General features: G+C 32.3%; 6 protein-coding genes, 1 long non-coding RNA gene and 2 other non-coding genes across 14 annotated transcripts; 6 read left to right on the forward strand and 3 right to left on the reverse strand.

Moving 5' to 3' along the window:
- Window positions 1-13307: 13307 nt before the first annotated feature.
- Window positions 13308-35511, reverse strand: LOC139501270 (lysosomal amino acid transporter 1 homolog). 2 transcript variants are annotated; one of them, XM_071290301.1, is made up of 10 exons: window positions 35341-35511; window positions 30403-30492; window positions 29423-29628; window positions 27437-27566; window positions 25244-25337; window positions 23597-23748; window positions 21962-22048; window positions 20273-20443; window positions 18671-19059; window positions 13308-15370 (listed from the first exon to the last, which is right to left on the reverse strand). In XM_071290301.1, the coding sequence occupies exons 3-9, from the start codon at window positions 29614-29616 to the stop codon at window positions 18877-18879; spliced, it is 1011 nt and encodes a 336-aa protein (XP_071146402.1). In that variant the 5' UTR covers window positions 29617-29628; window positions 30403-30492; window positions 35341-35511; the 3' UTR covers window positions 13308-15370; window positions 18671-18876. The 2 variants fall into 2 exon arrangements, with proteins under 2 accessions (XP_071146402.1, XP_071146403.1); XM_071290302.1 differs by having other exon boundaries at window positions 35394-35500.
- Window positions 35500-75054, forward strand: LOC139501265 (eukaryotic translation initiation factor 4 gamma 1-like). Of its 4 annotated transcripts, XM_071290292.1 has the most exons (31): window positions 35500-35556; window positions 35694-35843; window positions 37597-37625; window positions 38430-38524; window positions 39318-39461; window positions 39866-40045; window positions 42133-42474; window positions 43395-44148; window positions 44739-44839; window positions 45518-45761; window positions 48028-48161; window positions 49496-49615; window positions 50157-50369; window positions 50895-51032; window positions 51416-51475; window positions 51844-51987; window positions 56243-56322; window positions 56690-56846; window positions 64369-64473; window positions 65056-65218; window positions 66247-66374; window positions 67636-67763; window positions 68267-68428; window positions 68901-69093; window positions 69461-69633; window positions 70773-70977; window positions 71405-71500; window positions 71903-72043; window positions 72581-72662; window positions 73191-73337; window positions 73854-75054. In XM_071290292.1, the coding sequence occupies exons 2-31, from the start codon at window positions 35770-35772 to the stop codon at window positions 74030-74032; spliced, it is 4911 nt and encodes a 1636-aa protein (XP_071146393.1). In that variant the 5' UTR covers window positions 35500-35556; window positions 35694-35769; the 3' UTR covers window positions 74033-75054. The 4 variants fall into 4 exon arrangements, with proteins under 4 accessions (XP_071146393.1, XP_071146394.1, XP_071146396.1 ...); XM_071290293.1 differs by lacking the exons at window positions 35694-35843; window positions 37597-37625 and adding an exon at window positions 37384-37418 and having other exon boundaries at window positions 35531-35632; XM_071290295.1 differs by lacking the exon at window positions 37597-37625 and having other exon boundaries at window positions 35533-35556; window positions 35694-36488.
- LOC139502382 (small nucleolar RNA R38) lies at window positions 67345-67415 on the forward strand. Its single transcript, XR_011658821.1, has one exon. It is a non-coding gene; the product is annotated as a small nucleolar RNA R38 (small nucleolar RNA).
- On the forward strand, window positions 68452-68522 carry LOC139502383 (small nucleolar RNA R38). Its single transcript, XR_011658822.1, has one exon. It is a non-coding gene; the product is annotated as a small nucleolar RNA R38 (small nucleolar RNA).
- Window positions 75055-81020: 5966 nt separating the features above from the next.
- LOC139502163 (uncharacterized) lies at window positions 81021-84153 on the forward strand. The gene is made up of 3 exons (XR_011658744.1): window positions 81021-81529; window positions 82961-83037; window positions 83952-84153. It is a non-coding gene; the product is annotated as an uncharacterized lncRNA (long non-coding RNA).
- A 762-nt stretch (window positions 84154-84915) lies between these two features.
- Window positions 84916-92572, reverse strand: LOC139502162 (crt homolog 3-like). The gene is made up of 4 exons (XM_071291538.1): window positions 91941-92572; window positions 90465-90685; window positions 90060-90155; window positions 84916-87124 (listed from the first exon to the last, which is right to left on the reverse strand). The coding sequence occupies exons 1-4, from the start codon at window positions 92434-92436 to the stop codon at window positions 86720-86722; spliced, it is 1218 nt and encodes a 405-aa protein (XP_071147639.1). The 5' UTR covers window positions 92437-92572; the 3' UTR covers window positions 84916-86719.
- A 5588-nt stretch (window positions 92573-98160) lies between these two features.
- Window positions 98161-105090, forward strand: LOC139502164 (uncharacterized). Its single transcript, XM_071291539.1, has 3 exons — window positions 98161-98348; window positions 102718-102947; window positions 103903-105090. Exons 1-3 carry the CDS (start codon window positions 98203-98205, stop codon window positions 104709-104711), a joined length of 1185 nt encoding a protein of 394 aa, XP_071147640.1. The 5' UTR covers window positions 98161-98202; the 3' UTR covers window positions 104712-105090.
- A 13976-nt stretch (window positions 105091-119066) lies between these two features.
- LOC139501408 (enhancer of split m7 protein-like) lies at window positions 119067-123826 on the forward strand. 2 transcript variants are annotated; one of them, XR_011658554.1, is made up of 4 exons: window positions 119067-119177; window positions 119994-120086; window positions 121587-121668; window positions 123339-123826. XR_011658554.1 is itself a non-coding variant. In XM_071290462.1 (4 exons), exons 1-4 carry the CDS (start codon window positions 119222-119224, stop codon window positions 123704-123706), a joined length of 573 nt encoding a protein of 190 aa, XP_071146563.1. In that variant the 5' UTR covers window position 119221; the 3' UTR covers window positions 123707-123826. The 2 variants fall into 2 exon arrangements, 1 of the variants encoding a protein (XP_071146563.1); XM_071290462.1 differs by lacking the exon at window positions 119067-119177 and adding an exon at window positions 119221-119251.
- Window positions 123827-127260: 3434 nt separating this feature from the next.
- On the reverse strand, window positions 127261-130349 carry LOC139501500 (uncharacterized). The gene is made up of 2 exons (XM_071290603.1): window positions 130241-130349; window positions 127261-129955 (listed from the first exon to the last, which is right to left on the reverse strand). The coding sequence occupies exons 1-2, from the start codon at window positions 130293-130295 to the stop codon at window positions 129147-129149; spliced, it is 864 nt and encodes a 287-aa protein (XP_071146704.1). The 5' UTR covers window positions 130296-130349; the 3' UTR covers window positions 127261-129146.
- Window positions 130350-144179: the final 13830 nt, after the last annotated feature.

Below are 144179 nucleotides of genomic sequence, written 5' to 3' on the forward strand. Positions count from 1 at the left end.
GCAAAATAACAGTTCTTAGCTCTTTTGAATGCCAGTTAATCAATTTGAGGCATAAAGGACCAAGGAATGTCAAATAAAAAGTGCTAGACAGCCAAATTTGAAAATTGTTTAGGACAGAATATGGTATAAAGTAAAATAACAAAAATACCTAACTGTAAGGAAAATTCAAAACGGAAATTCCTTTATCAAATGGCATTAAAAAAAGGTCATACACATTTTACGAATCGAAAACAACTGTCAGGTAAATTTTTTATTTTGATAATTATACTATTCCGCTTATCAACGGTGCCGTGATGTTCATTTACAAGTATTTGATGTGCTAGCACTTATCGGTGTTTTCTTTGTTCGTTGATTTTCGTAAAACAGGCAACCTTTTCCAAGTGCAGATTTGAATTCAGTAAATCGGAATAGTATATCTATGTGATAACAGTTTATTTAAGAATAATTTTATATTTATTTTACTCAACTTTTTTTTTAGCTTTAAAAAATATTTTTATCATCTATTTTATGTATTTTATATATTTTTACAATTTGCCTGAAACTGAACAGGCAATTTGTTGAATTTCATTCAAAATTTCACACATTATACACAATGACTAGATTTTTAAGCGTTTTATTTATATGTCCAAATTTAGAAAATGCCTGTGACATATATATTTATATCAGTTAATCTTTTATTTAAATCTATAAGAATAACTAACATAAACCATTCATTAGTTTTATTTCTTAGATCTAAACACTAATCACTTAACTTTTCAGATCATTGCGGAAATAGACCCATTCCCGTTTGGTTTCGTCACGTAATCATGGTAATTGATCATTATTATAGTTTTATAAATATAACTGTTGTGACTTAATCTTTAATCCTGGTATCAATGATGAGTTTATTTAAAGTTGAATGTGCAATGTCAAAAATATTTGACTACAAAGGAGAAGGTCCAGTAAGGCCCCTTTTCGGCCCCAAAATATAGCAGTTTTACAAAATTGTTAAAATGTAAACGTTTAGTTATTTATTTGAACGTAGAATGCTTCTGCTACATAAATATGCGCTGTTTTTACAAATATAATGCACATATATCGAGTATTAGCATCATTAAGGCATGCTAAATTACTAAAATCTTCACAAATTTAGTGACATTTTTATTTGCATATTTAAGCTTGAATCGGAGCGTTTTTAATGAGTAAATCAGTTAAAATATTTCACATAAACTAAATGAATCAACTGAAATAGACACTTTAGTGTTTAAAAAGTGTCCAAAATATTTCGTCAGATGAACCTGAAATGTGAGGCCAAAATAGTCCCTTACCGGACCTACTCCTTAAACAGTAACTAATATAGAAATCGAATTGATGTACTTGAAGGGCAAATCTTTGTAGATATTTATATTGAACAAAAAAAGCATTTAAAATGAATACCCCCTCCTTTTGGGAAATAAAATCACTGCATACAAAGAACGTCTCTAAACTTATTTCCTAAAGATTATGAATGCTTTAGAATGCCGCATATAGGAATTGCTCGCAAAAGACCACTCGTATTCGAATAACTGATGGTGTCACGTCTCAAAACGAACGTAGTTTATATTATTCCTGATAATTTGTTATATGCTATAAATTTCTCCTATGAGTCAAATATGATTTGGAGTAAATGTCATTAAGAGAGCAACGAAACAACAATATAAAACCAGAAAAGACATATATTATTTTGCAAAGATAAAAGTCTCTTTATATATGTTACACTTTGAAATGTGCCCACAAAAAACAAAATAAACAACAACAAAAAAAACGTGTCCAATCCTCAAAACGTGTCCATATGACGTGATTGAAATTAAAAAAAACATGTCTAGTTGATGACAATAGCTAAATCGTCCCATTTTTATGAATGCCCATAATGTCCATATGATTAAAAACGGTCAAACGTGTCCACTTTAATTCCAAATGTTTCGCTTTGTATATTTTCCCATTATATTGACAACAATGGAGGATCAAATCAAACAGACATAATAGGTAAAAATGACAAATAATGGGGTACAGCAGCCTAAATTTTGTTATTATTTTAATTACTATTAAACTAACAACTAATCAAACAAAAAGAAAATGGAAAAAATACAGCTACTTTAAACTAAAAACAACATTGTTGCTTTCTATAAACATGATAGAATGTCTGTATATTAATTGTCTGTGGACAGGGAGAAATCTCTCTAATTTTCAACAATTCATTGATTTGTTTTCCTTTTCAGACACTCGACATCTTCAATTGTATTATAACATATTTTGTTTCTTGTGCGGAATTGTCTCATAAGCAGTCATATCAATATAGATTAGCCGTGTTTGGCACAATTTCTTGGTATTTTTAGTCATCGGTGCTGTTCAACTTTGTAATTTTGGCTTTCTTTACTATTTTGATCAGGGCGTCGCTGGTGGGTCTTATGTAGACGAAGCGCGTGTATGGTGTATTTGATTGTACGCCTGGTAACTTTGATAACAATTAGCATTTCGAAATGTCCTAGTGTAATGTTTATTTGTGTATTTTCCTGTTCGTATTGTTCTTGCATTTATTTGTACTGTAGTCCTGTCATGTAATGTTATCAATTTGACTGTCCCTTTGGTATCTTTCGTCCCTCTTTTAGTGTAATAATTAACGATGCCATAAAAGTATGAGGTCTGGCTTGCCGCAAAACCAGGTTCTACCCACCATTTTTTAAAATTAAAATGTCTTCTTTCAAGGGTGCTATAAACAGTTTCGTATAAAAAACTAGGGGTTATTCCCCAACTAAAAATAGACATTAAGGGAAGTCCCTTTTTATCAATATAATTGGTGAAAAAGTATCATGTTTTTTGTATTTGGTTGTAAAGATATGTTAATTTTAAAACTTCAATTAAAGCAGGTTGAATGATTAAAATAATTAAAAAAATTAGATTAAATATACATGTCTTGAGGGGAGACAACACTGTAAACAGTCTGTTTTTTTGGCAGTGAAAATTGAAAACTTATTTGCAGCCACTGTAGCTCTTTTCGGAGCAGGCGAACGTACCCTGAAGCATGAATTTTTTGAAAGACCAGGTAAAAAATCTATGAAATTCATACAATTTTGATTATGAAAAATGTGCAGGTATCATGTCTTCAGGGGTGTGCACATGACCTGATTTCAGGTTTTTTAAGCTTAAAGTAGGCAATGTTTTTCCCAGTTTCTCTGGATAAAACTTTTTTATACTATTAAAAGTACACTTTTGTTTATTCCATTATAAAGTAGAGAACATTCTGATTCCAGTGATATCTAGTTTTATACAAGTATCTTTATTAATCAGTCCACCACTAAGGGTCACTTATACATGGTCCCTCAAAATATGACGTCATAGAAAAAAACTGTTGATTGCACCCCAAGTCAGGAAAATGGCAGTTGTTATCGTATAGGTCGTTTCTGTGTGTGTTGCATTGTCGTCTTGGTTTTTGTTGCACTTCAATGTTTCTGTTGTTTCGTTGTTTTCCTCTTATAGTTAATGTGATTACCTCAGTTTTAGTTTGTAACCCGGATTTGTTTTCTCTCAATCGATTTGTGATTTTCGAACAGCGGTATACTACCGTTGCCTTTAAATACCACATTTTCTTATTTTTAAAACAGACATTAGCAGTCAAATAATGTTATCATAGACACTAGTCAATCTACGACACTAGGTTTTTTTTGTAAAAAATAAGATAATGTCATATAACATATAATATTAAAATTAAGAATATTACATAAAAAACACGACGAGTGCCACATATGGAGAAGGATATTGGGAACTACGATTGTGTTGTAAAATGCATTAGTTTTCCTGCAAGTAAAATTAGTAACTACATACTTAGGACTAAAACTTCTGGATAATTTTGAATCTCGATCTTTCTCTGAACTTAAATTAGTTCTATCAACACTTTTGATGTTTAACCTTGTATACCATCATTCCCATACGAAATTAATTAAATGGTCTAAAACAAATAATCCACAATGCCTTGCATCATAAAAACGATAGTACTAAATTTATGACTTTAAGATATCATACGGCATAGTTTGTAAATAGTGAACAAAAAGGTAAAACATGCTTCACAGAGAAACAAGTGATAAGAATGTGTTCTTGACAACATTTTTGTTGAATTTGGAGATAAACTTTTTCAACAAGTTGACGGTATTTCTATGGGAACAAACTGTGCGCCTCTTCTTATTTTCATACGAGTCGGGGTTCACTAGACACTTGTCAAAAACCAGAAGACCAAAGAAGACAGATAATTTGATTTCACATTCAGATAAATTGGTAATGTTCTTTCTATTGATAATCTTAACTCTCTAATAAGGTTCCATTAATATATGCTCCAGAACTAGAGTTTAAGAAACGATATACACAGCTTCCTCTGTTTCATTTTAAGACTAATACCTCAAATTTGACATACGCGGACATCCCCGTACCAGAATCTGACAAACGAGACAATTTTAATTTTGAAATTATTAATTTTCCCCACTTTAGTACAAATATACCAACTTCACCTGCTAATGGGATATACACTTGCAAACCAATTCGGTATTCAAGAGCTTGTAGCTGCTATTCACACTTTGCAAAACATCACCAGTGTCTCAGCTGAAAGTTGGTGAACCAGGTATATGTCAAAGAACGGCTCGTGTAAGTTCTAAAAAGTTCAAAAGACCTTGTTGGTAAATATACTCTAATGAAAAAAGTTAGATGGTGCCTATACATCCGTTTGAGATTTCACGATTATAGGTAAACATTTTTTTTTAAACTGGTACAAATCGTCATTTGCAGAAATAATTCTAATGAGGATTCGAAACGATTTCGGCTATGCAAACTCATTTGTAGATCTTTTCTTGCTGACAATTTTTGTGAAAAAATGTTCAATCTATTTATCATAATTTCCTTTGATAACTATTTTCAAGAAAATAGGCAAAAATGAAACTAGAGACTCTGAGGAGCCTGTGACGCCCACCTTAGTCTATGTGCATATTTAACAAAGGACACTCTCCCACGTTGTAAACGCGAATAGAATTCATGACAAAAATCTCTGTTAAGTTGATCTTGTATAACTGATCTTTTAGTCTGTTATGTTCTCTCTATCTTCTCTAGTTTTGCTAAAAACACATAAGAAGTAATACAAATCCTCATTTAAGGGCAATAACTTCTATGAAAAGTGACACTCTACTACCTATATCAGAAAAAATAGACTTTTTAATGGATGTTGCCTTGCTGATCATTTTTGTGATTCAAAGTGTGTATCTATCTACCAGTATAAAAATTAATTATATAAGGCAACACAAAATATAAACTGTTATCACAGATATAAGTCTCGTTTTTTGGAATTTCTATGATGCAAATGTTAAAATCAAAATAGCAACACTTTAACATGTAAGTTTTGCAAATATTCAAAGTCAATCAACCATGACTGAAGGTACATGGCTAAACAATCTCCATGGAAATGAGATGTGCCAATGCTAATAGAACTGCATACCAAATACCATTGACTTAATTATCATTAGTAGTTGCCTTTAAACAAACATAAACCCTAACTAATACAGGTAAACAATTTTAAATTTCAAGGTCAATCAAACCATGACTGAGGGGGCGGGTTCAAATAATCTACATGGAAATGAGATGTGCCAATGCTAATACAACTGCATACCAAATATCATTGACCTACCATTATTGGTTCTCCATAATCAGACCTAATCACAAACTAATACATGAAAACTAAGCAAAAGTTTCAAGTCAATAGACCATGACTGAGGGGCGGGGCCAAATAATCTCAATGGAAATGAGATAAGACAATGCTTATACAACTGCATACCCATTATCATTTAGTTACCACTAGTGGTTCTCCATAAACTGACCTAATCACAAACTAATACATGAAAACTAAGCAAAAGTTTCAAAGTCAATAGACCATAACTGAAGGGGCGGGTCCAAATAATCCCTATGGAAATGAGATAAGACAATGCTTATACAACTGCATACCCATTATCATTTAGTTACCACTAGTGGTTCCCCATAAACTGACCTAATCACAAACTAATACATGAAAACTAAGCAAAAGTTTCAAAGTCAATAGACCATAACTGAAGGGGTGGGTCCAAATAATCTCAACGGAAATGAGATAAGACAATGCTTATCCAACTGTATACCCATTATCATTTAGTTACCACTAGTGGTTCCCAATAACCTGACCTAATCACAAACTAGTACATGAAAACTAACCAAAAGTTTCAAAGTCAATAGACCATAACTGAAGGGGCGGGTCCAAATAATCTCCATGGTAATGAGATGTGCCAGTACTAGTACTGCTGTATACCAAATATCTTTGACTTACCACTATGGGGTTCACCATAAACTAGACCTAATACATTGTTGAAGCCGCGTCTTCGTCCCCGACGCCGGAAACAGGACACCTATGTCTCGCTTTTTAACTCTGTCAAGCCAGACAAAAATGGTAAAATTGTCACTACTAGGCAATAACTGCAATAAGGATTTGTAAGATTTTTACATAACCAGCAAGTGTTGCTCTTTTGTTACTGATCATTTTTGCTTATTTAAGTTTTTATCGAACTATTATAATTTTCAAGATATAAGGCAAAAACACAAGAGAATGATTATAATTGTCATTAAGGGCAATAACTCTCTGTTTTGTTGATCTTGTATATAACTGATCTTTTAGTCTGTTATGTTCTCTCTATCTTCTCTAGTTTTGCTAAAAACACATAAGAAGTAATACAAATCCTCATTTAAGGGCAATAACTTCTATGAAGAGTGACACTCTACTACCTATATCAGAAAAAATAGACTTTTTAATGGATGTTGCCTTGCTGATCATTTTTATGATTCAAAGTGTGTATCTATCTACCAGTATAAAAATTAATTATATAAGGCAACACAAAATATAAACTGTTATCACAGATATAAGTCTCGTTTTTTGGAATTTCTATGATGCAAATGTTAAAATCAAAATAGCAACACTTTAACATGTAAGTTTTGCAAATATTCAAAGTCAATCAACCATGACTGAAGGTGCATGACTAAACAATCTCCATGGAAATGAGATGTGCCAATGCTAATAGAACTGCATACCAAATACCATTGACTTAATTATCATTAGTAGTTGCCTTTAAACAAACATAAACCCTAACTAATACAGGTAAACAATTCGAAATTTCAAGGTCAATCAAACCATGACTGAGGGGGCGGGTTCAAATAATCTACATGGAAATGAGATGTGCCAATGCTAATACAACTGCATACCAAATATCATTGACCTACCATTATTGGTTCTCCATAAACAGACCTAATCACAAACTAATACATGAAAACTAAGCAAAAGTTTCAAGTCAATAGACCATGACTGAGGGGGCGGGGCCAAATAATCTCAATGGAAATGAGATAAGACAATGCTTATACAACTGCATACCCATTATCATTTAGTTACCACTAGTGGTTCCCCATAAACTGACCTAATCACAAACTAATACATGAAAACTAAGTAAAAGTTTCAAAGTCAATAGAGCATAACTGAAGGGGTGGGTCCAAATAATCTCCATGGTAATGAGATGTGCCAGTACTAGTACTGCTGTATACCAAATATCTTTGACTTACCACTAGTGGTTCACCATAAACTAGACCCAATACATTGTTGAAGCCGCATCGTGGCCTTTGACGCCGGAAACAGGACACCTATGTCTCGCTTTTTAACTCTGTCAAGCCAGACAAAAATGGTAAAATTGTCACTGCTGGGCAATAACTACAATAAGGATTTGTAAGATTTTTACATAACCAGCAAGTGTTGATCTTTTGTTGCTGATCATTTTTGCTTATTTTAAAAGTTTTTATCGAACTATTATAATTTTCAAGATAAAAGGCAAAAACACAAAAGAATGATTATAATTGTCATAAAAGGGCAATAACTCCAATAAAGAGGGATCTGACAATTACCTTCAAATAGTCTTGATAGAAGATCTTGTTTTGCTGATCATTTTCGTTTATCTAAGTTTCTATTAACTATTATTTATTTTAAGTATAAGGCAAAAATGCAAAAAGTCGTTAAAACTATCATCAAAGGGCAATAACTCTAATAAGGAGTCAATTCACGACCATGCTGGACTAATTTGTAGAACTTGTCATGCTTATCATTTTTGCAGTTTAAAGTTGCCAAGTGATGAGAAAAGCTCACTTCATAAGATGTTATCTGACAGTTTTGCTGTATAAATAGACAGTTGCTAGATCTCAACATTCTGAACATATCTTCCAGTCATATTTCTATGTCTGTACCAGTAGTCAAATGAAAGACAAAACTTGCATTTACCCTCAATGTTCTATTTTCCATCATGTCTGCCATGTTGGTTAGCAGACAGGGTCAACTGACACATTTAAAAAAAAAAGATACCTCAAGAATGATTGGCCTAGTAGTTTCAAAAGAAAAGATTTTAGTAAAAGTTAACAGTGCCAAGTGATGAGAAAAGCTCACTAAAAATTGATATGAAAAGTCATGTTAATTCAAAAGCCAGAGTTAAAGTCATACAGCAAAGGACACAAACAACTTAATCAATACATAACATGATTGGCAGTAAAAAACATGTTTATTAGGAGGAAGAAGTATATATATTATAAGGTAAAATACAAAATTTACATGTAAATAGATAAAGCAATATTATTATGTGTTTTCAGAACAGACCTAAAATCCGTGAAGTCTAATTAATAGTTTATACCGGTTCAACAGTCTGTCATATTTTTTACAATGTTACAATTTAACGTTGCGTCGTTTGTTTTCTCTTATTTTTGAGTGTAAATTGACATTGCTATAAGACGTGTCACGGTACTTGTCTATCCCAAATTCATGTATTTGGTTTTGATGTTATATTTGTTATTCTCGTGGGATTTTGTCTGATGCTTGGTCCGTTTCTGTGTGTGTTAGTTACATTGTAGTGTTGTGTCGTTGTTCTCCTCTTATATTTATGCGTTTCCGTCAGTTTTAGTTTGTTACCTCGATTTTGTTTTTGTCCATGAATTTATGAGTTTGAACAGCGGTATACTACTGTTGCCTTTTTATACGACCGCAAAATTTGAAAAAATTTTCGTCGTATATTGCTATCACGTTGGCGTCGTCGTCGTCGTCGTCGTCGTCCGGCGTCCGAATACTTTTAGTTTTCGCACTCTAACTTTAGTAAAAGTGAATGGAAATCTATGAAATTTTAACACAAGGTTTATGACCACAAAAGGAAGGTTGGTATTGATTTTGGGAGTTTTGGTCCCAGTATTTTAGGAATTAGGGGCCAAAAAGGGCCCAAATAAGCATTTTCTTGGTTTTCGCACTATAACTTTAGTTTAAGTTAATAGAAATCTATGAAATTTTGACACAAGGTTTATGACCACAAAAGGAAGGTTGGGATTGATTTTGGGGGTTTTGGTTCCAACAGTTTAGGAATTAAGGGCCAAAAAAGGGCCCAAATAAGCATTATTCTTGGTTTTCGCACAATAACTTTAGTATAAGTAAATAGAAATCAATGAAATTTTAGCACAAGGTTTATGACCACAAAAGGAAGGTTGGGATTGATTTTTGGAGTTGAGGTCACAACAGTTTATGAATTAGGGGCCAAAAAGGGGCCCAAATAAGCATTATTTTTGGTTTTTGCACCATAACTTTAGTATAAGTAAATAGAAATCTATGAAATTTAAACACAAGGTTTATGACCATAAAAGGAAGGTTGGGTTTGATTTTGGGAGTTTTGGTCCTAACAGTTTAGGAATAAGGGGCCCAAAGGGTCCAAAATTGAACTTTGTGTGATTTCATCAAAAATTGAATAATTGGGGTTCTTTGATATGCCGAATCTAACTATGTATGTAGATTCTTAATTTTTGGTCCCGTTTTCAAATTGGTCTACATTAAGGTCCAAAGGGTCCAAAATTAAACTTAGTTTGATTTTTAAAAAAATTGAATCCTTGGGGTTCTTTGATATGCTGAATTTAAAAATGTACTTAGATTTTTAATTATTGGTCTAGTTTTCAAGTTGGTCCAAATGGGGGTCCAAAATTAAACTTTGTTTGATTTCATCAAAAATTGAATAAATGGGTTCTTTGATATGCCAAATCTAACTGTGTATGTAGATTCTTAATTTTTGGTCCAGTTTTCAAATTGGTCTACATTAAGGTCCAAAGGGTCCAAAATTAAACTAAGTTTGATTTTAACAAAAATTAAATTCTTGGGCTTATTTGATATGCTTTATCTAAATATGTACTTTGATTTTTGATTATGGGCCCAGTTTTCAAGTTGATCCAAATCAGGATTCCATATCAAGTATTGTGCAATAGCAAGAAATTTTCAATTGCACAGTATTGCACAATAGCAAGAAATATCTAATTGCACAATATTGTGCAATAGCAATTAATTTTCAATTGGAGTTATCTTTCTTTGTATAGAATAGTAGTTGATAATATATGTTGGAAATTTGCCAGACATGACTATGATGTCATTTTCTATTTTTATTTGCCAATAACTTTATGTAAATAACTTCTTTGGAAATTTGCCAATATAAAATGTTGCTGATGAAGCTTTTTTTCCTTATCTTATCTAAAATGTTTTAGATAATGTATGTTGGAAATTTGCCAGACATGACTATGATGTCATTTTCTATTTTTATTTGCCAATATAAAATGTTGCTGATGAAGTTTTTTTTATTGTTTTATACAATAAACAATGTATATTCACTTTTACTACCAACCAATCTTTACCATTCAGTGATAACAAGCACTTTATTTTACATTTTAATATTTTATGATGTATTTAAAAGAGTAGTTATTGTTGCAAACTCCATTAGAAATTTGAATTGATATCAGTTTTGGAAAAAGGGAAACGGGGATGTGAAAAAAGGGGGGGGGGTTAAATTTTTCTCATTTCAGATTTCATAAATAAAAAGAAAATTTCTTCAAACATTTTTTTGAGAGGATTAATATTCAACAGCATAGTGAATTGCTCAAAGGCAAAAAAAAACTTTTAAGTTCATTAGACCACATTCATTATGTGTCAGAAACCTATGCTGTGTCAACTATTTAATTTTAGATTTAAATAAGAAGAAATCTTTAATTGATTTGTAAAATCTTGACATTTGTTTTGTGTAAAAAAAACCATGTAATGTCAAAAATTTGATCACAATCCAAATTCAGAGCTGTATCACGCTTGAATGTTTTGTCCATACTTGCCCCAACTGTTCAGGGTTCGACCTCTGCGGTCGTATAAAGCTGCGCCCTGCGGAGCACCTGGTTTTATAATGTTGCCATATTTCAAATTGTGTCTAATTTTCTTCTTTTTTTTTTTTAGATTATCTATATAGTAAACATAGTATATTCTCTACATATGAGAATCTTGAACATAACTGACTATAAATAACAAAATATGCACTGATGATAGTGTGCTGAAACAAGGGTTACAGAAAATAGCATTATTTGAGGGAGGGATGTAGTACAATTTTATACATGGCAACATAAGCTCATGTTTAACAAAACCTTTTCAAAGGTTATAATCAATATCAGAATGTTTTTGACAAAAAATATGGGAATGTTTTATTAACTATGGATAAAAAATGATAATAGGTTCATTTCATAAATTTAAAATCACAATAACTGTCTCACATACAATTTTCTTAAAATAATTTTATAATAATAATCTGTGTTATACAACATATGAGAAATGACTAGATTTATATCAGCAAATAACAATTCAATTGTAAGCACTTAGAGTAGAAGACTTGGTAAAAAGTTCTTACTTTTAACAGAAGGATAATGGTAGAGGGGGGATAGGACCTTTATCGGGACTCCGGGATCGGGTGTTTTTAAGCTCGGGATTTCGGGATTGACCCTTTCGGGATCCGGGAATTCTTTTTTGCGAATTTCGGGACCTCGGGATTTTGTGTTTTTAAGCCTGGGATTTCGGGATTTATTTTTTTCAAGCCCGAGATTTCGGGATCAGGACCCCTCCTATCCCCCCTCATGGTACATAATAAGAGACATAGAATCACAATGTTTAGTGAGATTTTTCCAAGCATATAAAAAACATGTATCTACAAAGTAAAAGTAACTAAGATAAAAGTAATGAGAATTCTTATAAGGGAAATAAAAAAATAATCTAAACCAAGTCAAGAATGATAAATGCAAATACATTACACACAAAGCATTCTTGCTGTTGTGGACTAATTCAATGTGAATAGCTGATGATTGGCAGTGATAACATAGAGGTGATTAACAGTCTTGATATACAACCCTGACATATATAATATACTTTAAACTTTTGCCTAAATCACCCTCCTCATTCCCTTTTGTCATTTTATATCAAGCTTTAAGATGTCAGCAGGCATTATCAGCAACATCACAATGCATGAGGAAAGATTGCTTTCATCAAATGTATAACTTTCAAAGGGAGAGGGGAAGACCAGTAAAAGAAGGATGAACAGATGATCAGGTTTTCTACATATAGATATAGACACATTGTGAAGCTCTTTTGTTCATCCTTTGAGCTCACTCTCCAAAAATATTCAGATTGTGGCTCTCAATTGATATTTAACAATAAATGTGTAGAAAACCTAGTAATTTAAACATCTATACAGAGAGCTCTTTCAGAGTGATTAACCAAAAACAACTAACATTCTCTGAATATTCACCTACAAAACTGATTATTGAAAAACTGATTGATTGTTGGTGTTAAAGGTCACTTTCAGCATGTTGGCTACCTGTATATCATGTCAGCCAGTTTTTATAGGAGGAGGAAAATGAATTCCTGAGAGAAATACAACCAACCTTCGATGGGAAAACTGAAAATCCTAGCCAATAAAGAATGGATTTAAATGCAACTTGTTTAGTTAGGGAATGACTGGAGTGGGCCCCTATTATGGCAATCATCCCCCCCTTTTTAGAAAAGGAGAAGGCCCTGTTGGGGCCGATTTAATCGTCAAATTTCAGGTTCATCTAACGAAAGATTTTGGACACTTTTAAACACTTTAGTGTCTGTTTCAATTGAATTGATTAGTTTTTGTGAAAGATTTTTTTCCAATCAATAGCTAAAAGATTACAATTTCACAATTTTGTAAAACTGCTATATTTTCGGGCCAAAAAGGGGTCTTACTGAACCTTCATCTTTCTGGATTCACTACTGATGTTTGTTGTTCTTGTAGAAAATATAAAGTTTTTCATACATTTACTGAGATTGCTTATGATGAGATGTGATAAAAGATCTTCTGTGTATAACAAATAAAAATAAACAAATAATACTACAACTTACAAACAAATAATAATGGTTATTTTGAGTACATATAAGCTTTATGTATATTGATAAAATTAAAACAAACATAAAATAAAAGAAATTGTATATATACGAAAAGCACCATTCAATTTCCATGCACATCTTATTCATTATCCTGGCATTGAAATGAAAAACATAATAAACTATACAATGTAGATTATACATGAATCATATTTTAAAACACTTTACAATTTCTGAAAGACATTTTGTCCCTTTATTTATTATGACAAGTAATAGATAATATATTTTAAATTATACTGGAAATATGAAAATATAACCAATAAAAATGCCCAAATTAAGGAGGTAAAATAAAAAATATCTGTAATCCTGGAAGATTGTAAATAGTTTAAGATAATATTTACATGTGTAAATTAACTCATACAAAAGTCAAATCCTATTGCTTGGTAATATATAATGATCTTTTTCTCTCTAGATTTAAAAAATAATTGTATGAAATTCATGAATTTAATTTGTAAATTCCAACACTATTTTTACTTATTTGTTTGGCTCTTCCAGAAAACTAAAGGCAATTTTCTAAAATGCTAAAACATATGAGTGAATATTTTTATATGAATATTTTATATTCACATACATTTAATGATGTTAATAAAACTTAGGAATCAATAGCATATGCAAGGGGGTAGAGGTGTATTGACCCCCCTTTTATCATAACACTCTTCACTTTTTAAGCTTAAAATCATCAATGATTAGCTGTAAAAATCTAACAAAGGGAAATAACTGAATGTGGGAAATAAAACTGTATTTTAAAATTTAAGAGTTTTGAAATCAGAATGGCCATTTCATGTGTTCATATAAATCCTGTAAAAGGGTACATTAAAAAATACAAAAATAAAATTGGTTGTTGCCCATTTGAAGGTTTCAAACTTAAAATAGAAAAAAAATAACATTTAGGGCACATTGCTATTCCTTTGATACAAACCTCTATATATTTTGATTTTTTTGTGCATGCCAAATTTTATTGAATGTGATCAAATTCCATAGACCCTTGAATACATAGTTTTAAAAAATTCTGCAAGGAAGTCTGCTTTCTGAAGAATATGAACAGTATATAGTAAAAAGTATGTGACATCTATATATTTTTTATATAAATATGTCGTAACTAACTGTTACCCTCTTTAAATAAAGAATTACAAGTACTAAAAAACACATAATATTAATAAAAAAAAAAACTAATGAAAAAAATTGTTTTAAAGGCTTTTTTAATAGGATTGTTAAAAGCTATGTGTTAAAAGACACAGAATAGTCTGAAGTATTAATGTTCATTTTGGAAATAGTTTTGTTTTCTACTGATTAGAACATGTATAATATTTTTTACAATCAATTTGGTTAAAATATACAGCAAAATAATGCTCATGTTTATATCATCATAGAATGAAATTGCTTTACTACAAAAATACAACCACATAATTTAACAGATTTAATAAACCTGTGACAAGTTATCTTCACTTGATACCAAATTAGTCAAAATTGAACCAGAAATGACCACACAATAAATTTTAATATTTTTTAGATTAATTTAAGAATGTATATGAAGGAATAACATAAAAAATGTGGTGCATACTGAATGTCTCACATAATGGGTTATTTAAAAGTGTGCACCACATTTTTGAGGTTATCTTGAATAGACAGAAAAAATATTACAATAATTTATCAAAATTCAATGTTTATTAATTCCAGTTCTAAGGAGACAATCATTTAAAAAAAGGGGTGATGTCACAGTCACATGATAAAATTATGTCTATTAGCTGATAGACAAAAAAATTTCAGCCAATCAGAAGAAGAATTACATCCAAAATTAAATTATAAGGACTAAAAATTAACCAATTCTTAAGGCTACACTGTTATTTGTTGGAACACTTGAAGTTGTGGTTCACATCAGTGTTCTCCCCAGGGCCTTTTAGCATCATGGTAATGTGATGCTATAATCTTAAATATGATGCTATATGAAGTGGTTTTCTTATAGATAATGTTATGGATGTACATATGATGCTATAATCTTAACAAGAGTGCACACGCTGAAATGTCTCGCCTTCTATACTAATCATTGATATTATGTTGATAGTCCTAAGTATAAAGCTTTATTACACCTGTCTCACAAACTTAACATTAACCAAGATAACTAAACAAAGACCAATGAACCATGAAAATGAGGTCAAGGTCAGATGAACCATGCCAGGCAGACATGTACAGCTAACAATGCTTCTATACAACATATATAGTTGACCTATTACTTATAGTTTAAGAAAAATAGACCAAAACACAAAAACTTAACACTGTGCAATGAACCATGAAAATGAGGTCACGGTCAAAAGAAACCTGCACTACTGACATAAAGATCATAAAAAATTTCCATACACCAAATATAGTTGACCTATGGCATATAGTATTAGCTAACCAGATGCTCCGCAGGGCGTAGCTTTATACGACCGCAGAGGTTGAACCCTGAACGGTTAGGGCAAGTATGGACACAACATTCAAGCTGGATTCAGCTCTAAATTTGGATTGTGATTAAATAGTTGACACAGCATAGGTTTCTGACACAGAATGAATGTGTTCTAATGAACTTAAAATTTTTGTTTCTCTTAGAGCAATTCACTATGCTGTTGAATATTAATCCTCTCAAAAAAATGTTTGAAGAAATTTTCTTTTTTATTTATGAAATTTCAAATGAGAAAAATTGAACCCAATTTTTTTAATCACATCCCCCTTTCCCTTATTCCAAAACTAATCTCAATTAAAATTTCTAATGGAGTTTGCAACAATAACTACTCATTTAAATACATCATAAAATATTAAGATGTAAAAAAACTGCTTGTTATCACTGAATGGTAAAGATTATTTTAATTTATCAGTTGGTAGTAAAAAGTGAATATACATTGTATATTGTATATAACAAAGATTTAAGTTGATTCTGGACAAAGAAAGATAACTCCAATTAAAAAAAAATCTTGCTATTGCACAATATTTTGCAATTAGATATTTCTTGCTTACTATTCTGGACAAAGAAAGATAACTCTAATTAAATTTCTTTTTGATATTTCACAATATTGTGCAATTAGATATTTCTTGCCATTGCGCAATACTGTGCAATTGAAAAGACTTGCTATTGCACAATACTTAATATAATAATTTTAGATCCTGATTTGGACCAACTTGAAAACTGGGCCCATAATAAAAAATCTAAGTACATTTTTGAATTCAGCATATCAAAAAACTTCAAGATTTCAATTTTTGTTAAAATCAGACTAAGTTTAATTTTGGACCCTTTGGACTTTAGTGTAGACCAATTTGAAAACAGGACCAAAAATGAAGAATCTACATACACAGTTAGATTTGGTATATCAAAGAACCCCATTTATTGAATTTTTGATGAAATCAAACAAAGTTTAATTTTGGACCCCGATTTGGACCAACTTGAAAACTGGGCCAATAATCAAGAATCTAAGTACATTTTTAGATTCAGCATATCAAAGAACCTAACTGATTCATTTTTTGTCAAAATCAAACTAAGTTTAATTTTGGACCCTTTGGACCTTAATGTAGACCAATTTGAAAACGGGACCAAAAGTTAAGAATCTACATACACAGTCATGACAGTTAGATTCAGCATATCAAAGAACCCCAATTATTCAATTTTGATGAAATCAAACAAAAGTTTAATTTTGGACCCTTTGGGCCCCTTATTATGTTGGGACCAAAACTCCCAAAATCAAACCCAACCTTTCTTTTATGGTCATAAACCTTGTGTTTAAATTTCATAGATTTCTATTTACTTATACTAACGTTATGGTGCGAAAACCAAGAAAAATGCTTGTTTGGGTCCCTTTTTGGCCCCTAATTCCTAAACTGTTGGGACCTAAACTCCCAAAATCAATACCAACCTTCCTTTTGTAGTCATTAACATTGTGTTTAAATTTCATTGATTTCTATTTACTTAAACTAATGTTATTGTGCGAAAACCAAGAATAATGCTTATTTGGGCCCTTTTTTGGCCCCTAATTCCTAAACTGTTGAGACCAAAACTCCCAAAATCAATCCCAACCGTTCTTTTGTGGTCATAAACCTTGTGTCAAAATTTCATAGATTTCTATTAACTTAAACTAAAGTTATAGTGCGAAAACCAAGAAAATGCTTATTTGGGCCCTTTTTGGCCCCTAATTCCCAAAATGTTGGGACCAAAATTCCCAAAATCAATACCAACCTTCCTTTTGTGGTCATAAACCTTGTGTTAAAATTTCATAGATTTCCATTCACTTTTACTAAAGTTAGAGTGCGAAAACTAAAAGTATTCGGACGCCGGACGACGACGACGACGACGACGCCGACGCCGACGCCAACGTGATAGCAATATACGACGAAATTTTTTTCAAAATTTGCGGTCGTATTAAAAGACCAAAACTCAAAAACTTAACTTTGACCACTGAACATGAAAATGAGGTCAAGGTGACATGACATCTGCCCGCTAGACATGTGCACCTTACAACCATTCCATACAACAAATATAGTAGACCTATTGCATATAGTATGAAAAAAACAGACCAAAACACAAAAATTTAACTATAACCACTGAACCATGAAAATGAGGTCCAGGTCACATGACATCTGCCCGCTAGACATGTACACCTTATAATCATTCCATACAACAAATATAGTAGACCTATTGCATATAGTATGAAAAAAACAGACCAAAACACAAAAATTTAACTATAACCACTGAACCATGAAAATGAGGTCAAGGTCAGATGACACCTGCCAGTTGGACATGTACACCTTACAGTCCTTCCATACACCGAATATACTAGCCCTATTGCTTATAGTATCTGAGATATGGACTTGACCACCAAAACTTAACCTTGTTCACTGATCCATGAAATGAGGTCGAGGTCAAGTGAAAACTGTCTGACAGACATGAGGACCTTGCAAGGTACGCACATATCAAATATAGTTATCCTATTACTTATAATAAGAGAGAATTCAACATTACAAAAAATTTGAACTTTTTTTTCAAGTGGTCACTGAACCATGAAAATGAGGTCAAGGACATTGGACATGTGACTGACGGAAACGAATATACAAAGTATGAAGCATCCAGGTCTTCCACCTTCTAAAATATAAAGCTTTTAAGAAGTTAGCTTACACCGCCGCCGCCGCCGTAGCCGCCGCCGGATCACTATCCCTATGTCGAGCTTTCTGCAACAAAAGTTGCAGGCTCGACAAAAATGATTCTATCTGAAGTGGTTTTCTTATAGATAATGTTATGGATGTACATGTGATGCTATAATCTTAAATATGATGCTATCTGAAGAGGTTTTCTTATAGATAATGTTATGGATGTACATGTGATGCTATAATCTTAAATATGATGCTATCTGAAGTGGTTTTCTTATAGATAATGTTATGGATGTACATGTCATGCTATAATCTTTAGAAACAAAGATGGAATTTAATTTCTCCTGTTTACCAGGATGATAAATGAAATATCTGGGGAGAACACTGCGACATATACCTACATAATCAATAACAAATAAGATGGACAATTGTAATCAATGTCTAACATTTGAGTACACAGCTGGAACTGGATCGGGATTATTGATAGACCCATAATTCTCATGTCCGCCATAATTGACCACACCATTAGCATCCACTTGTATATCTTCTTCTGTCATTTTCTCATTAGAAAGTCTTTCAAAATCTGTTGCACTATAAATACGAAACTGTATAACTAGCTGATTCAAAGTTAAGGATTATGTATAGTATAAAGTATATTCAATTATCATTATATTGAGTTGATTCAGGTTAAAGCGGGACAGATTGGAAATCAACTACATGTACTGTGCATTCAGAATTTTGTTGTGAAGCTTTTATTCTGAGAATAATAACTCGCATTCATATATCTGATATATACATCATATACATCAGTATGCAGATTTTCCTAAATTTGCAATAGTAAGTCTCGCATTTTTGTCCAAACTTTAACAATCCCAATAATAAAAGCACACAACCATTTCTGAATTTACAGTAAGTAAAACTTATACATGTAATTTGCATTTTGTTTTGGTGTTAGATTTTATAACATGAAAGATCCTACACAGTTATAAACACATATATTATATTCTAAATTTACATTTCATTCTGTTCAAATCAATCTACTATAATTATCTTTACCATAAATGTTGTACACTTTGTTAAACAAGAATGTGTCCATAGTACCTGGATGCCCCTCTTGCACTATCATTTTCCATGTTCAGTGGACCGTGAAATTGAGTCAAAACTTTAATTTGGAATTCAAATTAGAAAGATCATATCATTGGGAACATGTGTACTAAGTTTCAAGTTGATGTGACTTCAACTTCCTCAAAAACTACCTGCCAACTGTAAAAGCTGGTAGAGTGATCAGGATGGATACCCGAAAGTATAATGCAGTTGTCTTAAAACCTTGGGAAAATAAAAAAAAAATATATAATAATAATAACAACATCCTATATTACTGCAAGGAAATTCTTTATTATTGTCAACATGTTTGGCCACTCATGTTGGCGTCTTCAGGACAATTTAATGATAGGAAACAAATACTGAAGTACATAAAATGCGGTGCATATTGGGTTACAGAGGTTAATAAGAGGTTAAGTCACAATAATATGTTTGGAGTCGTTAAAATGAAAGTGAAAGTAAAAGTTAATAATGGATTGTCGTTATCTTTTCCAAAATGAACAACACCCACACCTCACAGGACAATGCATAACATTCCAAAAGGCTTCACATGGAAAGAGGTACAAATTCCAATTGCGTCGGTAATATTGTAAGATGTATGGAAGTATGATAACTCTGAAACTAGGCAGCATATTATATTTTTGAAGAAGTCTAAATGTCATATTAGTAATGATCATCATGACTTGAATGCAGTAAAACTGCCAAAAAAGTTGATTTAAATAAGGATACAGACACATCCAATGTGACAACACCAAGACTTCCAACCAACCATGGAAGATGCATGACAATCCAGTCTGGTTCTATAGATCTTACTAATATAGACAGTCCATAAGTCACATTACCAAGTATAGCCAACCAGAACATCATTAGAGCCAGGCCATCTGTAGACTTTCTTTTATACTGAAAAAGAAAATACACAAATCAAATTAAAATCATCAAGGACATGAATGCCCCCCCCCCCTTCTTTTTTTTTTACAAGATCCATAATTCAATGTAAATCATCTGATCAAGATTGGGCAAAAGTCCATGTTATGCAGGATAAAACCTTACAAAAGATACCAGGCTTATATTGTGTATGCCAGACAAGCATTTCGTTTATAAATGATCAGTAATACTTGAATCAAAAACTTTCAAAAGGTCAAATAAAGGGTGAAGTTGAAGAGCATTGAAGATTCAAAATTCCAAAAGATTTTTTCAAATACAGTTGAGATTATCTATTCCTGGGTTGTAAATCCATACCATTTTGAACAATTCAAAGGTTTGTAAAAAATTAATATTTAAGAAACCAAATCAAAATTGCATATACTGAAATGTCATGCCTGCAATATTTTTGCTGATTGCATCATTGAAAGTTTTTAAGATATAGGTTTTATTACAGGTATAATATCTACACTACTAAAGGAAGAGACTAATTTCATTGAGCCACAACTCCTCTGAAACCAATTTCATTGAGCCACAACTAGTCGGAAACATTTTTAATATGACGTGTAGTGTTTAGTATTTCTTAAATTTGTCTTAACAATATTTTTTCCTTAAAAATGCCAATTTTTTTACAAAATATTTAAATACAGAGACCATTATCAATCTGTGTTTTATACGCTTTCGTGCATCCTTAATAAATAAGTTCTAAGTCGACAGGTTCAAACAGAATGATTTTGAAAACAGAGAAACCTGTACATCTTATAATCAGCATGACTTGTATCAGATGACAATACTAAAAATCCAGGTTAAAAATAAAGCTTATACAAAGTAATATACTTTAATTCTGTCTCGAGCCTGTGATGTCACAGGTGTGTTCTAATATACTTAACATGATCATTAATCAATATAAATGAGGTCTAGGTCAGATAAACTCTGACAGACAGACATGTGCATATTACTATCATTCTGTATCCCAAGTATAGCAGACATAAAAATTATTGCTTATGGTATCTGAGAAATGGATCTAACTGCAAAAGCTTATTGCTGATCAATGAATCACTAAAATTAGACTAAGGTCAGATGAAGCCTACCAGTTTGACATGTAAACCTTACAATCATACATACACCAAATAGTATTCATTACATTTTCTGAAAAAGGTACATAACAACTTAAACTTAATGTTGACTAATATACCAGGAAATAGAGGTCAAGGTTATAGATTTCCACCTTACAAACATTCAATACACCAGATAATGTTCACCTATTGCTTAGTATCTACGAAATATGCTTAACCTCGAAAACTGTATGAGTGATAACTCATCCATAAAAAAAAAGGTCAAGGTCAACTGAACCCTGTCTGACATTCATGTAGACCTTGCAATGGTTCTATAAATGAAATATAGTTATTCTAGTACTAAAAGTATTTGAGAAATTTATATGTCAACACAACAATTCAGTTGTTTTATTCAGTCTCTGAACCATGAAAATAAACTTACATTTTTATATAACTGTGCTAGTCTAGATCCTATATAAAATAAACTTGATATTACACCTATTGCATATCCTACTTCGTCTTCTATACCCTGAAAATATAAAAATGCTGCATGACCTTTTCATATATCATGTGTAAATTACTAACACAGATTGGCAACCCAAAGAAAAAGGAAAAAATCAAATATAATTTATGATTTTTGGAAGTTGTGTGATTCTTAAATGATAATTTTATTTTTTCTGTTTAATTTTTTATGCATTCCCCTAAACTTTGATTTAAAAGATATTGAGCTGCAACCAAGCCTCTTTTTTTTATCAACACAAATGTATGGACAAGTATTTTGCTACTCAATAGCCTATTTGCCAATTCCCATAAATGAACCTGCATTTAGAGATCCCTTTCTTAGTTGTCTCCCTTTTGAAGGTGAAGGACATTAATTTGTGTTTACAATCAAGAGCTAGCAGAAAGAGTAAATTTACCTGTGCGTAATGTGAGTAACCTCTAAGTTTTTCAAATCTTTTAATTACATTGATTTGTTGTTAAGCTAAATACTTTTGACATCAGAAAATATTTTTTTATGAAAAATTTGTTAAACCCCTAATTTTGTCTGGTATAGAACCAGTCTACAATTGACAAAGGGTAGTAATTTGTTTGAAAAGTGTGTTATAACAGGATCAAATCAGTAATTGTCAAATGGACTATCAAAACTTTCAAATTGATTTAACATTCTATGGTTAAAAGATGAATGTATTGTCCTCCAAATATGACAAAAAAATTGTAGTTTTAAACACATTTTGCTGTGGGAATATCGACAAATAATACATTTACTCAATTTTATGCAAGAATCAAGTTCTTTAGTACCGTAGTTGCTTACAATGACAAAGAACTTAAAGGGGTCTTGATTTTCATATGACCTCTATTTGTTATTGCAAGTCAGATTACGTAGTAAAAATAAAATCTAATCTATCTATTTTCTAAAATAATACATTTAATTTACCAATAAATGAGAAATTAAATCATTGTTACTATACTTCTTGTTTCAAGTTCTGTATTTTCACAAATTGAAATCAGACTTGAAAGGAAAATCCAAAATCCCAAAATCTGTTTTAGTAAAAAATAGAGCTAGATAAGTTCCCTATTGTACTCTGGTCATTCATTAATGTATCCTATTTATAGTGATGAGAGACATCTTGGTTGGCAACCAGAAAGAAAATTACAATAGTCATAAGAATCATGTCACAGTTTGATTTCATGGTAATTTTTGTTATTGTTACCCTGGTCTTTCTTGTAACAGTATTTTTTTATTTATTTTTTAAACTTTTTTCATTTCCATCCAAATTTTTTTCCATTCTTTTTCATGTTTATATATGTATGGAATTAATGGAATATACATGCACAGTAAATTCAGATTTTTTTGCTGTTTTTTTTTTGTGTGCAAAAATTGCTTCAAGACACATGAGATAGGTGTAGCAAAATTAAAAACAGGCATTATAAATTTTAATAGCTGTTTTTGTATACATAATTTCTGAAAATCACAATACATTTCTGGAGATTGAACAATTATAAATACACACAAAAATTTCTTAAATTACAATATATATAATTTCCATAGAAGGATTCCTTATTTGTCATTTCTTACATGAAATATTTCTACATGAAGAAGATTTCTGCCTGCAGGATGATGTCTAACTGGTAATGGTCTAGATGAAGGCAAGTATCCCTGAAATAATCCATTCATTACCAGAAAACCAACTGTTAGACATAATATTAAAGTTGAGGGTTGGTGCTGTGCTAAAATACAAAAAAAAAATACATGGAGAATGAGTTTATAGGCCACAGATACCCCTTGCTTGTAAATATTTATGAGTCAGCTTTCACAGCTTTCACATTCAGATGTATGATTTAAGACAAATTTATGATTATAAGCATTGTGTATAAGTTTCATTAAATTTTGTTGAAGCAAACTAAAGTAAAAGAACAGAAAAGACAGAGTTAGCAATATTTCCATCTATAAAGGGGCATAACTTAAGAAAGGTAAAAGTGACACCACACAATTTTAAACTAGATCTGTGTTATGTGGTAATAAGCATTGTGTATAAGTTTGATAACACTTGTTTGAGGCTAACTAAATTCAGCAAATTTTATGTTTATAAAGGGGCATAACTCATGAATGGTAAATATTAAAGAACAGAAACGACAGATTTAGCAATATTTCTTTATAAAGGGGCATAACTTAATAACGGAAAAGTGATGCAATCCAATTTAGAACTTGATTTGTGTTTTGTGACTGATTATAATAATTGTGTACAAGTTTTATAATATTTGATTAAGGCATACTAAAGTTACAGAAAGAAAACCAATTTTGAGGACATACAAGATGGAGGGACGGGAGAGACGCATTGACAGACCAACAGACAAAGATAACCCTTAATGCCCTCTCAGCTATGTGTGTGGTATAAAAAAGATGTTAATAACTTCTAATCTGCATAAATTAGTTTTGGAAACATTCTACATGTATTGCACATTTTATAGAATCATAACACGTTTTACAACATGTATAGTCACTTGTAGAGCAGGAACAACTGACCATTCTAGAGCTCCGTAGATCACCTGACTTCAACCAGGTTTTGTTGGAGTTCATGGTGCTTAGTTCTTAGTTTTCTGTGTAAAGTATTTTGCTGATTGTATGTTTCTCTCTTTCTTTTGACAAGTGTGTTGTCAGTTTTTAATGAACTTTCAAAAAGAAAATGCAAAATTTTGTTATGTGTTACAAAGAGAGCACTAAGAAGGTATATGTGGGTGCAAGTTTTTGTGGATTTTGAGGTTAATTACACAAGTCAATTAATTTCAGCAGGGTGATGGGATAAAACAAGAAAAACAAATTGAAGGGGAAAACTGTTAATTCATCAAAGTGTCTTAATATGCCTGTGGGGAAAACCAGTCCGATGCATAGAAAAATGTCAAGTACTACGACTTTTTCAATCTCCACCTAGAAACAACCAATTCCAGTTTTTACCAGTAAAGTTAGCATTTTACTAAACCCTAACATCTGTCTTTCATCTCGCTTTTACAGGTTTTACAGGTATAATGACCAAGCTTTCTTAAATACATTTTCTCTATCAATTATTAGCATGTCCCTCTAAATAAATTGTAATAAATTTCATCATAGATTGAGTTGACGAAAAAATATATCTTAACTTTACACTCTGGTCGATACAAACATGAGTCTTTAATAGGCAAGTTGAGTGCTACACAAAAATCAGATAATAAATAAGAAAGAACAAACCTTTCCTTTTCTGCTTTCTTCTCCAGATCTGATACCATATATATTGTGAAAACAAAACTAAGTCAGAGAAAACAAAATAAACTGCCAAATATATCTGAAACAGTAAATTATCAATTTAGCCAAAAAATTCAAACATGCTTGGAAATACATGTATGTCTAAATTTGACAATAAATAGTTGGTGAAATTAAAATAAAATAAATGTGTGTATACAAGAATGTTGCAATACTTTAAATTATCTAGCACTGCTCTAATTTGCAACGCACCCCTATGGATCCCTGTGGATTCCCTAAGGATTTTAACAACCCTCTATTTATTTGTAGAGGTCAATTTTAAACTGCAAAACAAAATTGCTCATGGGAATTTTCCTTCCATGTTCTATATAAAAAAATAAATGGACACAGATGATGCCCCCGCTTGCATATACCAATATAAAGGACATAACTCAAGAACTGTGTATACATTTCATTACTTTGGCAAACTTAAGTTCAACAACAGAAACAAAATTCAGCAATTTTTCCATTTTTAAAGGAGCATAACTCCAGAACAGTAAAAGAAACACGACCAAAATTTAACTTGATCTGGGTCAATGTCTTTTATTGTTTTTCAAAGGGACGAAATGGTAACATTTTTTCCTGTAGCTCAGTCCATATCATAAACTTGGATATGTATGATAGCTTGTTTCGAAGCTGTGACATTTTCACATATGTGGTTAAATTTTCTGGGTACAGAGTGAGATTAATTTTTCCGTAATTTAGTAGACCCCAAACATCCTTTCGTGATGCTGATCCTCGTGGTAAAAAATCCCTTTATTAACACAATAAGTTCTTTGAAAAATTAATACTTTTAACACATTTAATAGCTCCACAGTTTTTACACATTTATTCTATGTTCCTCTACTTTCCTAATCACCACAAATGGTTAAGCTCAGTCATTTGTAAAAAATAGAAACATGTCCAATATCACTACACAGAGATTTTTTAGTTTACACACAACTTTTGAGTTCCTCATTTCAAGGCACATAAGGGATATTGAACCATCTGTGTTCTGTGGTAATTAGCATTGAGTACAAGTTTCGTAACATTTGGTTGAGGCAAACTAAAATTAGAGAACAGAAAACAATTTTGGGACGTACAGATTTACATACAGGAAGGACAAGGGTAAAACTTAATGCCCCCTTTGTTACAGCAGGGATATAAAAACAATAATTAAATAAAATTTTTAGTAGACATGATGAGACTTTTGTGGATAATTAAATAAACTCATCATAGATATCAGGATTAAATTTTATATTTACGCCCGACGCCCATTTTGTCTACAAAAGACTCATCAGTGATGCTCAAACCAAAAAAAATAATAAAAAGGCCAAATAAAGTAGGAAGCTGAAGAGCATTGAGGACCCAAATTCCTAAACGTTTTGCAAAATACAGCTAAGGTAAGCTATTCCTGAGGTAGAAAAGCTTTAGTATTTTAAAAATTCAAAAGTTTATGGGTGATAAAGGATCATTTTGTGCAATGTGTTAGCAATTTTTATTTTATGTGTTTTTCTAGCACTGCATGAGACTCTGTATTAACTCATTATTGTTTCTTGCAAATTGGTAAAAAAGCAACTGGCTAATAATCTAATTTTTTATGAATTGTTAAATGGCCATTATATTTCTACTTTCAAAAGTAAGAAGATATGGTATGATTGTCAAAGAGAAAACTTGCCACCATAAACCAAATAAAGTGTTGAACAGTAAAGTTAACAACTGAAAGTAAATGCCTTCAACAATGAGCAAAATGCATACCACATATAGAGAATTTCAAGATAAATATCTTGATTATTATGCAGTGTAATTTTCCTTATTGTTTATTTTGTTTGAAAACAGAGCTGCTTATTGTTTGTCAAAATAAAGCCATGGCACGGTTAAACATGAGAACTTTGTTACAAAACTTAGAATTTTTCAAAAAAACTAAGGATTTTCTTATCCCAGGAATAGGTGACCTTAGCTGTATTTGGCACAACTTTTTGGAATTTTTGGTTCTCAATGATCTCCAACTTTGTACTTGTTTGGCTTTATAACTATTTTGATCTGGGCGTCACTGATGAGTCTTATGCAGACGAAACGCACGTCTAGCGTATTAAATTATAATCCTGGTACCTTTGATAACTATTGAATAATGCAGTCTACATTTGGGTCCATTATACATACCTGTAATGGCATCTGACCGGTCAATATGCTTCCAATCAGATTGGTGGTGTCCCCTAATGTCCACTGGGTTATGAGGAATACTGAAATTCCAGCCACACCTTGGATATTTCTGCAATTGCTTACCATTTGACTGCAATTAAAATTATTATATTAAATGTTGGAATTCAAAACTAAGAAAAGAATCAAATGAGATATCAATAAGACAGCAACCCAAACCATAAAATTAACCTTAAAAATATCTAAAGGTCGATCAACAAACTGTCTTTACAAAAGACATATTGTCTTAACAGTATAAAATATTTCCTACTCTTAACAATCTACATTTTTAATTAAAATATTTTTTTCTAATTCTTGGCAATTTAATCCTCTCTAGACCATTTGATTAAAAATATCAAATCAATGTGTGATTGCAGATTATATTAGCAGTTGATTGAAATTGGCTAAGTTATAAAAAAAAAAAAGTCACAACCTTTATCAGCTGTCTGGATGAGTCTTAATTGACATCTTTAAATTTGCATGACGTAGAAATCTGGACTATGGAAGGAACTCAAAAGGAATTTTTGTTTATCAAAAATGAAAATTAATTTGATAATCTTCTTAAATATTTACATACGGATAATTGATAGTTAAATTACTGAATTTCTCAGACTCAAAATTTACTTTAAAATTTGATACTTTAACTATCAAGATTGGATAAATCCAATACATCTACTAAGTACTTGCACATGTACCAATGTAGATATCTCTGTACCTATTTTTTGTCAATGAAAAAAGTTGAAGAGAGACAAACAACACATTTTTGGGGTTAAACATGAGGTATTTAATTGTTTGAATTATCATTATAATGTGCTTACTGTAGCATAAGATTGAATAGCAATAAGATAAATAGCAAAAGGATAGAATAGCAATAGGATAGAATAGCAATAGCAATAGGATAAATAGCAAAAGGATAGAAAAGCAATAGTATAGAATAGAATAGCAATAGCAATAGGGTAGAATAACAATAGGATAAATAGCAATAGTATAGAATAGAATAGCAATAGCAATAGGGTAGAATAGAATAGCAATAGCAATAGGGTAGAATAGCAATAGCAATAGGGTAGAATAGCAATAGCAATAGGGTAGAATAGCAATAGGATAGAATAGAATAGCAATAGCAAAATTATAGAATAGCAATAGCAATAGCAAAATTATAGAATAGCAATAGCAAAAGCAATAGGAAAGATATGAATAGCAATAGGAAAGAAAAGAATAGCAATAGGATAGAATAGAATAGCAAAAAGGTAGAATAGAATAGCAAAAGCAATAGGATAGAATAGAATAGCAAAAGCATTTGCAATGGGATAAAATAGCAATAGCAAAACCAAACAATTTGATAGAATAGCAAAAGGAAAGCATACACGCAATAGCAATAGCAAGAGCAATAGCAATAGGAAAGAATAGAAGTATCAATAGCAATGGGAAAGAATAGCTAAAGCAATAGGAAAGAATAGCAAAGCAATAGCAATGGGAAAGACTTGCAAAAGCTTATAAGCAATAGGATAGAATATCAATAGTAGTAGCAATATCAATAGTAGTAGCAATAGCAATAGGATAGAATAGCAGTAGCAAAGAATGGCAATAGCATTATCATATTAAAGCAATAGCAATAGCATTATATAGAATAGTAATAGCAATAGCAATGCATCACAATACATTGCATTGTACAAATTTTTCATGGTAGAAGACTGTGTCCTATCACTCTTTCATTTTTAAGAAAAATAGCATGTCAAATTAATCACATATAAAACTCATTATACGACACTTTATCATGTTTATTAGATAGCCAATGATATTCAAATAAATTATAAATGAACTATTACTCATTCACATCTAAATAAACCTGCGAGTACCATATTTGGTTGAAAATATTTTAAAGGCACTGGCAGACAAATAAAAATCTTATGTGAAAAGATAATCTTATTTCTGAACTCAGTTTATACTTACGGTGTACTAACAAATACCCATAATGCAATGGACAGCAATCCAAAAATATCAGATGCATATTCATTTGAATTTGTCACACAGTCACCAAGTAACACATACAACCATCGTACTCCATCACTACAGTTACCTTTTGTCAGGTTATGTATGCTGTCATAGTGATGACCTCCAAGTAACCATGGATACAAATGTGGCATGTTTAACAATGCCTGAAATAAGCATAAATTTATTAAAAGCAGATAATTATGCAGGTATTTTCACAAAAAAATTGTTTCATATTCGATACAATATCTAAGCATTTACAGCATTATACTTATACACAAAAGAGTAAACTACATTCTCAAAAGCTTTTTTTAAAAAAAAGCAGACAATGGTTGAAATGAGACATTTATTTAAATAATTTTAAAATTGTACAGATTCAACCTCCTTATCACTCATATCACATCATCTTTTCTTTATATTTTTTCAGTAACTTCATGAACTGATCATGAAGTTCCTGTATGAATTCTTCTCTGAAGTATATATACATGTAGTTGATACAGAGATATATCTAGCCTTTCTGCTTTAAAGTTCAGAACTGAAAATCTGATGGACAGCAACATTGCTAATTAATTCAAAGTAGCTGGACAAGCTAGTGGTCAGGGCCTTAAAAGAGTTGACAAATTGAGATGTTCAGACAGCAATGTAAATTTGTAAATTAGGCCATTTATTTTAATGTTTGAATTGTTTTATATTTGTTATTTCAGAACCTTTTATAGCTTGCTATGCAGTATTTGTTTTGCTCATTTTTGAAGACTGTATGTTGACTTAAAGTTATTAACTTGTTTTCCTTGGTTCTGGAGGAAATGTGTGTTGCTGATAATCAAACTAAATCTTCTTTATTTCTATATTACATGAAAAAATTCCATACTTGAAAAAAATTATATATAAACACAAGCTTTATATGCTTAACCAACATTTTTAGCAAGGAATAAAAATATTACCTTGCAATGGCAGCTGGCAAATTGGCAACTACAGTCTTAATTCAATCACAGTTTTCAGATTAGCATGGTTTTATATCCACCATTAACCGTCTAATAAAAAAAATTAAAAACAGATTATCATTTATATCTAAAAACTTGATTGAAATGGCTACTAAATCATGTTCACATTAAAATGCATGTTAAGCCATTTCAATTGATATCTTATAGTGTGTTTTCTATGTTGTGATGTTCCACTATAAACGTATTTACACTTTTGGTATTTAGCTGAATTTTGTCTCCAAATGACCGTAGATCGCCTCCGAATAACCTTTTGACGTCAAGCAACAATCACTTTTTCATGCGACGTCAAATTTTTTGAATTGTTATGTCAAAGTTTACAGGAACCTGTGTGATTCTACGTAATGGCGTACAAATTTGCATACAAGTTTAAATACGTCTATTGTTGCGGGTAAGGGTGAAGGTTGGTACTAATTAAAACGTTTAAACCTGTTGCATTTGTTTGCAGCTGTCCGAAGTCAGGGACCTGATATTCAGTAGTTGTCGTTTGTGTTTCTCCTTTTTGTTTATTTTTACACTAGATTCTGTTAGTTTTCCCGTTTAAACGGTTGTACACTTATAATTTTTGGGGCCCTTTATAGCTTACTGTTAAGTGTGAGCCAAGGCTCTGTGTTGAAGATCGTACCTTGACCTATAATGGTTTTCTTTTCCAAATTGAGACTTGGATGGAGAGTTGTCTCATTGGCTTTCAAACAACATCTTCTTATTGTGCATTCAGTTGAGAGAATTATAGATTATCTTTGATCATCTCAACGAGATTGATTTTCTCGCTTGAGCCGGGATAAATGATAATCTGTTTGTCGCTATTTTACCTATGACGACATTGTCAATTTCATGTCAATTTCATTAGTAACGCCACATGCCGCCTTAGTTTCTAGCGATAATTTTCCATCTCAAGCGAGTAGCATGATATGAAAAATTATCACAAAAAAAGATCAAAGGAAAAATGCACAAAATAGCAATAATAAATGTTAATGCAGATGTATAATAAATATTGATGACTATATATATATATATATGTATGTAAGAATGTATTCCACAACTGACTGACTTGGCTGAGACATGTGAGACTGACTAAATGGTAACCTAAAAAGTCACACCAATGGGGTTTGTGAAACAAAAATTTTGAACAGATATATCATGTTAAGGAGGGGTATTTGCGAAAAATACCAGTCGAGAGAATGTAAAATTTCTCGAGCCGTAAGGCGAGGGAAATTCATTCTCAAGACTGGTATTTTTCGCAAATACCCCTCAATAACATGATATATCTGTTTAATTACACCGAATGTTAATATACTAAAACGCATTGTTGACCGTGACGTTACAAGCGTCCAGTCGGATAGAGTATTTTTTGCAAATACCACGGCAGAGAGGGTAAAAAAGGCATATCCTTTTAGCAAATACCCCGGCGGCGTTAAAAATGAAGGATATTCATTTGATAACAGTAAATTGGTGAAAAATACTGGCTATCAACCAATCAAAACCCCGGATTCTTACATAAGGTGTAATTAACAGTGAAATTTCCCCATAACTCTTGAAGTAAGACTTTTAAAAGTAGAGAGAGAAAAGGGAGGAGGAATCTTAGACCTTTCATCAGCACTAGTCTTTGGATTAGTCAGAAATTTCTGTGTAAAGCAAATATTTAAATAATGCTTCATTTTGATAATTCACTGGCTCTTACACCATATTTCAAAAAAAAAAAGAGAACAAAAATACAACAAAACTTTGTCATTTTCATTTTAAGTATATTCTTGATTTGGTATTAGATATGTCAAAGTGTAGATACATGTATTTACGCACATTTATATATATATCTCTATTTTATTAAACAGTACATTTTTAAATATATATCTTGTGGCAAAACATATTATGCATATACATGATATAGTACCTGTGGTCAATTAAAATCAATAACAATATATTTTGGTAATTTATTACTGTACATCTATACATGTATAATGTCCTTAATTTAACTAACCATTGACCTAAAAGGTCACAATTAAATAATAGTATTCAGGTCATTATGCAAAAAATGTTCTAAATTATCTAACAAAAAATTGTTGTGGGGTTGTTTCAAAAGCCTGTTCACACATGTATAAATATACTGGTCTGGTTGCTAAATTGAGATCTTTAACAATCCAATGGTAGTTATTATTTTTAATCACTTGAAAATTATATAATATTGGGAAATATTTTTTAAATACTTTAATTTAAGTTTATGCTGTTTTATTTATTTTTTCTTTTGATACTGATATAATACAAATAAACATCTTTAGACGAAAAAAACATTGATTATGCATTTTTTATATCTTAAAGTAAAGTTAGCTACTATTTTAACTTTTGAAGGAATTTACCCCTAAAAAACTTAAACAGATCATAATGTTAGTAATTTCTATGGTTTTTTTTAATATATAATGCAAAAGTATAAGAAACTATTTACTTAGAAGGTTTTCTCCTTTTAAATCATAAAACAGCATGCTAACATTTTCTCAAATTTTAATGCATGTCATCCATTTTCCCCTTGAAATCAAAATATCTACTTTTTAAAAGATCTAAAAAAATCATATGTCATCAACTCTAATATGAAAAATATGACAATATAGATTATTTCAAGAAAACCAGTTACAAAAACCAGTTTAATGGTCTAGTGAAGACAGTTATGAAATATGACCCCTTCCAGGTCAATAAAATAACAAACCATGTAATCGAATTTTACATAATAAATCATCTCCATGCCAGGGGTCATGACCTTATGTAATTAGCTATCCTCATGCTAAGTATGTCCTCAACATGACACTTCTGTCAGTTCCCTGCCCCATGGGGATTGCAAATATACTTCCTGGAGATCTTACACTGATAAAATATTAAAATCAATAATACCCATTCATTAATTGCCTGCTAAAATATATTTGGTTAATTGTTCTAATTGTATCTCTGAAATTTGTGTCCTGCATTAGTCGTCATACTGTGAAATTTTAAGTTATTTCAAGATTGGCCAAATGGACACTGTGGAAGTACTGATAATATTGACCATATAGTTCCAGGCTAACATATTTAAAAGAGTACAAATATGGAGAGGCTGATGCAATAGTCCTGAGGGCTGTATAGCCAGTCAAGGTCATTAAAAAAAATTACAATTTCTAAAAAATATTTAATCAGACTGAAAAACAACATTAATAATAGTGAAACAGAGTTTTTTTCTCTTTACAAATTTTTTAACTATCGTTATCTGGTCTCAGCTGTGTGAAAAGTTTGAAAATTAACAATGCAAGTTTATGCAATCTTAAAATTTACTGACGACAATATTCACCTATATTCTTGCAATATCCCTTTACATATATTATAAGAAAATATATTAAATACAAAGTTGAAAATGCATTGAAATGAAATCTTGAAATGAAATCTTGAAATGAAATCTTGAAAAGTCAAAATCTCTGACCACAGACATGACAGGACCTCTGTCATTATTTGGTTTCTTAATATCATAGTTCTGACAAGACAGACATGGATAATTGCTCTGTGAGAAGAGACTATTGATATAAGCTGTCACCTGTGTTTACTTTCTTAACATACAATTCCTTGATTTTACCAAACAGTGTTGGAGAGTTTGAAGTTTTAAGCACGAAAAATTTAGTACATGTAGTACTCTAGCATGTCTAGTAATGCACAATTTTTTTTCTAAATCCTTGTCCCATGTTAAAAAAAATTTCTTATTATTAATGGACCTAATGAAAAAGACAGTCACAACCTATTTATAAAAGTATAAACTATGCAATTACATGTATTTTAAGAAGCAGCTAATACCCTTGTTGAAATCTTTAACAATGAATGGTTTGATATTGTCATGATTGTAATAAAATAACAACCATTTGTGATATATATATTTTAATTTATTTATATAATTTGTCTAAATATTAGCCTAACCAATGTTAGATTTATAAATTTGCTTTTGCAAATTTGTTGTTCTTCCCTTGTCGTGATTCAAACTCATGAGATATTGTGGCACCAAATCGCCTTGCACTATGCACAACGCTCTAAGACCACTGAACCAACTAGGCTATACAAAAATGATAGGCGGTGTTGTCATAGAAGTATGAAGTGAAAAGTACAGGTTCCAGCCCCGGCTGGGGAGGAAGAAAAGAATCAAATCTACTCTAACATCATGAACATTGTTAGGTTGATTTTCTAGGCACTTCATATATTTATATATATACACGTGTATCAACAAATCAACAACTTGCAACATAGACACCGAATCACACATGATAATTGGATCTTAAGTAATTGCAACTTATATTAGTCCCTCTCCACTTTGCCGGTGTGAGTGCTTCTCTTTTTTTGAAATCTACAAGAGTGTCTTTTATGCGGAGGCGGATTTAGAGGGGGGTCAGTGGGGCTCCCCCTTTTGAGAAAAAAATTTGGTTGATTATATAAGGAATACACCTTAACGCTATTCCCGGCTGACCCGGCCGCTTGAACTTTTGACGTCAACAACAATCACTTTTCGATTGTGGCTCAGATATTTTGTTTTATGACGTGAATATTCTACGGGAACCTATGTGATATCCAGTAATGGATGACAAATAGCGATAAGGTGTATCGTGGGGCCCCCTCTTAAGCAGCCAGTGGCCCCCACTTACGAAAAATTCTAGATCTGCAACTGTTTAATATGTGCAAGAAATATGGCTCTCTCTTAACACGGGTTAGTGCTATAACATATGACTTCACATTCTTATTCAATATTTAACGTTTGTATACTGATATTTTCATTTTTTTTTCTTTTTTAATGCGAATGTTTACGGTCTTGTGATTGTGAGTGTACCAAATACCCCCCTTTTTCTTGCACTCAACCTTTTTAACGTTTCAACGATTTCTCTTTACCTTCATCATTTGTCACTGATGTCAAAAGATCATGACAAAGAAACTCAGATTACCTTCTGTTATTATTAATTACTTTAAATCCGGAATTTAAAAAAAAACACTGACTAGTTGCAACTTCAAACAACAGAATTTATGGTAACCTTTGACCCTTGCCGGTAACCTCCGTAAAGTAACCGGAAATAGCCGAGCTACGTCTCCTTGCAGACCCTTAACAAGGTAGCCATACTTATTTACATGACTACAATCTTATGCCATCGTTGATTATCTGACCATCATAATAATCTAAAAACTAGTGAGTATGAAAATTGAATACACGAACTCTAACAAAAATGATTTTGTTTCAATTTATGTAGGAGACAGAGCTTGGGAAACAAGCATCGGAAGGGTCCTTTTCCAGGACTAAACCGCTTCCTTTTCACGTTGAATGAAATGTCGAATGTACCAAAAGTGAAATCACCTACACCATCTCAAATAACAGGACATACACAGCAAAGAAGTGTAACGTATCCTTTTTATGCATAGTCAACAATTTATTTTATGTACTACTTGGGTTAATTCATTTTATTTCATGTCAGTTTGCACGAGAACAGATGCCGGTTTTTCGTCCTGTCACGTTTGCAGTTTTCGGGACAACTTGTGTGAGAAATATCCAAGTTTATTGAACTATTGATTGCACATCTGATTTAAAATTGTGTTTTTGTTGTTTGTTTTGTTTTTTTCTGTAACATAATGTTCCGACAGCTCGTTATGAAGGCGGGGCTTTTCGAACGAGGAACCACATTCTTTGAGCGTGCACATATCACATGACATTAATTACGACATCATGGAAAAGATGAAAACACGAAACAGTGTTACAGTGTGTTATCAACAGTGTTTAGTTAAATATCAAAATGAATTTGGAAATTTTGGAATGTTTCTTGTGAATTTTCTTTAAAATAACCCTTAAATGATATTTAGGATTATTGACATGTGGTGATGTGTAATATTTGTCAGATATTGGATATTTGCCAAATACACAAATTATTAGTAGATACACAATAGTCTTTGTTATAATGATGAACAAAAGTGAAAATAATAACATACAATGGAAGCTGAATATAATGAAAAGCAACACTGATTAATAGATATGATCAAATTCCAGAAAGAAAGTAAGAATTCTTGTTTTGTTGTTTATGATGCCTTATTTATTGTACATTTGTTTGTTACTCCCAGTTATGGTTTTATATATAATTTCTTTATACCAGTAGCAGAGATATTTCTTTTTCTTTTATGAGTATTTTGTTGTTACATATTTTAACCTCAATCTGACCTGTATTTGTATAGATCTGTGTTCAGGGCATTTTATTGGAAAAACAGGCATTTTCAGAAAGTACAATGTCAGATTTATTTTTAGACATTGTCACATTATGATAAGGTAAAAAATAAGCTTTCAATTTGGAGACTACTTGGCATATCTACATGTATGTAATGTTAAGGTAATTTGAAGTTGCATCTTATGGAAGTAAAAATCGTGTTTAACATTTCCTGTTACGAATCTAACCAATCTTACCAACTTATTTTTTATGTACATACACACATGTAATTTAAAAAATGAGCTATTGGTTATTTGTTAAAAAAAATCTGATATCCAACCTCTTGAAACCAGTTTTGGGCAGTTTTTAAAATCTTGATTTTTGTTGGTTGACCTTATATGTAGTACATGAAACTGTCCCTCCCGATTATTAATCTGATTGATGGAACCTTAAAAATTGTTCACATTTGTTACCATGTCAGCTTTAAAACCCTTCGCCAATATTTAGTTCGTGTTCTTTAATCCTAAGAGAACAAAATGTCATTTTAATGTTAGATCCAACCTTATTCATTCAATGTTTTAGTTCAAGAATATTATAATATCTACAAAGTGTAAAGATGATATGTCCATGTGAATTAATGCAATTACATAACAGGTATTTCCACGTCAATAATAGTTAAAAATAAGGTATATGCACATCTGCAAATGTATTTAAAAAGCGATATGATTCTTAAACCTATTCCCTTTTGTAGCTCATGCTTTATGGGAAATTGTGTCAGTAAAAAGGGTAAGTTTATTCCCTTTGTTCCTTGTATGGTAGGGTGTCAGAGATATACTATTCTAGATTAAGAACTTGTATTATGTTGCGGGTACCAGGTTGCAAATTAAAAGCTTTGTTGTGCTAGCCTAGAAATGGGAAGATTTAAATATTTAAACTCATAGTCCTTTTCCTTAACCTTATACAGTCCAAGAGGAACACCAAATTATAACAATTGTAAGTATATATGTTTATGGTACAGTATGGCTGCATGCTTATTATAGGATCTGCTTTAATTAGAATATTTTCATTCTTGTGGGGGTAATATGGGTTTATATTTTGTAGTATCTGGACTTGTGCTCCTGAGTAACCTACGATGAGGAAGTAACCTTTCCATCGATCTGTTACTTTGCTCCTCAACTGTCAAAAGCTTTATGTTGTCACCTGGGTATTTCAGCTCACTCTCGGTATCTGTAATTTTCCATTTTGATCTTTTATAAGACGGACAACTATTTTTTTTTTTTTTTAAATAATGGAAGCATGTATGATCGACTTTGTAGACTAAAATCATATTATTTCGGAGGAACAACTTTTTGTGCAAGCTTCACTTCAATGCATTGTAACACCAGTGTACATCATCAGATGAAGATTGCAAAATTAGTTGTTTCATTAAAACATGATGATCTTTTGTTAATGATTTATCCGTTGGCACAGCTAGACTGATAGGACATCCATACCACACAGATGTTATGGGAAGAAAATTGACTGTTAAAAAAAAAGTTTACGTCTGTCTTCTGAGTTACATGTACCACATACCCATACCCACCAGCTCAGGATTAAAAAAATCTCTATAGGCCAATAAATTGAACTTCATGCCCAGGGCCAATGGATTCTAAAGTTGTTCAAGATTCTGCTACATACATAGAATATGTGTGTATTTACACATGAGGAATGACCCCTTGCGAGTTTGTGATACTTGTATGTCTCGCAGACATTGTCCAAAAGATCAATGAAATAATGTTAAGGCATGATTTGTTTTAGGGGTACCACAAGAGGAGCAAGTACAACAGCAACAACAGCAGCCACAGTTTTACATTTCTCAACAAGGGTATTTTAATCCACAACAGGTGCAACAGGTATGTATCGATGTGTATATTTTGTTAAGAGCTGATTGCATTGAGTAAGTAGGTAAAGGTAATAACTTTGGTTAGCTTGCTTGCTAGCTGAACCATAGCCATTAGTAGGTTAGGTAAACCACCCTTCTTTAAGAGTAGACTAGTCCGACATATAACCAATCTATCTGTCTGTAGGACACGGCTACTAACAAAGGAGGGTAGTATATTTTAACTAATTATGACTTCACGCTTAACCACAAGTCCTACAGCAATGGCTTGTGAAATTCTTCTCTTCACGCCAACAAAATCCAACTAAAAATTTGTTAAAATTGAGCTTCAGGCTTGTGGATTCAAATGTTTAGCATGAAGACTGGAGCAAGTAAGCTAGCTAAAGATATTACTTTAACTTACACACTCAATGCAAATAAAATGTATTTTTTCGTAAGAGAAGCATTGAACTTATTATTTGTATTTATTATAATTTTTATGTACTATTTTGCCATTGATGTTTAACACTTGATTTAATATTCAAAAGTTAGCAGAATATATTTATATGTAATATTTGTACTAAATGAGACAATTACCTTTTTTTGCTCATGTGTGAATTGTAAGTTGTACTGTGCATAAAAATTAGAAAAATATGCACTTATATTGGGAAGCTCTTAATTAACATCTTGGATATAAATTTCAGTTTTCTACTCTAATCTATTTGATGCTGCATGATGGGGAAAATATGAAAAAAATAACGTGTTATCGCGTATGAGATAACTGTCCACCAGACCAAATGATAAAATGGGTATCTACTTTTTTACAGCAATTTCTTCAACAACAGGTGAACCCACAACAGAACTATCCCCATGATATAAGTAAACAATTGAATAATCAACAGTTGGTACAAGGCCAAGCCCTGGCTCAGCAACAAAACATGTATCAACAACAACAACAAAGGACACCAGCAGTATGTATATACATTTGTAGCTTACAGCATAGTTCCTTGCATGGTCTGCTCTACAGTAATTAAATTGCTTTTATGCTTTTGGGCAGCTTTTTAAATCAAGATAAAATATTTTAATTTTACAGAAAATTACTTTGCAAGATTAATAGTTTGAAGTTTAATACATGTACATGAATTATGACCTTGAACTAATTATTCCTCGTAATCATTTTTGTACAATCTGAATCAAAGGTTTATGTCGTGCAAATTGGTAAATATTATTCCAAAAAGAAGATATTTTGCATTCACAAGTTTGTGCATTATATAAAACCTCTTCTTGACAATATTCATACAAAAAATCTGTAAAACAGACCAGTCATTTCAATTTATCGACTCTTGTTTATCATTAACACTGTTTATTATTTCAGCCCTTTTACCCACAACGGCCTATGCAGCCTCCTCAACAGCAGAGGATGCAGATGCCAGGACAGGGACAGAATCCGATGTATCCAACTGTTATGTTCATGCCTCCAAGTACCAACATGAATAGTTATGGAACACAGATTATTGTTCAGTCTCAGCCTGGAGGACAAATGCAGCCAATGATGGTAAGATTTATATAGAAATAACATTATAATACTTAAAAAAAAAGATGTGGAATGATTGCTAATGAGACAACTCTACAAGAGACCAAATGACACAGAATTCACAACTATAGGCCACTGTATGGCATTCAACAATGAACAAAGCCCATACCGCATAGTCCGCCATAAATTTGCCCTAAATGACAAGTGTAAAACAACTCAAACTAAAAAAAAACATATACATAGCACACATTAGTATAAAAAGTCAAGTATGATAATAATGTTCAATACAACTTGATAAAATGTTATGAAAAAATTAATGTGATGACATGATCAGTTTTCAATATTTTTTATACAATTGCTCCAGTTTTTTGTTGGGTCATTAAAAGGAAACCACAAATGATAAGTCCATGATATTTGGAATGCAGTTGTATTAACATTTCCATAAAGCTTATTTTGCCCACACCCTCGGTCATGACGAATTTGACCTTGACATTTGTGTCAAGTTTACATGTTGAAGTTAAAGATAAGAAAGTTTAACTTTAACCCTTTCAACGCTATACACGGCATATGCCGCGATGACATACGCCGTCCGCCACTGCTATTCGCGGCATATGCCGCGATGACAACGGATTTTTCATAAGGACTCTTAAACCATTCGGTTTTCATTCGGGTCCTCTCTAATTTTTCCTTGTATGAATCGAGGATATGCAAGGTCTCATTTGCGCTTGAAATCCCGGCAATTTTTATTGTAAAATTATGCAGTAGAAGGAAAATTGAAGGAAAATAAAAACAAATATTTTGACAAATGCAAATGGCGGAAATCGGAAACGAAGCTGTAAATATGGAAATAGTTCAGCATTTCTATGGCGAAACTGATGACGAGGATTAGTTAAAAGGTTTCTTGTTATCTCAATGTGTTTATTACATTCAATTCGTGTGGGAAATATGATTTGATCGATCATTACGAGACGTAGAAAAAGGGGGGAAAACGGAGGTTGACTGAAAATTTTGAGGACGGAGCCACTGATTTGTGCCATGATTACATAATACGTTGTGTATGATGCAATACGCTACGGAATCGAGCAATTGGTGTATTCTTTATTATATGGCAGATAAAAAAACAAAATAGATGAAGACGAAAAGTAGTTTTTATTCAAAATTCAACACAAATGTAACAAATTACACCTTTTACCTGTTAATTACCTGAAAATGCAGGTAACCTGATAAAAATTTTACTGAAATAACTGCCTAACATTACAGTTCATACTCTCCTGAGCATTTTTCATGCAATAACTTTTTCTGTATCTCTTATAATAAAAAAGATACAGCAGTCTGAAAAGGAATATACTGTTCTACTGAATGAACACCAAAAAAAATGCAGCAGCAGAAGCCATTTTTCTATTTTTTTGTGTAGCGTTGAAAGGGTTAAAGGGAATCATCTTTTGGAAGTAACAGATTGAGAATAGGGTTGTATTAGCATTGATCTGGTTTATATGGACATTATTTGAACTTTAACTCAGTCTTAAGGATGTTTGCTGTTCAGTTTCAAAATAAATAACTTTCCGTAAAACTAGTATATATTGATAGGGGATAAATTGTGGAATTGAAAAAGCAAAAAAAAATATAGGGATCAATGTGCTTGTTTTCGAGTTATTAGCCATTGGAATTTTGGCGGGGAAAATGTTCTCTCTCGATTTTTCATAGCTTTATCATTGACCAGTAAGTTCTAAAAACTATTAAAAAATAAATAAGATTTTATAAGTCTTTTACAAATGGCTTATGATTATACATGTAAAAGATTTATAAAAAAAAAATTTGGGTCCATGGGCAAATTTTTTTAAGGCATTCATATGGATAAAACCAGAGGATTCCGAAAATCTGATAAAAATTCCAAAACATGACAAGCAAACATCCTTAAGTACATTGATTGAAATTTTTACATTGATTACATGTTAACGTGATGCAATTTTATTTTCAACAAAATTATTACTTATTCGAATATAATATAAGTGAAACATACATGTATCTGTCAACAGTTCATTTAAATTCTGTGACATTACATCTCATATTATATCATAGTTAATATTCTAATGTTTAAACTATTTCAGCAACTTCCTGGTGGTCAGAGGATGCCAGCTCCCCAACCACCATACAATATGCCTACACAGCAAACAGTAAGTTCAGGAGGGTATAGTGGCATGCCACCGACTTCATATCAAAACACAATGACAATGTACCCATTACCAACACAGAGACCTCCGTCAGCACAAGGAATGTCTGCTCCACAACCTGTAATACAGAAAAGAGAGAGAAAGATTTTGTCCATAGTTGACCCCAATACTGGGAAAGATATAATTAGTGATGTTATGTCTGCAAGATCAACAACACCTGGATCCACCACAGGGTCGGGGTCAGGGTCAAGAGGACAAACTCCTAATGAGAGTATCGAGGTTAGTCTTAAAATTAATCAAATTGTAGTGTTTTAATTTCACATTAATATTTAAAATATGTATTACATAAATGAGTTAAATGAATTGCATGTGTATTAGGAAGACTGAATATCTGTCATGTAATTAAATTGGCTGGGTCAAGGAAATTACAAATGCTGTTTAAAGTATTGTGATGTCTGATTGACAGGTGATCAACGAAAACACTGTTGTGTAATTTCAAATAAGTTCATTGAAACATAATAGAAAGTTGGCATATACTTTGAAATGGTTCACGTGCTATTCTTTAAAGAGTATTTTCCCCATTACCTTGCCTGGGAACTAAATTTCTCATTTACTTTTGTTCCAGTCCTCAATAACATGTTTGCGTATCAAAAAGCAAATACTATGCCTCAGAATACCTATATAAGTCCATTCATATATTTTTAGCTCACCTGGCCCTTGGGCCAAGTGGGATTTTTCACTTGGCGTCCGTCTTCCGTAAAATCTCTGAAACTGAAGCATTTAGAGCAAATCTGACTGGTGGCAAAAATGTTCATCAGATTAAGATATATCTGCCCTGAAATTTTCAGAAAAATCAGACAACCACTTGTTGGGTTGCTGCCCCTGAGTTCGTAATTTTATGGAAATTTTGCAGTTTTTTGCTATTATCTTAGATATTATATAGTATCTAATGATATCTTATACTATAAATTATGATTTTAACCTTATTTTACATGAATTCCAGTAGCATTAGTAAATACAGGTGAGCAACACAGGCTCTTTAGAGCCTCTAGTTTTATTGAAACTTTCACTCGCTTGTGTAAATATTTGGACCGACATTGTAACAACATGCATGTGGGTCAGACATTTAATTTTTTATCAGTAACATTACCTTGATGGACACTTTAAGAATTGTATTTAATTTATTCCTCTTTTTATAGGAACCTCCTGCCCCCGGGACTTCCCCTCCACCAGAAGGTGAGGCTAGTGCTATTTGTGCTCAGTTTGCAGCTCAGGTTGCGGCTACCATGAGATCTGGAGGAGGAGGACAGCATCCTGCACAGATGCTTCCAACAGAAGTTCCACCACAAGGTGTTCAATCACAACCATTGGTACAAACTGCACCAGTGGTGGAACCTCAATCTCAACCTCCAATTGTAACGGAAGAAAACACGGCAAACAGTATGCCACAACAACAACCAATTGTAAATACACAACATGTCTCAGCTGTTCAGCTGCCTGTAGAAAACGCCCCAAGTCTTTCATCTAGTAAATCTAATGTGCATTCTCAGAACAATGTAGAAGTAGTAGAAGCTACAAGGACTAAATCAGAAACTCCAGAAAATGTCAGTTCTGTAGATACTTTGTCAAATGTACAAACAAATGGAATAAATGAAGATTCCAGTCGAGAAGCAACACAAGAATTAGTTAGTGGAAGTCAGGATGTAAATGCAGTGGACTTAAATGTTCCCTCTAAAGTGGAAGCAAAGGTTGAAACTAAAGTTATTTCAGAACCTTCAAAAACAAAAAGTGAAGAAAGTGTTGTTAAAATTGAAGATAGAAAACAAAACCCTGTTGTCAAAAGTGAAGAAAATGTGTTGATTCAGGAAGTAGTGAAAGAGGAGTCTTCATCTGTTGATCCAGTACCAGATCCAAAAGCTATAGGGGAACCAGCTCCAGTTACAGAAACAGTTGGTTAGTTAAATTCATGCTTATATAATGGGATCAAGTAAGAGTTTATGCATCAGTGGGTAGTTACTCTTCATGTTTTTTTACAATGTTACAACAATGAAGTTTCTTGTTTTGTTTTTTTCATTTAAAAAATTGGCAAAATGGCCATCATTGTTATATGTCTGTCTTAATTCTTTACCAACTTGGTGTTTGTTTTATTCTGCTATAAAGCAGAATTGCTCAATTGAAATTTTCACTGAAGTTTTATAAAATTTTACCTTTTCCTTTGCAGAAGCAAAAAACATGAAAAATAACAAAGACTTTATTCGATTGAGATTTTAAGCAAAATTTACCCTGTTCAGTAAAAAAATTGCTGCATTTTTCGTTTACTCCTAAAAAGTTTTACAAGGAAGAAATATTCAGATTTCCTCTGTTAATACATGTAAACAAAATGTCAGCGAAAGGACATAATCTTTTCAATTAAAAAGAAGCTCCTATATATTTGACAGGAAATGGAATAAGTAAAAGATGTTGACATACAATGAACATACCTGAAGGGTCTAATTTAGGTTCACCATAAATTATAACTTGAAATGTTTAAATTCTTTTATCAGTTCCAAGAGAAGCCAAAAAAGAAAGTTCCAAAAAGAAATTGAAAGATTTGAACAAGAAGGAAATGGATGGTAGTGATATGGATGCATTTATGGATGTTGCAGTAAGTCTAAAAATAATATTCATCAGGCATATTTTAGTCGGAGGTTTAGATTCAACTTTCCATGTCCCAAATAAGGTAGCTGTTGCCTTTAAAGTTTAATGAAATGATAGAAGCAATTGCTGTTGGTTGCCTGTTTCATTCTTGTAATTTTCTCACAAAGCAACTGCACTTTAATACAAATGTACATGAGCCGTTTTAATATCTGTAAAATCACAACCCAGAAAAGAGTAATTTCTTAACAAAAGTACAGGGAAAAAACATGATATCAAGACACAAAGTTTTCACTGTTAAAGATTATATGAGATTTCTTTGGTAAATGAGCTTTTTCTTTTGAAAGTACATTGCACATGTACATGTTAAATGTATTTCAGTAGTTATATATAAATAGTGTCTTCTTGACACTCTGCTTTGATAGGAGTGAAAAGGAAAGATAATAGAAGTTAATAAATGTTGTCACCTTTGTTGAGATTCCATCAGCATAATCATGATTATTGACTTGCATGTACAGTTAAAGGTGTGAGAAATACCACTTTCAACAATATTAAACATGAATTATTTTATTATTTGCCATATTTCCTCTAAACATTTTTTTCTAACCCAGAATAGGAAATATTATTGATTTGAATAAATTAGAAGCTTAAAGCATATTGTTTTCATGATTTTCATGTTTTAAAATAGCATGTGAAAGAAGAAATTACACCAGTAGAAGAAAAACCTGTTGAACAAAACCCACCACAAGAAAAACCAGAGGAGGAAAAAACAAAAAAAGAGTCGGTTCAAGAAGTCAGTGTGGAAGTTCCAACAGTTGAAATAATTGTGGAAGATGAAAAAGTCCAGGAAGAAAATTCTAAGAACCGAGAAATATCTGAATCTGATTCTGAATCTGATCCATCATCAAAATTGAAATACACTTACAAAGAAGGTATTCACATATACACAATATTTTATGGAACTATCATTTGTTATTATACTTTTGTCCTGCCAAAACTTATTTTTCTAAGCAACTGTATAGCTCAGTTCAAGGATCTGGAAATTTTTTCACCTAAGGCCAAAAAAAAAAATAGGTGTGTTTCCGGTCGCCCGACCGACCCTAATTTTTTGGCGCCGACCCTAACTTTTTTCCCCGGAAAAAAAAAAAAAAAAATCGATGAGTGTCCACACAGGAACAAGAAAAAAAGTATAATAGCCCCATTTCCTAATCGATGTTTATAATTTGTTCAGAATTTTATAGGAATAAAATTGACAGTATAACAAGTTTACAATGTTTTGGCATTTACTTCTGACAGTCTTTTCTAATACAAGAGGGAAGCCAAATGTTCAATTTAGGATTAAATTTAAATTTAATATCTGATATTTGCTCAACCATAGCCCCAAAACTCAATTTGTAATTGATTTTCTTTTAAACAGCTAGTATATAATCAAAATTTCAAAGATTTTCACCCATCCCTCTATCATGTTATTAATATTTGGTATTTGTAGAAAAGCTGGCATCAGTTCTGTGAACTAAATTGTCTGAAAGAAACTGATTATAAAACAGGTCTTTGCTGAGACAGACTTTGATGGGCTTTCTGTGTAAGACTATAGCCTGACCCGTACAGATGGCATATCAGTTCTGAAAAGTTTGAAAATTTTATAAGCTGGAAGTCCTGGCCAAGTCTTCTGCAACTTTTGAACATGGACTATTCATATCTTGTATACTTTATACAATGAACTGATGAAAATAACCTGAAAGAATAACAAACTGATTATAAAAATACACAACCGAAGCAGGCCAGTAAAAAAAAAAAAAAAAAAAAAAAAAAAAAAAAACCTACCTACCGACCCTAATTTTTTGGGGCATGCAACAGGAAACACACCTATATTTTTTTTTTGGCCTAATTTCGGTCATTTTCATTTCACTTAAAAGTTGGTGCCCCTTTTTAAAAAAAGATTGTCAAAATCTAATTACTGCATGAGTATGCTCATACTCGTAGCATCACATTTCATGATTTATCCTGATAGTCATCGCTTGCGTTTCTTTGGATTCTGAAGTCGAAATGCAAACCAGATGTAATGCGGTAAAACTAACGAACAATTCGGGACTCATTTCCGGGATTAGTTTTGTTTATCAAATTCACAGGAAATCATCTGCTTTTTAATATTTTACCTTTAATAGTGTAAGAATATGACTGAAAATAGTTGCACTTGCTTTATTTAGCATGAAATCATTTTAAATTTACAATTTAGTGTAATCTGCGGAAGAGAATTTCAAGCATGCATATTACATAGTAAATAAAGCACATGTGTTAGTAGTGAAAAAATACTTTTTTTCTGCGTAAATTAAGTCATGTTTTAATTTAATTTTAAATCATAATTGACAATTGTCTTCGCTGTAAGTAATTAAATAATGAAGACAGTTGGTATGGAATTTTAATTTCTTTATTATATTAGTTCAGAGCTTGTGAATTAAAAACACAGGTAAGGAGATTAGCGATCATTAGCCAATAGCTCCCCAAGGCATTAATATAGTTATTAGGAGGGCCCTCAGGATTATAACACTTTACTGGAGTGGCAGTTTAATTACATAAAATTGATAACAAAACAAAAATATGTTAAAAATGGCGATTTTGAAACTCGATCTCAACGAAATGACATAAATTATTTCTATTGAAAAATTAAATTTGACCTAAATCCCAATTACACATTTAGGACAAAATACTTTCAGTTTTGGACAAGACTGGCAAATATGACCGTTTCCGTACCCTTGGCTCAGTTATATCTCTTTCTTTGTGCTATAACTTGTGACACTTGAATTCCAAGGATGTTTGTCAAAAACTTTTTTTTCACAGGCCTTTCCCAAAGATCAAGCTTCATTCAAATTTACTTAACATTCAGCAAATCTTTAATTCTTGAGCCCACAGTCAAATGACAGTGCATCTTGTATTTTATTGGGTTTTTTTTTTTTTAATACCAGAATTTAACAACATTAGTAACAGTTCTAAACATTTTAACTTCATTACTAACAAATCCTTCACCATTTTAATCCATTTAAGAATATTACAAAAAAAAATTATTAATGGCAATTTTACCATGATATCATTAAATGATTTACTCGGTTTGTTACATCCAGTATACACATTTTTTGAATTCAGATTTGAATATTTTACATTTCTACAATATTCAGCTAACCATAATATTTTTAATTTTAGATCAGTGGAGTCCACTGAACATGGAAGGAAAAAAATTATATGACCGAGAATTTTTGCTGCAGCTGCAATTTTCAAAAGAATCTACAGCCAAACCAAAAGACATGCCAGATTTGCCTGATATTGTTATAGAAAATGTAAGTTAAATCATGTTGCATTACATCGTTTTAAATCATAACTGAAGTACATGATCTATATGCCTACTGAGATTATATATTAAAAAAAAAATATTATCGCCAATGAGACAACTTTCCACAAAAGACCAAATGACACAGAAATTAACAACTATAGGTCACTGTACAGCCTTCTACAATGAGCAAATCCCTTACCATATAGTCAGCTATAAAAGTCGTCTGACTAGAAATCAATGTTCATATTGACAGAGGTTATAGACATCTTAAGCTTCTTACAAAAAAGTTTCATTGATTTACTATGATTCTTTATGCATTGTCTTACAAGTCATCATTATTCATGTCAACTTTAAAGGCAAGGGACAAAATAAAAGTTTTTGGACAGTATATTTTTATTCTCCTCTTACAATCAAAATAATGCATCTAGATCACTGACAAAACTGTTTGTTTAAAGTAAAGCATTTCATCAGATGACACGTCTTTCTGCAAAAGCAGTCAATTGATTCATGAGCTTGTACAGCTACCTAAAAAATATCCATATTCATTGAGTTGGGTTAGTAATTTTGGTAAAGATTGCATAAAATGCAATCAAAACCCTGTGTTACTGACTTGATATCCAAATCTTTCAAGACTTATCACTACCTTTTTGATACACAAAATAGTGCATTGATCATAACATTCTTTACATCCTATCTATGAACATTCTCAGAAATTTATCACAGTAATATATGAACTTTAATCGTTGCTCATGGATCAATGTTTAGATTGTACTAGTTTTGCACAAAATAATTACCACCAGATGTTAAGCAAACATCAACCAATCAGAGTTAAGTTTTGACCAGTTTTGTTTAACATCATTGTCATAAAATATGCATGTCCATATGAAAGGGTTTGCCTGACAATGATTTCATTTTCTTGGTTCTTTCAATAACATTGATCAGTTCGTATTTAAAAATTTCTTGGGCAATGTGTCTGAAGTAAGGGCTGTTCCAAAAATGAATGTATAGGGGGTTGGAAGGCACTTTATATTATTTGACCCCACCATGCATAAATTTTAAATAGACATTTCCTTTAAATGTTCAAGTAATATAACCACAACTCATCAAATTTTAATAAAAATGCCTTCCGACCCCCCATACAATTAATTATGGAAAAGCATTTAAGTAGAATCTAAATTATTCCTTGCAAGAATGATGCATGTAGTTGTATCACATTTACACTTGGTATTCAGTTTTTGAATCTCAGATTATATATACCTTCTTGAATTGTAATTTTACCAATATTACTTGTCATGTTTTCATTTCCTCTTTAATTGCTAATAAACGACTTAATATTTACAGCCACTGCTAGGAGGTACCGCTAGTAGAAGTCAACGAGATAATTTCAGTTTCTCTGCATCACATTCACAATCAAGTGGGTTTGATTTTACACCTGGCTATGTGAAAGGAACGCCATCAAGGGTAAGTGATTAAAAGTTTTTATAAAATTCTTAAAAAACAAATATGTTGGTTAGGGCTGTTTTCCGTTTCCTGTCTCGAAATGATTTGTCTTGGACTGATATACTTGTAAAAATATATAAACACAAACAATACTGCCCCAGGATAAGATGTGAAACAATTTAGAAAACACTGATTTAAGCTGTTAAGGATAGCAAAAACAACACCAGTTATGATAACCATCTGGCTTCTGGTTTGGAAAAGAGAAAATACAGAATGTGGCAGGGTTCAGTATGTTAGTGAGGGGTCAACCCTCCTCATGACCTGGGCCAGTGGGGTTGCAGTAAAAAAAAAGAACAAATTCAAAATCATTTGAAAAGGAATGGACATCAAGAGCTGAAATAGTGACAAAAATACTGTATCCCCCTTTTTTAATGAGAACAGATTACACTCAATTGTTAAACGCAACAAATTATCATGCCAAATAACACAAGTACATTAATTATCAGTTAAATTGAATGACTACCAGAGATGCCTGATTATAAATGCTCAATTTGTTTTGTAGGGTGGCGGCGGTGGTGGTGGAAGTATAACGAAACGAAACTCTCAACAAAGTCATAAGAGAATTCCTGATCGACCAAGTGCTCAGAAAGTAATCAATTTATCCTCGATGCAACAGGAAGTTAAATTACACAAAGCTGAATCTGCTTGGAAACCTACACATAAAGATACTAAGGAAACTAAGGATGATAAGGATGAAAATGAAACTAAAACCGAGGTTTGTAAAACAAGATGCTTTAAGTGTTGTTTGTATGTTAGTTACAGTATTTTAAGGATGAATTTTGAATTTACATCAAACTGCTCCATTATAACATGGCAAATTTGCTAAAACAGGTGTGGTATTGTACTAAAACTGAGGGTTGCAACTTCCTTTATCAAAGATGAATCTTATACAATTTTGATTGTTTTGCAAGAGTAGATCGAAATTTAAATGAGAACTGCATCTGGAAGATATGATAAGCAAATAATATATTTCTTTCAAATGCAAATTTTTAAATATTCTTTGTTCTAATATGCATGAACTGAATTCCTAAATGAAGACATGAAAATGTGATGTATAAGCCTGTAGAAAATTGGTTGTGGCATGAATGAGGGTTGGATTCGGACTCAATTTGATGCTTAGAATTTTTCTTTGAACAACTAATTGAAGTCCAGCACAGCCCTTGGAAAGTAATATTGAAAAATAATCTGAAGCTGAAAAGCGAATTGATGTTTCTTTTATGTAATATTACATCTTTTTTAGGAATTGTACAAGAAAGCTAGGGGTATCTTAAACAAACTTACTCCACAAAAGTTCCAGACCCTTGTCAAACAGATGTCAGAACTTGAAATTACATCCGAAGATCATCTACAGGGTGTTGCCAACCTTGTTTTTGAAAAGGTAAGAGATACTAACAGGAGAAGTTACTTAGAGGTCATTGACACGTGTATGGCACACATAAGAAATATCAACCTGATATGAATGTGCCTCTTAGTTTAAAAACAACTGCAGTCAACATTCAGAGGATTTATAAAACAATAACTAATCCCTTTTAATATTTTGGAAAAGTGGAAAGGGATTTGAACATTGCAAGTCATTCATTGTCCAGTGGCAATTTTAAAACATGATAATCAGACAGAAGAAATTATCACCTGAGGTAACAAAATGTAAACATAAGTATATATCCATCAAACAACAATTCTATTGAACCTTTCATTCAAGACAAAGTTGCTGCTGAACTTTATTTTATTCTTATTGATTACACAATTGATTTCATATTGCAGGCCATTGCAGAACCAGGATTTAGTGTAGCCTATGCCAGCATGTGCCGTTATTTAACCCAAGTAAGTTACTATAAATGACATACATGTAAAGAGGAAAATTTCCAATATTTTTATTTTATTTTCAGTATTTATATGATAGCCGAAAGATCTATGATTTTTGAAGACAAACCTTTCATCAAGCAAATGTAAAATGAATAAAAAATAATCTCTAGAGGTCATGGTCAGTTCTCACTTAACACATTAATTTTTTAATTCCATGCATGGTATCTAAACATCAGCACATAACTTTCAAATAGTTTTAATGAAGTTTTAACTTTTTAGCTGACAAGATGACTTGTAGAAAAGCTCTTCAATGATTGATAATTAATTCTATGAAGGATTTCTTGTATCCCAGAAGTTGAATAAAAAAATGTGGCATTTGTTTTTAGATTAAAGTGCCATCCACTAAGAAATCTGGAGAATTTGTAAATTTCCGTGCTATACTGCTGACTAAATGTCAAAAGGAATTTGAAAAAGACAAAGCTGCTGAAGATGACATAGAAGCACTGAGAGTAAAATTAAAAGATGCAGAAGTAAGTTTTTGATAGTTAAGAAAATCGCTTTTGTGCTGATGTGCACAGCATTTAGGAATAATAGAGCAAATACTGGTTAGATCAAAGTCAGAATTCTAGATCTGGGGAAGGGGGACATGACTTCTTGCTGACTTATTCTAGCAAGCCATATTGTAAAAAAAGAAAGAAATGTTAGCCTAGTTTAAATTAAAAACAAGATTTAACTGCCTAACAATATGAGCCAATCATACCTATTTTCCTAATTAATCATACATAGATATAGGAAGATGTGGTGCGAGTGCCAATGAGACAACTCTCTATCCAAATAACAATTTATAAAAGTAAACCATTATAGGTCAATGTACGGCCTTCAACACATGTCTATAACAGCTAATGATGATCATAAGTTATCCCTGGCTTACATCAATGCTGGTGAACTAACGAATTCCTCGAACTGAAGCTGTTAACATTGAATTTAATACTTTTAACAAGTTAGTGAATCCCAATTCTTAAAATTTGTAGTTTTCAGAAGAGATGTGGGGTATGAGTCAAAAATGACGGAGACCCCAAAAAATACACAAAAAAATAACTTAATAGACATCCAGTGGGTTGTTTAATACATGGTTTGAACAATAGAGAATTGTTGGTGTGCATTTCAAATCCTCCCTTCATTTCAAAATATTGGGAAATAATAAAAGTAAAATACATGAACGTTTTATTGTTAAAAAAAAAGGGCTATAAAATTGTTTCCCATCACATTGTAATATGCTACTGATGATGGAAAGTTATCCCTGGCTTACATAAATGCTGGTGAATTAACGAATTCCTCGTTTCTGAAGCTGATTACATTAAAAACTACATGATATGATGGGTATCTCTCAAATGACATAGCAACCCAAAAAATGATGAAAATGACTAGTGGTAGTTACATGGTCTTAACTGTAGAGAAGTTTCTGTGTCCAACTGGCATTAACCTTGAGTCTTTATTCTATGAAACTAATGACTGCAGAATGAGGTTGTTACCACATTATTTTACTCTTCGTCCGAATATTTATAAATATCAACAATTGATGAGCTCAAATAATTATATTGTGCTTGACAATCTTTGTAGATTTATAAAAATTATAAATGTGAGGGTCACTCCTCCTGGTTGGTTTGCAATTTAATGTTTATGTTTGTATTGTTCACATGTGCTTTAATATTAAATGTAATTGTTTATACATATATATTCTCTGTAACTATGTAATTTGTAGTTAATGAGAAATAAAATTCATTCATTCATTCATTCAGTTCCTGTAAATTGTGAAATACCAACATGTTTTATTGTATAAAAGTTAGGCTTTATAAACGCTTTGATTCCTATCACAGTGTTATTTGCTACTGATGATGGAAAGTTATCCCTGGCTTACATCAATGCTGGTGAATTAACGAATTCCTCGTTTCTGAAGCTGATTACATTATAAACTACATGTAAATACTATATGTGGGGTATATCTCAAATGACATAGCAACCATGAAAATGATGAAAATCACTCTAGTGGTAGTTATATGGTCTTACTAATAGGGAAGGGTCTTGTCAAACTGAAATACACCTTTTGTCTTTATTTTAAAAAATATTTATGACTACTGTTTCTCTAAATTATGAGATAGAACTAACATGTTTTAAAAAAAGTTAGGCTGTTTAATTGCTTTTGTTTCCCACCACAGTGTAATTTGCTACTGATGATGGAAAGTTATCCCTGGCTTACATCAATGCTGGTGAATTAACGAATTCCTCGTTTCTGAAGCTGATTACATTATAAACTACATGTAAATACTATATGTGGGGTATATCTCAAATGACATAGCAACCATGAAAATGATGAAAATCACTCTAGTGGTAGTTATATGGTCTTACCAATAGGGAAGTGTCTTGTCAAACTGAAATACACCTTTTGTCTTTATTTAAAAAAATATATATGACTACTGTTTCTCTAAATTATGAGATAGAACTAACATGTTTAAAAAAAAGTTAGGCTGTTTAATTGCTTTTGTTTCCCATTACGGTGTAATTTGCTACTGATGATGGAAAGTTATCCCTGGCTTACATAAATGCTGGTGAATTAACGAATTCCTCGTTTCTGAAGCTGATTACATTAAAAACTACATGTATTATATAAATACTATACAGGGCTCACGCTACCAGGCGACTTGGGCGAAGAAGTCGCCTTCCCGATCGTCACTTCGCTTTCCCCAACCCCCAAAAGCGAAATCAAGTCGCCCTGTTCTTGACGACAGTCACTTTCAGTCGCTTCCGTCATCGGACATTTTCAATTTTTACCAAGTTGATGAAACATCAATTTTTTACTGATAATTAAAGAAATTCAGACATAAACGATTCATTATCTTTAGAAAAGAGGTTGAAACATTGTCTTCGCAGTGTGTAGCAGGTTATTTGATAAAAATACAACTTTTTATCACTTCCTGCATTCCCGCAAGTTTCGGTGCTTGTTACTCGAAAACGTACATCAACCTAAATTTCGGCGGCAAAATAAGTTTGTTACTTCATTTAAACGTGACAAAAGTTGCCTCCAGTAAATGTTTAATCCATTTATTGCATGAAAACCGTCATGTTCCTTTCCAAATAACTTGTCAAACATCGTTTATTTTTGTAAATTTTCTTGCATTCGTCCGCCATTGACCGATTTCTAAAATACGGATCTGAACCGGACCAGCTATGACCGAAATCCGTACTTTTACAATATTTACTACGGACGCACGGATGGAACAGCTGACAGAAGAATATTGATCCCAAAGGGGAAAATTACGCATTCCACACGCATTAAGAGACTTTTGGTGACATCTAATTGATTGGTGTATATAATTCCCTATATTTTTTACGGATTGTTTCAAACTATTGATTAAAGTTGCTTAACTCTGAGACTATTATACTAATATCAATATATTATGGCCCAGCTTAATAACTTTTATATTTTTTTATGAGAAACACTGAATTTCATACACTAGATAATTTTTAATTAAATTGTAATCATGTAATTGATATATTATAATTTCTTTACATTTTTTAAAATAATTTTATTTTTTAGTGCTAGATATCTAGTTGGTAGTTTCTCACAAGAACCTTAAGTTTCAAATGTTACTTTAATTGTAATTTTTTACTCATATGAATTGAACAACATAAAAAGAACATTATTTACATATGGCCCTTTATACTATTGTAAAATCCAAACATTGTAGCGCACCGCGCGAATGAGCACTTCTCTTTCAAATCTCACCACTTCTCCCTATCAGTTTCAAAAAGAGAAGTCACTTCTCCCTATAATTCTGAAGTAGTGTGAGCCCTGACTATATGATGGTTATATATCAAATGACATAGCGACCTTAAAAATTAGAAATACATTATAATGGTAGTTGTGTGGTCTGAACAGGAGAGAAGTCTGTCCAACTGGAATCCTCATTGAGGCTTTATTTTCAAAAATATTTGCAACTGCATTTTCTGTTAAATGTAAAATACATAATTGTTAAAGTTCCTTTAAACACTTTTGATTCCCATCACAGTGATAATAGCTTATGATGATTAAAAGTTATCCCTGGCTTACATTAATGCTGGTGAATTAACGAATTCCTCGAACTGAAGCTATTTACATTGGACAATTTCTTCTTGAAGATGAGTAAGAGAATCCCACTTTTTATGCCCCACCTTGGGGCATTATGTTTTCCAGTCTTTGTCTCCATCTGTTTGTTCGTCCGTCTGTCCCACTTCATGTTAAAGTATCTGGTCTGAACAATAGAGAAGTGTCTTTATTCAACTCAAATCAACCTCAAGTGTTCCTTTAAAAAATATTTGTGAAATACTAAGATATTTAATTATAAAAGTTCAGCTTTTGAATTGCTATTGATTCCCATCACAGTGATAACAACTTATGATGATGGAAAGTTATCCCTGGCTTACACTAATGCTGGTGAATTAACGAATTCCTCGTTTCTGAACCTGTTTACACTGGAAATTTACTTCTTCAAAGACAAGTATAAAGGGAATCCCACTTTTGAAATCATATGGAGAAAAACCTAAAAGCCTGAATAAAAGGTAGAAAAGAGCTATATGCTAACTCAAATTTTTAACATGAAATCTTTATTGTTGAAGCTGGTAAAAAATATATGCAATAGAAAATGAATGTGTTATCCTGGATATTTGTTTTTATTATGTTCAGTTTCAGCCATTGTTTATAATGTTGGTATTTTGATAATGAAAATAATAAATAATTTTCTTACACAGGAAAGCAAAAAGGCAGAAATTGAAGCAGAGATTGTATTAACTGAGACAAATGCTAGACGCAGATCTTTAGGAAATATTAGGTTTGAATATTTGTTCTTCATCACATAGTGGTAAAAAATGAAAAAATAAATACTTAGTACAATAACTTAGTAAATGTTGATATATAGCAAAAATCTTATTTGAAAGTGTTGCACATTGACTATTTAGATATATAAACTACTGTTTAACTTGTGTAACACATTGACCTTCAAGATATTGAAACTACTGTAAAACTAGTGACGAGAAGACAAATTCATAGAAATAAAAATATTTTCAAGATTCGTGTTCTGAGATTCTGCTATTTTTGGTGGAAGAAGACTTGAGTATTTAGTTATAATTGAAGATCAAAAGAATAGAATTTGTTAATGATTTGAAAAAAGTACATAGGTTTCTATTTTTAATTTTCAGATTCATTGGAGAATTATTTAAATTGAAAATGTTAACGGAACCAATCATGCATGAATGTGTCTTTAAATTGCTCAATTCCAAAGATGAGGAGAGTTTAGAATGTTTATGTAAATTGTTACGAACCATTGGAAAAGAATTAGACTCTGAGAAGGCCAAGGTAAATATTACATGCATTTTTGTACATTTAACGTATTTGGAATCCTAGAGCTGGAAACTTCTTACAAGGTTTGGCATGAAAAGTATTCAGTCTCTATAATCATCAAAGAATTTTTCCAGAGTTAAAGCATCATTTTTAATTAAATACAAATGAAGAATGTAAAATAAATGAATAATTAAATTTATAATAAAAAAAAAGTTTGAAATTATTATCGAGGCCACACTTTTTGGGTTTGCCTAAACCCTGCCCAGCATTGAGACAGTGGGTAGGTAGGGTAGGCATTATTTTTTTTTGCAGAGAGAAATTTAAAGTATCAGATATTTATTAGTCTTCATGTCTATCTGAAAAAGAAAAAGAAAAAATGACATCAGGCCTCATGGTCATAAAACTTTCAAGCATGATTTTTGTACTCAGACTCGAAAATCAACCAATCAAATTGCTGGATTTCATGTTTCGAGCATGACTTTTGTGCTCAGAGCACTGAGCAAAGTTTTATGCCTTTAAGGCCAGGACAATAAAAGATTTTGAGTAGGCAGCTATTTTCTGAGTAGGTAGGGTTAGGGCAAACACACCTATTCTTTTGTATGGCCCGATGTGATTAGCTTATGATGATTAAAAGTTATCCCTGGCTTACATTAATGCTGGTGAACAACTGAATTCCTCGTTTCTGAAAGCTTTTTGCATTGATAGTTTAATTTGTAGGGAAATACCACTTCTTGAATATGAAAACAATTGAGGGGAGTGGGAGGTATATGTTGAATTAACCTTTATCACTCACACATTATCAATCAAAAGACACCTAGAGGTTGCTAAATAACTTTGTCTTGATAATGGTGATGTACATGTTCAAACTCGCCTCAAAGTCTTGAATATGAAAATAATTTTTAAAAAAAAGGGTGGGATTTTGAATCGATCTTCAACTTTAATACCCACAAAAAAATAAAATCAATAGAAAGACGCCTAGAGATTGTTTAATATCATATTGTCTGACTGTTATTTTTCACCTCAAGTCTGTATATTTCAATGCCTTATCAGATTGTATTTTACAATATTGAAATAATTAAATAGTTGTATGTGAATTATGGACTCTAGAATTGTTATGATTGCCCTAACAGTGTTGTCAGCTTATGATGATCTAAAGTTATCCCTGGCTTACATCAATGCTGGTGAACTAACGAATTCCTCGAACTGAAGCTGTTTAAAATTTATTATGTGAGAGAGTATTTATGGAATTTCATCTCTCAAAACTCTAAAATGGTTTTTTTTTACCCAAAATAATACTGTGAAGTAAATAAAATTAGCTGTAGGTTTATTTCAAAATGAACCATTTATCCAATAAACTAAAACTAACAAGAGTTTTCAAAGTTCCAATTTAGTCTTAGTGAAAGAAAAATGTCCATTTTAAGCTTTACTCATCTCAAAGTCTGCTTTGTTTGATATATTATGGCTTACAATCAACAGTTTGGAAATATAAACGAGTTGGCCTATTTAATTTTGTATTTCAATCACAATGTAATTAGCTTATGATGATGAAAAGTTATCCCTGGCTTACATCAATGCTGGTGAATTGACGAATTCCTCGTTTCTGAAGTTATATACATTGAAATTTCAATTTGTCAGGAAAATGGGGGAGCAGGAAATTCTAATAATATATGAAAAATTTGGGGGAAGAGGGCTATATTTTAAATTAAACGGCAACCTTAACAAACCAATAAAAGTCCTTTAAAGACATGTAGAAGGTTGTTTTAAAATAATCTCGTAGTCTTGACACTGGTGACTGTTTACTTGTTCAAACTCACCTCAAGTCGGTAAATTTCAATGACTTTGAATTTCAGCTAATAATGAACCCATTGTGAAAACTAACATGTGAATTATGAACTGAAGAATTGTTTTGACTGCCTTAACAGTGTTGTCAGCTTGTGATGATCTAAAGTTATCCCTGGCTTACATCAATGCTGGTGAACTAACGAATTCCTCGAACTGAAGCTGTTTAAAATTTATTGTGTAAGAAAGAATTCATCTGGAATTCCACCTCTTGAACATGTAGAAACTTTTAAAAAAAAATGGTTTAACCCCAAATAAAACTGGGATTTAAATAAAAGTAGCTGTAGGTACATTTATATACCAAAATGAGCCAGTAATCCCATAACTATAAACCAATAAAAGAGCTGTAAAAGTTTCTATTTTGTCCATGTTAGAGAAAATGTTCATTTCAAGCTGAAATAGTCATTATTCTTCTTCTTTATCCAACATATTATGGCTTACAATAAACAGTATAGAAATATAAACAAGATGTGAAATACCAATATATTGGCCTATTTAATTTCTTATAACCATTACAATGTAATTAGCTGATGATGATGAAAAGTTATCCCTGGCTTACATCAATGCTGGTGAACTAACGAATTCCTCGAACTGAAGCTGTTAAAATTTATAATGTAAGAAAGAGTTTTTATGGAATTCTACCTCTCAAAAATAAAATGAACCTGGGAATTAAATAAAAGTAGCTGTAGGTTAACGCCAAAATGAGCTGTAGGTTAATGCCAAAATGAGCCAGTAATCCCTTAACCAAAAACCCATAAAAGAGTTTTGAAAGTTCCTATTTTATCTTAGTTGAAGAAAATGTCCGCTAGAACTCGTCTTGTCAGCTTTATCCAACATTTTATGGCTTACAATAAACAGTATGGAAATTTAAACAAGATGTGAAATACTTGCATGTTTGCCTATTTAATTTCTTATTTCTGATTTCCTTCTTTGTAATTAGCTTATGATGATGAAAAGTTATCCCTGGCTTACATCAATGCTGGTGAACTAACGAATTCCTCGAACTGAAGTTTTTTACATTGAAATTTTCAATTTGGGGTTGGATATATGTTAAATTTAACAACAACCTTCACAAACCAATAAAAATCATTCAAAGACCTGAAGAGGATGCTAAATAGTCTCATAGTCTTGAAACTGGTGACTGTTTAAATGTCTAAACCCTCCTCAAGTCAGTTCATTTTCAACGACTTATTGAATTTCAGTTATTAATGAACCAATTGTGAAAACGAACATGTGAATTATGGACTACAATTGTTTTTATTGCCATAAGTGTTGTCAGCTTATGATGATTTAAAGTTATCCCTGGCTTACATTAATGCTGGTGAACTAACGAATTCCTCGAACTGAAGCTGTTTAAAATTTATTATGTACGAAAGAGTTCATATGGAATTCCACCCCTTTTAAAAAAATAAAATGATTTTATTTTTATCCCCAAATAAAACTGGTGATTAAATAAAAGTAGCTGTAGGTTAATACCAAAATGAGCCAGTAATCCCTTAAGCAAAAACCTTCAAAAGAGTTTTAAAAGTTCCAATTTTGTCTTAGTTAAAGAGGCAAATGTCCATTCTAAGCTAAACACATCTGAAGTCTGCTTTATCCAATATATCATGGCTTACAATAAACAGGATGGAAATATAAAGATGTGAAATACTTGCATGTTTGGCCTATTTGAATTCTTATTCCCATCACAATGTAATTAGCTTATGATGAAAAGTTATCCCTGGCTTACATCAATGCTGGTGAACTAACAAATTCCTCAATGCTAAAGTTATTTACTTACAAATTTCAATTTGTAAGGGAAAGGGGGAGCAGGAAATTCTATTTAAAGATGAAAAAGGGGGAGGGGTATATGTAAAATTAGATAGCAACCTGAACAAAAATATGAATCAATCGAAGACATGAAGAGGTTGCTAAATAGTCCCAAAGTCTCTACAATGGTGTGTGGTGACTATGTACATGTTCAAACTCACAAAAGTTTGTATATTTCAATGACTTGTTGGATTTCAGTTAACAATTTTGAAATAATAAATGAGTTGTACTAGCATGTGAATTATGGACTACAGCTGTTTAGACAGCCATGACTGCAATCAGCTGATGATGATCTAAAGTTATCCCTGGCTTACATCAATGCTGGTGAATTGACGAATTCCTCGAACTGAAGCTGTTGTCCCTGAACATTTAATTTGAAAGGAAGAGTTCAGAAATACCATTTCTTAAATATGAAAACAGATACAGGGTATATGTTATGCGAGGCCACAACCTTTTAAACTAAAAAGCATCTGAAGTTTGCTATACGGTCTTAACAATAGAGACTTGAGAGATGTGTCTGTTAAATGCTAGAATTTACCTCGAGTCTGTCTATTTCAACGTTTTGGATGTCAATATACTGTGTATAAATTATGGACTGTAGAATTGTTTTGACTGCTATAACAGTGTTTGTCAGCTTATGATGATCTTAAGTTATCCCTGGCTTACATCAATGCTGGTGAACTAACGAATTCCTCGAACTGAAGCTGTATACATCAACAATTGTATTATGTTAGGGAGAGTCCTTTAAAACTTATCGACTAATTTTCGAAAAAATCCCAAAATCAAACATGTACTGTGAATAAAATTTTATGTAGGTATATATTGTATGAGCTAGTCAACCAATTTTCAAAAAACCCAAAAGGCATCAAGAGGTTACTTTTTGATCTTAATTAAAAGTCCCATGCTCAGATGTAACACACCTATAGTATGTTTTATCCAATAAACTTTGGATCACAATTTACAGTGCGAAAACAATAAATAAGTTGTGAAATCCTAACCTGTTAATAAAAAATGAGATTTAAAAAAAAAAAAAACTAGAGGGTCCAAGGACCCTGTGTCGCTCACCTGATATTTTTATTTACAATTGTTGCATGATAAATGCAACTGTTGTACTGTCGTTTAGTTTCAGAGATATAATACTAAAAAGTGCATTTGAAACCTATGTTTTATTTCAGCCATGTGGGCAGGCAGGGTCATCATACACAGTGGTCCCTGGATATCCTAGTGGTGATTTAAACCAAGTTTGTTTAAATTCAACAGTTGTTTCAGGGGAGAATTTTTGTAAAATTTATCTAACAAGAAATGCAAAGTAATGAGAAAGTTGTGAAGTAGTTTTGTTGTTGTGCAACCCCCCCCCACTTTGCCAAAAAAAACCAAAAAGGTAATAAAAAATTATCATATAAGGGCAATCTATCCTATTAATGATTTCTGCAAAATTCAGTTGATTGTGCAAGGGTTGTATAGCCAGCTGAGGTCGTTAAAAACTCTCTTTCTTTTGTTGTTGCAGATAGATCTTGACCTGATAAGCAATTTTACCACATGTCAGATTTGCTCTAAATGCTTTGGTTTTTGAGTGATAAGCCAAAAACTGCATTTTACCCCTATGTTCTATTTTTAGCCATGGCGGCCATCTTGATTGGTTGGCCGGGTCACCGGACACAATTTTTAAACTAGATACCCCAATGATGATTGTGGCCAAGTTTGGTTTAATTTGGTACAATAGTTTCAGAGGAGAAGATTTTTGTAAAAGATAACTAAGATTTACGAAAAATGGTTAAAAATGACTATAAAGGGCAATAACTCCTAAAGAGGTCAACAGACCATTTTGGTCATGTTGACTTATTTGTAGATCTTACTTAGCTGAACATTTTTGCTGTTTACAGTTTATCTCTATCTATAATAATATTCAAGATAATAACCAAAAACAGCCAAATTTCCTTAAAATTAACAATTCAGGGGCAGCAACCTATCAACGAGTTGTCCGATTCATCTCAAAATTTCAGGGCAGATAGATCTTGACCTGATAAACAATTTTACTACATGTCAGATTTGCTCTAAATGCTTCAGTTTTTGAGTGATAAGCCAAAAACTGCATTTTACCCCTATGTTCTATTTTTAGCCATGGCGGCCATCTTGGTTGGTTGGCCGGATCACCGGACACAATTTTTAAACTAGATACCCCAATGATGATTGTGGCCAAGTTTGGTTTAATTTGGTCCAGTAGTTTCAGAGGAGAAGATTTTTCTAAAAGATAATTAAGATTTACGAAAAATGGTTAAAAATTGACTATAAAGGGCAATAACTTCTAAAGGGGTCAACAGACCATTTTGGTCATGTTGACTTATTTGTAGATCTTACTTTGTTGAACATTTTTGCTGTTCACAGTTTATCTCTATCTATAATAATATTCAAGATAATAACCAAAAACAGCAAAATTTTCTCAAAATTACCAATTCAGGGGCAGCAACCTATCAACGGGTTGTCCGATTCATCTGAAAATTTCAGGGCAGATAGATCTTGACCTGATAAACAATTTTACCCCATGTCAGATTTGCTCTAAATGCTTTGGTTTTTGAGTTATAAGCCAAAAACTGCATTTTACCCCTATGTTCTATTTTTAGCCATGGCGGCCATCTTGGTTGGTTGGGCGGGTCACCGGACACAATTTTTAAACTAGATACCCCAATGATGATTATGGCCAAGTTTGGTTTAATTTGGTCCAGTAGTTTCAGAGGAGAAGATTTTTGTAAAAGTTAACGACGGACGCCGGACGCCAAGTGATGAGAAAAGCTCACTTGGCCCTTCGGGCCAGGTGAGCTAAAAAAAAGAGCATCTAATTCTCATCACAGTGTAGTACGCTTATGATGAGACAAAGTTATCCCTGGCTTACATCAATGATGGTGAACTAACGAATTCCTCGTTTCTGAAGCTGCTTACATTGAGACGATTATTAGTTGTAAATGTTGGGAATATATTTAATGAGGAAGCAACCTTGACATCTACAAAAAAAAAAATGTCCAGAGGTTACTATATTGGTTGACAAGAAGTGTCTTTGTCAAACTCTTATCTACTTGTTGATTTGGAATTGCAATTAACAGTGTTGACATAATGTAAAAGTACTTTCAACATATTATAAATTAAGGGCTATGAGATTGTTTTTACTCCTAGTCACCTTGTAATCAGCTTATGATGATCATAAGTTATCCCTGGCTTACATCAATGCTGGTGAACTAACGAATTCCTCGAACTGAAGCTGTTTACATTGGGGAAAAAATTGTAAGGGGGAGGGACAATTCCTCATTTTACTAAGTTAGGAGTATATTATAAAAAGAAATGTAGTGTACATGAGATCGCAACCCGACAACAGCATAATAAATTTTAAAAAAAAACCATCCGATTGGCTGTATGAACTGATCATTTAAAATAATTTTGTGTCAAAATAAAATTTCTCACGACATGTTTTGTTTCAATGTATTTAATTTAAGATCACAATTTACAGTTTACAAATATTTATTGAGTTGTAAAATACTCACAAAGGATGGGCTATAACATATTTGTTTCTCATCAGTGTAATTTGCTAATGATGATTAAAAGTTATCCCTGGCTTACATGAATGCTGGTGAATTAACGAATTCCTCGTTTCTGAAGTTGGTTACATTGTAATTAAATGTATTGAAATTATAAAAAAATAATGAAGTGCAAATATAAAGACTTGTGCTTTACTGAAAAAATAGTATCAATAATTACTGTCCATAAATAAAAAGGTTTTCAATGTATCTAAAGAAAAGACCTTGTAGTGTAACTTGGTAAAACATTACCACATTACCATTGTAACACCATGATTATCATGATTATAGATTTATACTGAAATGTATTCTTTTTTTTTCAGCCTAGAGTAGATCAGTATTTCCAAAGAATGAATAAGGTGATAGAAGAAAAGAAGACCTCATCAAGAGTGAAATTTATGTTACAAGATGTGATAGAACTCAGAATGGTAAGAATATAAACCTAACATTCTAAAATTGAGTTAATGGATAGTTGCCACTTGTTTCAACTGTTTCTCTGGTGCTTGATATCATTCCAAATAATATTCAAATAAAAAGTACATGTAGAAAACCTTCTTAACCAGATTAATATGAATAACTGCTAATCTGAATGGATATATGATTTATTTAAATTAAAACGTAAAGTATGACTGCTATAAGCTAATATACGAGTCAGTCCCTGAAAAACGGCACAAAAACAACAAAAGTAGCAAAAAATTCTATAATGTGTGCAGAATTATTGGTAGCAGACCATAAAACACCTTTGTTTTTCACACATGATTTAGGTGTCAAATTTTTGCTTTTAGTTTTATCATGTGTATTCAGCTTATGATGATGAAAAAGTTATCCCTGGCTTACATAAATGCTGGTGAACAACTGAATTCCTCGTTTCTGAAGTTGGTTACATCAAAAATAAATATATTGCTGTTTACATTAAAAGCAACTATTTTGAAATACATAAACTAGACAATACTGAGTTTGACTGAAAAAACAACCTTAATGTGTTTAAACTATATCTATTATTTTTAAAGAGCAATTGGGTACCACGAAGAGATGAAAGTAATCCAAAGACGATAGAACAGATTCACAAAGAGGCTCAGCAGGAGGCACAGGAGAAACAATTATTGGTCCAGTCATTGAATACACAAGCAAAGTCTGGAGGAGGTGGTGGGCGTGGTGGCCGAGGTGGAGGAGGTAGAAGTCAAGATTTACATAAACATAAGGAGTTGTGGTATTATCGCCAAATGAGACAACTATTCACTCATATGAAGTGGATGTAAGCAATTTTAGGCAACCATACAGCCTTCAACAATGAGAGAAACCCATACCATATGATCAGCTATAATAGGCCCTGACATGAAAAATATGACCAAGTTCAACTGAGAAAACTAACCGCCTAATTTACAACTAAGCAATTAATGAAACAATGACACAGGCACACAACTACAGGCTCCCGACAGGACATGCACTTAAGAATGTGAAGGTGTTATTATGTATATTAAAGTGCAAATTGCTACCAATGAAAAGCTGATGAATTTGTACGAACATTACTGGGATTCTTTTTGGGGTGAAATGTTTCGTTTTTGGTATTGTTAATATGTATTCTTAAACATGCTTCTGAATAATATAAAAGGATGAATGTTACACTGTAATGTGAAAGCTACCGAATAGCAACAAAAAGAAAAGATTTTCATATTATCATAATAATTATTATATTTCAGAACGTAGTAAATGATAGTTTATTCATTTTAAAAAATTGTTCTGTAAAATTCAGAAATTATTACGTACATTTATTATTGTGATTTTATCATTTAAGACTTAAATGCGATTTTAATTTTTACTATTTTGAGAAAAATCCTGTTGAATTCATATAAAATATTTCAAAATGAGAGTTAAAATTATAGCGTTTACAACTCTAGCATTTTTCGCAATAATAAAAACCTAACAATAATTTTTGAATTTACAGTAGTTGAACATTGACACTCAAAGAAACTAAAATATATCTATTTAAAACATGTACCTATAGATGAAACATTTCAACATGAAAATAAACACAAGTCCCTCATTTTTGAGGACAGTCTGGTTCAAAAACCTGAATTATGTGTGGACTATTTAAAACATGTACGCTTATACAAATCATTCAAATGTGAAACTGAAATATGTAGGCCATTTAAAACATGTACCTTAGTTGAACCAATACAATATAAAAACAAACATTTTAGGTCCACGACTTGGTAGAGACGCTGGTTCAATGGGTGCTACACCTGATGGCTGGAGTACAGTTGCTGGACCACCCAGTAGGAGAGGAGAAAGACAAACGATTGATCCTGCAAGGTTAAGACTATCCAAAGTAAGTACATTCATATGCATAAGGATGCGATATATGTACTACCCTCTGTTTTACATGTGACCTCACCTACGTTATAGTGGCCAAGTGGTCAAAGTAGTTACTACTGTAATCACTATCCAGTAAACACTGAGGTTGTGAGTTTGAACCCCTCTCGTGCAGGTGCACTCGACTCTAATCTTAATTGAATAGGATTGTCAGTTTTCCTATCGAAGGTCAATGGTTTTCTCAGTGCACTCTGGCATTCTCAACCAATAAAAACTGACCGCCACGAAATAGCCTAAATGGGGTGCATAAACGTGGCGTTAAAACACCAAAAATCAAATCACCTACGTTATACAGAATTTGTATTGGAACATATATGAAAAATAGTCTATGATGAATATTAGTTATCCCTGTCAGATAAAAATAGTGTTGAACTTTATTCTGAGACTTAAAAACACAAAAATCTTTGATTAAGAAAGAATGCTAAAAAAATGTTGTATACTTTCTCAATTGTACATCATAAACAAATGTGGCATTTGTCTCACTTTCAGTGTGAGTTTGAGGTACAACAAAGTAATGAAATGCTGTGAATTGCTTTATACAATTTATGTGTTAAGATGTATAGTGTGATCTCTAGAATGAGTTCTAAGGGGTTGCTTCTAACCAAGCCATTTTAGAATTTTAGAATAACTTGTAAATAGTTGAGATGCTACCCCAAATCATATATTTTCTTGTTGTACATGTCAAGGTAAATTAAATGATAAATGAGATGAGTGGTAAAGGGTGGCCTCCACCCCCTACCACAGTTGAATTTATAAATATCTTGCAAATAGATCTCAACCTCTAAACCATATGTTTACTCCTTGCACATATCAACATGAATTGGATGAGTCCTCAGGGGTATTTATCAATAAGGACTTTGTTTTGAAGAATTTGTAACAGTATCCAGTTAAAACCATTACTTGTTTGCATTTACATTTTACATAGAAAATGTCTTTGATGAATAAAAGTTATCCCTGTCAGAACTGAAATGGTGACCAACTTTTGTCTGAGACTTCTACTGATTAACGAGTTAAAGAATGTTTAAGAAAAAGGGAATTGCTCTTGACTGATGAATAAGAGTACTTTATTTAATGATCCAATTATTTTAAGGGCTTGTTTATCAAATAGCAATAATTAATTTCACATTTCTGTCCATTGTTCGATAATCACATTCATAAATGCATGCACACACTTTTGAATTGACAGTATTTGATTATAGAATAATTTTCTTTTCTAGCAAAATGTTGATGAGAACATTCAGTTAGGACCTGGAGGTGGAGCTGGTAGATTTGCTGGGTGGCAAAGAGGAAGTTCAGGTGGTGGTGCAAGAACTTCACAGGAAGCAGAAAAAACTCCCGGAAACAGGTCAGTATATCAGATTGTTTGTTAGAAAAAAATTAGAATTTTCACAAAATTTTGACTTTTTTTAATTGTTTTTTTGTTTGTTTTTTTTTTATCTTTTGGTCTTGTTGTTGTCCAGATGTAGAACTATGTAAAACATTTCCTATAGAATAAGTTGTAGTTCACCAGTGTTTTAAAACCTGAAAAAAATAACTTTCGTATAAAAGCAATATTGAGTTTTCACATGAGTATTGTGATATAAATTGTTTCACAATTAATGGGGGGAAATATTTTTCACTTATTCAAAGTTGAATGTTTTTTCTTTCAACACATCTTTCTTTTCAATGTAAAAGGGATTAAAAAGTTGTAATGTAATTGAGTAGATAGGCCTTATTGGGCATAACTGTCTGATTACTTTTCATGTGTTGAAATAGTTGATTTTTCATAGATATATCATTTTAACTGAATTATTCAGTTGTATGTAAAGAAATTGACAAATAAATAATGATGTTTTTATGACTTAACAGATTTTCCGCACTCAGTAAACCTGAAGATGAAGGAAGATCACGGTATGGAGTTAGTCCTGCACGTGATGGAGGTAGAGGAGGAAGAGGATTTGGGAGGCCAGTACGTATTTCACAAAGAGCCTCACAGGAACAAGAAAAAGAAAGCGCACTTGCTGCAGCTAGGTATATACCTTTAAATTTCAAACTGGTGTCTGTGATGAATAAAAGTTATCCCTGTCAGAACTGAAATGGTGACCAACTTTTATCTGAGACTTACTGATCAATGTTTTATAGAATTCTTCAAGACTAAGGAATCTTTCATTACTGATGAAAAAGAATACTTTGTTTAAATCCAATTAAAGGTACTTCTGAGAATAAATTAAGCATTTATAATTTTAAGAAATACATTATATGGAAAATATAAAAATATCTTTTCATTTACAAATATGTTTTCATTATGTGTAATTAACCCACTCCAAATGAAGAAATAGTGAGGTATCTATCAATCAAAGCTTCCTATACTGACTGTTAGATGTCTTTTCAGATTCACCATTTCGCAACACATATTACAAATACTTATATATTCTAACACAATGCTCCTAATATCAAACTTTAAAATCTGTAACATTGATATTTTATAACATTCCTTTATTAGGTCAATTGCCGGTGGTCAAACCACACCAAGGGAAGGACCCAGCAGAGAAAGTAGTCGCGGACGGGAACCTCGTGAGAGCTCTTTAAAAGAGCCAGAAAAACCTGTTGAAGCTAGTGTTGAATTAACTGAAGCAGATATGGTGAAGAAAGCTAAAGCAATCTTAGATGAATACCTCCATTTACAAGATATGAAGGTCAGTAAAATTTATGTCTGAAGAACTCTGCAGATGTTTAAAATGAACTTAATTGTTTTGAAAATTACAAAAATTTATGAAAAATTTCAGCATAGCAAAATAGCTATGCCTTTTAACATTAGGTACTTGACCGTTTAGTTTCTTCTTGATATATTTCCAAAACTTTCTTTTAAAAAACTTGAGTGATAGCATATCCATATGTATTGTGAAAATAAAGTGTGTAATCAAGAAGTAGAAGAAAATGTTCTGATCTGATTTGAAAAATTGAGTGTAATTTAGTATTTGAAATGATTTTGTTGTAAAGTAAATGTAACACTTTAATGGATGACATCTCTGTTAATTCAATGTTTTATAAATGTATTTCCAGGAGGCTCTTATATGTGTAGAAGAACTGAACTGCCCCACACTCAACCATGTGTTCGTTTCTGAATGTATAAATCAAGTTCTAGAGAGGTCTACAGTCGCTAGACGACATACAGGTCTTTTACTTCACGATCTAGTCAAGAAACCAATCATCACAGATAAGCAATATTTACAAGGGTAAGTGAAGTAATAAGGTATAGTGTCACTTTTACGGTTCTCCAGTTCTGTCCCTTTATAACTTTATATCAGATGCAAACGGGGGCATCATTTATTTCCTTTAGTTCTCAACTGAAAGGATTTTTAGAAATTCTCTCACCCAATTGTTTAAAGACAGTACATATTGGGGTTTTTGTTTTATACAATTGCAGTCAAAGATGATTTTTATATAAAGTTATCCAGGTCTGATAGTCAATGTTGATAACTTTTCTTTCTGAGACTACAAATTTTTTGTTAAGTAAAATTATTAATAACTACAACTAAGTCCGAAACAGTGGGTGAGAAAAAAGCAAAATTTAAGATATAAAAGGATTGATATGGTTCTAATTCTTATTGAAAATTACTGCTACTGTACAACCAAGCTGATGGAGTTGAGAAACAATTTCCAGAAACTTAAAACTTTATACTCTATAGAAATTATATACACACAAAAATATTGATATTTGTGGTAATTTTTCTATCCAAATTATTTTCTTGAATGCCTATATTTTGTATTACTTGATGACTTCATTATGTTTATGTTGAAGCCATGTGCAAGAACAGCTTAAAATGATTGGAAATACCATTGCATAGGCTGATTTACCTCCATTGGTTTTTATCCCACCACACAAATCTTCCCTCTTCTGCAGATGATTTATAACAAGTTTTTTCATCTTTAAACCTCTATGATCAATTAAAATGACTGGATTCTCAACTGAAAGGATGTTTATAATTCTCTCACCCAATTGTTCAGACATAAAATATTAAGGTTTTTTTAATTTGCAATTTGTAGTCCAAGATGATTTTTATATAAAGTTATCCAGGTCTGATAGTCAATGTTGATAACTTTTCTTTCTGAGACTACAAATCTAAATGGTTAATTATGATTATTAATTGTATCTTGTTGAAAATTACCACTCGATACATCAAAGTTCAAAAGAGTTGGCGAGAAAATAACAAAATTTAATGTAAACAAGGATTGATATGGTTTAGATTCTTGCGTTATATAAATTGAGTTTGGAAAGCATGTATATGCAAAAATCAATACACTAAAAAGCAATAATTTTTGTGTAAAATTCTCCATAAAGGACAGGGCTGTAGTATTATACATTTTTTTGTAGGCTGAATTCAGTTCTTGCATATGCAGAAGATATGGAAATAGACATTCCTAAAATCTACCAGTATTTTGGAGAACTAATAGGTCCCATGGTTCAAGATGGTAGTGTACCTCTTAGCTTCCTTAAGGAAGCATGTCAGCCTCTCAAAGAATCTGGCAAAGCTGGAATTCTGGTGGCTGAGATTCTCCATGATGCCAGTGACCGTGAGGTTAGTTAATATATTTGAAAATGAAAACAATGGGGGTTTCAAATGTTGCTAATTATCTGTGAATATGTTAATCAGATAAAGTTCTTTGGCTTGTTAGATATTGGTTTGAAATTCAATTTCCCTCTGACGCTTTGTCTCCCCCATTTTAAATGTGGCGACTTATTATTTATGTCCTGTCCATCCATCTTTCTGGCAAATGTGGAAAAGAAAAGAAAGTTCTATAATGGACACCATTTGAAACAGTTGAAACTCTTACCCATTTTATTTTATATTTCCAGTGTTTTTATGATAATAAGATAGTCTATTTAAAATGAATATGCTGTTAGAATGATTGAGTTTTAAGTATTAAAAGGATTAGATTAAAATTGTTTTGAAATTAAAACTTGTACAAATTGTCAGATTCATATATTGAAATTTTTTCTTGCAGGGTCATAAAAAAGTTGGTGATTTATGGAAAAAATCAGGTTTAGAATGGTCAGATTTTGTACCTGAAGACCAGATCACACAATTTTTGAAGGATAAGGTAATGATGAAATGTTTAATTATATTCTCCATGCAAATGATTTTTACTCTGCCAAGTATGAAAGATATGTAGCTTACAATTGATTGAAAGTTGCCTTCAATATTATTTTTTCTATAAATGACATCTTTTGCAGATACTCTTTGAAAGTTGTGTTGAAAAAATGTAAATTTTCTAGGAATATGGACTAAGAAATTTTAGTCAATCAACATATCTTAATATGTTTTAAAAAAAAACTGCTTTTAAATTTATATTAAAACATCTGCAATGCTTAAACTTTATATTGCACGTTAGTTCACTTTAGCAGACTCATTGTATCACTAAGTTTTTTCTCCAGCAACGTTAGAATGTTTAAAATTGCAAGATTGCATTAATGAATCTAGTAACATTGTCCCTTTCTTTCAGAAATTAGAATTTACAACTAGGGATGGTAGCACGCCAACAACACCAACTGTTAGAATGCCATTAGAAAGAATCCAAGAAAATTTACAAGACTTAGTTGTAGAAAAGGTCGTTAGGAACGAAGAAATATTTGATTGGATAGAGGTATGCAAGATTGAAGATTCAGCTGATATAATTATTTTTTATGTTAAACAAAACTTTCAAAATCAACAATTAATCAGCATTTAATTTAGATATCTCATTCCAAAGACAACAAATTGTAATTTTTTTGTGGTGGTTATATTATATTGACAATTTTGTCATAATAAGACTTAAAGTGTAGCTTTTTAAAGTTTGATAGCATTATTATTACACAGTATTTCCTGAAACTGCAAGTTAACTTGCATTCATTCATGTCCATTGTTCAACCATCATAAAATAAATGCACACAATAATTTCAGACCTCGCATTATTCAGAAGTTTTAACTGTTTGGCAAAACAAAAAACAGGAAATAAAAATGGGAAAAGGATTCCTGTGCTTGCCTAATATGCAACTGGACCAGTGGACAAGATTTACCTTGATCCCGTAGGACAACAGCTGTAATATTCAACAAACAATGTAAATAATTTAGATTAAAATCAAAATAAAGATATAATGATTTGGATGATAATTGACTCAAGATTGATCTTTTTTTTTCACAGGCTAATTTAGATGATTTTACAACAAAAGATAAGAAGTTCATTCGTGCATTGATGACTGCAGTATGTTCAAGTGCAATAACAGGTATGTGCAGTTTGTTTCAGATTATTTTTCGTGTAGATGGATATTGATTTGCTGTATCAAAGATCCTAAATTTTATAAAGGCTATCCAGTACTGTGGATTCATTATCATTCGTTGGATATCAATTTTTGTGGATTTTGTAGGTACAGGAGAACCACAAATTCAGATGTTCAGCAATTTATAAATTTTCTATGGGCTTTGTATGCAAAGATTTGCAAAACCATGAAATCAAATATCCACATTTATAAATAATCCACAGTAGTTAAAATGTATGAAAGTGTTGCACATCCGGGAATATTTGTTTTGGTGTGGAAGCAAATACAATTGTGTTACAAATGAAAATCTATACTTTTGGTGATTGGGAGAAAAAAGTGAAGTCCATGTTAAAAGAATGGACACAATAAAAGATAACGTCATTGTAGAAATGATTCCCATTTTGAATCACATTTGTGTATGTAGTTTGCAATAAATATTTGTATCTGCATTATTAACATTCCAAAATATTTACGGTGATATGTTTTCTTTTCCAGGACGTGGTAACAGTGCTAAAGTAGACGCTACAAGAATTACAGCACGGGGAGTTATATTACAGAAATATTTAGATCATCAAGCAGAGTTTGAATTACAGGCACTATATGCACTGCAAGCTCTTGTACATAAATTGGAACACCCACCAGGTAAGTGACAAATACAAAGAAGGAATTTACAAATATTTATGTTAGGAAATATTGGTAGTTTAATTTTTGTGTGGTAATGTAATTAGGGAACCCATATTAAAAATTATTTAAGTCTGAGAAGATGTTTGCATATGTCTTAGATCCTTCATTTCAGTTTCTATGCATGGTGATCATTTGTCTAGAAACCTTCAATTTTCAGACTTATTTCTTGATAAAAAATCTTTTTTTTTTAACCTTTATAATTTTAATTGTGTGAAACCATTTTAAGACAATAGACTTGTCTTTTCTGTGATGAAGGTAGACATGCTATGTTTGTACAATTTCTTCAAATGCTTGCATTATTCTGAATTTTTAAAAATGAACAACATTGTAAAAAGTTGTCATTGTAAAGCTTATGGTTCATCTTTTGAAGATTTACTAGAACCGCAATTTTTTAACAGAAATTTTAAACACAAATAAAATGGACACTTCATTGTACATAAAGATATAACCAAATTCATTATTTCTTTTTTGCAGGAGTTTTACGGACATTATTTGATACATTATATGATGAAGACATTATTTCTGAGGATGCCTTTAATCAGTGGGAAGCAAGTAAGGACCCTGCAGAACAGGAAGGAAAAGGTGTAGCAATGAAACAAGTTGTTCAATTTTTCACATGGTTACGAGAGGCAGATGATGAAGTGGATAGCTGAGAATAGCTTCATTTTAGTCATATAAATGTTTTCATGTTTTATACTGCCACTGACCTGAATGATATAAATAGTGTGGCATAAGGCATTTATTTACAGTTGATATATTGAATGGCAACATAAATGAAACACTTAAAACAGTGGTGTGATCATGATCTTTTGAAATTGACAATTTTTAATGTGATCATGCATGTATAAAACCGGACGTTTTGCAACGTCTTCAGCAATTACAGATTATTGTATTATATCATGGATTTGGTTGTATAAATTCAAGAAATGTGCATGTGTAAGAAGTTAGATTATTTATTACAGTGTGATTGATCGCGCCGAGCATAAATCATTGATTCATTTTACTGGAATATTTTTACAGATATGGAAGCATTATAATTTGGAGTATCATTTCATGTTTATATATTGCTCAGCTGCCTTCCATGATCGTCTTGTAACAAATGAAATAAGATATTCCCCAGTGAGGTTCATCAATATTATGTGACACAAGTTCTCTCGAGAAAGTGCATTTAAAACTTCAGGGGAATAAATTCATGGCATATGGTGCTACTAACTTATTCGTATGACCTTTAACCCATTCATCAATCATGTGACAGTATAATTGCTGGTAAATGATTTGAAGCATTTTGTGCATAATTATGTGTATAACATGCAATTTAAATATTTTGTGTTATATATGCAAATGAATAATTGTTTATGTATTGTGATAAATTATTATTTATGAAAGATGAATATTATTTATGTTAATACTATTATTTTCTTGAAAACAAGGACATTATGTGTAATTGTTAAAAAGTTTTTTGTTAATTTACCAAATTGTTTCATAATTCTTGTTTTCAAGCTTTGAATGTGTATGAATTTAACAGTTGCTGATATCTGTGCATTGTGCATGATATAAGGATATTCTAGCAACATCAAAATAAACCAAGCCTAAAATGCTTTTGACCTTTTATGACTGTGATGACTGAAAAATTATTAAAAAACCAGGGGGTGTAAATAAACCAAGATTGAATCTATTATTTGTTGTGGTTTTTCTTGTCCATGTTCAGGAATTTTGCTTGCATCTATTACACGCGAAGTTGAATGGTATTTGGGTAGTCAGTCCTGGAATATTGTTGCGTAAACCTTTATGCAATTTATATTACCAACTTTTAATATGGAGAATATTATTTTCGACAGGTTACATACTTTGTAGTAGGACATTCTGGTACTTGTTCAAGATTAAGCAGAAAACAATTATCTTTTTCCCAATATTCTACCAATTGTTCGCTTGATTTAACCTCTTTTACTGGACACCAAGAAGTTCATATGTCTGAACAGGCAGTAAACAATGTATTTCATTTGATTGTGTAATTTCAACTCTCTATTATAACATATTACATAATTGCGTGATCAGAAAAGATATAGTGACCTTGACATTGGATGAATGAAAACTGTTAAAGTTAGTGTTACAGTTTTACATTTACAAGTTAAAATGTCTCCAAATCACTGGCAATGTCCATTGTCCTAAATGTTAATATTTTGGTTCAATGGGTGATTTGAAAATTTTGTTAGTTTTTATGCCCCTGCCGAAGCAGTGGGAGGCATTAAGTTTTACCCTTGTCCGTCTATGTACGTCCCAAAGTTGGTTTCCATTCTCAAACTTTAGTTTGCTTTAACCAAATGTTATGAATACTTTTTACCTTAAGACTCAGATCAAGTACAAATTTGGGTAGCGTGCTTTTACTGTTCTTCAGTTTTGTCCCTTTTTAACTTTATATTGTATGTGAGCGGGGTCATCTGTTTTCCATGGACACATTCCCAATTTATTTTGTCACGAGTGTCAATTTGATAAAAATAAGATGTATGATTGCCCATAGAAAAACTCTCCACACTAGATCAAACATAGAATTATACTACTGTAAATTCAGAAACCATTGCGTTTTTGTCAGTTTAGACTTGAATGCGATTATAATTTTTATGATTTTGAGATAAATCCTGTTTAATTCATATTAAATATTTCAAAATGAGAGTATAAATTATTGCGTTTACAGCTCGTTCACATTTTATGCAATAATTTCTGAATTTACAGTATCAGTAGTCACTTGACCGCCTCAAACCATGCGGCAATCCATGAAAGGCCCTGAAATGACACATGCAAACCAGTTCAAACGAGAAAATTGCCTCAGATGTATGTACCAATCAAATATAATATGCAGCAACCACAGAATTGGTGGCAAATACTGAATGTTGTGTGTTTGCTTACACCAAACCGCCCACCCTATTAGCCTCTTATAGTGGTGTAAGTGCAACGTCAGAACTACTACATAAAAGCTAAACATTTTAAAAGGGGAAGACCTAGATGCTTCATGATAGGTAAATAGATGTGCTTTTGTTGTGAAGTTTCTGTCTTGTTTGACTATTGGAAGAGATTTGTTGTAATGCTAATTTCTCTCTTATTATGAGTAATAGGATAACTATATTTAGTATGATCATACCTTGCAATCTCCTAGTGCCTGTGTAAGGAATGCAGGTCCAACAGGCAGGTTTCATCTAACCTCACTCATTTTGTTGCTTCATAGGTTAAAAGTTGAGTTTTACCCTAGTAATTCAAAGTTGCTAATTTTTCATACTATTCTTTCGTTAACTTTAAGTTTGCCTGAACCAAATATTATGAAACTTGTACACAATGCTTATTACAACAAAATACAGAAGATCAACGATTGCTATAATCCTTCTAGAAATTTTCAATTCTCTTAAGTTGCTTCAACCCAATGTTATGAGACTCGTAGACAATTGTTATTATGACAAAACTCAGATCAAGTACAAATTGGATAGCTTCACTTTCACGTTTCTTCAGTTATGTCCCATTATAACTTTATAGGGGAAACATTTTCGTGGTTAAGTTTGTTTCTTAGATACTAAAAGCAATATGTAATCTATTTAACAAGTTTTTTGTTGTCCATAGAAAACTTTAATAAATTTCAAATACTTCATTTAGATTCGAATTTTTTTTTTACTTGTTAAAACATTCCTATAACTAGAGGCTCTAACGAGCCTCACAGTGTCGCTTACCTTGGTCTATGTGCATATTAAACAAACGGGACACAGATGGATTCATGACAAAATTGTGTTTTGGTGTTGGTGATGTGTTTATAGATCTTACTTTATTAAACAATCTTGCTGCTTACAATTATCTCTATCTATAATGAAATTGCCCCAGAAGTGAGTGGAAAATATTTTGTAAAAATTGTTAAAAATTTACAAAATTTATGAAAATTGTTAAAAATTTATTATAAAGGACAATAACTCCTTGAGGGGTCAATTGACCACTTTGGTCTAGTTGACTTATTTGCAGCTCTTACTTTATTGCTATTAACAGTTTATCTCTATCTATAATAATATTCAAGATAATAACCAAAAGCTGGAAAATTTACAAATTTACACCTTCGGGGCAGGTGAGCTAAAAAGTATTCTGATGACATTAAATTACTAAGATCATCTTAAAAATGTCTGCATATCTATCAAATATTGTAGAAATGATCCAAAAAGTCTTTTGGATTTGACTCTTTAGTACTGATACTCCTTGTGTATTTTAGCATATTTTCTAAATTTTTACCCTCAGATTTTCGTTAATTATTCACTCAATGAGAATATTTTACCACATCCCCGACCCCGAGTCTGTACTGAAATCAAGTGCTAATTGTGTTTACTAACACACAACACTTCTATCTTCTATATATGAACATTTCCTATACCCTACCTTTTTGGGAAATACTTACTTTGCTTGTTGTTTCCTGCACATGTGTAGGTGTTACAAGAAGAACAATGCATTAGTGTTCAATAACGGACACATCGTGGACTTATGATGTCTAATGAACACAATAAACAGTCATGGATATTACAAGCAAAGCATATTACTCGTTAATACATTAATGCGGTAGTTACATAGGCTATATACACTTATATATACATAAGCTGATGTACATGTATAACACAAATACTTGTAAGTCATGGATCGTATCCTGCTACGTCACTGATTAGCTGTAGTAACCCAATTGTTAATAGATAAAGAGGAGGAAAATCAAATTTCCCAAATTTTAACTAAACGATGCATATAAATAAAGTTTGAAACTGAAATTTAAGCACACTTTAACCATTTCGCCACCGTTTCAGGTAAAAAAAATTTACATATATATACATTTTTTTGCCTTTAAGAGATTCACTCTTAACCCATCGTTTTTTCAGGTTTTCTCATTATGGACTAAGAAGGCATTGCCGAAAATGTTAAAAATGATCTCATTTTAACATCTTTAACTAGGCTATCGCATATAAAACAATTCAAATGCACATAGAATCTCCACTATTTGCGATTCGATTCCGAAAAGTTTACATTAACTTTTAAAAATTAAAGTGTCATGCTTGACTGTCTGAAAGTCATAAAAACAATCATTTGGAAATAGCATTTATGTATATAATCTGACTAATATAACGATCGATTTACTTGTCTTTAAATATGAGACTAATGAGAAGCGCAGTCACATTCTAAACATTCCTGTCAGCGGTTTAAAACTTGGTTGTCAAGAACAAACTATTATTCGGGAAACTTATCTAACAAACGTCGATATAGAACTCAATTGTTCCAATACGAAGATATGAACAGAATGAGAAATAATATTGTTTTCATTTAGAAAATATCAACCAAAACCCAAACGAGAAAGGGGTGTTGCTAAGATGCAACAAACAAAGTATGCAAATAAAAGATGAAGACATTTCAAACCATACAGCAAGCCATGAAAATGTATGAAACAGTTCAAAAGAGAAACACAGACAGCCTGACCAAAACCACATCAATAAAAAAACATGATAGGCAGCAAACATTCGACAACCACCGGACCACACTCTCCTGGTCTGGGACATCTATACTATTAAACGAGAAGACCTCATTTTGTGTGTCGCTTCTCTTCCTTCCACAATTATTCAGTTTGGGTTATTTTGGGAAAAAAACGAAAAAAACTGCGTCCGGATATTTTCCCGTCATTGGACGAAATTTTAAGTCAGACTAGACATCCGTTTTTTTTCTTATGTACTTTGTACATACCAAAGACTATGACTAACGTGTATTTGCTATCTGCTATCATTTTCAAGTTTACCATTCACGGCGGTCACTGAGTTTATTAAATATTTTATAATATGTCAATTATGAATGACCGCCGTGGATGAATAAGTAAATTGAGAGTTGATAGTAAAAAGCAAATACACTTTATTCATAGTAATGTATGTTCATAATATACAGATAAACGCTAACATTATTGAAATCAATAGAGAGAAAAAAATTATAGGAGTTTTGGAGGAAAAAAATAACAGCCGGGTTAGAATTAATAATTGGCATGTCCTAAAGTACCTATAACTTTTGATACCTTTTTTGAAATTCTTCAGTCATAAAATCTTTTACAAAAATTCATCGGGTCACTAAGTATATTACATAGAGAGGGTCTATATAATATATCAGTGACCGCCGTGAATTGATTAATTAACTAAGAATTGATAGTAAAAAGCAAACACACTTCATTTATAGTAATGTATGTTCATAACATACTAAACGTATGTTCATATTGAAATAAGTAGAAAACAAAAAAATGGAAATTTTGGGAAAAAAGCAGAAGGGGTTGAAAAACAATTGTCCTGTCCTCAAGTACCTATAACTTTTATTACCTTTCCTGAAATTCTCCAGTCATTATTTTGTTTACAAAAATTCATCCTACAACACTCTACATAGTTTTCAACCACGCTCTGGATGCCCGCGATTTCGATTGGGTTATTTTGAGAGGAAAACGAAAATATAGGCGTCCATATATTGTTTCCATCATCAGACTGACTTTTTGAGAAATATAAAAGACTTCCGCTGCCCTTTAGGCCTGTTTTGAAATTAAACACAATTTGGATAAGTACTTGGGACAGAACAATTATTTTTTGCGTTTTTCTGTATACTATGATCATACATATACTATAGATACATGTAAAGTGTATTTGATATTTATATATATTATCAATTCCAATAGTTTTCTATCCACGGCTGTCACTGAAATATTTCTGTATACTACATACATATACATATACTATGAATAAATTGTATAAATTTGCTATAATTTACTATAAATTCCAATAGTTTACTGGGGTGACTTTTAATATATCAGAGACCGTTTTATATAGCAAGATATGTTCATAGTATACAGAAAAACAGAAAGAATAAAAATCGGTCTTTTGAAAAAAGGGGGAGGGCAAAAACAAAATGTGCCCAGTCCCCAAGTACCTTTGAATTTTGATACCTCTCCTGGAATTCTCCGGTTATATTTTTTTTACAGTTTACATTCGGTCTATTTCCCCGCGATTTCGCGGGTGTGTTCTAGTATACATAAAAATGCATTTGTATGCAAAATATTGTGGCGAACGTCCAATCTTACAAAACGTGGGGCAGAATTGCATCATCACCATCACAACACAGGAACAAGTGATAAAGATAAGTTGGAAATGTAACGACAACGTAAAGTTTGGAATATATATTTTAAGCGTCCGAAGCGTTTTTCCTAGATTTACATTTACCACGAACGCTCAAAGCCGAATATTTGAAAGCCAATGATATATAAGAGTTGAATGTATGACATCAAGTGATTAAATGTACTCACAAACCAACAACTTCAGTATATACGAACATTTCCTATACCCTACCTTTTGAGGAAATACTTACTTTGCTTATTGACTTTCGTACATGTGTAAGTATTACAAGAAGTATAACATTAAGCTCTCTTGGTTACCGCGATTTACTTTGATATATAAGAGTTGAATGTATGACATCAAGTGATTAAATGTGCTCACAAACCAACAACAGCGACCTTTAACTTCAGAATATATGAACATTTCCTATACCCTACCTTTTGAGGAAATACTTAATTGTACTTTGCTTATTGACTTCCGTACATGTATGTGTAAGTATTACAAGAAGTATAACATTAAGCTGTCTTGGTTACCGCGATTTACTTGTCTTCAAACATAAGACTCGGCGGTTTTAAACTTGCTTGTTTGTCTAGAAAAAAGAAACTATCCGTGAAACTTGTCAATCAAATTTTGCTATAAACTCAATTGTTCCAATACGAAAATATTCAAAGAAGGAGAAATAATATTGGTTTCGTAATAATTTCAAAATCAATGAACGGAAATTTAAAGCAGGAGTTGTTATAAATCATTTCAGTATCGAAGTCCAATAACTGACTACTGAGCGACTGAAACCCTCGGGTACTGATAGTCAACCACCAAATACATATCAGATAGCCTATTGTTTAACTTTTTGCAAAAGGAATTTAGAGTGTTGTTTGAACAAGTATCGGAAAGAAGAAATTTAAGAATCAGTTCATATACCAGCTGCCGGGAAAGGAAAACAAATGGGCATTCTACATTTTGTGGTTATTTTATTGACAATTTATATGACAGAACAAACGACTTCATATCCTTGTGGTGAGTAAATATATACAGGTAGCTACTGGTAACATTTTTTGTGACACTATGGAAATTATGGAAATATGTAAGATTTAGGTAAACAAGACAATAGTCCCACAAAACAATTTATCCAAACTTAAGGTAAAAAAGTAGTTTTCAAAAATAGCCAAGTGCTCATACTTTAGGTGTAGAAAAAGAGGTGGAATACTCTTATAAGTCAACGAGAAAATGTCAAAGCCATGACAATAACAAAAAAATCGACGAAACTACAACAAAGTTCACAATAGTTATCAAAGGTACTCATCAATGACGCAGTTAAATTAAAATAGTTAGAAAGCCAAACAAGTACAAAATCGAAGAGCAATGAGGACCTAAAATTCCAAAAAGTTGTACCAAATACGGCTAAGGAAATCTATAACTGGGATGACAAAACTTTACAACAGAAGACGCAGCAACACAAACAAGCTCAAAAAGGCAGATGTCATAAAAAAAATACTGCTTCTGCAATTTTCTACTTTTTGGTGGGGTTGTTGCCTCTTTGACACATTCTCCATTTCCGTTCTATATTTTGTTATCGTTTGGTGGGGTCGTTGCCTCTTTGACACATTCCCCATTTCCGTTCTATATTTTGTTATCGTTTGGTGGGGTTGTTGTCTCTTTGACACATTCCCCATTTCCGTTCTATATTATGTTATCGTTTGTTGGGGTTGTTGCCTCTTTGACACATTCCCCATTTCCGTTCTATATTTTGTTATCGTTTGGTGGGGTTGTTGCCTCTTTGACACATTCCCCATTTCCGTTCTATATTTTGTTATCGACATATCAAATTATCTCCTAGTGTATTTAATGTTAATTTAAAAAAGTATGATTCCTCATAAAAAACCTAACTCGTATTCATCTGAATATTTTCGTTTCTTTCCACACGAAACACAGTCACGTGGAAACACTTTCAATACAAGAAAGAGTTGGAGCCGTCCACATTTACGTTTAGAGAAAGTTATTTGATTCAATTAATCTGACGGTAATTATTTACTTGTGAAAAACAAATCTTGAATTATATACAAATACAAAATGGTGATTTACCCTAATGTCTCACATTTTCTATATAGTTTTGAAGTTCTTTTAAACAATTTTTCATAGTTTTGCATCAGTGACTAGAATGTATCTGGTGTTGACAAATTGTTACCATCAATGATTTAAATGTATTCACAAATAAATCATTACGTTCGTTGTACGCGAATCACTTCCTGGCTGGTGCAAAGGGGGCTAATGGGTCGGACTTCATCAAGAAATAAAAAAACATGGCACGGACTCTTAGGTCTGTCTTGAGAAAAAGGGAAACGGGAATATAGGATTGCGTTAACAGACGTATTAGAACAATGATATGATTGTTAAGATTTTAGTACATAATTTTATATCCATTTTATATACTAGAACATTTCTTTTAAGGCAACCAGGCAGATATTTCATTTGGGTTTGGACTCAAAAGGGTTACAAGTGAAAGATTGAATTATTTAAAAGAGAAAGTAAGTGAATTATATACATAGATGTGGTATGAGTGCCAATGAGACAACTCTCCAACCAAGTAACAATTTATAAAAGTAAACTATTATAGGTCAAGGTGCAGCCTTCAACACGGAGCCTTGTCTCACACCGAACAGCAAGCTATAAAGGGCCCCAAAAATTACTAGTGTACAACCATTTAAACGGGAAAACCAACAGTCTAATCTATATATAAACGGGAAACGAGAAACACTTATGAACCACATAAACAGACGACAACAACTTAACTGAACATCATACATATTTTACATTTGGCACAACTTTTTGTAATTTTGGGTTCTCGATGCTCTTCAGCTTCATACTTGTTAAGCTTTTATCTATCTCGATCTGAGAGGCACTGATGAGTCTTATGTAGACGAAACGTGCGTTTGGCGTATTAAGTTATAAGCCTGGTACCTTTGATAACTATTTACACAAGTGAAATTTACTGCATGTGCAAGTTATATTTTTGGCATGCTAATGGATCGAAATCAGCTTCCGAGAGTACTTTTTTACATTACTTATTTTTAAAATCGTAGGTTTCTAAAATTCAGTCAAGCATCCTACATGTATTTCAAGCTTACTTGTAATCCGAGACGAGCTGATATGCCACCTGCTGATTTTGCACTATTAACCTGCCAATTTCCCCCCTATGTAGAACAACTAATGTTGCATCCCTTTGCGCATTTGCTCTACAAGCAGGTTAGTGATCTACTGTGTAATCATAATACCTGTCTCTCGGTCAGGCGAAGACTTGAAGCCTTATATATGTCACGGGTAAATTGTCGATCGGAAGATCTACAATGCAACACCATATAAAATAGGAATGTATCTAAATTAATTGTGGATATTATGAACTATCATCTTAAAACAAACTTAAATCTATTTTTCTTTTTAGATCAAATGTATAGTCACAGAAATGGAAGAAATGAAGGAAAGAAACAGACGAGTTCAATTTGAAAATAATCACTATTAAGGAAATTTTAATTGTTGCAAAAAAAAAATTAAGCCTGTTTATTGTGATATCTTATTTAGTACATTGTTGGAGAGAGTATGCGTTTAATGTTTGAATGAACAAAAGTGTGCAAATGTGTTTGAATTAGATGTTTTTAAGATTTTCAGACTGTTTGATATTTCTTTGTGAACGAAATTCATGTTTGTTAAAAAAATTTAAGTAAAGAACGATATAATTGCTTTTATTGTGTTTTTTCAATCGCAATCATAAATCCAAGCAGGATCAAACATTTTAACATTTAACGTTTATCTATCGAGAGCGAATAAAAGTCTGTTGTTACAAATTGAGTTTAAGTTGTAGAAGCTCAAATGATTTGAAGATAATTACAAGTTTAATATTCCGATGAGATAAAGTCCAGTCAAACTAAGTTTGAACCTCAAACTAATTGCTCAGAAAATGTTTCAGTTTTCATTAATAGCACTCGGCCACAAATATATACAGAAAAAAAGTCCCAGGAAATCTTACTTGAGGAAAACTCAAAATCAGCATTTTTAATTTCTTATGGAATTAACATTGGAAAGGGAGATAACTCCGCAAAACGGATTTTTTTTGGGGGGATCAGTTTTCGGTTGATTTTCTTCAAATTCATGTAAAAAATGATACTTTGATGGAGTTATAAGTTCGTATTTGACTATATTTTATAATCTTCTGCTCATGAAATGTACAAAACCGAGGTGTTATGGGAATTTTTAAAAGATTTGCACATTTTTCATCAAAGAAATTGCAAATTTATGGCTTTGTGACCATTTAAAAAAAAATGTGAATATTTGGAGTTGGTTATATCTGTAAATTATATTTGGTCAGCATCTACCTTGTTTAATGAATCTTTAAACCACAAAAAGAAGAATACATGCTTAATAAGTTTTATTAAATTAGAAATTCTTTACATTGACATGCAGAAAAATCTAATAAAGGCCAACTAATAAATTATGAAACTTAGGTTGTAGCTTGATGTAAGATATGAAAACACCTTTAGAGTTGTTTGTTATACTCCAAAGACGGCTAAAATATTAAGAATCAATACATTATGTTGAATAGAAGCGTAAAGTTATAATTTTGTATCAGTTTTTATTGATATTTCTGCCTTTTTTGCAGAGTTGTCTCCCGTTTCAATGCAAATCCCAGGGGAATTTTAAAAGTCTAAATTTTTAGTTTTCCTCAATTTAAATTTTGTTGGACTTTTTTCTTTGTATATTTGGGGTATAATGCTAAAGATTAAAACTTAAAAATCGTCTGTTGCAATTACTTCAAGGTTATGGGTTTGAATACTTTTGATAAATATTGTGATTAATTTTGTCCGCTGTACTTTCCTTCTATATCCTCATAGAGCATTGCTATTGACTTTTTTCATTAAGGTATAGGAAGGGAATCGTTCACAATCTTGCATTTTTACAGGCACACTCGGTATAGACCGTTGTTTTTATTTACCGAAAAAAATATGTGATTTCATCTTTTTATTATGAACTTTTTACAACTGCAATCTAAAATTAACATGAAAATATATTTCATGTTAATTTTAGATTGAACGAAATTATTCAACTTTTTTTTCATGAAAAAAAGAAAAAGGCTTCTATCGTTGTTATCACATATCTAGTTTTAGGGCTGGATTAATGATACATTAATGCCAACAACAAAAAAATCGGCATTCTTATGGAAACCAAATGTGTCTCTCATCTTGCCGATGTGTCCCTTAATGCACTCAAGGCAGAATTGAAGAAGGAGAGTCTGACAAAGAATGAAAATAATGTAGCATTATGCTTTAACTTCACGTTCTGCTATGAATATGACGCCCTCCCACTACATAATTTAAAAAACAGTAGTTTTTATTACATTAGATACGATTGAATAGTCGAATGTCTTGTGTTTGAAAACGTTCGGCAAAGCAGTTTAATCACATTTTATAAAATACAAAATATAAATATATAAAAACACAATAATTCAAACAAATTTAGTTATGAAAAAGGATTATTATGATTATATACCTAGGTAACAACATTCCATATCGAAACAAACTGACAAAAAGGACACCTAACCGTATATCCACTTGGTCTAATACAAACGGGGGCTTTCCGCAATATGTAATGCACCCTAAATTTCAATGGCAAAATCACCAACTCCATTATTAGTTTGACACAACACAAAATCAGTTGACACAACACAACATGTCTCTTTAATTAAGTTGTTTTCGTATGCATTGCTGAATTGTTGTCGTGAGAAGCACACGATGTCATGAACGTTGAATTTTATTGAGAATTAAGTATGGTTGCTGTCCTTATTACTCTTTATATGCATAAAATATTGGCCACTAAACGTTACCGGTAATAAATCAGCTGATCGATATCGAACCGTTGAAGTCATCTGTAATTTGATTTTTTTTTTTATTATGTAAGAGGGTGTAGGAGTAGTTGTTATCCCGAATTCCCAGAAACATATACGCGGGTTCGCGAATTTCTGAAATAAATAAGGCATTTTTTCCAGGATTAAGAAAATTACATATTAGTTCCCGAGATCCGATAAGTGTAAATACCGAGTTCACGAAAAAATAAAGTCCTAATCTCGACGTTTCGAAAAGGGTCCTTCCGATCTTCATTTAAGGATAACCAATTGCACAAAAGTGTTATAAGAAGTCAACAATCTAATTTTCAAAATGTTTAAGCATGTACTTCAAGTTCTTGGTTCTGTACTTTTTCACTTCCTTCTTTTCCACTAAAATAGTTATAAAGAATAACTCCCGGAAATATAAGTAGTAATCCTCCAAATGTGAAAGCTGTTGTTGTGTCCATTGTAGGTTTGTATTGGAAAACATCAGTTTGGGGATTGTATTGGAATAAATTCCAAAATAAGGCAGCTATAGGTGACACTAGCGCTTGAACTACAACGGCATATACAGCTCCTTCGGCATACTGAATCAGCAGAAACTGGAATAAGTTTCCGAATGTATATCCGGTATAAAACAGCCATGCTTTCCCGCCAAGATTGTTACATGAACTTTCTGTACTAAAACTGCAGTGCAGACCCTTTTGTAATCGATGAAAAAAGTCTTTTCCTGATGAGGACTACAAAAAAACCAAAACCGGGTATGAATCTTATGCCAGAAGAATAAACACATCATCACATTTTCTAAACATAAGAGTGCAAATATGTTAAGTTTTCAGAATGTGGAAAAAGATTATCTTGACATGAAAGGCGTGCACCCTGCATGTGTAAAAACGGTAGAGGAAGAAGTGCCAATTTTCGTTTAATTTTCACGTAAAGCAAATAGATTTTTGACCTTTCCGTTTGTAGAAGCTGATTCACATGTGCGTGTGTTTAATAAGGGGACGACCATTTGATATTGGGGTGGGGGGGGGGGGGGGGGGGGGGGGGGGGGGTGCGCAGGAGGATTTATTTTTGATCGATTATTTATTTTTGTTAACTAAGAGGACAGATTATTCATTTTCTGCACTATTGAAGCAAGATTTTTCATTTTCATTAAAGCAAGGGACTGATTATTCATTTTCACAACTATATTTATGATATTCGAAAACATACAATTTTCAAATTATTTGTTAATTATAAATAATACATGTATAGTCAAGTCATTATGTACCATTTAATCAGAATTAATCATCATCCTCTGCAGAAATTAATCTTTTATATCCTCAACTGCATATTAGTGTATTGCATATAAACCTAGTATTAAAGTTTGGTTGTATCCAGCCTCTTTTAAAAGTATTGGCAAACAAATGTCACCGAGCGGAGCGATGAAAATTTTGTTGAAGGGTTTTGCAGCCACTGAAGGCCCAAGAAGCTATAGAACAAATGATGCAAAATCATGATTTCTGGGTGTTCCAAAGACCCTCAAGGCAAAATATATAAATCAGTGTAAGACTTGAGTTTCTAGGGACAACATCAAAAGACCAATGTGCATGTCAGATAAAGTAAAAATGGAATTTACATAGTTAAGTCTGTGGCTGCTGGTTTTTTTTTAAATCATGATCAAGTTCATAACAAAATTACTAGATTTCAAAAGGAATGCAACACTAACAGAATACAGAAGGACAATCAATGAACAAAAAACAAATAAATAAGAAACATTGATCCCGAAGGGCTACGTCTGAGGGAAAACAGAACTTGCTTTTGCAAGGCACTCGCCTTGAACACAATTTGATATGGAGACAAGCGTTTGGTTTTGAAATTTCATACACGAGGCATTTGTCTCAATGTAGTTACGGCCCTGTTAAAATAAAAGTGACTGGGTAAGGTTTCCTGAGACAATGTACCTCAAGTTAAATGAAACGAATTTTCAGAAATTTCAAGTATATTTAAATAATGATTATACTATTATTATTAAAAAAAAATTGGGAAGTGTATCACAATTTTTTTTGGGGGAAAAAGATGAACTTGTGAAGAATCTAGTGCCATCTCATACTTTCGATTAGTACTGCTGAGTTATTTATTATCAATACATTGCAAGTCCGGTAATTTATTTTCAAACTACCACAGAACAAACCATTTATGTTTGTGATTATTTATTTTCAAAATCCTCCTGGCTGCCCCCCCCCCCCCCCCAGAATATAAAATGGTCATCCCCTAATCATAGACTAGTATCCTTTCACCTTTTCGTAATTCAATGAGTTCTGTGTATTATTAACAAAAGCGCACATCTAACCTTAGTCCTTTGCAGTTTTCACAACTGTCTTGGATGTTAGATCGGATATTTTCCTTTTTTTTTTTATTGATAACCAGTTTAGTATAGTTTTCTTTCCAATACCATACACGGATCATTTGTAGCATTGGTGAGTTCGTCCATCTAATTACTAGTAGTAGTTTTTATAAATATCTTCCGGGTTTGTAACACGACGGGTGCCTCATGTAGAGCAGGATCTTCTTACACTTCCAGAGCACCTGAGATTACCCCCAGTTTTAAATGGGGTTCGTGTTGTTCAGTCTTTAGTTTCTGTGTTGTGTAAAATTGTTTGTCTATTATATAATTGAAAATGGAATTAGAGAATGTGTCAAAGAGACGAGGGTGGTAAAGGTGAGTGCTTTCACGAGAAAAAAAAACGCGAAATAAGATATTCCCGATTTAGTATACACATTTATGATATAAATGGTTTACGACTTTTTTTTAAAAGTAGTTATTGATGATCCGTGACAAGTGTTTGAATTTTATTTGAAAAATACCGAGCACGCAAAACAAGCAGTTGAAAATAACGATGCACGCAAAATCAAATAAACAGGACACGTTGAACGAGGCACCTGTCTTGCACGATTGGACGTCAAATAAAAAAGTAAAAACACGTAGAACATGAATTAAAAATTGGCGATCCCGTTGCACGAAAATAACTCTTTACCGCCATGAGAGACAACAACCCCACCATTATAGAGCAGACAACAGCTGAAGGCCAATGGGTCTTCAATGCAGCGAGAAACTCCCGCACCCGGAGGAGTCCTTTAGCTGGTCCCTAAACTAATATGTTTACTGTAGTTCAATGATAATGGACGTCATACTAAATAGTTTTTTTTCTTGTTAAGCCATGGCGTTTGTCCGTTTATTTTCGATATATGAGTGTGAATGTCCGTCTGATATCTTTCACCCCGGCTTCCTCATAATATGTTCTGACTCCTTGTTCGGCTTTATCAATACTGTTTGTACCCCTTTGGTTTTTAGTAGCTCTTTATTGTTTGATTGGGTTCTGGTTTTTAAATATTTTGGCCTCGAACATCACTAAAGAGACATTTAATGTCGAAAGCTCATCTGCATAGGGCAGTAAAACAAGTATCGTTTATGTTAATTCGGTGGTTTTCACAACGATATTACATAAGATACCAAGACATGCAAGTTAGTTAATGCATGTGCATTACTGTCATTTATGACTTATTCGATTGATGTTCGAAAGAAATATTTGAAAGATAACAAGTATTTCTTAAAACATATGTTTGCAACGATGATCGATGAAAATTATTAATTTTGTGTACGTCAAATATATATTTTAAAGATATACATACACTGCCGAAACCTGGAACAAAATCTACCCAGAAGAAACAGACCATAATAGCAGTCTGAAAATATTGACCCCATGTAATAAAGCTGAACGACTGACCCTGTTAAAAAAAGAAGAAAGTATTTTATTCTTATGGAACACATTTTAAAAATACGAAATGTTTAATATTAGGTACAATTTGGCAAAATATTCATTCACACGAAAACAGAAGCATTTTACGCTACAGTTGACTTAAGTTTTCACAGTGTCAACGTTGTGACAATTTACATCTCTCTTTTCTTCAAAAAATGAAATCAAACTTTACTGTCATGAAAATCGAATGTTATTTGTGACATACTTAAAAAAATGAAAAAGAATTAAAGTTTGTAATTTTGTTCAAATATTAAAAAAATAAAATAAAGTAATTAACCTCTTCTTTTTGAAGTTCTTTTTCACAGAAAACATTCATCAAACCAACTGGAAGGAATCCCATCAGGAAACAAAATGGCCACAGAATTCTAGCACCGGTCGACTCCGGTTTTGATCCCGTTTCACCAGCATCTGCATCCAAACCCCATATCTGAGGTTCTATAGTAATGAATATTCCAACAAGTACTATCATAGTGCAGATACCACGAACAATGCTTATGCCTAGAATGCAAAAAAAAAAAACCAACAAGCAAATACACCAATTGACATTTTATGTTTTGAATTTGCAAACTTGATGAAAGCTGTAAGATAACGAGTAGAACTGTTGTTAATATCCCATATCCCATTTAATACTCTTTTGAAAACAGTTGTCTCATTGACATGCATACCACATCCCCTTGTATTCATAAAGCTCAGGCTTAAATGTTTTGAGTATATTTGGCTACTTAGTATACTTATTTGGTGTAAATCATGATAGTTACTCCAACAAATGTATTCAATGTAATCATCATCATCATCGCCTATTTGTTAATGACTTTTTGCTATCAGAACCAAAGACAGCATAACACATTAGATATACAATATAAAAGTACTTACCTTGTTTTTGGTATTATATTACCAGCCTCTGATCAAGAGTAACATCTATCAAACACAAAATATTCTATTCAAAAACCTATCTTTTCGAAGTATAACCATTCTAAGAAGCACGGTTAATTAATGTATTAACAGCTATGGATCTAGACTAACATTATTAAACATCAAATATTCTATTCAATAATACAGTAGAACTTTTCTCAGTATAACCAATTCTAGTATTAGCCCGGTAAATGTATTACCAGCCTTATAACATCTATCAAACTTAAAATATTTTATTCGTCAATACATATACCTTTTCGCAGTATAACCACTCTTAGAAGCACGGTAAATGTATTACCAGCCTTAGATCTAGAGTAACCTCTATCAAACACAACAATTTTAACTGAACAATACATACGTTTTCAAAGTATAACCAATCTTAGAAGCACGGTAAACGTATTTCCAGCCTTTAATAGGTCTGGAGTAACTCCTATCAAACACAACAATTTTAATTGAACATACCACAATACATACCTTTTCGCAGTATAACCAATCTTAGAAGCACGGTAAATGTATTACCAGCCTTAGATCTAGAGTAACCTCTATCAAACACAACAATTTTAATTGAACAATACATACGTTTTCAAAGTATAACCAATCTTAGAAGCACGGTAAACGTATTTCCAGCCTTTAATAGGTATGGAGTAACTCCTATCAAACACAACAATTTTAATTGAACATACCACAATACATACCTTTTCGCAGTATAACCAATCTTAGAAGCACGGTAAATGTATTACCAGCCTTAGATCTGGAGTACTAATAACCTCTATCAAACCTGGAACAGTATATCTAACATGTTCCTGATCAAACACACCAAGTTTCATTGAACAAAACATACCTTTTCGCAGTATAACCAATCTTAGTAAAACGGTGAATGGTATGACTGATGACTGCAAAATACCCTGTAAATACGGCGGTGTTCTATTGGGCGGACTGGCATACACCACAAGAATTCCGTTCATAGCTGTAAAAAGTCCCATCATAAAGAGAATTTTATAACTAGATGTTGGTCTCAATGTTGCAGTACTGTCAATTTTAGAATATTTCACGAACAACGTCAGAAGAGTAAACACAACAGCTATGGAACAACATGTAATGAACAGAAGCACAAAAATATCGCTTCCAATTGCTTCCATAGTTCCAGCATAGACTGGAAGTGACACATTCATAAGAACATTTGAGAAAACATTCATTACTGCAATTAAAAGATTCCTTGTCTTGGCAGAGAAACGACTGTTTGTAGTCTTTTTAGAACTCCATGCAGCTTGAACAAGTTTAGATCGTTTTTCGTCATCACTGTTTACCAGCAACGGATCTCGTTCATAGTTATTCATGGTGCCTTTGTCGTCAACCAAATTTACCGGTTTTATTGAACAACGACTTTAAGTTACACATATATTAGTACATGATTTACATTTTAATCACATGGAGGTCACGTTATCCTCATGACGAGGCAGACGATGTTATCAATAACAAACACTTGTTATCATGATGTTGCAATATTACACATGTGACTTTTGTCAACTTTTTTTTACATATTCGATTTAATTTGAAAAGCCACTATGTTTTAATTGGCTATCAAAAAATGTATCATGTGACATATTACAATTATCTCTTAAATTGTTCAATCCTATTATACGATGTTGCAATATAACACATGTAAACCTTTTTTTGTTGTTGTATTCGATCAAATCATATATGGCCGTGCAAATGAAACGCCACTATATATTGATTGGCTTTGAAGAAATGTATATTTAATACATATTTAATATTGTCTCTTAAATTGGTGAATCCTGTTGCAATACTGCACATGTATACATTTCTTTTAATATTATATAAAAAATATTCTCTTATTAACTGATGGATTCTGTTTGATTTTAAAAGTTTCGAGTCACAGTCTTGGTTTAAAAAAACTAAACAACGGAAGAAAAGCAGTCCAAATGATGTATCCTGTTGGATGATTAAAGTCTCGAGATGACTGTCTAGTCGGAAGAACAAAATAGTTATAGATTATCGGGTTTTCTACACTTTGTAATCGTAAAATATCAGCCACGAGCCGCAATGTGAACTATTTTGGCGATTGAGCGCAGCGAACGAGCTAAAAAGCTTCACATTGCGCCGAGCGGCTGATATTTTACAATATATATTCGAAGAAAACCCGATTATTTGTATATAGTTCTATTGCTGGTCTTTACCCCCTCCCTAAGACAGTTTTACGCTTGACGAAAGCAAGCTTGATAACGTCTCCTCTCATAATAGGCATAGGGAAGGGCGATAAAGAAAAATACAATTTTAAACCATAGACGCCGTCGGCGTCCAAATTAATAAAACCCGCGTATGTTGGTTTTTAATCCAAATGCAGCCTTTTGTATGCACATTAAGAATAGAAAAAAAGCCAACAAAAAATGAAAAAAATATTTTAGTTAATCCAAGTGGGTTAACCTTTTTACACCTTTGTTTGATGGACAGTATTCATCTTCAATTCAAAGCAAATCCCAGTGCAGTGGCGGATGCAGAAATAACGAAATTTTTTTTGCCTCTGCAGTGATAACTCGAGTCATGCATGTGCACGTAGACTTGCTCTGTATTTTTTTCAACGTTAAACATATGTTTTCTAATATTATTTTTGTTACGTTTGAACATTGATCCAATGTGTAAACAATTACAATATTTATCTCACACCTACACCACACGTGTAAACAAAATGATAAAAAGTCGATCAACTTGTAGACGAAACGCGCGTCTGGCGTATATAGTCCTGGTATCTATGATGAGTTTATTTATTAGTGTCGCGTTCAATAAAATCGGTCAGTAAAATACAGAAGATTTATAACTTTTAGCACTTGCATTCTTAACTCGAATATTGTGATAAAAATGCAATCTGGAAATAAACCGATTACATGCAAATTCAGCGCCGTGTTTGGTCCTCCCGCACTGTCACTCTGAGATGGGATTATGCAATGAAAGAATTGTTTCTTTTGCTTTGTGTGTGTGTGTATGTTTTTCTTCTGTGCATTTTAGGCCGTATTATGACCTATAGCTGTTAATTTCTGTGTTGTCATACTACTAGAAATTTAATATTAAAGAATCAAAATCATATACTAAAATTTTATTTTACGATTTTCTTTAAAATAAAAATTGAATAAATATATCCCAAACTGGCTTTATATTGCTATCGAAGGCATTTTGATACATAATGATGCATGAATTTTGTCTTTTTAGCCAAGATTGGATTAATGTGTATCCTTAAGATAATTCATGTTTTTTTCTCAAAACATTTTTTTTTTTTGGTGAACGATGCCCTTCTTAATAAACATTTGTTTGGATAAATACTCGTCATTTGCTTAATCTTTCAAAAATTGCGGGGTTTGAACCATCATGTATAAATTGATGACCTGTGTAGAAATGTAACAATATTCGATATGAAAAAGGGACATGTATATGATTTACGGGTAGGGGGGTGAAAAAAAACCACCTTATAATGGTATTTAAAGCATGCTCACCAGGAAGCTTGCTATCATTCTTAAGAAAGATCTAAATTTTATTTCCTGAGAATGAAAAATACGACAATATTTCCTACAGTCAGTGTGTGTAATACCATATAAGTACATGTAAAACAATACATTGATCATGAGTACATATATAACAATATTGCATGTTCACATGTTTCTCTTTTGTGCGATATGATTTCATTCCTTTCGTGTATATTTAAAAAAAAAAAAAATATGATTCAACAAATTTGTAAAAATACGGTATATAAAATATCTAAGCACATGCGGAGGCGTATGTAATGTATACAAGACCGCGTAGATGTTTGTTACATGCATAACCTTTGATTATTGAATGTTGTTTTTCGAAGAAAAAAAAAGGCGTGGAAATGAAATAGACCTTTACATTTTGCATCAAGGGCATGCAATTCAATGTTTTTAATATAAAAACGAAGATGTGGTATGATTGCCAATGAAAAAACTCTCCACAAGAGACCAAATGACACAAACATTAATAACTATAGAACCGTGTTCACACTATAAAATCTTCACCGGGGGCGAACCCGGGTTAACTAAGTGTAGTGTTTATATCTGATATATGAAAAAAAATAACGTTTCCAAATACTAAAATAGTTTACTGAAAGACATAAAAAGTATTTAACCCTTTCTAACATGAATACCATTCAAAAGAAGATTTTTCACTCAAAATATAAATATGCTAATTTTCTGAAGAAAACTTTAGGACGGACAAAACATAAATTCAACTGGACTGTTCAGTTTTAAACAGGCAATTGCTTTAGTGATTTTGAATGGTAAAGAAATGCATAAAGATATAGAGTGATGTGGTTTGATTGCCAATAAGACAACTATCCACCAAAGTTCAAATAAATTGGATGTAAGCAATGATAGGTAACCGTACAGCCTTCAACAATGTGAAAAAACCAACAAAGATACCAATTTTAGAATTATCGAAAGATAATATCATTTAAACTGTCCAACACAAATATGTTGGTTTCGTGAATTTACATAATAGATATCGAAACGGATACAAATTAGTTAAAATGATTATCAATAAGTTTTGTCTACGAGTAATAAACCAATTGACTGTTCAATAGATATATGAGAACAAACTAAAGTGGCGTAACTAAACCTTTTGGATAACATTTCTTTATTTATTTTGTCCTTTCGGGGAAATCACTAAAATATATTGATGACAAATGCACATTGTATTCCATTCTTTGTCTAGAGTTTTAATGTTATGATTGTAGTAAATTGTTCTTCTTTCTAATTGATTTTGTAGTTAATTGAAATCTATATACTGAGGTTGTTGATTCAAAATTGCTAAACTAAAATTGAAAATCTATAGAATAAAATGCTCATATGGTGACGGTAAAAAATAAAGCGGCAAGAAATTGTTATCCCAATTAAACACTAGCTAGAATGTATTTCATTTGTAAGAAAGGGAAAAGGAACAAATTATAACAATGACTTCATGGATTTATTTATTCATAACAATTGAAATATCATGCTTAAGTAAGTAAATGTTGTATCATTTATTTTTTAATATATTTTCCGTAAATTTAATCTACATTCAGATTTTAATTGCTATACATAATCAAGGACTTCGAATTATTCGTCTGTTCTCGCTGCGACATGTGTGCTGATGCGAAATTAGATCGATTAATCAAACAATATTGTACCAAGAAAAATGAATGACCAGAATGCTAAACCGCACTACAGTTTTCTTTAGAAGTGACTTTTCATATCTTTAATACACGTTCCTAAAGTTGTATTTTGAACAGATATATCATGTTAAGGAGGGGTATTTGCGAAAAATACCAGTCGAGAGAATGTTAAATTTCACGAGCCGTAAGGCGAGGGAAATTCATTCTCAAGACTGGTATTTTTCGCAAATACCCCTCAATAACATGAAATATCTGTTTAATTACACCGAATGTTAATGTACTAAAACGCATTGATGATCGTGACGTTACAAGCGTCCAGTCGGATAGAGTATTTTTTGGCAAATACCACGGCAGAGAGGGTAAAAAAGGCATATCCTTTTAGCAAATACCCCGGCGGCGTTAAAAATGAACGATATTCATTTGATAACAGTAAATTGGTGAAAAATACACTGGCTATTAACCAATCAAAACCCCGGATTCTTACATAAGGTGTAATTATATAAATAACATGTAACGTTGAGGATTTAGTTTATTACTGAAAGGTCACTGGTGGATATAGTTGTCTATTGACAACCATGCCATATCTCCACAGACACTTGGACTTATTTTTTAGCACAAAGTACCCAACTTTCCCAAGTCGGGACCATTTGGCCTTTGTTAGTCTTGTATGTTTTTTCATTTTAGTTCCTTTATATGTTTTGGAGTTTAGTGTGACATCCATTTTCACTGAGCTAGTACACAATTTTATTTAGGAGCCAGCTATGGACCACCTCCGGTGCGGGATTGTTCTCGCTGCGTTGAAGACCCATTGGTGGCCTTCGGCTGTTGTCTGCTCTTTTTTCGGGTTGTTGTCTCTTTGAAATATTCCCGATTTCGATTCTCAATTTTATATACATAAGTATTAACTATAAAATATGAAAGCCAATGTTATAAAATCCTAAAACAAACAGATTTTTAAAATATTGCGTATAAAACTATACTTACTAAATTTCGTTCTAAGATATATATATATATATATACTTTAAGACAACTGATAACAAATGAACTTTGAAAAAGTAGCAGCTTCCAATACATATTAACACCATGGTACATTCTATAATTTTGAATCCTATTTGTAATGAAGATTTGGAATAATTTCTCCTTTTTGTCACTTTTCGCCCGTAAAAGTTTGCATTCTAACAGGGAATAAATTTCTTCAGTTAAAATATTCCTTTTCAAAAAAATAAAAAACCGAAAAAAAATAGCAAAAGAGACCGGGTTAGGGATAAGACCATTAAAATAGAATTATGGTCATCTGCAACACAAGTCTTCCAAAACGGTAAGCCAAATCATGTTGGCAACTGTGGAAGACTTCGACCTTCCCATGATAACCCTTGGTTCAAGGTTGGCAACTGTGGAAGACTTCGACCTTCCCATGATAACCCTTGGTTCAAGGTTGGCAACTGTGGAAGACTTCGACCTACCCATGATAACCCTTGGTTCAAGGTTGGCAACTGTGGAAGACTTCGACCTACCCATGATAACCCTTGGTTCAAGGTTTTCTTATCAGAAAAATCATGAGGGATACATGACAGCATATGAAGGCGTAACTGGAAAGTTGTCAGATAAAGAAACAGACAGTTCACATTGGGAAAACTCAGATCATCTCTTTTGTTGTAAAGTTCATTTCTCAAACGACCTTCATTGTCAATTTACAGATAAAAAAGATGATAATGGACATACCATTTTATTTATCCTTGGCAGAGATTGGCTGATGTCAGTTTCAGATGATCTTTTATTTGAATTCTTGTTTTCCCCTGAAAACAAAGATTTATCCAATCCGTTGGAATTTTTATTTTTGTAAATGAAATTGTTTTCAACAACTCTTTACGATTATTCTTTAGATTTAATACCGACACAAACTCTGAATGTCTGTGACATCCTCGGCATGCACGAAGAAGATGGCGCTTGTTATTGGGTAACAGACGCAGAATATAATATTGCAGATGGCGCTGCTAAGTGCGGAGAAAATGGAGGGAACCCGGCAAGAGTAATTCAACAATCGCACCAAGAATTCCTAGCAGATTTGATATCGTTAGTATATTAATGATAACTTTTGAGTAGAGAAGTTTTGGTAAAAGAGGAAATACGTATATAGTAATGTCAAATATTTCAAAAAACATTATTTCACATGTATCTTTAAATTCAAAATTTTGCTAAATGTAGATCACTGTTGTCGAAGACTTCGATATGATAGTGTAAAGGAGTTGGTTCTTTATAAGGCCAAAACATGACCTCTATTTCAGCTGAGATTTCCCAATGTCAATTGACGATTCATTACAAAAGCTCTGCACAAATTGTTTTATTTCACTCTCATGAACTAAAAACTTGTATGTCTTATGAACTAGAATATATTGGGGATGAAATAAGATTGTTTCTGCATCTATTTAATGAGTGTGAAATTTCGCATGGAAGCCAAATAATACAGCTTTTCAGTCTGAATAATTTCCTGTCTCTATTTTGGATGTCCATCATAACTGAAGAAAGTTCGAAGTTTGTTAAAAAAAATTAATTTGACATGATAACAAAACATGTTCAAGTTGTAATTACTTCAAAGTACACACCGGAAATTCCTACAATGAACACGTTTTTTTTTTTTAATTTAACCAGAAAGACTTTTTCAACTGATTTTTATTGTTCGTTCTTTTGTTGTACTGTTACACCACTGTCCCAGGTTAGTTAGAGGGTTAATTGTGATCCCGCTAACATATGTATAAAATTGAGAATGGAAATGGGAAATGTGCCAAAGAGACAACAACCCGACCATAGAAAAAAAAAAAAAAAACACCAGAAGGTCACCAACAGGTCTTCAATGTAGAGAGGAATTCCCGCACCCGGAGGCGTCCTTCAACTGGCCCCTAAACAAATATATACTAGTTAAGTGATAATGAACGTCATACTAATTTCCAAATTGTACACAAGAAACTAAAATTAAAATAATACAAGACTAACAAAGGCCAGAGGCTCCTGACTTGGGACAGGCGCAAAAATGCGGCGGGGTTAAACATGTTTGTGAGATCTCAATCCTCCCCCTATACCTCTAGCCAATGTAGAAAAGAAAACGCATAACAATTCGCACATTAAAATTCAGTTCAAGAGAAGTCCGAGTCTGATGTCAGAAGATGTAACCAAAGAAAATAAACAAAATGACAATAATACATAAATAACAACAGACTATACTAGCAGTTAACTGACATGCCAGCTCCAGACTTTAATTAAACTGACTGAAAGATTATGATTTCATCATATGAACATCAGGCACAATCCTTCCCGTTAGGGGTTTAGTATCATACCATCATAACATATATGAGAAGAACATTACCCGTGTCATGCCAACAACTGGTTTTTGAATAAATGTGTTTAGTTCCGATGCAAAGACCCTATAAGTGAATCAATATTAACGCCAAAATATGCAATCTTTAATGACCTGACAGTATCGTAACTATATCCCTTCTTAATAAGTCTATTCAAAGGTTTTGTTAGTTTTTGAGGTGAATACTGACACCTTTGTGCTTTATAAAGAATATTTCTATAAAAAATTGGATGTGAAATACCTGAACGTATAAGAAGTCTGCATGTTGAGCTATATTTACGGATGATGTCCTTATACCGATGATAAAATTTAGTAAATGTTTTGACTAGTTTGTGATATCGAAAACCCTGGTGTAATAATTTTTCAGTAATACATAAATTTCTCTCGTTAAAATCTAAAACATTGTTACATACACGAGCGAATCGTACAAGTTGAGATATATAAACACCGTAAGATGGTGACAAGGGAACGTCACCATCTAAAAATGGATAATTAACGATAGGAAATGAAAAATCATCTCTTTTATCATAAATTTTAGTATTCAGCTTTCCGTTAGTGATATAGATATCAAGATCGAGGAAAGGGCAGTGGTCATTGTTAGTATTAACTTTATTTAAAGTAAGTTCAACAGGATAACTTTCTTTAATATACGTACTGAAATCGTCATTATTGAGAGCCAAAATATCATCCAAATATCTAAAAGTATTATTAAATTTGTTTATCAGATGTTGTTTCGATGGGCCTTTGCTTATTTTTGTCATAAATTGTAACTCATAGCAATACAAAAACAGGTCCGCAATAAGTGGTGAACAGTTAGTCCCCATTGGAATTCCGATAATCTGACGATATACGGAATCCCCAAAGCGAACAAAAATGTTATCTAGTAAAAATTCAAGGGCATATATAGTATCAAAGCATGTCCAATTGACATAGTTTTTTTGTTTATTGCTACTAAAAAATGACCTAAAAGAGTTTGAACATATATATTCACATTCTGACTTTTTAAATGCCCATTTAATAAGTTGTGTGAATTTTTTCTTAATGAGAATGTGAGGCAATGTGGTATACAGGGTAGAAAAATCAAAACTTTGAACAGATTTAAAATCACCAATATAAGCATGCAATTTATCAAGTACTTCCAACGAGTTCTTGACACTCCAAAAGTAATTAATTCCACTATTTTCGAAGGCCTTATTTGAACAATTTATTATCAGGTTTTTAATTGTACCAAGTGTGCTGGTAAGAAGAATAGACAATTTAGTAGTGGGACAATGGCTTGAAGACGAAATAAATCTATATTTGTAAGGTGTTTTGTGTATTTTCGGAAGCCAGTACATAGTTGGGACTTTCATTGTATTTGGCTCTGCTTGTAAAGCGGCAGCTAAAAGTTTATGTTTGTTACAGATGTCGTTTTCTGAAAATGGAGTCAGTTGAAATGTTGGTGAATTGGTGATTTCTTTTTTCAGAACCTCAATGTAAAATTTACGTCAAACAATAATAATATTATTAGCAGCTTTATCGGCCGGGACAAAAACAAATTTCTTTGCTAGTTCTTTTAGTTTATGTTTGATACGAGAAATAGGTTTTTGTGGTTATTGTTAATAGTAAAATGTTCTTTAAAATGTTGAATACGTATATCAACTATCTTCATTACTGAATTAAAAAAAGAGTCTAAAGATTTTTTGTCAGCTTTTTCCCGTTTTATCCATTTCATACAGTAAGTATGGAGTGAGTCGTGGATGATATTACGACACTCATTCCAATTAATAATTGACGGGGGACGATATTTAGGTCCTTTATTGAGGAATGATTTTAACTCTCGGTCTTGAACGATGTTAAGATCTCCTGTTATAACATGGGAAATGGGTCCATAAATATATTCGGAGGTACTACAATTACATGAAGTAGGTGTATTTTCACGGATAATAACATCTTTACACAGTTGACTATAATTAAACACAAATTTCCGGGTAAATTTCTTGTAAATATAACAAATAAGAGGTAGCTCAGTATTGTCAAAATATCCAGGAATTTGTTCTTTAACAGAATGGTCATTAACTATACCGGCAATATTTACAAAATCAAAACATTTATTGACATACTTTATTTTAATAAAATGTTTTTTATGATCTTCAGGGCGATCAATTTTGGGAAATAGTTTAGAATACCAATATGCCATAATAATTTGAACAATTTCATACTTAGGACTGCTATATGCCCACCAAAGTCTGTATGAATATGCCTGTCCCGAGTCAGGAGGCTGTAATTCAATCAGTGGTTGTCGTTTGTTGTTGTGTTACATTTTTTCGTTCATTTTTTTGGGACATTAATAAGGCCGTTAGTTTTCTCGTTGGAATTGTTAAAACATTTGTAAATTTTGGGACCTTTTAGGGCCTTTACTAATATAGCTGACTATGCGGTGTCGGCTTTTCTCATTTTTGAAGGCCGTACGATGACCTATAGCTGTTAATTTCTGTGTCATTTGGTCTCTTGTGGAGAGCTACATCTCATTAGCAATCATACCACATCTTTTTTTATATTCATAAATTGTACGGTGTTAAAATTATAGTAAAAAGGAATTATTACGATATCTCTGTTTACACGTTAATATCCTTCTATCTTTCCTGAAATATAACCTTTCATAAAACTTTATTCCTTTTTTTGAATTAAACAAAAATCAGAATAATGTTTGAGATTTTCGAACATTACGTCAGTCATAAGATGAAAGGAAACAAAATGTTGCATTCATATATTGTCGCAGTTTTAAAAAATATTGTTAGTAGATATAAGTCGATGAGGTATGAACGCCAATGACACAACTCTCCATCCAAGTCACAATTTATAAAAGTAAACCATTATACGTCAAAGTACGGTCTTCAACACCGAGACTTGGCTCACACCGAACAGCAATTTATAAAGGGCCCCCAAAATACTAGTATTAAAACCATACAAACGTGAAAACCAATGGTCTCATCTATATAAAAAAACGAGAAACACTTATGAACCACATCAACAAACGTTATCAGTTAATAGTTATATTTAACATCAGTAAATAATTAAAAATATTGTTTTTATTTAAATATTTTTCAGTGATTTATATCCCCATGTAGATGACGTCTACATTGGTGTAACGAAAACTGGGGTAAATGTATTTACAGGCTGGTTAGGAAACACATTGCAACATACTAACTGGAACGACTACGAGCCCAGCGTAATAACAAACTCTCAAGTCTGTGTAGTAGCTGAAAAAGCTGATCAATTTAAATGGCATACTGCTCCGTGTTCAACCTCTTACTACGTGGCATGTTCCTGTAATATGGGTAGGTATAGGATGTATTTGAATTACAATTTTTCCGAATTATTATACTTTACTTTATAGTAACCACTAATAATAATTTTTTTTAAATGACCCTTTTTCCAGCGGAAAACTGAGCAGAGGCATATTTAGGCAAAATAACTGTTTGGAATTGGTCATGTAGTAAAAATAACCAAGATTATGTTGAAGTTCTGATTTAATATTCGATAACTTACAGACAAAAAATACACAACATACAACAAAAGGAGCATTACTTATTTATCCTCATATTAAGCCATTATCTTGAAAAGGTTATTTCCTAATTACTTTATGATTCGGAAATAAGTATAAGAACTACAGAGAGAACATTTCTACAATAATGTATAAAACTTACCATTGGCGAGTATCACTACATTCCCACTAATATCCTTGAATAAGAACCTCGGTTACTTGCGGACAGAAAACTCTTTTGTTGATGCCCTGAGTTAGAGTACCCCGAATTATCCCCATGAAAGAGGAAGGACTTATTTATCTTGATTTAAACAAAAAGAAAGAAAATATGGTATGATTGCCAATGAGACAATTCTCCACATGTGACGAAATGACATGATAAAACATTGAGATGTGGTATGGTTACCGATGAGACAAACATACACATGTGACCAAATGACATGATAAAACATTGAGATGTGGTATGGTAACCGATGAGACAAACATCCACATAATACTAAAGAATAATTGTTTTACCAACTATATATCAAATTACGACATTGTTTTTTTAAAGTTTTTTTTATATTTATTTTTATTGACTCCTTCAGCAGACAGTTGTCTGAATTTTAGTCAACCAATTGAAAGTTATATTTGTATTTTTATTTTATTGACTCTTTCTGCATGTAAAGTTGTCTGAATATTGGTCCAACATTTACTTTTCATGATAATTAAATGACAATCATCATACTGTTGATTATTTTTTATTTTAGATACCACTTCACTTTATGCTTGCACTGAACAGTCTTCGCCGAACACTTATTCATCTCCTGTAGTAAGTGTAGGAGCAAATTGCACCGCAACATCGACAGAATCGAGTTGCACTGCAACGACAACTGAATCGAGTTGCACGTCAACATCGACTGAATCGAGTTGCACTGCAACAACAACCACAATGTCAACTTTGACGGAAATATCAACTTTTGTAAGTTGCACTGTAACATCGATAGACTTGGGTTGCATTTCAACAACTAAAACAAAGTCAAGTTACCTCACTTCGGCATACATATCCAATGCGATTGAGATTGGACAAAGTGACACATTTCACGACTTATTATCGGAAAGTTTTAACATCGGCTTCGTATCAGCATCATCAATATTGTTAGACTCGAGCATTTACAATGATATAAGTATCGATTCGTCGTTGGGTAATAATCTTGCGTCCGGTAATTTACCAACATTGGCAGCAAACGACCTTCAAAAAAAGATTGAAAGTCTAACAAAAGCAATCGAAGTTGACAGGAGACAAACCAGTAATTTCTTAAGAAAATTTTACAGCGCCAGTGACCCTAGGACATCCTCAGCAGTGATTGGAGCGTTCGGAGTAATATTTTTTTCTTTAATAACGATTGTTATTATTGGTTTAGATGTTCCTATTCTGATTTTAAATCTTAAAACTACCTTCAATCGTTTAAGAGACGTTGTCAACAGAAGCGAATCTATTCAAAACAATAACGACAACAGACCTGAAATGTCTAATGCTTCAGAAAAACATGTAAAAGATTCACATATATACGTCTAATAATTGACTGAAATTCGATATGTTGCGCATGCTCCTACGCAGTTTTTAAAAATATTTACAACTAGTAGGTTCATTTTTCATTCTTATTCCAGTCCTATCTTACCTGCAATTAAAAAATCAAATTCTATATAGGTTATTCTGTACCAAAATTTATTGAAATCTTTGCTAAGGAATGTCGGTATGTAAAAATATTACACAAATCTTAAATTTTCTTACAAAATTGATACATATATCATTACCTATCATACTTAAACGGTAAAAAAACAAAAAACATCTTAACATTTAAATCTGTGGAGTAATTTTCTTTCGTTCTCCATAAATAGACCATGACAAATTGCATCGTCTATAATTGCAAAAGTAATAGCTTTTCTAAGATTAAAAGAAAATGGTAATTGAAAAGTATAGCTTTTTTAAAATGCGCGCAACAAGAAAATTGCAATTGGACGAAAAGTGGGTTAGCTTTTCTACAAAGCTTCTCATTGATAAAGAGCCTTTCTATATTGAAAAAGAGCCGATGATATAAAAAAAAAATGTCTTTTTTTTTGTATCGTTGTTTTCCTCTGTCTAATGTCATGGCATCAAACATCAGATACATTTAATGGGCATCATTTCAATGACAAAAGGATACTTCTTTATGAACTTATCTGGTCTAAAGGATTAAGTAACCTTTTTTCTCATCAGATGGCATCCGTCGTCCATCTACAGGACCAAATTTAACCAAAGTATCAAACATGCTTCCAATGACCCTGCCTGACAACCAAAATGGCCGACATATCTAAAATAAAAACATATGGATAAAATGCAAGTTTTGTTTTTGATTTTGAAAACTGATATGATAAGAGAAAATCTGACTGTCCCAAACATGTTCAGAATGTTGAGCTCTACCAATTGTCCATTACGTCAAAACTTAAATGACGAAGTATAACAAAAATACTGAACTCTGAAAAAAATTCAAATCGGAAAATCCCTTATCAAATGGCAAAATCAAGAGCTCAAACACATTGTACGAATGGATTACATATTTTTGACTTTGTACAGGCATATCTTTATGTAGAAAATGGTTGATTAAACCTGGTTTTATAGCTAGATAAACTTCTCACTTGTATGTCAGTTGTAAACAATTACATTATCTTGACAACGTTTTGTGAACAAAACAAACAGACATAACAGGTAAAAGTTTCAAAAGCACGGGTGCAGCAGTCAACATTGTGTTATAATCTTAATCACAATAAAAAAACAAGGAAAACATAAAAAGAAATAAAACAAAGCACATTAGCAAAAACGAAACACAGGAATGCAAAACCTTACCATAGCACAATAACACTATGAAGGGATGTATAAGTACCTAGCCACGTGAAATGAATATTACCAAAATAGACTAAACAGTGAAAGTAATAGTTTAAAAGGACAATAAAAGAATACTATTTCACGTTATTGATTAAGATGACAAACAACGACAGTACCAATGATTTATACTCAAAGACCAACGTGTATTATTTGTGAAGTTGATACAGAATATTCATCAATAAGATCTTGTTATCTTCCGGGGAACTTATTTAGAAAAAAAGCGAAACGTTCTTTGATATACCTCTAATTCATCAACGTTATGCTCAGACACTGGTGACGTTTTAAAAAGTCTGAGTAGCAGCTGCAAGCTCTTGAATACCGAATGAGTTGGGAAATGTATATCCCATATGCAGGTGAAGTTGGAATATTGCTCACAAATTAGGATAGTCTCATTTGTCATAGATTCTGGTACTGAGATGACCGCTTATGCCACATTCTGAGTATAAGACTAAAAGTGAGTCAGAGGAAGCCGTATCTGTTTTTTTTTTATTTCTATTTGTGGAAGAAATATTAATGGACCCCATTCAGAAAAGTTTGGATTGTTAATTGAAAGAACATCATCATCAATATATCTGAATGTGAAATTAAATTATCTGGCTTCTTCAGTGTTCTTGTTTTGACAAGTGTCAGAAGGAACTCCGACTCAATAAACAAAAAGAGGTGCACAGTTGGTTCCAATATGAATGCCGTTAATATGTTAAAAAAAAGTCTTCCTCCAACTTCAACAAATATGTTGTCAATGACATATTCAAGCATACTGATCACTTGTTCCTCTGTGTGTCATGTTTTACTGTCTGCTCACTAAGATCTTAAAATAATAAACGTATAGCGTATGCTTCTATTTTTATGTTGAAAAGCATTGTAGATTATTTTTAGACGATTTTTAGCTCACCTGGCCCACAGGGCCAAATGAGCTTTTCTCATCACTTGGCGTCCGTCGTCCGTCGTCGTTTACTTTTACAAAAATATTCTCCTATGAAACTACTGGGCCAAATCAAATCAAACTTGACCACAATCATCATTGGGATATCTAGTTTAAAAGATGTGTGGGTTGACCCTGTCAACCAACCAAGATGGCCGCAATGGCTAAAAATAGAACATAGGGGGGTAATTGCTTATAACTCTGAAACCAAAGCATTTAGAGCAAATCAAACAGGGGGTTAAATTTGTTTATTAAGTCAAGATCTATCTGCCCTGAAATTGTCTGATGAATCGGACAATCGGTTGTTGAGTTGCTGCCCCTGAATTGGTAATTTTAAGAACATTTTGCTGTTTTTGGTTATTATCTGGAATATTATTATAGATAGAGATGAACTATAACAGCAATAAAGTTCAGTAAAGTAAGGTCTACAAATAAGTCAAACTGACCAAAATGGTCAGTTGACCCCTAAGGAGTTATTGCCTCTTATAGTAATTTTTTACCAGTTTTTTTTTAATTGTTTGTTATCTTTTACAGAAATCTTATCTGAAAATACTGGGCCAAATAAAAGTAAACTTGGCCACAATTATCATTGGAGTATCTTGTTTAAAAAATGTGTGGGGTTACCCGGCCAACCAACCAAGATGTCCGCCATGACTAAAAATAGAACATAGGGGTAAAATGTAGATTTTGGCTTATAAATCTGAAACCAGATTTTAGAATTTAGAGTTAAATTGTTAATCAAGTCAAGATCTATCTGACCTGAAATTTTGAGACGAATCAGACAACTGGTTGTTGGATTGCTGCCCCTGAATTAGTAAATTTTAAGGAAATTTTACCGTTTTTGGTTATTATTTTGAATATTTGTATAGATAAAGATAAGCTGTAAACAGCAATAATGTTCAGCAAAATAAGATCTACAAATAGGACAACAGAACCAAAATTGTCAGTTGATCCTTTAAGGAGTTACTGTCCTTTATAGTGATTATTTTTCAATTTTCATAAATTTTGTAAATTTTTGTAAATTTTTACAAATATATTCCTCTGTTACTAATGATCCAAGTTCATAATAGATAGATATAATTGTAAGTAGCAAGAACGTGCAGTCTTTACTAAAGTAAGAACTTCAAACACATCACCATCACCAAAACACAATTTTGTCATGAATCCTTTGTGTCCTTTGTTTAAAAGAGGGACGAAAGATACCAAAGGGACAGTTTATTTAATATGCACAAAGACCAAGGTGAGCGACACAGGCTCTTAAGAGCCTCTAGTTCAATTTCACATGGGGAATATTGCATTTACTTATTTCAAGTTTGTTTGTGCTAGAACATTTTGAACAAATCCCCCTGTTCAAGTTTCAGAGCTCTGCATTAATAGATTTAATAATCGGAATATTAGTGGAAAGTAGAACTTGCTCAAAGCATACATCAATATATTTCAACAGGTAGGCTGCAGGAATTATCTTTGAAACAAACCCCACAAAATGCATACACAATAAGTGGATCATTTTATATTAACAATTATTTCAATATCTATACGTACAAACAGACAGTATCCACCTAAAAAAACTGTCAAAGCTCTTCTTTTTTGACTGACGTGCTTAACCTATAATGCAACGTGCCCTTCTATCTAGTAACACGATTCTCGCTTCTAAAAGATGTTTAAGTCAGACAAGCTTTTTTGAAAATCTAAAACTTATTGAATTTGATGGACATGTATATAAACAGAGGTATCATGTTGAAGACGAGATATGTGTCAAAACGTTACAAAAGATTTGTCGCAGAACTGACAGTGTTGGCTATTTTTATTTAAAACTTACATTGGTCTAACAGTTCTTGTATTCTTCCGCTGACATTGATAAATTAAGCAAGATATATGATCAGGGTTGTTTCTGTATAAGGGAGGTATTCTCAAATTGAGATTCTAGTGTGCAGAATAAATTTTCGGTAAGTAAAGTCAGTATTCATTTACTATATTTTAAACTAAAATCTTTTGTCACGTTAAGTTGTTACTATACTATATATAAAAATATTAATTTTCGCGAACCATTTAGGTCACGGAAATTCCAAAATATGGCATATATAAAAATATTAATTTTCGCGAACCATTTAGGTCACGGAAATTCCTAAATATGGCATCAGTAAGGAGAGTTGTACAAACAATGTAAATACACAGAACCCCATCTAAACTTGCTTTAGCTAATAGTATTCATCTTTTTCTACTTTATATGTACAAACAACATTCCATTTTTCTATAATTTCGATTAAAAAATTCCAAAATCTGAGTTAAAATAGGTCGAATGCCCTAAATAAACGTTGTCTGATTGGTTGAAGTACTGTGGCGTCGATGATAAGCATAGAAAGCCTCGATGTAAAGCACACACTTCACAGGAATAAGGAGAGTTTTACAAATTATGTGAATACACAGATCCTCCATCCTATTTATGTTTTACTGAAAATGTTGTAGTGTTCATCATTTCTGTTTTGATTCTGCTAACAACATTCCATTTTTCTATAATTCCGATTTAAAGATGTGGAAACCCGTAATAAAAATAGATGGCCTCAATGATTTAAAAGCAACGCAAAAAATTCCGTTAATACGACCCTGAGTTCAACCGGGGTTATATAAACCGTTTCACAAATAGATCTCCTTGCGCTCAAATGTAATTCTTAGTGAAGTATACGGGTAAATTCGTTTACGGAAATTTATACACACTTTATCATTTATATATTACCAGGCTTTTGCATATTCACGTTTTTTTTATGCTCAACTTTAGTCAAATTCAATTCTATACATTTTTTTTACGTAAAGCAAAAGGAGTAAGAATATTATTTCGCGCCAATTTAACTAGCATCACCACCACCATCAAAATTATTTACCGTTATCTTTGTGAAATTTCTGTTATATAGTTTATTAATTAGAGAAATTTTGGTAAGTATTACTTATTAATGTTAAGGTTCTACTGATGTGCTTCTCTAGACCTTTTTGACGGTCAGTTTTATCCCATTTATCTCAATATTATCCCCGATGACAAAAATGTCAACCCGACCTATTCGTGTCAAAAGTGAAAATCGATCTATTTGATGAACTAATTTCTTCATAAACTGTACATGCATTATTTCTGTATTATTTGATAAGCAATCACATTCACGTTGCATGTTTGCATACTAATGCACTAATGGGTTATGTATTAGTGGATTGTAAGGGCGATGCAACATGTGATAGTCTGCGCGATCACGTGACATTATTATTTGTAAACAAACCTGTTCCCCGTGTAACACGTGTCTGAATTATCCTTTCAAAGTGTTATGAATCTTTCAATCACTGTTTTATGATATATTTTTGGAAAATGACGCAGTCATTGTTCCATAACTGGCGACCTGAACTTCATTACATTTCTCTGCCTACCGCGCTTGGTTTCGTATTTACTATTTTCTATACAAACTGGAATCTGCTTGTGTTATCATTAATTATGCATGAGAGGTCATTGTGTAGTAATCAGCCAGGAACCAGTTTACAAACTAACTGGTTTCTGCTTGTATTCCACTACACTCGGACAAAGTGTTGTAGTTTGACGGGAACCAGTTTAGAATTTGTAAACTACAAAACGTAATCGGTTATTGTTCATTCCGTTTTGGTGTTTCATACCGACTTTTATGGTTTGAATAAGCTTAAGACCCTTCAAACATTAATGTGATAGGTATATTTAAGACTGTTTTACAAAAGGATGGAACTGTTTTGCTTTCAAAGTCGTACTATAGTGATATCTGTTATGTACGGATTTCCACTATCACCGGTTAATTTCTTTTTTTACACGTGCTTTTGAAACTTCCGGCTAGACTTTATTTTTTATGGTCTATATTCTTTAAGGTAGCAATACACAGTTAGGAGTTTAGTTTCGCATTTTGGCCCCGGTGGATTTTTCAAATAGGAAAGTTATTGTGTAATAAAATTCATTTTTAGAAAGCTGAGTGCTAACTTAGCCTTCAAAGATGGTTTATAAGAGCATCAAGATTATTTTTTACATGTTTTATGGGCTATTTTCTGTTTGACAATCCGAATTTTCATAGCTAGACCGGCTATCGGTCCAGAAATTAATGTAATGTTTACAAACACTTTTTTTCTACACGAACTTTTTGACGCAATTTTACAAAAAAATGAGACGAAAGACATATGATTTTCATTGGATTTGCTGAATGATGTATGTACACAGTTTCAGAAAAGGTATTACTTCAAGCGATTGAAATTCTACTTTTAGCCAAATTTTGGGGAAATATGTGACATCTTTTCCCCCCTTTTTGCAATATTTTATAACAAATAAATGCAGATTGTTGCCATGGATACACCCAAAAGAAATTATATTTTACCATTTTATATACTGGATATAAAATCTATGGAAGATTCTGATTACATACATATGCACATATATGACACTAACAGTAAGCTTGATATTGCAAGAAAGCAATGAAAAGGGGATGGTAAAATCTATAAGGGCAAATTTTAATATTTTTTCCTAACTGTTTATTGCTACCTAAAATACATCTTTTTGACAACAAATTTCAGTAAATAGGAAGCCACACTATAATAATCTAAAAACGTGTCTAGAAAAATAATGAAAAACAGTTCAATATCTTGAGAATGGGGCGATAGAGGACGATCGAACTCGAAATTTTCCGGTACTAAGTGGCAAGTTTTGGAGTATTCACAAAATCTTGTATTAATTTTGTACTTATCGGCCTAATAATTTAAAGAATTATATATTCGAAAACCATTTCTTAAGCGGCACCCTCATCAAATGAGTTGAAATGCTTTAAATTGAATGAATTCTTAACTTGTTTACTTTTTTTTCTATTTCTCTCCGCTTCTTTAGTACCCAATTTCCGGTGGCGATGATACACAGTGATACCACTTTCACCAATTTTAAGAAACATTTGAATTTTATTTATGGAAGCTTACTTTTCATTTATATAAATTTAAGATTAATATTTCTGAGGTTATGGATTGTCTCTACTTATAAAGGGGGAGGATTCCCAGTTATTTAATATATTTAATTGAATTGTATTCAGGCGCGTAGCTCCCTATATGCCAACACGCAACTGCGTGCATATCAATTCAGCATGCAAAAAAAATATCAAAATAAAAATTTAAAGCATTCAGCATGCAAAAAAAATATCAAAATAAAAATTTATAGCATTCGGCATGCAAAAAAAATGTCAAAATAAAAATTTATAGCATTCGGTACGCAAAAAAAAACAATGTCAAAATAAAAATTTAAAGGAAACACAAATATGTTGTTTATAATAAACAAATCATTTAAAAATTGTATGTTTTTCGAATATCATAAATACAGTTGTGAAAATGAATAATCAGTCCCTTGCTTTAATGAAAATGAAAAATCTTGCTTCACTAGTGCAGAAAATGAATAATTTGTCCTCTTGGATTACAAAAATAAATAACCGATCAAAAACAAATCCTCCTGCCCCCTCCCCCAGAATATCAAATGGTCGACCCCTAAGTCTATATATAGGATTTTTTTCTGCGACAAGTGCCTCAAACCATGTATTAAGACTTTTGGATAAAGGACCACAATAGGTAAAAGTCCAATTTAATATTAAATGTTTTAAGTTCTTAGACTACATTCATTCTGTGTCAGAAACCTATTCTGTTTTGACTATTAGATCACAATCCAAATTCAGAGCTGTATCCGGCTTTAATGTTGTGTCCATACTTGCCCCAATTGTTCAGGGTTCGGCCTCTGCTGTAGTATCAAGCTGCGCCCTGTGGAGCATCTGGTTTATTTGAAGGGTAGATGTTCCTGACCTGTTTATTAGTGGAATTGTGAATCAGGCCATTACTCTTCTCAATTGTATTAATGCATACTTTTCATGTTCGGACAGTTTCCCTCATTTTTGAAGGCTGTATGGTTGCCTATAATTGCTTTGTCATTTGAACATTTGTGGGTAGTTGTCTTATTGGCAATCTTATTACATATTTTAATTTTTATACGTATCCATCCTTCAGAAAAGTTGTTCCAAATGTAATGAATCCCCTCCAGGCTTGCCTTTATCTTCATTGGAACTATTTTTGGGATACGATTGCTTTCGAGCAATCTGTAGACTTATACTGGTGGCTCAGAGTATTGCCCTCACGTCAATCGTTTTATTCTAAACATCAAGGAACATCTCAGATTCTTATGATTGTCTTGCTTTAAAAGTTAAAAACAAACAAAGGGATTGAACTTTAACAACTTTCCTATAATGTTCTTTTCATAATCTTCATGTTTGATAATTCCCTTGACTTATATGCGTGTTTTTAACAACACGGAAAATCAGAATTAAGCAGTATTTATATTTAGTGTGTTTATAAATTTAGAAACACGTTAGAGGGAATTCCCAGTTTTGATAAAATGCGAGAGTTCTCTGAATTCCGATAAATCTTATTTCTGTCATATAAGAACTGAAGTGGAGTTTTTCTTATATTTTACCTTTATGAAGGTACCTTTTGAGATTGTACTTCCATAAAGAAATAGAGAACTATCTAGGTCGTTTAATAAACATTTAATATACGTTCTTGCTCCAGGTTTTTTTTGGAAATTATGCGCATGGGTATAGTTTTCTTGACTTCGAGGGGTTTTCGATTGAATGGTTGCTCTGGATTCCCCACTCAATTAATTAATTTTTAACTCGTGGGATCTTTTCTATGTATGTCTGCTATTGAAGGTTATTATTGTTGCATAATTTTAAATCATATGCATCATTTAAATTAAAATAAATATAGTCCACATCGTAGAACACCCCTTCAGGCGAAATGGAGTCTTCCATATTAATGTTTCGAGTTGTCTCCCTTCCGGAAGTAACTTCCGTGAATTCTGAATCAAAACAATACTTCGAGTATTAGCTCATTCTGTCAATAAAGTGTATTATATTAAAAACGATCGCAATTTAAACATATAAATGTGTACGGAAAGGAGTCATGATTACTGACCGAAAGGAAATTAAATATTTAAAGAGTTAGGAATTGGGTTCCTCCTAGAATTAACGTAGGAAAATAGGTGATAAGATACGAAGTGAAATACCTTCTCTCACTCTGAGTCTCAGTGACTGCTGTGGAAAGTAAACTTGGAATTGATAGTACAAAAATAAAACACAATAGGCCTAATTGCCTTGTTCATACACTTTTATCCGGGATTGGCTATTTTGTAACTATTTTACATGTGCAGTTGAATTAGTTTTGAAAATAATATTATCCAGCTACATGTACATGTGTCAACAAAACAACGGCAATCGTATCCCTCAGAGCAATCTGCTCTTTGATTTTTTTGGGGGGAGGGTTCCAAACCAGTTGTTCATAAGTTGCAAATCAGGCCATTACTTTTCTTAATTTAATTGTTGCTTACTAAACATGTCTAGACTGTTTTTTTCTCACTTTTTAAGGCTGTATGGTTGCCTATAATTACTTTGTTATTTTAACCTCTGGAAAGCTGTCTCGTTGGAAATTATACCACATAGATACAGATTTTTATATGGATTGTAGACCTGAAAAAGATGTTCAAAGTTGAATATGCTGCACTACTACTTATTTACCATGCATGTCTATCATGAAACTTTAATCAGAACTATATATAAGTGATTTCACGATTTCTTCATATGTGTACCACTATCAATCAACAGAACAAATGCAAATTATTTTTTTAATATTTGCATATGGTTTCCTTTAATTTCTCACAGCTATTTTATTTGAATTTAGGGAAATAAGTATTATGTATATAAACAAATCTCATGTCGATATATAACATGTCCAACAATCAAACATCAACCCACACCAAACTGGCTGTAGTTGAAAAACATCAAAAGGGAAAATACAGTGAAATTTGGAGAATTTATATTATCACATGTACATGCATTTGAAATATATTTAAAATATTTTTTCAAATTTTTTAGTTTTAGGTTCCACCTAGCTACCATATTAGAAAACTGGGATTTAAACGCTAGTCTATTAGAGGGATATTTCCAGTGGCGAATCCAGAAATTTTAATAAGTGGGGGCCCACTGACTGCCTAAGAGAGGGACCACTCTGATCATGATCCAGTGGTTCTCTAAATAATCAACCATTTTTTTTTCCAGACAAGGGGGGGGGGCTCTTAATTTACCTTTGATTTCATTGGTTATATTAAGGTAAAGACCGAATGTCAGTTTTAGTCTTATATATGTACTTTAATTTTAGTCTTACATGTATTTATGTGTACATATATCACTGATTCAGTGGCGATGGTGAATAGCTATATATAGACACTGACAAGTCTTTGATAACATTTTATAGTTTTGAATGTTTCTTCATCAGTTGACTAAAATTAGGTGGAGGTATATTTTTATTTCCAACAGAGGGGCACTCATGCTCAACCTATATCAGTTTGTGCATGAAGCGATTGATAGTTGCCAGACACTGAATGATTATACCACCAATTTGTGAAAGTTTTAACCTACATGTATGCATATATACTTTAAATACAATAAAAAAAAATCATGTCTTTTTCAGGACTTCTGATCCAACCATGTAGAATGGCATGTTATTGAGATATGGTTCTGGTTGATGGATGTTCATGAAGGACCTGTAGTACAAAGTATATCACTGGATTGAGCTCTCGGTCAAAGTGTATTATTAAAGTGCTTTGCTTTGAGCTCAGTTCATTGTTATGCAATTCATTCTTTGTGAAATAAAGATTTTACAGACAACTCTCATGTACAAGGATGTCTCCAAGTATTATCATTTCTATGTACAATGTAAGTAACAGGGAGATAAAAGCATTTTTTTTTGTTTGAACCAAACATTATTTGTCCATTGACCAAATTTGTTTTGCTTTCACCAGCTTTGAAGGAGATATTATCAAAGAATTGATAGAAAACAGCACAGAAGCTTACTTTCTAGCTCATCAGGCCCAAGCATCATGTTAGGCATTGTCATTACTAAAAACCAATAAATGTCTTCTAATCTGAGGATCAATTCAACATTTTAAGGTGTTTTACTAATGATACTGACAAGCCACCACAAAGATATACTGAGTGCCAATGAAAACGCAACACTTTTGTTTTTCAAAAAAGTCTGATAATTTTTATTTATTTTATATTAGAACTTTGTAAAGTTGGTTGAAAATGACTTTAAAGACAATTGTCGACAACTTTAGGGTTGGGTGATTTTTGGAACAAATGCAAAGTAAGGGTTATTTTGAACGGACATAAACCAAGTTCACCGCTTTTCAACATACGCACCATTTTCACGATTTTGTCATTTAAAGCTTGGCTAACGTCATGAATTTTCACGCCCTTATTGTAAGGAAACTGCAATAAACATCTGAGTAAATGCCAGGACTTTCTGACAACCAGCGACATGCAGTTTCGGGCATGATCCAATGAAGCCTTTCACAGCATACAATAACCCAAATCATCCACAAATTCAACAAAAATGGATCAGTTAATGATAAGCCACATCCCGGGGTTCAAAAAGCAAGAAACGCTCAGCAAAACCGATACATTTGGTCTTTAACATATCCGATATTGACTCTGATGGATGTCCAAAGGTCACGTGAGTTCAATGGTGGTCACGGTAGATCCTATGGAGCAATTTCAGTAAAGCACCATTTGAGCAGAAATTCAACGGTTAAAGAGGACCACAGTCGACATCTAAACGGCTGTCTGGTGTAAACATCGAATTCTGTAGACCAAAAATCATTCATTATGTACCAAAAATCATCAGTGGTGGTTACATAGACGTTTGGCACCAGCCTTGGCCAAAAGTCGTGCGTTTCGCCAGATTTAGGTCCGATAGAGCAAATTTTGCATCAGATTTGACATGGTTTAGACGATGAAAACCACCACCAATATCATAAAGTCAGCTTGAGTTTGCTTTACAGGACAAGTGGAATAACATTCCTCGAGATCCCATTAAACGTCCGGGATGATCAATTCCACGGCGCTGTCGAGATTGCGCTGCACAACGGGGTTGTAACATTTTTAGTTAGGACTGTGATTTGATGATTCGACATTGGATGTTTCGTTTATCTATTGCGCCCGAAAGATGACAATGAAACATTTTTGTTTGATATCGATCTATTGTTAGAATTGTTAATTTTCAAGAACAATTCAGTTTGAAAGATTATGATTTCTAATATAAATTTTATTTTTGAAAAACCAAGTGTTGCGTTTTCATTGGCACTCAGTATATATAAATAGAACCATACAAATAGTTAGCAAATACATATTAAAAAAGATGTGATATGATTGCCAATGAGACAATTCTCCACAACAGACCAAAATGACATAGAAATTAACAATTACAGGTCGCTGCACAACCTTCAAAAATGAGCAAAGCTAAAGCAGCATAGTCGGCTATAAAAGGTCTCGAAATGACAATGTGAAACAATTCAAAGTAGAAAAATAACAGGCTTATTTATGTACAAAAAATAAAGAAAAAACGAATATGTAACACATAAACAAACGACAACCACTGAATTACAGGCTCCTTATATCATGTTCTCAGATATCATATCTCTGATGTCATCTCCCAATTTAAAAAAATCACGAAAAATTGAACCTATTATGTGTTGCTCTCCTAACTATAAAATGTATCCAAAATCAAAGATGTGGAACATATTCTATCATAATCATTTGGTAACTAATGCAATTAGTGTCTCTTCCATGCCTGTCTTGAACATAAAAACTAAACTAAATATAAAATAAACAATACTCCTAATGCTCCGGTTGGTTGTCATCGTGCAACACAGTTAACAACACATATAGGAAAATCATAGAACAACATTTATCATAAAACACTGTCAAACATCCAAACATACTATCCACACTCATCTGTGTCCACACTTGTAGTTGAAATGAAAATAAATACAAAAACGATGAAATATTTTTTTTTATTAAATTGTATATAAATATTATCTTTGAAGTGTAAGGGAATATTTGAAGTTTGGCCCTTTGCTGTTTATGTATGAAACATCATAAACAAGAGTTTGTGTGACACCATGCTCCGCTCGCATTGTCTAATGCCCATATTCAGCAAACCTTGAAATTAGGGTAAAACTCATAATTTGCCGCTGTTTCAGGTTAGAGTGAAGGTTTTCGCCTGTTTAAAAAACGTTTAAACCCAATGCATGTCCCAAGTCAGGAACCTTTTGTTCAGTGGCTGTCGTTTGTTGTTTATAAGTGTCATTTTAGGACCTTTTATAGCTTGATGTTCGATGTGAGTCAATGCTTCGTGTTGCAGGCCATATTTTGACCTATAATGGTTTACATTTTTTAAGTTACAACTAAGATGGAGAGTTGTCTCATTGGCAATTATACCGCATTTGCTTATATACCGCATTTGCTTATATATATATATAAGTGTGTACTAAGTGTCAAGTTGAAGTGACTTCACTTATAAATACCTCAACTTAAAGGAATACTCAGATTAAATATGTAAAATTTGACTTGCCTGATCCATAGATATAGGGTATTTTATCTATGTCTGACCGTTGTAAAAAGTGCTTTTGAATGCATTGCTAATCTTGAATTTGTATGTGTTTTGCATTCAGATAACCAATTGCCATAAGGCTTGTCGACTAAACATTTAAATTGAATTGATATATAAAAAAGGCAACTGTGGTGGTATTACGCAATGGCTGTCTGTGTGCAGCAGTGAAACCGGCAGTAAATATTTGCATGGCTTTGACCATGACTTTTCACGTATTTTTGGTCTAAATGAAACAAATGAATAAATATACCAAAATAGGTAAAATACCTATACATTTATGCAATAGGAAATATAATCCATAACTTGATAACAATTTTTTTCAGCAGATGGAGCTAACTTGTGTTTAGAAATGTATGCATAATATAGAAGTTGTCCATTAAAAAGTATCCCGTGGAAGGCAGCCATGATAATAATAACATCTAAGTTAATCCCGAGTACAATTACTTTTTGTCAAAAAGAAGCAACCGATCCTTCCTGTACTTAAACAGGAATTTTGTAAGCACGTGTCTTCCTCGTTAAAGGGGGTATTTGTAATAATTAACATTTTAACTATTATCTGATTGAAGAATCTGCCCACGTGGTGGACACAATACGGTTACAATAATGGCTAGCTCCGGGCTAAAACGGAAATTTTAAAAGGAAGCGTGTTTTAAAGACTTCAAAAGAGGATTAAAAAGAAGGTAACTTAATGAATAAAATTTCAATTTAAAGAAATATGTCGTTGATGACACACGATAAATTTAACAGGCAGCCGGTAAGTGCTTTTAATGCAAAATGTGCATATGTTTCATAGTTGCAATATTTACCGTTATGTTATTGTCAAACATGACAATGTTAAAGTAATGCAGAATGTGCATATGTTTCATAGTTGCAATATTTACCGTTATAGTATTGTTAAACATGACTACATCAATGATTGACATTCGCACGATAAAAAGGAAGATAATTTTGAGAAAATGATAATATTTCGATCTGAAACTGAGAATTCGTTTATTTTTTTAGAGTAAAAATTTTCATGGATTAAAAACAAATGTGTGTGCGTGTTTTATAGGAGTAAAGCATACAAAAAAGAGGTGCGATTTAATCCACCATTTTATAAGTTTGTGTTTTTCCTAACTTTGATGACAAAATTAGGAAAATTTGTTATGAGTTGATTGCTTTTTACTTTTTGTTTGAAATTTTTACACAAAATCCACAAAAAAGTATGCATTGAACAATAATGAATTTACAATATATTTTCTTACCAGCATGCAGTAGCAGCGTAGTTATTAATATTGATATATCGAAGAAAAATAAGTTATTAGAATGGAAGTTATAGAAATATTTGTCTTGGAAAGATTTTAAAAATAATGTAGAGAAAATAAGTGGAAAAACAGTAATGTAAAATTTTATTGGCGTTTTCAATTAGTGTTTCCAAAAAAACAATCTATTAAGATATTAAAATACAAATGTATATATTATTATAATTATGTTAAAATAAAATAATTATGTTTTAGACCCGGAAGCATATAGCGGAACGTCAAAGAAGAGCTCGGATAAACCATTTACTGGAACAATTAGAAATTCTTATTTCTCCAGGAGATAGCGATGTAAGTTCAGTTATTTTTGCCAGAGGCATTTTATAATTATCACTACTACGAAATTATAAGTAAATATATTATCTAAGTATACTAATGTTGAGGAAATTCATTTTCTAATTATCCTAGAGGAATGAAGGTCAATAGTAAACTTAGTTTTCTCGTTTGAATTGTTTTACATTTGTCAGTTCGGGGTCTTGCATAGCTGACTATGCGGGACGGGCTTTGTTCATTGTTGAAGGCCGTACGGTGACCTATAGTTGATACATTCTGTGCCATTTGGTCTATCGTGGAGAGTTGTCTCACTTGCGATCATAACAATTCTTTTTTATATTAAAAATTAGTTACAAATTAAATCAATCGGAAATAAATGAAAAATAGATTTTCTGATTTCCTGAAAATTTATGTCATACTTATGAAACTTGCGAATGTACAGAAACTTACACCAATGTTTAAATAATTCAAAAAGGATCAATTGTTATTTCGAAAATACATATGCAATTTGACATGCTTAAATTTGGAATATCCTGTAATAAAGGAGTAGGTCCGGTAAGGTCCGATTTCGGCCTCAATTTTCAAGTTCATCTAACGAAAGATTTTAGACACTTTCTAAACACTTAAGTGTCTATTTCAATTGATTCAATTAGTTAATGGGGAAGATTTTAACTTACTAAGTCATTTAAAACGCCCCGATTCAAGCTTAAATATGAAAAATCTATCAAATATGCCAAAAATCGTCACTTTTCAGATGATTTTTGTCAAAAATGAAAGTGGCCGCATCCGTGTTCATCCTCAACCTTTATATATATTATGTATTATCATCAAATACTATTACATTTCAATATTATGGATGAACACGAATGCGGCCACTTTCATTTCAGACGGAAACCGTCTAAAATTTAACTAAAATGCTACAATTGTGAAGATTTCAGTAATTTAGCATGACTTAATGATGCTAGTACCCGATATATGTGCATTGTTTTGTCAAAAACAGCCCATATTTATGTAGCAGAAGCATTCTACTTTGCAATAAATATTTAAACGATTACATTTTCACATTTTTCTAAAACTGCTATATTTTGAGGCCAAAAAGGGGTCTTACTGAACCTACTCCTTTATACATATATTGTCTGAGTTTTACAACAAGCTGATCGTTACTTTCAAAACAATTAAATTTATATTCAAAGCTTTCAAGCTTTTGTCTTTTATTTGATTTTTTTTTGCTTCTACATCTTAAAACGTACCGTTCAATGTTGTCCAGAACTAAATTCAGACTGAATAGATTCTTCTTCTGTAGGTTTTTTAAGGACGGCTTTCCTAATGGAAATTTCGCCGATCTTTAAAATCCTGCACTTATATACATAGCAAGCACTTGAACTGGATTTGCTCTTTAGTCTGATGTTTCAAATTGTCTCTTTGACACATTCCCCGTTTCATTTTTCAATTTTTTTTTACATGTTCATGAACAAAGTATTAACGTAAAGAATTATAAAAAAATGTTTGTACTTTTAGGGCTCACCAGTAAAACTAGAGAAAGCTGAGGTATTGGAAAGAACAGTTGAATACATTAAAAGATTAAAAACTGGATCTGCAGGTAATATGATGTAAAGTCTATCACAAATCTCAGTTTGCAATCAATGGGTTGATTATTCTTCGTGATATTCTCTTAGTGGCCAGCTGAGGCCCGTCGCCGAATGCGCGATTTTCTCGCTGTACTGAAGACTTTGGGGCTTTAGGTTGTTTTCTCCACTATGGTCGGGTTGTTGTTTCTTTGACACATTCCCCATTTCCATTTTGAATTTGATCTCCGTCTCTCATGGTATCGACATTTGTGGGTGTTTTCACAGTGATACAGTTTATTTTCCACTACGTACATTATGAACAATTTCAAGCGAATTGGACAGGTGCAAACATTTGGCGTCGATAGAGGTGGAAAGCACTTGTTTGCAAAACAAAAGATACAGCAAAATAAGAAAATCAAACCAGAAGTACGAAGTTAGTATATATTCTATTCAAAAAGACTTGATGTGTACTGATTGATACATTAATCTAGGAAGACATGGCTTATTTAATATTTAAAGTTGGGCTTCCAACTACCTATCAGAAACTTTGAGAATTGTTAAGAATAGTACATAGTGGTTTCGTTTGTTTTCTAAGAACATGTTTGTGTGCTTAATACGGATCGGACAAATCAACTGATTTTTTGGTTTCTACCATTGTTGTACTGTTGAACTACTTTAGTGTGGTTCAAAGTTCAAGAATGGTCAATCTGAGAAGACAAACTTTACCTATCAACATTCTTAATGTGCCTGTCCATAATAAAGAGCCTGTAGTCTAAGAGTAGTTTTCATTGTCTATTATAAGTCATAAGATTATAACTTTCAACTACAATCCCCTTCCCTTTCATGAATATGACCTACCGAATTAGACTATTTACCGGATTTGTAATCACATAAGCAACACGACGGGTGCCACATGTGGAACAGGATCTGCTTACCCTTCCGGAGCACCTGAGATCACCCCTAGTTTTTGGTGGGGTTCGTGTTGTTTATTCTTTAGTTTTCTATGTTGTGTCGTGTGTATTATTGTTTTTCTGTTTGTCTTTTTCATTTTTAGCCATGGCGTTGTCAGTTTGTTTTAGATTTATGAGTTTGACTGTCCCTTTAGTATCTTTCGTCCCTCTTTTTTTTCAACCTGCCCGTAAAGTCTCTCTCTTTATTGCTTTGTTTCACATTTTGTTATATTGGTATTTGTATAGCTTACTTGATTGTATGGGTTTTGGATGGTCATTTTTGAAGAAAACAAGAATGATTTATTGCATGATATACAAAGATATATAAAGTATAATTGACCATGCATAAAAGAACTACTTATATTCCTACTTATATTCTTCTCTTCAGCATTTGCATGATATCTTTAACTTAAATGGTCGATAAACATTTAAAACATACGATGCATCCGAGAAATGATACATAAGAAGAGATAACGGGAATCTCCAAAAATATTGCTGTAAAAAAACCCAGACATACATAAACTGACAATACATGGTCTAGATAGCATGACTTGGTACTTGGTGCAAACAAACATTTTCATCTAGACGATGTGTTTGAAACTAAAACATACTTCAAAAACACTGCGCTCTTCCTCAGGTCAGTCACATGAAAATGTTTCTTTGAAGGGTTATTTTTTTTAGTATCAAACATTAAACACTTCAATCTTACCGACATCATATACTAAGTATCATGATGCCTTTTTCATTTTCAGACACTACCTCAACTTATTTATTTGGATATATGAAATGCCTGGATACTATTGGTCTATATCTGGATGATGCTCATATACCACAGTCAATACTATACAATATCCAATCGTACCTGTTATCCAATGTAAACACAAGAAACCATTCACCTCCAGAAAAAAACAATGATGACGATGTATATGGTTGTATGAATCAACAGACTCGGGACGAAGAACAACAAATGCACGTGGGAATTGATAAAGATATTTCATCGTCGGTAATTGAAGTATTTTGCAAAACTGAAGATGAAGACACCGATAATAGACCTACCGCATCAGATTGGTATCCAGGAAATCATATCATTAACAATGAAGAAGTTTGGAGACCGTGGTAGTGTAATTGATACATGAATACTCTATTTTAAAAGTATTCAGTTCAATATTGGTGCTTTCATACAAGACTTGGTGCAACGTTTAGTGCAGTAAATGATTCTGTTGTTGTTATGTTTATTAAAATTTTGCGATATTTTTGTTATTTTACTTTTATTTTTGAATTATTTAAGAATGCAAAAAAAAAACAATATTTCAAGTCCCTTATATAAGTTAAAAGATGCAGAAAGGCTGTCCATAAACATTGATTAATAGGAACAGCAAAATTAAATACATATAAATAAAAAGATTAGGTATGAGGGCCAATGAAACAACTCTCCATCTAACAAACAGTTTTAGGTCAAAGTATACGGCTTTCAACAAGGAGCCTTGGCTCACACCGAACAGTGTAAATGATTAATTCTGAATTACAGATAAAAGTAATTTGCAATTTGCGCGGAGTGTGCATTTTAGAACAAAATTGAACCACAAAACACACAAAACGTATGCGTACCTTAAACTATGACAAATGCACAAGAAATAAGCTAAGAAAACCTAATATACACAAAAGAAGTGTAGAACAATAAAATGAAATAAAATAATTGCACAAAAAAAAAATTACAATAATTGTTTTGGATAACAAATATCCTTCATCAGCAACAATTGTCCAGTGTATGATTGTCGTATTAAATGGGCCAAAAAAGTCAATAATCTTGAAATCATCACGAATTTCAAAAGCAAAAACCAAGGACAAAACGAAATAGGTTATCCCCTTTAGAGAAATTTTATATACCACAACAATGTAGTTCATGAGCAAGAACAACGTTTTAATATAGTAGACTTCAAGGTGCATTCTATAATTTCGATAATATTTATTTTAGCTTGTGGCAACATGTTTTATCCGTTAGTTAAACTTGGGCTTTGGGTTATGTTTTAGTAAAAAGTACCGAATTCAAAGGAAAATTCAAGATGGAAAGTCCTTGCAAAAAAATACTAAAACACACCAAACGATTGCAAAACAACTGCCATATTCCTGATTTGGTCCAGGCATTTCCTTATGTAGAAATGGTGGATTAAACCTGGTTTTATAGCTAACTAAACCTCTCACTTGTATGACAGTCACATTGAATTCTAATATAATGACAACAACGAGTGAGCAGAACAAACCGACATACATGTAATAGGTAAAAACTGGGGTACAACGGTCAACATTGTGATATAATCATAATCACTGTTTAAAGAAATAACTGTTTCAACAAAGAAATACAAAATGGCAAATAGACAAAGTACATAAGCAAAAATGAAAGACGAGAAATCAAAATATACCAGAGCACTTTAACATAATGGCGGGATGTATAAGTACCGAGCTACGTCGTAAGTATATCATGAAAATGGACTAAATAGTAAAGTTTAAACATATAAAAGGACTAAGAAAGGGAACTTTAAGAACGTCAGTACCTATAGAATCTAAACGTCAATACTGTCATGTACAATTTGTCAAGTTAATGCGGAATATTTATTAACAAGGTCTAGGTAACTTCCAATGAACTTTTTGGAAACAGGACGAGACGTTCTTTGGTATGTCCATGGCTTAACAAATTTCGGTGCAGACACTGGTTACTTTTTTTTTAAATGTGAGTCGAAAAGTAACTACTCTTATATTGGTATTTTGTGTCATATGTTTAATTGTTGTTGATTTTAGTTCAGTTTATTTTTTTCGCAGTTTTTAGCTTTGTACCGATATGATGAGTCCAGCCCATTGCAACTGATTTTTACAATGTGTTCTAATGATATGCTGTCAATGCCAGTCGTCATAGGTTTGGTGGTTGGACACTCATAAAATTATCATATTTATCAGCCATATTTTGATGTGCCTGTTCCAAACCAGTAGTCAGCTAGTGGTTGCCATTGATTGGTTTTTCGTTTAATACTATTAATTTAAATCAGGTGGTTAGTTTTTTACTTCTTCTTTTTCAAATTTGTTTCAAAACCGTTTCAAAACTTACCAAATTTTGTCAAATGTGTTGACGTCTTTTCTATTATATTTATGTGTTATGGTAAAGAAAATTAATCACCGCCTTCATTTATCAGATTTGATTTCGTTCAAAGTAATCAGTACGATATTTTACGTTTGAAGTTAGATTCATAACAAACCTGACATAGTTTTATAATATAGTTAATTGCTACCTCAGTTTTATATTAATAAGAATTAAAATGTGCTTTGTTATTAAATGCAATATCAGTATTTAGTTCAAATATATAATCTTAAATTAATCCTAATTCTAATGACGTCATTTTTTCGTCATTTTTCATTTTTTGATGCTCTGTTTTACTAATTCTAATGACGTCATTTTTTTCGTCATTTTTCAGTTTCAAATAGGACGTCACTTGGCGTAGAGGTTTAAACGTATTCGGATGTGTCTACTTTTGTGTTTCAAATGTCTGGTTATGTAAATGTATTTCAGTTGTTTCCTGTAATTAGTTAATACTTCAGCTTTATCATGTACATCTTTTGAATATTCATTTTATTAAATTTACTGTTTGCAAAAGTATAAATTACTCTAAATTATAGGGATTTTCTGGTAACTTAACGGAAAACCCTTGCCGTTTTTGGCACAACCTTTTTGATCTTTTGGTCCTCGGTGCTGTTCAACTTTGTACTCGTTTCGGCTTTCAAACTTTTGTATCTGTGCGTCACACATAGGTCTTGTGTGGACAAAATACACTTCTGGCGTATTAAAATTTTGAACTTGTTGCCTTTTGTTGGCTGTTGTTCGTGTGATTCTTTGTCAATTGTGTTCTCCAATTTATTTATATTGTAGTCCTGTGTTGTCATTTTGATGTTATATTTCACATGGCCATAAAAGTGCGAGGTTTGGCATGCCACAAAACCAGGTTCAACCCACCATTTTTTCCTTTAAAAATGCCCTGTACCAAGTCAGGAATATGGTCATTGTTATATTATAGTTCGTTTCTGTGTGTATTACATTATTACGTTGTGTCGTTTGTTTTCTCTTATTTTTGAGTGTAAATTCACATTGCGATAAGACGTGTCACGGTACTTGTCTATCCCAAATTCATGTATTTGGTTTTGATGTTATATATATATGTTATATTTGTTATTCTCGTGGGATTTTGTCTATATGTGTTACATTTTAGTGTTATGTCGTTGTTCTCCTCTTATATTTAATGCGTTTCCCTCGGTTTTAGTTTGTTATCCCGATTTTGTTTTTTGTCCATGGATTTATGAGTTTTGAACAGCGGTATACTACTGTTGCCTTTATTTGAGTGTAAATTCACATTGCGATAAGACATGTCACGGTACTTGTCTATCCCAAATTCATGTATTTGGTTTTGATGTTATATTTGTTTTTCTCGTGGGATTTTGTCTGATGCTTGGTCCGTTTCTGTGTGTGTTACATTGTAGTGTTGTGTCGTTGTTCTCCTCTTATATTTAATGCGTTTCCCTCAGTTTTAGTTTGTTACCCCGATTTTGTTTTTTGTCCATGGATTTATGAGTTTGAACAGCGATATACTTCTGTTGCCTTTATTCATTCAGTATACCTTTTTTATTCTTTGCATTTCCATAAATTGTGTGCAAAAAAGTCAACAAGCTTTATTTTCTTCGGCCAAATACCGACCTTCTAATCACTTCTTCTTTTATATCCACCCCAGGTGTTCTAACTTGAACTGACTCTTTTTCGATGACGTTTATTGTTGAAATAAACTGTCTTTCATGACCCGTGTATTGTCGACATATTATAGCCATTATCTTGATTCTTGCATAACTCCTCTTCGGCCTTGTTCGTGGCTGTTCAACTGATAAATGATAGCATTATCAAGTCAAAAGGAGACAAATTACTAGTCTCGTGCCGATCGGAATGCTTATTTTCTTCTCTTCGGTTATCCTTTCACTGAATGTGACGTAATGCTTTGATTGGATAAGACGGTCAACCCCTTTTGAAAAAAAATTAATTCTAATTTTGTTTGCACTGAATCTTTGACAAAACACTTCCCCGAAGACAGTTTAAATTCATTTTGATAGATGTTAAGATCTCTTTTGTTGCCAAACACCTGGAAATGAGATTTTAATTTTCGTTTTCACTGAAGCTCGCGTTCGTTTTTATAACGGTTGACTTCTTTTGTAAATTGTTAAATAACAATTTCTTCAAATTGCTAAAATTAAAGGTAATTTTATTTTCCCTTTCAAAGAAATATCACGAGAAACATTACCAATTCGAACTCATAATTTTATTTTTTTAGAGAACTATTAATAAGAAATTAAATTATATCCATTTTATTAGGATATTTAAAAAGATATACTCTAAAAAAGAGTTATTCATTTTTATTCTCAAATTCGAAAAAAACCATTAATGATATAAATTTATCAACACCAATATTTTAGATGCTGATAAAATATAAGTGTAAGTGTAAGATTTCAATAACAGTACTTTTGCAATTAAATTTTTAAACATTTAAAGCGCACTGGAAGAAAAATGCTTCGTTTGGGTATTTTTTTAACCTAATTGTGAGATAATATCAACCGCTGTGGAAGTAAAATATAATTGCTACATGACCAATTTTGGTAGTTTAAGTGCGATTAAGATTTTATAAAGTCTATTGGTGTTGATTTGTGAGAAATTGTCTTTTTGCTGAGACACAACAATCAGGATGCGTATGCGACTCTGAGAAATTTTGGTTCGATTGTCCTGAATAATTTTTGTGATAATTTATACTCAAAATTTTGACTTGTCCGCGCGTGGAATAATTTCAGATGATAATGTCCCTACTCCAAAAAATATTTATTGCATGAAAATAATTACCAAAACACCCACAACTGATAAAAACACTGTTTTATAGCAAAAAAAATTGAAAATCTAATTCCAGCAAAAAAGGCATTGTGATCATATTTTTAATCGCAATTACTTTATTTTGTTTATCAATTTTTTAACAGTCCATCCCCATACACTGTTCTTAACGTTAGGTGAAAGTAGGCCTACTCGGACAAAAAATAGTGCATTTGATGTCATGGTTTACTTAAACTAACCAACAAATTTGCAGAAATGAAACTGTTGGTGAAAGAGAAATATATTAAGACCATTTTGAGCTAAAATTTACTTGTTTATGATTTTGCATTCAAAATTGAGGATTAATGCACTCCATAGTATACTAATTTAAGATTTCCAGAAAACAAGGGGTTATTTTTAGGGGTACCTTTATTTGGAAGACTTTTTCTTTTTTTATATGATTTTAAATATCTGTTGAAAATTGGCATGTAGAAAGCTGATACATGTACTATTCAGGATATACCTGGTTTCTATGAAGTTAAACTTAAGATGAAATATTTAGAAAGCTGTGAAAATTGTAAAATTTGGTTGAACAGATAGGGACTTTTAATTGGTGGTATGACACCTTTAACATGTAGTATCTTATCACATTCCAAGTTTTTCCTCAATACTAAATGACTTAGTAAACATTTTCAATATCAAGCAAGAAAGCATCACCGCTTTCTTTATTACACACTAATAGACTATTATTCGTTTTGTCGTAATGTATTCCGATTGGATCTTTCAGTCCATTTGATTCATTGAGCAGTTCTCTATGATGTTTCCCATCAGGGGAGATAACTAAGACATTATGAGAAGAACTACCAACCACGTATACATTGCCATCATTGTCAGTTGTTACACCCATGGGCCATTCCAGTTTTCTGTCTTCGAACTCCCACAGAACCAATCCCGTAAAGTCACAACAATATAATAAATTTTTCTCTAAATCAGTGACAAATAATTTTTCGTCCGTGGCTGCTATGTACCCTATATCTGCTGTCGGACTAGGAACACGCCTTAATGTCTTTCCTGTTAAGTCCATTTCTTCTATCTTTTCATCAAAACCGACATACAGCAGTTCATTCCGGTAAGCAACTTGGAAACACATTCCATCCACTTCAATTTTATTTTTTACCTCCCCCGTTGCAACACAGATAATCTCAACGTAATGCCCATTTGGAAACGTCACTGCAACAGTTTCATCATCTATGGCCGACAATCCATTCGCGTTTCCGGTAAGCGTGATATTTCTGATATTTCCGTCCGCCTCCCTGATAACTAAACCGGTATTACGATTTATGAATATATATTTGTCTTTGAATGTGATGCAGTCTGTTATCCATATATCAGCATTTGACTCTTTTATTTTTAATCGTTCTCTCAATGTTACGTGAAAAGAGAGAGGCAACGTAATGATAGACCTATTTCCATATCCATGTTTATTATCTGCAAAATAATACCAGTGGTGATCATAAACAAACAATGCTTACAGAGCAAATTAAATGTTCTCTTATATCTTAGTAAAAAAAACCCAAGAAACACACATGAACATATTAAAGTTGTAATTTATAATAATGAATTTGTTTGATTGTCAGATTATAAGAGATGACGGGTATACTTCAATGAGACAATAATTTAACCCAACGATAAAAATAGCAAAAAAACATCGATATAGCAACCAAACTTATTGCGTACGGCATGGATTTGTGTCAACTAGAAGTTCATATTTACCTTTTATTTTCCGAACGGGAGAATTAGTTTCCACTTTTGTATTAGAACATCCCATTCTGCATGACTACCAATATCATTTGTTTTCAGGAAGATTATGAAGGATATCTCCCTGTAAACAAAATAGTCAATTAAAATATGTAGAATGGACAAATGAAACATTATTACAAATCTCAATTTTGTCGTTTTAAAAATTTGGGCGCTCAGAAATAGAAGATGTGATAGGATTGTAAAAGAGAAAGACATTTTCCTTATTATAATATCCAGTCTTTCAATAGCTATAGGGAATATCCGAGACTTAAGAAATCATCGAAAACACTACCAAGTCAGTAATAAGGTTATATCACAGGTACCGATTACAATACACGACTAAGTCAGTAATAAGGTTATATCACAGGTACCCATTACAATACACTACTAAGTCAGTAAAAAGGTTATATCACAGGTACCCATTACAATACACTACTAAGTCAGTAATAAGGTTATATCACAGGTACCCATTACAATACACTACCAAGTCAGTAATAAGGTTATATCACAGGTACCCATTACAATACACTACTAAGTCAGTAATAAGGTTATATTACAGGTACCCATTACAATACACTACCAAGTCAGTAATAAGGTTATATTACAGGTACCCATTACAATACACTACCAAGTCAGTAATAAGGTTATATTACAGGTACCTATTACAATACACAAAAACCATATCGGCTAAGTACACCAAAATGAGATAACGTTTTAGAATGATTAATTTAGGACACATACTAACAAAATACCAGTTATGTAGTGCGATTGTCTACGCTAAAAAGGCGATAGTGTCAGACGCTAAAGTGCGATGGTTGTTTGTTTTTTTTAAATGCAATCAGACTACACGCTAAAGTGCGATAGTGTGCTACGCTAAAGTACGATGGTATATTACAAACTGAAGTGCGTTGGTTTACATGCTAAAGTGCGATGGTGTAACGGGAATGGGGTTCAGGCAATGTCTTTTGTTTTTTGCTGTGTTAATATTAGTTTTTGTATATCGTTTATAAATTATGTCGTTGTTTTTCTCTTTTGAAATGTTGTACACGAATTATTATGTGGTTTATATAACTTGCTATTCGACTAGAGCCGAGACTCTACGTCATAGGTCATAAAAGTTATCAAGTGCGCACATCATCAACATTTTGTGCTTGGTGAATAACTGTTTCATTGAAATCTTCTTATTTGTTTTTTTGTTTGTTGATTATTTTTTCTGAATAAATCAGTCTGTTATTTTTCTCGTAGCAATTGTTTTGCAATGGTCGTTCTGATTACCTTTACTCTTTAAAAACTACTATCTGCTGGGTTAGCCATACGATGAACTATAGTTAATAACTTCCAATCTTAAATCAAGATTAGTCTCATCGGCAGTCATATTATTGCTTGGTAGGTCACTGTCTTGTTGACGAATATCCACCTCTTTCACAGACAAAACAATACATATTGTACAACAATATTCAGGGTACAGAATAATTCAATTAGAATGTTAAAAAGTAGCTTTTATTTCAAGCAAGTTAAATACATTCGATTAAAAACATAGAAGGAGTTTCTAAATCAAATTTGGACGAATTAAAATACTTTGACACTTGGTGTATTTTGACTTTTTCGCTCTCTATAACGGTATGCACCTTCCCCTTACTGTCGTCAGTTTTCTATGTTGATGAGAAGTCCTTTTATCCACTATCCTGACAGAAAAACGTTTGTCCGCACCGACACAGCGAGTTCAAAGGTTTTGTTACTGTGGGTGATTTAGTTGAAACAAACTCCTCTGCATACAAAGTCTTCTAAATGTATATCACCGACTAAAATGTTTTGTTTCATTTGTATCTCTTTTCTTGTCTTGAAAAAAACTTTCATCTCCACAAATATTCTCGTTTACCGGGATGTCAATTTTTATATGTTCAAACGGTTTTTATAGCGGCATACTGCGAACGTCCACACTTTCGCGAACAACACGCATTCGCGGAAAAACGTACTTTAACGTGCCGTGGCATCGCACTTTAGCGAATACCATCGCACTTTAGCGTGACCATCGCACTTTAGCGTCCTCATTGCACTTTAGAGTCCTTCATATATATTGCATTTTTTCATTGGTAAGTGTAAACATGTATTTATTAACTATCGATAGCACATGGGTTTATTGTTATATTGGGAACATATGTTTATGTTTACAATAATATTTAAATTATTTTAGCATAACAATAAGTCACCCTAACAAAGTTAATCGTTTAAAGTTCTTTGTATGATAGCACGGTCTGGTCAAACATTTGAAATTCGAAGATGTATAAGTACCGAAAATCGTTGAAGAGCTATATGTTAAAAATACCTAAAATAAATAGCCAAATTCATCTGAAGCCAACTTTGCCTGAGGGAGTTGACCTTAGTTTCATAATAATTTCAAAATTTATTGACGGACAATTTTAGTAAAGTTTGTTTAATCATGTCAGTACCGAAGCACTGATATAAATTTACTGTTTACAAATTTTTGATTTTTTTTTAAATACTAAGGCTTTTCTACCTCAGGCATAGATTACCTTAGCTGTATTTGGCAAAACTTTTAGGAATTTTGGTCCTCAATGCTCTTCAATTTCGTACTTTATTTGGCCTTTTAACTTTTTTGGATTCGAGCGTCACTGATGAGTCTTTTGTAGACGAAACGCGCGTCTGGCGTATATACTAAATTTAGTCCTGGTATCTATGATGAGTTTATTCATACCTTGACCATTCGAAGCTCAGTCTTAGTGCAGTGAAGTTTTCCCCCTCCTCCCCCCTGTGTACATGTTTTGTATAAGCTTATAATATTGTAAATGCATTATGTTTTTTTCTGCAGATGTTAAAAAGAACATTATGAAAATATGTTTTTGTGATATGAATGATTCTATTTCATTATTTTTCATTGTAGATATGTTTGTAAGACATGTATGCTGCAGCGGTCTTAGTGTGCTGGCAAAGTGATTTGAGGACAGGCGAATTATTTGATAATAAAACTTTGCTGCACTCGTCTAGGCGAGCTGTTTCCCATAGATATGTGTTTGAGTTTTTGGTTCATAAATACTTTATTTGCGTTTGAGGGCACGAATAAGAAAATAATAAGTATATATGTATACATTGTGTGTTGCTATTCACTTGAAATTTATACGATACATTTCTACAAATCAGTACTCTAAATAATATATTTACAATAGTGGTTCAAACAGTAAACTTAAGCTATACTTACATTCACTTTTTAAATGTTTTCCAACATACCCATTATTCTATTACTGTGAATCAAATGACTAGACAAGCTCTACTACCTTAAAACAAAAGGGTTAATATACCATAAATGATTCAATACAATTAGTTGTGTCTAACAATTATAAAAACTGTACATGATTGTTATGCATTGAAAATACCTATACTTTCCATATCCACGTTGCAAACTAAGATGAATACATTTTGTTCGCTTTGTTCCGACTATGTCATGAAAATTTGACACTGTAAATACAGCAACGGATGTGTTTTCTATCACCATAACATATCGGGTACTTTAAAGTCTTTATTAATATTTTTACAATGTCTTTTGAAACAAGTCTTTCACAACTATTTGTTACATAACATTTTCACTTAGATATTTATCATATTCTGATCTTATGTAACAGTCAATTTAAGCCTTCGTCGGCTGCAACACAATATTCTTGTTATTGCTCCAATATCCCTATACTTAGGTTTCTTTATTTTATAAAGCTCTTTAAATTTGAAACTGTCATCAAAGTGAGAGGGTTAGGGCTATAAAACCAGGTTTAATCCACCATTTTCTACATTTGAAAATGCTTGTACCAAGTCATGAATATTACAATTCTTGTTCATTCGTTTTTGATGTGTTTTGTTATTTGATTTTGCCATGTGATTATGGACTTTCCGAATTGATTTTCCTCTAAGTTTACTACTTTTGTGATTTTACTTTTTGTTATTAATTGGTGGTGACATACATAATTGGCTTTCTACCTCAGGTATAGATTACTTTAGCTGGATTTGGCAAAACTTTTAGGAATTTTGGACCTCCATGTCCTTCAACTTCGTTCTTTATTTGGCCTTTTTAACTTTTTTGGATTCGAGCATCACTGATGAGTCTTTTGAAGACGAAACGCGCGTCTGGCGTATATACAAAATTTAGGCCTGGTATCTATGATGAGTTTATTTCTATTATCATAAATTCAATGCTAGTACGAGCCTGAATAATGCCTCCGAAAAAAGTAAGAGCAAGACGGTCAACGGCTGCTTATATCGGTCCTTCCCCAAGCATAGCATAGATGGCTTTTTTGCTGCTCTGTTTGGCAGTCCCTTTGTTTGTCTACGAACCTAATCAATCTAGCTTGAGTATGTCAGTTTTTGTATAGTTCATTATCTCTTTAACATACAAGCACATAGGAATTGCATAAGTTTGCCATGTTTAATTGCAACTACTGGTGACATTCCATTACGTGGATGAATGCTTGTTTCTAACATTGCGTAGACAGTTGACCTATCTTCAATGTTTAATTATTTTTGAAGTCTCTGACTAGTCCTAGATGGTATGTTTCTGACTTTTGCTCTATATTTTTATTTTCAAGCTGAACAAAGATATTTTCACATTTTGGTGTTATCGGCACTTTACTAGTATCTGACTATTTGGATTTATTGTGACAAGGTCTTTTTTTGTGGTATCATGTACACTATCTAATTAGGATTGCATCGCATGCTTATGACTAGGTAGTAGTGCTTAGTCGTCAGTGCAAGTTTGTGCCACTACACTTATGTTGCCTATTGTTGCCCCTTAATCATCTTAGATACTGTTGTAACTACAATCTCCTTCCCTTTCATAAATGTGACCTACCGCATTAGACTATTTATCGTTTTTTTTTTATAAAATGAGCAAAACGACGGGTGTCACATATGGAGCAGTATCTGCTTACCCTTTCGGAACACCTGATATCACCCCTATTGATGGGGTTCGTGTTGCTTATTCTTTAATTTTCTATGTTGTGTACTATTGTTTGTTTGTCTTTTTTTAATTTTTAGCCATGGCGTTGTCAGTTTATTTTCGATTTATGAGTATGACTGTTCCTCTGGTATCTTTCGTCCCTCTTTCGTATCTTTTGTAGGGTATCGTTGAAAGCTTTAATCTTTGACTTACTCTATAGTCTCTGTTTAAACTGCTGTGACTTTACTTTAACTTTAACTGTAACGTGTTTATATATGTTTTCCTTAAAATCTAGGTGTCGTGACACAGTTAATGAAAGAGTATTTCATGATCAAATGTGTCAAAAGCTTTTTGTTGATAATGTCATGAGAACAAGTAGTGCAAGTATTTCTTTATAGTAGGCTACACATTGAGTTACAATAAAGGCTGCATTAAGTGAGGATGAATTTTTGGTAAATGCATGTTGAAAATTCCTTTGTTGTGGTAGAGGCTTGGGTTCTATTCTGTCTTAAAGTATACTTTCAATCAATGTGAAGAAGGAGTTTGTCACTGTTATGCCTATGTAGTTTTCGGGATGTCTCTGATCTTTCTCACTCTTGAGAATATTAGTTAACACACCTTCTTTCGGGGTTGAAGGAACATACTTTCTGTAAAAATAAGGTTAATAATGTTAATGATGTATTATAGTAGTTCACTTGGTATATTTTTTAGGTGTTCAACTGATATTCCATCGGATCCTGGACTCTTTCCAGTTTTCAACTTTTGAATGGATGATGTTACTTCCTCTTCATATGTTTGTTTTATTTCTACGTTCCTACTGATTACTATTTGCTTAATCATTTCATTCTGCATAGAGGCAAGTTTGAGCTTCTTGTTGTTGTTATTAGTTTCATCGTCAGTTTGGAGATTTTTGTACAGACCTTGAAGTAGTTTTTCCATCCTGCCAGTATATCTTCAGGTTCTGACTGGTCTTTTGTATAATTCTCATATTCATAACCCCTAAGTTGCACACGTCTTAATACTAGTAGTCTTTTTGTTGCTTTACCATTTTACTGCTTTTTCCCTCATTGTTAAGCCTATCTGATTTTCATTCGAAAAATACTATTTTGGAATGTTTTGAAGCCTGACTGATTTCGTCGTTCGAAATTAAGTTTTTAACTGTTTTTGAAATTCCTGTAATTCGGAATGGCTTCATTTCCCACCGTTTGTAATATGTTTGTTGACTTATCCATTTCTTCAGCCGATTGTTTATGTTAATTTAGTTAAAGACTTTCCTGTACCTGCACGGTAGGTTAAGTGTCCGGCTAGGATCGTGTTTTTTTCGAATGATTCTGCCCTTTTTTCGAGTGTAGTTCGGGCTTTTTCGAATGAAGAAAGAAGTGATAAAGTCAATTTTAAAACTGTTAATTCGTAACTATAATAGTTTTTTACATGACTACCCAACTTATTTTGATTGCTAAACATGTTTTGATTAAAAATCACAATTTCCTTGTTTCTAACAAAAGAAAACAGTGTTTATATTGGTGCGGGCTTTTTGGAGAGAAACTGTGAAATGGTCCGGGTTTTTTTTTTTTTAAAGAAAAATGTGATAAAAAAATATTTTTAACTTGAAAAAAATAACTTTTTCTTGTTTATAAACATAATCAAGTGAATGACAATATCATATCTTCCCAACAAATCACAAAACCATATTGTTAGGGTGACCAAAATGAACCTTTTTTTATTCAATTCTGTTCTGTAAACGTTCTATCACAACTTTCCCGTATCTAATTAGAAATTATTGGATCCTTTATAAAAAGGTATATTTTATAAATTTTAGATTTTATTTTTTGAGTTATTGGATTTAATTAAACAATAGAGCCTATGCCCCTCACTTTGGTATATGTGCTGCAGTGCATAGTAACCAAAGACACTCTTCAACTTTGAAGACAAGAAATTCATGGCAAAATTCTCTGTTTTGGTTATGGTGAATTGCTTGTAATTCTTACTTTACTGAACATTTTTGCTGTTTACAGTTATCTCTATCTATAATGAACTTGGTCCAGTAGATTCAGAGGCAATGTTTTTTTTTAAAAGTCAATGGACGACGAAGACGGACAGCGACGAACGACAAGTGATTGGAAAATCTCACTTGACCCTTCTGGGACAGTTGAGCTTAAAAGGGGTGATTTTTTACAGTTTTCAGACAATATTTTTAACGTGCTTTAAGAAGGTTTCACGAAACATTGGTGACTGGTTTACATAGATTAAGGTTAGTTTTTCATAAATTTTTGATGACATTGAGAAATTATTTATAGGTTTAAAAACAAGTGAGAACGGATATCGCTTGGTATCAACTCTAGTTTTTCAATTTCAATAAAATACGGCGAGTTTATTCTATTTGAATTTAATATCAAATAATTAAATATCAAACGGTATCCAATTCTTACAAATAGTTAAACCTATTCGTAGTAAAGTGGGCAATACTCTCATTGTGTTAAATCAAAAATTAGGCAAATCCTTCAAACGAAATATACATCGTCTTAACCTTTGAAGGTCATCAATGACCTAACAAATAGCCAATATTATACCGTAATATCATCTCATGCTTCTGGATAAGAATCAAATTAACGCAGATTTTCGTATCACTTTTTCGATTCACACTCTGTTCAGCTTAACACACTATATGTACGAACGTCTCATCCACATTGTATATGCTGAATTAGATTGTTGGCATAATAAAAATATAATGAATATGTAATTTATAGAAAGTGAAAAACAACAATATAAACAATGGTGTTTACATGTATAAAGTTTAATCGTAGTGAACCATTATCAAACTGATGAATGCATTTGTTTCGTGCCTTAAAAGGTACTTAATTTGAACTCTTTTTTACTGTTTTTAAACGTAAATACACTGACATTTAACATTTTAAGCTTTGGAAATTTGCATTATCACCGGATACATAAACATGAATTTACTCAATTTAGTCTCAAAATGTCGTTTTCAATGCGTTACAGGAATTTCTGTATATCTATGGATATAAGGATTCCATGTATGCATTTTATCGACATTTGCATCGGTATGTGTATAAAATTGTCTTTATTCTGTTCTTTCGAATATAAGCATTGTAAGGCAAAATTCAACTTTTTTAACCAAATTTTAATCAGATTGATAATGTATTTTATATCTTTAATATTAACACATCTTGTATATCCTTGTATGTTAAACACAAGTTTCCATATCACGTCTTGTCAGAAGTGAAGTCTATTTGTTTACTTTTTTTGTTCATAATCACTCAAAAAAAGGTGGTGACACTCGAAAAGCCCGATCAAATCACTCGAAAAACCACGATCCTAGCCGGACACTATACCTACCAAGACCTGTATCACCTACCCCTTTAAAGTCCCAGTTTTCCATCGGACGTGACTGCGTATTTATACAACCCCGCAAATCCAAGCTGACGGCATTGTTTAGCATGGATGACCAAGCGGGAGAGGTGAAATCTATAAGATGGCCATATTTCTTTACCCTAATTAACCTTTTGGTGGCGACAAGCTCAGAAAGACAATATATTTGTAGGATCTACGTTACACAATATCGGCATGACGGGGACATTTGGGTATAGCTATATACAATTTTCAACCAAATATTTGTAGTTACTGTTATAAGACATGATATCTGAACTCAGTTAGAAGCTAACCATTTACAGTCTTAGTAGATTGTAGTTTGCGTAAATATACATAGCAAATCTTCCGTTTGAACCCCTCTTGAACAACCAGAGACATACATGAAGGAGTAAAAAAAAACGCTTTCTTGTATAAGTAACAAGTATACAACGCTTTCATATTTGGTTTCACAGTGTAGACTCGCTGTTGCGATCGTTAACCAGGTACTAATCTCATTAATTAGTAGAAATAAATTTGGTTATTCAACATGATGTCTCAGTATTTAAATAAACAAAAAGAATCAATAATGTCCACATTCTACTGGTATTGTATCGTTTTTAGTTCATCGGTGCTTTTTCTGTGCTGGTTTTTATTGTAACTTCTGTTGTGTAATTTGTTAATCTACTGATACTGGGAGGGTTGATATCTCACAAAATGAGTTTAACCTCCCCTTTTCCGAGACATACACATTTTGAAATGTCCGTCCAAAATCAGGAACCTCGTCAGCCATATTTTAATGCATTTCTTTTCTAGATCATTTTGTCTTCAAGTGTTACTGTTAAATTTATTCACAACTTTCTAGACCATTTACAAGCATACCAAAGGTATAATATCATGAATACAAGAAGGGAAAACAAATATATATTACAATAGTTTTGATGTTAAGGATATCCACTTTCGATCCAGAATAGCTCATAAATGAAAACAAAAGGGAGATCAAAATCATTTTTCGTAGAGTAACAGGCAGTCTACCTTATACAGAAAACGTAAGGAATGGCGACAAAGGGAGACGCATGAGAATAAAAACATAGTGAAAAACAAATATCCTGTACGTAAAATAAAACTAGATGTGAAGCTTATTTCGATGAAATGAAAAGTCTTTTGGTGTATTTCTTAATGTCTGTTTTAAATTGCAATGAAACGTAACAATACTAAACATTAATAATATATTATTCTGTTGTGTGTCTCGAATGTCTCGATTGTAAACTACTTTCTCGCATGTCCACAGTTATGTGTTTACCGTGTCTGTCTACACGTATTTTGGGGTTCATTTTCTGTTTGAAAGCTTCATAAAACTCTGTAGTTTCCAAATTTCTGTCCGCAATGAAATTAGATTTAGTTTGACTTTGTTCAGTTAAAACTTTACGCAATATTTTCTGTACTCGGGTTGGATCAACTTGTCTGATTTTTCTTTCTATTTCTTTTTCAAAGTTCCTTCGATCGTACCCGCCATGATAGATTCTAATTTCTTGGGCGAAATGTCTTGCAGTTTTAGGAGACTGTACCCAAGGTCGTTTATATCCTCTTTTCTTAAGTGTGTCAAATTCTTTCGCTTGGTATTGATCGTTCAAAACACTTTCATAACCTTTTAATCGTTTGTGAGAGCGATCTGATCGTGTTAACATGCGATCAAGAATATTGCTTTTGAATCTTTCCTCCTTTTCAATTATTTTCTGCATTGTGTGAAGGCGTGCTTCTTCTAGCATATTAACCCTGTTAGCACGTGCTCGTGTCTTTGAGGTTATCTCATCAAGTCTTGAAAAAGTTACTTTCATATCATAAAATGGCTTTTTTATTTGGTTCCTTTTCATTTTGAATTTATTATCACCAACGTTCTGAAAAATATAAACAGTAAACTAAGACAGGAATATAAACATACATTAAAATTATAGCAAAACGATAAAATCAATATCATTAATACTGATAATAGCCAAATTAGACACCTATCTTTTTTTGATTTTGATCCTTGTCGTGTTTGAACACTGGACATAACGACGTATGTCCGATTCGAAAAAAAAAGCTAACCTTTCCGGGGCACCTGGCATCACTTTTTGTTTTGACGAGAGCACGAATTGATAAACACCAGGCCTTTATGCACTCTATACAAGTTTTTCTTGGAATAGAACGGATCTTGTGAAAATTGTTTGTATATAATATATTTCGTTTTATATATTTTTCACGTGTTAAAATACTTTTGATTTGTCATTTTCGTGTATTAAATAAAGGTAACGGTAACGTTTCGATTCGACATAATGAATTTTGGTATGTTTTATAAGATACTAATATAAGCAAAAGCAAGATTATTACTGAGCAATTATAGTAAAAAAACAAATTAGATTTTGTTCAATGATTCCACTAGTTTTAATTTGATTATATTTGCATTTAATGACTCATTGATAGCAAAAGAGGCAAACGATTACAAAGTGATATTCAAACTTATAAGTCGAAAACAATCTGACAATGCCATAGCAAAAAAAGAAAAGAAAGGAAAACGCCGAAAAAACAAACATTAGTACACAAAACACAACATAGAAAATTAAAGATTGATCAACACAAACCCCATCAAAGTTGTGATCGATGTCCTTATCGTTATCATAACAACAAAAATGACACAAGAGACACATACTCTGATGATCATGATGATATAAATATCAAAAATATTAATTAAGGTAGATAGGGTGTCTAAATTATAATCCATAGAATCTTTTAATAATTTGCCAAAATGTAGTTCATATCCTGCTTGTTTAAAAACATTAATCAAAAGAATGGGTCACCGGACTTATTTTCACGCTACAGGTTGTTCAAAATTGTCAAGATTTTGTATAGATTATGCATGGAAAACCCATTTTTCCGCCATAAAACGCAAACCACACCATAGAATTTTGAGATAAAATATGAGAAGATAGCTTCAATAATATGCTTTCAGATAAGAAAAAGAAAAAATGGGGTCACCGGACTCGTTTTCTTGCTACATGTAAAAATGGGTAAATTCCTAACACATTCTATTGTAAAAGTAACACTATCTGGATTATCTGCCCTTGCATTTGAGTTGCCTCCCCTTATTTGACAAAGATAGGAAAAAATGAATCAAACAAAAGGATTCTTATTTTTGTAAAATACAATCATAAATATGATCAAACATGGCATTTTCTATATTATAATGAAAATTCTTACACATGAATTACCTACTACTATAAAAATATGCACATTTCATCAAAGATCTAGACCTTGTTTTCTAGTATTTCAAAATCCAAGATGGAGGAAGACACCCTATCTACCTTTATGATTGTGTCTATCTTTAAGTTTCAGATACTCAAATGCTTGGTAGTATTTATGTTTCTATTTTCTGAAATAATGGGTCACGGTTTTTTTCATATTACTTTTAACAATGCTTGTACATTGTAACTGTATTAGTTCAGTTATAATATAAATAGTTATTTGACTAGTGTTTTTTTGACATATAAATGAGAGAATGAAGACACAGTAGTGTAAATATAGATTAAACATACTCACTTGAAGCCTCAAACTTCAGCTTTACGTAGTCACTTTCAGATATTGAACACTCTTACTACACATTATCGCCAATTCAATATTGATAAATAGTCAAGGTATGTAAAAAAAGTTATAATCTCAAGTCAATCCCGTCAAGATTCATTTATTGACACCCAGTAAATGACATGTTGACATATATCTTTTAAATGAAAGTTATCAATCCTTTTAGCATATTAATACACCCGGTTGATAAATATATACACTAAATCGTAAATTTCAAAAAGAATTTTAAATATCTACATAGTCTATTCAAAAGAAATTAAAATACGATATTGATAGCCAGCTACGGTGAAATCTATAACTTTTGGCTACAAATATTGAAACAGTTTAAATATTTACAATTGATAAGTATTTTCCTTTTTAAACAATTGATATTAGAAAGTTTAAGTTCAATACATTTATTTTATCTGATATGTTCTATGTACGTAAAAGGTTAAAATATGCTTTTACGTAACATTAATTTTGAATAGAAATGCGCCATTTTAGGTAATAGAGAAATATAAATACTATCTGGTTCAATGATTTCAAATATCGTTCTGTCACTCGTTTATTTAATATTGTCAAATAGAATATACTTGTACTTTGTCGTTTGTAGATGCTTCTGTTGAATGGATAAATCTGTATCAATGCCAATGCTGGTGAAGATTTATTTCCCCGAAGGTATCACCAGCCCAGTAGTCAGCACTTCTGTGTTGACTTAAGTTATCATTGATATGTTCATAATTTTAAATTAACTGTTAACAAAACTTTGAATTTTTGAAAAACTAAGGCTTTTATGCCTCAGGAATAGATTGCCTTAGATGTATTTGGTAAAACTTTTAGGAATTTTTGGTCCTCAATGCTCTTCAACTTCGTACTTTATTTGGCCTTTTATAACATTTTTGATTCGAGTGTCACTGATGAGTCTTTTGTAGACGAAACGCGCGTCTGGTGTAAATATTAAATTTGATTCCTGATATCTATGATGAGTTTATTTGCAGAAACAAAAATAAACTTTAGCAAAAAAACATTATTCAAAATTTTGGTATAATTATTCAAAATTTTGATGATTATTTAATGTTAAAGAAATAAAGAATATGTCTCCCTCATGCAACGATCTCATTCATTGTCCGACTTTGTCTATTCTTTTTGTCCTTTATGGTGTATAATGATTTCCTTGTTTTAATAAGCTTTGCAATTTCAAATGCTTTTGCCTCGACCATCACTGAAGAAACATGTATTGTCGAAATGCACAGCTGGTGCAGATAAGGTGTATCTTTACTCCTATCATATAATTTTACAACATACTAAATATAGGCAACAGTAGTTTACCGCTATTCGAAAGTCATAAATCGATTGAGAGGAAACAAATCCGAGTAACAAACTAAAACTGAGGGAAACACATCAAATATAAGAGGAAAACAACGAAACAACAAAAACACGAAAGTGCAACAAAAAAAAAAACGACATTGCAACACACAGAGAAACAAACTATAAGATAACAATTGTCATTTTCCTGACTTGGTACAGGACATTTTAAGAAAAAAATGGTGTGTTGAACCTGGTTTTGTGGTTAGCCAAACCTCCCGCTTTTATGACAATGTTAAATATAACACTAAAATTACAATATTACATGACAGGACTAAAATACAAATAAATGGAAGAACATTCAGGACAGAAAAATACACAAATCAACAATACAATAGAACATAAGACATGCTAGTCATTAAAAGGTACCAGGCTTATAATTTAAGTACAGCTCTTTGTAAGAACCAGGCAGGGTGCCATATACATGTGATTTATGAGGGTTTCTGATTTTATCTATAAATGGCCTAGAAGAAGCAGTAACTGAATACTGCTCAAAAAATAAATATGAGTGGGAAAATACGAGTGGTTGCCATGGTAACGGACACTCTATTTTTTGGTTGTGAAGCATTATAGTAAAATCTTCCAAAAATCAGCTAAATCACTACAATTCAGAGCCTGATTAGGAATAGAATCAAGCATTTTTCC

This window comes from Mytilus edulis, chromosome 13 (assembly GCF_963676685.1).
Source record: "Mytilus edulis chromosome 13, xbMytEdul2.2, whole genome shotgun sequence".
NCBI lineage: Eukaryota > Metazoa > Mollusca > Bivalvia > Mytilida > Mytilidae > Mytilus > Mytilus edulis.

Coding starts and splice junctions, on each gene's coding strand:
- LOC139501265 (XM_071290292.1), top strand. CDS start 35,770: ATGTCGAATGTACCAAAAGTGAAATCACCTACACCATCTCAAATAACA. Junction 56,847..64,368: donor TAGACTCTGAGAAGGCCAAG/GTAAATATTACA, acceptor TTTTTTTTTCAG/CCTAGAGTAGATCAGTATTT. Junction 72,044..72,580: donor AAATATTTGATTGGATAGAG/GTATGCAAGATT, acceptor TTTTTTTCACAG/GCTAATTTAGATGATTTTAC.
- LOC139502164 (XM_071291539.1), top strand. CDS start 98,203: ATGCACGAAGAAGATGGCGCTTGTTATTGGGTAACAGACGCAGAATAT. Junction 98,349..102,717: donor TTCCTAGCAGATTTGATATC/GTTAGTATATTA, acceptor AATATTTTTCAG/TGATTTATATCCCCATGTAG. Junction 102,948..103,902: donor GGCATGTTCCTGTAATATGG/GTAGGTATAGGA, acceptor TTTTTATTTTAG/ATACCACTTCACTTTATGCT.
- LOC139502162 (XM_071291538.1), bottom strand. CDS start 92,436: ATGAATAACTATGAACGAGATCCGTTGCTGGTAAACAGTGATGACGAA. Junction 90,156..90,464: donor AAGAACTTCAAAAAGAAGAG/GTTAATTACTTT, acceptor TTTTTTTAACAG/GGTCAGTCGTTCAGCTTTAT. Junction 87,125..90,059: donor TTGTTCCAGGTTTCGGCAGT/GTATGTATATCT, acceptor GTTTTTTTGTAG/TCCTCATCAGGAAAAGACTT.
- LOC139501270 (XM_071290301.1), bottom strand. CDS start 29,616: ATGCCACATTTGTATCCATGGTTACTTGGAGGTCATCACTATGACAGC. Junction 25,338..27,436: donor CCGGTCAGATGCCATTACAG/GTATGTATAATG, acceptor TTACTGTTTCAG/ATATATTTGGCAGTTTATTT. Junction 22,049..23,596: donor TTCATGTAGAAATATTTCAT/GTAAGAAATGAC, acceptor TTATATTTTCAG/GGTATAGAAGACGAAGTAGG.
- LOC139501500 (XM_071290603.1), bottom strand. CDS start 130,295: ATGGGATGTTCTAATACAAAAGTGGAAACTAATTCTCCCGTTCGGAAA. Junction 129,956..130,240: donor TCCCGTTCGGAAAATAAAAG/GTAAATATGAAC, acceptor ATTATTTTGCAG/ATAATAAACATGGATATGGA.
- LOC139501408 (XM_071290462.1), top strand. CDS start 119,222: ATGACACACGATAAATTTAACAGGCAGCCG. Junction 120,087..121,586: donor TTTCTCCAGGAGATAGCGAT/GTAAGTTCAGTT, acceptor TTGTACTTTTAG/GGCTCACCAGTAAAACTAGA. Junction 121,669..123,338: donor ATTAAAAACTGGATCTGCAG/GTAATATGATGT, acceptor TTTCATTTTCAG/ACACTACCTCAACTTATTTA.